The sequence below is a fragment of the Micromys minutus genome (assembly GCF_963924665.1).
Source record: "Micromys minutus genome assembly, chromosome: 22".
In the NCBI taxonomy this organism is placed as follows: domain Eukaryota; kingdom Metazoa; phylum Chordata; class Mammalia; order Rodentia; family Muridae; genus Micromys; species Micromys minutus.
In genome coordinates, this window is record NC_137957.1 from 27,063,948 (window position 1) to 27,208,126 (window position 144,179).

Here is a 144,179-nt window from a genome sequence, read left to right on the forward strand (position 1 = left end):
AGACCACTTAAACTTTCTATTCTTGATGTCTTCAAGTTCACCCTGCCTAATTAATGCAGTAATCACTACTGGACTGGGGGAGGGTGTCTCCACATAATTCCAAATTCAAAGGCAAGTATGGCAATAAACTATTTCTACAAAGAACCACGTAGGCTTTGTAGGCTTTGGCCTCTGAGGTTATGTTGTCTAGATCCATTTCTATGGCTCCAGACATCAAGCAAAAGGCCTCTTCCTCATCATCCACAGCCTCATGACCACCTCCATTCCACATTCTGAGGACTGTATTGGTTTCTTTTATTATGGAGTGAATACCTCTGAGTAATGAGAGAAGTTCATTCTCCCCCAAATTTAGTGATGAGAGATTGAAAGTAAAACAGAAGAGATAGAAGATCACTTTCAGGGCAACAGCAACCATGAGCACACACAGGGATCAATGACCTAGTGATGCTCAAGGGCAAGAACTGTGTCACAACTTACCTTAAACAGCTATGCCAGACCCTGCAGACCTGGTGGCATATGTCTCTAATTTCAATGTTGTAGACCCAGATGAGGAGGATCTGTGAGAATCTCTGGCCAGTCAACTTTCCACATGGCTAGTTGAAGACCAGTGAGAAACTCTGCCTCCAAAAACTAAGGATGTGTATGTAGTTGATGAAGAATGACACTTAAGTTTGATCTCCAGATTTTATAATCATGCACACATACATGTACATGCACACATGCACACACACACTAGTGATAATCATAATATGTTTTTATATATGCTGTTAAGCTTATTTACAATATTTTGCTGAAAGGAATGAAAAAGAGACTAGAAGAAGATCTCTCATCTTGAATGGCCCTTATAGGCAAAACACAAGTTAAAGGCAGACTAAGAATATTATATGGCCTTTAGAATTGTTGTTACCGACGCAGAGCAGAGCCTGGCCCAACCACAAGCTGGAAAGGCGGCTCGTACAGGCTGAGCTACTGTGACCTGGAACAGATCTGTGGAACTTCTGTTCCCACCCGGAGAGGACTTCAGGATGCAGAGCAGAGCCTGGCCCAACCACCAGCCGGAAAGGCGGCTCGTACAGGCTGAGCAACTGTGACCGGGAACAGATCTTAGGAACTTCTGTTCCCACCCGGAGAGGACTTCAGGACACAGAGCAGAGCCTGGCCCAACCACCAGCCGGAAAGGCGGCTCGTACAGGCTGAGCTACTGTGACCTGGAACAGATCTTAGGAACTTCTGTTCCCACCCGGAGACGACTTCAGGACACAGAGCAGGGCCTGGCCCAACAGCCAGCCGGAAAGGTGGCTCGGAGAGGCTGAGCATCTGTGACCAGGAACAGATCTTAGGAACGTCTGTTCCCACCCGGGGGCGACTTCAGGACGCAGAGCAGAGCCTGTCCCAGCTGCCACCCGGAACCTGGGCTGCTGGGGAGTAGAAAGATCTCTGAGGAGTGCACACGGAAAGTGTACCAGGGACACAGACCAGATACAAGGGAAAGGCAAGAACATATCACTGACAACAAAATGGCAAGAGGAAAGAGAAAGAGTATATCCCAAGGAAACCAAGACAATCTAGCAACACCAGAACCCAGCTCTCCGATAGTAGCTAACATAGGAATTCCAAACACTCCAGAGAAAGAAGACACAGACCTGAAAACATGCCTCAAGACGCTGATAGAGTTACTTAAACAAGAAAGGGAGGAAAAGCAAAAAGATTCAGAAGCTTTTAAAGAAGAAACAAGAAAAACACTCAAAGAACTCAAAGAACGAGACGAAAACAGAACCAAAGAAATAAAGGAATGGAAGAGGGAAATTAAAACAGAAATTGACACAATAAAGAAAGCGCTAAAAGAGATAACCCTAGAGTCAGAACACCAAAAAAAGAAATCAGGAGTCACAGAAGCAAGCATTTCCAACAGATTACAAGAGATCGAGGAGAGAATCTCGGGGGCAGAAGACAACATTGCAAACATAGACAAAACAGCCAGAGAAGATGCAAAAAACAAAAAGCTCCTAACCCAAAATGTCCAGGAAATACAAGACACAATGAGAAGACCGAACCTAAGGATAATAGGAATAGAAGAGGGAGAAGAGTATCAACTAAGAGGCACAGTAAATATCTTCAACAAAATCATAGAAGAAAACTTCCCTACCCTCAAGAATGAGATGACCACGAGCATAAAAGAAGCCTTCAGAACTCCAAATAGGTTGGACCAGAAAAGAAATACCTCCCGACACATAATAGTAAAAACATCAAGTGCCCAAAGTAAAGAAAGAATACTAAAAGCAGTAAGGGAAAAAGGTCAGGTAACATATAAAGGCAGACCAATCAGACTCACACCCGATTTCTCAACAGAGACTATGAAAGCTAGAAGAGCCTGGACAGACATCATGCACTCCTTAAGAGAGCACAAGTGCCAGCCCAAGCTGCTATACCCAGCAAAACTATCAATCACCATCGATGGAGAGACAAAGATATTTCAAGACAAATCAAAATTCACACAATATCTGACCACAAACCCAGCACTACAACGAATTATAGGTGGAAAACCCAATACAAGGAGGGAAAATACAGCCTAGTAAAAACAAGAAAACTCCTAAACAAGAAAACTAAAGAAAAAAACACAGACACAACTCAACCCAAAAAAGCAAAAATGGCAGGAAACAGAAACAATTATTCCTTGATATCTATTAACATAAATGGTCTCAACTCCCCAATAAAGAGACATAGACTATCAGACTGGATACATAAACAAAATCCAGCCTTTTGCTGCATACAGGAAACTCATCTCAGAGACAGAGACAGACACTATCTCAGAGTAAAAGGGTGGGAAAAAAACTTCCAAGCAAACAGCTCCAAGAAGAAAGCTGGAGTGGCTATTCTAATATCGAATAAAGTAAATTTCCAACCAAAAGTTATCAAAAAAGATAAAGAAGGACACTTTTTACTCATTACCGGGGAAATCTGTCAGGAGGAACTCTCAATCCTTAACATATATGCTCCAAATAAAAAATCACCCACATTCATAAAAGAAACTCTACTAAAGCTCAAAAAATACATTTCACCCCACACAATAATAGTGGGAGACTTTAACACCCCACTCTCACCAATGGACAGATCAGGGAAACAGAAACTGAACAAGGACACTGCAAAACTAGCAGAAACTTTGAACCAACTAGAATTAATAGATATATACAGAACATACTATCCTAAAGTAAAAGAATACACCTTCTTCTCACCACCCCATGGCACCTTCTCGAAAATTGACCACATAATTGGACACAGAACGAGCCTTCATCGATATAAGAAGATTGAAATACTACCATGCATCCTCTCAGATCACCATGGTATATGGCTGGTCTTTAACAACAACAAAGACAACAAAATGCCCACATACACATGGAAACTAAACAACACTCTGTTAAAGGATAGCGGGGTCAAAGAAGAAATAAAGAAAGAAATTAAGGATTTTCTAGAATTCAACGAAAACGAAAACACAACATACCCAAACCTATGGGATGCAATGAAAGCAGTATTGAGAGGAAAACTCATTGCCCTAAGTGCTTCCAAGAAGAAACTGGAGAGAGCTCACATCAGCAACCTGACAGCACAGCTAAAAGCACTAGAACAAAAGGAAGCAGATATACCCAAAAAGAGTAGACAGCAAGAAATAATCAAAATTAGGGCAGAAATAGACCAAATAGAAACAAAAAAAATCATTGAAAAAATCAACAAAACAAAGAGTTGGTTCTTTGAGAAAATCAACAAGATTGATAAACCCCTAGCCAGACTAACTAAAGGGCAAAGAGAGAGTATCCAAATTAACAAAATCAGAAAGGAAAGTGGTGACATAACAACTGAAACTAAGGAAATTCAAGAAATCATCAGATCCTACTACAAAAACTTATACTCCACAAAATTGGAAAATCTGGAGGAAATGGACGAATTCCTAGACAGATACAAGGTCCCAAAGTTGAACCAGGACCAAGTAAACCATCTAAATAACCCTATAACACCTAAAGAAATAGAAGAAGTCATCAAAAGCCTCCCAACCAAAAAAAGCCCAGGTCCAGACGGGTTCAGTGCAGAATTTTATCAGACATTTATTGGGGATATAACACCAATATTCGCCAAACTATTCCAAAAGATAGAATCAGATGGAATATTACCCAACTCATTTTTTGAGGCTACAATAACCCTCGTACCTAAGCCACACAAAGACCCTACAAGGAAAGAGAACTTCAGACCAATCTCACTTATGAACATTGATGCAAACATACTCAACAAAATCCTTACAAACTGAATCCAAGAACACATCAAAACCATCATTCATCATGACCAAGTAGGCTTCATCCCTGGGATGCAGGGATGGTTTAACATAAGGAAATCCATCAATGTAATCCACCATATAAACAAACTTAAAGACCAAAATCACATGGTCATCTCACTAGATGCTGAGAAAGCATTCGACAAAATCCAACACCCCTTCATGTTAAAAGTCCTGGAAAGAACAGGAATCCAAGGCCCATATTTAAACATAATAAAAGCAATATACAGCAAACCAACAGCCAACATCAAACTTATTGGCGAGAAACTTGAAGCAATCCCACTAAAATCAGGGACTCGACAAGGCTGCCCACTCTCTCCCTACCTATTCAACATAGTACTGGAAGTCCTGGCTGGAGCAATTAGACAGCAAAAGGAGATCAAAGAGATACAAATCGGAAAGGAAGAGATAAAAACATCACTTTTTGCCGATGACATGATAGTGTACTTGAGTGACCCCAAAAATTCCACCACAGAACTCCTACAGCTGATAAACAAGTTCAGCAAAGTGGCCGGATACAAAATTAACTCAAATAAATCAGTAGCCTTCCTATACTCAAAGGACAAACATGTGGAGAAAGAAATTAGGGAAAAGGTACCCTTCACAATAGTTACAAAAATTATGAAATACCTTGGTGTGACTCTAACTAAGGAAGTAAAGGACCTGTATGACAAGAACTTCAAACCTCTAGAGAAAGAAATTGAGGAGGATCTCAGAAAATGGAAAGATCTCCCATGCTCATGGATTGGAAAGATCAACATCTTAAAAATGGCCATCCTACCAAAAGCAATCTACAGATTCAATGCAATCCCCATCAAAATTCTAACCCAGTTATTCATGGAATTGGAAAGATCAATGTGCAATTTCATATGGAATAACAAAAGACCTAGAATAGCGAAATCCATCCTCAACAACAAAAAAACATCTGCAGGAATCACTATCCCTGACTTCAAGCTATATTACAAGGCAATTGTGCTGAAAACTGCATGGTACTGGTAAAGAAATAGACAAGTGGATCAATGGAATAGAATAGAAGATCCAGAAATGAGCCCTCATGTATATGGTCACCTGATTTTTGACAAAGGAGCAGTAAACATTCAATGGAAAAAGGACAGCCTATTCAACAAATGGTGCTGGTCCAACTGGCACTCAACATGCAAAAGAATGAAAATAGACCCGTTCTTATCTCCTTGTACAAAGCTCAAGTGTAAGTGGATTAAAGATCTCCACATTAAACCAGATACACTGGAACTATTAGATGAGAAAGTAGGGAAAACCTTAGAACACATAGGCACAGGAGAAAATTTCCTGAACAAAACACCAATGGCTCAAGCTCTAAGGTCAAAGATTAACAAATGGGACTTAATGAGATTGCAAAGTTTCTGTAAGGCTAAGGACATCGTCAAGAAAACAAAACGGCAACCAACAGAATGGGAAAAGATCTTTACCAACACCACATCAGATAGAGGCCTAATATCCAAGGTGTACAAGGAACTCAAAAAGCTAGACACAAGAGAATCAAATAACCCTATTAAAAAATGAGGTACAGAGCTAAACAAATCATTTTCAGTTGAGGAACACCGAATGGCTGAGAAACATCTGAGGAAGTGTTCGACATCCTTAGCCATCAGGGAAATGCAAATCAAAACAACCCTAAGATTCCACCTCACACCAGTCAGATTGGCTAAGATCCAAAACTCAGATGACAGCAGATGCTGGCGAGGCTGCGGAGAAATAGAAACACTTCTTCACTGTTGGTGGGGTTGCAAGCTAATACAGCCACTCTGGAAATCTGTCTGGCGATACCTCAGAAAATTGGATATAGTACTACCTGAAGACCCAGCTATTCCACTTCTGGGCATATACCCCAGAGACACTTTAATACACACAAAGATATATGCACCACAATGTTCATAGCGGCTCTATTTATAATAGCCAGAAGCTGGAAGGAACCCAGATGTCCTTCAGAAGATGAATGGATACAAAAATTGTGGTACATATACACAATGGAATTCTACTCAGCCACCAGAAACAATGACTTAACCAAATTCTTAAGAAAATGGCTGCATCTAGAGAATATCATCCTGAGTGAGATAACCCAGTCACAAAAGAACAGACATAATATGCAGTCACTGATAGTGGGATGCTAACCTCAGAGGCTTGCACTCCCCCAGAAACAACTCACAGACTGTATGAAGTCCAAGAAATAAAGAAAACAAAAACTATACATATATTCACAAAACAAGAAGACTTTGACTATTTCCATGTTGCGTTTTGTTTTGCATGTACTTTATGCTTATTGCAACTAGTACGTTTTCAATGCATACTGTCAAGCCCTTGAAAATATCAAGTACTGACTAAAAAACATATTCACATGGTTTTATGTAAAATTTATTTTAATGTCTGAAAAAACAGTACTGACAAAAATGTATAATTTTAAGCAAAAAAGGTTTGAAATCTTTAAAAAAAATAATAAGCTGTTAGTCTTTTGTGTAGATGGAAATATCTCAAGAAACACTTCTTGTTATGATTAATAATTTGAGTCTTATTTGTAACAGATAAGAGACCAATGTATTTTCCATGTATTTTCATGTTAAAAAAAAATAAATCTTGTTTTGAAGACAAAAAAAAAAAAAAAAAAAAGAATTGTTGTTACCAGTAATTGCTCATTAAAATTATTTTCAAATAGATATGTGGATTTAGAAGTATTTTCTTAGTTTTATGCATAGATACTAAAAGTACTAATATGAGGTTGTAAATAAATTGTACATAGTTCATGTCAATATAATTTGAAATACATGGTGAATGACACTTTAATTTACTTAGTTATTATATAGTAGCAACAGCCCTTCTCTCTAAGAGAATAATGGGCTCAAAAATTAACAAATACAATAAATTAATAATATATTACGGCTGTATGCTATATAAACCTGATTTGAAAAAGCATAAGCCAATCTTACTTCCTAGTCCTTGATACGTTTAAGTAGAAACTTCTAGACTTGTAACACAACAGAGTAAACCTGTGGGGAACCCTTATGTGTTTAGTATTTAGTACCATAGACTAAAATCCAATCTCAATTACATTGTTAATCACTCGGGTGTTCAAGTGCTTCAATTAATTTATTGACCTATTTGCAGCAAGTCTTCATAAAAACCTTCGTCTTAACTTGAAGTATTATTTTAAGTACTACATTAAATGTATGCCTTTTGAGTATCTTAATCCTGCATATTATAGAACGTAGTGAACACACTCATAATCTTAGTCAAGATTATGTCAGACAAAAGCATACAAATATGTTCCAAAATGTCATGTATTTAAGGTGCCAGAGTTTATTTCTTACTCATGTCAGAGTGGTTGTTCCTCATACAATCATCCAAGACCAAGTTTTGTTCCATCTTCTAGCTTAGTCATTCTGCATAAGCTTATGTTGATACTAAGAAGTAAAGATGGTACAAGTAGACAGACCACTCAGGGAAGCCATGGATAGTAATGACACATTCTATTTAATTCACATAGGTGACCACTTATCACTTTAACCACATAGTCCAAAGACATCCATTGTCATAATCACTTTTACATAAAAGGAAAGGATGGATATTTTAAAGGAAAGTTAACATTTCTCCCACATTTAAACAACACTGAAACTTATAAGAATGATATAAAAAATAAACCACCCCTTATGACAACCCTCTCAAAGATAACTACAGTGACCGTTTGATGCATAGTCCTCTGTTGCATTGCAGTACTTTGTTTAACTATGCTTAAGCGATTCTTGAGTGTGCCTAACACTTCTAGATATAACTACAAAGATTCAAAGTTTATAAGTTGGCCTCATTTCCTTCTTCCTCAATGCACAACTGCCACATGATCTTTTTCTTTGTTACTAGAAGATTCCTATTTGCTTAGCAGTTTTCTCTACTAAAACATCTCAAATCTGTAGCAGGATAAGAACGTTCATATTCTTCACACTCTACCTCCAGGGATCTCATCACAGAAGCCTTTCTTCAATATTTATTTATCATGAATTTTTTTCATTGTGGTAAATGAAATACTGAAATTAAAGCATAGTTTTCCTCCAAGGTCTAGCAATGGGCTTTCTACAGAATAGCTCTATCTAATAAGTATTCCTTGTTTTCTAAATTTTCTATCTGGTTTTTATCTCTACTAGATTTTAAACTTTTTTTCTCACTAGTAGTTAATATAATATTTTAAGAATAAATTATAGGAAAAAGATCTTCTAGAGGGATCACATCTTAAGGTCTATTTTTTAAAGAGTATGGGGCCTTATATTTCCTGCCTACCACCATTTGTCCAATGAAAACAAAGCACATTTCTTGGAGTCTATCTATGGTCAATGAAGGAACTAAAAAATTATTACTGCTATATTTACAGATCATATACCTCTGTCCCAGTAACTGTGTCAGGAATCTGGGGAGGGGTTGGTTTTGTTTGTCTGTGCTTATTCTCGTTTTCCGTTGTGGTAGTTATTTCATTTTACAGTTTACAGTCAGTCTATCATAAAGAGAAGTCAGGATACTAACTCATGGCAGAAACCTAGGTGCAGGAAATGAAGCTTAAGCTGTGAAAGAATACCACTAACTGATGTTATGATCTCATGAGTTAATTATAAAGGAATTTTAATTCAACAAAATGGCTGCTCTTGCAATGGAGCACAACCAAGGACCTTCTAGGTCTATATTATCTAGCCAGAATTTAGACATGTCCTGGACTACAGTGTGATCTAGCTGGAATACAGACATGCCCTTAATACACACCTTTGATCTATAGCCATAAAGGGAAGATTCGTTTGTAGAAGGAAGTACCCACATTTGAAAGTAAATATAATTGAAAGACAAATTGATGAGTCCAGAGACAGATTTGACAAAATGAGGCAGAAATAGAATATGCTCAACCTCCATGGGAACAGCACAGGAAAGACCATCTCCTTAAGAACAAACAGACAGACAGACAAAGACAAAGAGGCAGTTTTACCTTTTACTGGGACAGTTTTACAGAGACTGGTTGCAAAGTGAACAAGCTAGACACCAGCAAAGACAGGATAACCCAGAGAATTGGAAAGAGACATAAGAGTGGAATATGTTGCCAAAGTTAGTATAAGGCCGAATAGAGAAATTAAGGCAAAAGCAGACCCCAGTGAAGGTGTTAAAGAAAAAACTGAAGGAGCTGAAACGGGTTGCAACCTCATGGGAAGAACATTATCAACCAACCAAACCCCCTACAACTCCCATGAACTAAAACACCAACCATTGAGCACACATTGAGAGACCTATGGTTCCAGCTGCATATGTAGCTAAAGATGGCAATGTCTGGCATCAGTGTGAGAAAAGGCCTTTGGTCGATGGAGGGCACATTTTCCCAATGTTGGGGAATGCCAAGGCAATGGGTTGGTAAGGGTGATTAGGAGCATGTGCACTTTCATGAGAACAAGTGGAGGCAGAGGGGGGAATAGGAGCAGGGTGGGGGAAGGGGATAACATTTCAAATGTAAATACAGAGAGTATCTAATAAAAAAAGAAAAATATGAAGTAATAAAGGCAGTACTAAATATGAAAACTTTAAAAGGAATATATTGGAATAAAAAATATGGCAGAACACTGCCTGGTCTTCCAGAGCATGTAGCTTCAATTCCCAGCACCAATGTAAGAGGCTACAACTATATTTAATGCCAGTTGCAGAGGACTTGACACCCTCCTCTGGTCTCATTGGGCACCAGGCACATGTGTGATCCACAGATGTACATACAGGCAAATTTTTTAAGAGGCAGAATCTGAGAGAAGCCAGAAAAAAAAACAACCAACTTGGAAGATACAGAGGTTAGAAGCTTCCATGCCTAGGCCTAGGAATAAGTACAGCAGAGATTAGATTGTACAGAGACTAGAAGGTTCCGAGCCTAGGCTGAAGATAGGAGATTAAGAACAGAGAAAGGAATGCTCTGGGCTAAGCCTAATCCATGTATTTACACAGCTAAGGTCTAGCTCTCATCTCCTCACTTCATCTGAGGAAATAAAGTGACATTTACAGTTAATCATTAACACATAAACAATAGAGAGTGGAATAAGAACATTTTTTATAGGGACTGCATCTTAAACAAGTAAAGTAAGTAAAAATGCTGAATCATTAAGGAGACTGTAGAAATGCAGAAGCAACAGTTAGTGTGAGAAGGCAGATACATTGCCTATTGAAAAGGACCATGGAAAGGGAGATGCTGGGAAAGCTCTCAAGGAGTTCACCTCTGAACGATTATATCCAGGTAACCTGTGATGGACCCAGAGCATGGGTGAACCATCCAGAAGCTAGTCCCACTGCAACAAAGCCCAGCTGGAAGCCACAGCATCTGCATACATTTTGTCTAAGTTTGAAGATGGTACTACTCAGAAAAGACAAACGGCAAGAACCTAAACCATAGTAGAAGAGGAACATGGTAGGGCCAGGAGGCAGAGAATGTAGCAGTACCCAGCAGGCACCTCTATAGCTTTCATTTCCAAATTCCTCTTTTGGCAAACTCTAACTAAAATCATACGTAAACCAGATTGGAAGAGCACGATCAAACGCTGAAAAATCGAAGTTCTTGCCCTAATCTACTTCTAGTATAGCTGACCTCATTCCTACAGCTTAACCTAGGAGTCTTTCTAAACTATAAGCCAAATCTTGATTCATCTCTTCTTAGAGCTTTCACACTTGTTCCCATTACACCTCAAAAAAAGAAATCATGTTCTTTACTAAAATTCACAAAGGATATTGTCTGCTCCTGAGTCTTCCCCACACCTCTGCTTTGATTAACTCATAACCCCTACACTCCCTGGCCATATACACCCCACCAACGTTGGCCTTCTTTGTATCTTCATACCAAGTATATTTGTCACTTACAAATGTTGCTTTTTTATTTGAACCTGCTCTTTTCTGATGCTTCTCATCTTGGAAATTTTGGTGTCTCCTAGACCCAGCCAGTTCTAATGTGCTACAGTTAGTGCCACGAGCTTCTGTATTCATAAAAATTGGATAGCATTTACTTAAATTCCTGGATGCTTATTTCCAATAGTATAAACTCAATGAAATCAGAGATCATGTGACCTACTTTTCTAGCTTAACAGAGCTTTACACGGTAAACATTTATCAAATACATGAAAACATCAGCCCCTCTTGAACAAAAACTAAAGATAAAACAGTGTAAAACATTCTGGTGGTAGAGGGAAGGGGATGGTAGAGAACATGATAATGATCACTTTCCCCTGAAATATCATATGCTGCTGTGAATTCAGTCAGTGAATGTTCATTAAGTTGCTACGGACTGTCGAGAAACATGCAAAAAGTTTGGCAAGCTCCTAACATCCAGGGGTGTGACACTTAGAAATGGAGACAACTGTACACGTAGGAAGCTAAGTGGTCAGTGGTAGGTGTCTGTCAGACAATGGTTGTCCCAAGGAAAATGAGAACTCTTGAAAGACTCAGCTGTGTTTATTTCTTAGGACTACTACTGAAAACATTTCCTATCACCATAAACTACATTTCTAAAATGCCCATGTGTACTTGAATGTGTGATCAATAAACAAAATTGTAAGAACATCTAAAATAGCTGTTAACCAATTTTTAAAAGTGAAGTGAAAAAATATAAATGATTTTGTAAAAAAATATATATATATTGGGTAGAGGAAAAAGTCTAGTGTCTTGAGCAGAGGCAAACGTACCTGCTTGTAATATTCACATTTGTGGAATGACTTGAAAAGTACTCGTGTTGTCATTTTAGAAAAAGAAATTCATTACCCATTTCTAGTTCCAAAGATTTGCACCACCTGAGCCATTTTTCAAAGCTATTAAAATTCTTCCTCTGATGTAACCCGTTTTAGTCAGAAACTCTGAGTTGAACCTACACAATGCAATACAAAAATACTGATTTCACTTTTTTCTTGAAGCACTGTGTGAATGGGATTCACAAATTCATTTATTCTTGTCAGAAGCATTGTGAGGCCAGAAGCTGTGAGAAATCCTGTACTAGGGAAAAGGTCACAGAAAAGGCAGGTGTTAAGGACACAGATGTTGCCTGCTTTTGAAAATACCCAACCGAAACGTCAACCAATAGGAAATGTATTTAATTATGTTTAAAAGAAATGGCAGGGAGGGTCAGATTTAAGAAAAATCTACCAGCAAATGACAACTCTCTATTCTTCCTTCACTGCCTCCTCAACCCACAGCCACACACACACACACACACACACACACACACAAACACACACACACACACACAAAACCTCTGTAAGATGTAGTCTCACATACACACAAATAAAACCGCTGCAAGATATAGTCTCAAGTCATTCTATATGTTCATATCATCATGGTAACCTACAGCTCCAGTTACTTTATATCTGAAGAGAAGTATGAACCTTCCTTTACAGAGAAAAGAATGCATGTAGACCACACATAGTGGGAGAGAATATGGCTCAAAAAGAAAAGATTCATTTACTGAGATGTGCAAACTGGATATTGCAGGCATGAAACACTTGAACAGCAAAACCTCATTGACCCTTTTATTATAAGGAGACACACACAATTTTAACCCCAGCTAGTAAAACTGAAAGTGTTTTTGATATGTTGAGAAGGTTTATAAAAAAACAAAATAAAACAAAAACTTAGTAACAGGATACTTTTCCTAGACACATACAAAGAAAGTTGTTTGTCTTTGTTAAAACCAAAGTGGATGACATTTCACTTTCCCTTCAGTGGAAGTTCAAAAACTTTTGTAGTGTATTTGTGTGTGTGTGTGTGTGTGTGTGTGTGTGTGTGTGTGTGTGTGTGTGTCTGTGTGTGTGCACTTGAATACGCACTGACGTCTGTGTGTCTGTGTGTCTCTGTGTGGGTATCTCGGTGTGTGTGTGGGTGTACATGTGTGTAAAGTGTGTGGGAAGTGGGTGCACGCACACAAGTGCTCACATGTATGGGGGCCATCAGTAAGTCTTTGGTATTATTCTTTGGGAGCCATAAATATTATTTTATGGGACAGGATCTCTCCCTTGACCTTGGGATTACTGAATAGGCTACCCTAGTGGGTCAGGTGGTCTCACCGGGCTCTACCTCTCTAGCACTGGGGTTATACACATGAACCACTATGTCGAGCTTATTACCTGGGTGCTAAGAATCAAACTCAGATATGCATGCTTGACATATACATACCATTTCTTCATTATTTTTTTTTTTTACCGACAAAGAAACTGGAAAAACAAACATGCTCATCAAGTTTTCCCAGGGCATGCTGCGAGTCTATGTCACCCACAGAACTCATAAAGACAGACTGGCTCCAGAATCTGTGCTGTCACCTCCTGTATGAGATCAAACTGCATTATCTGCACATAGGATCAAATATCCCGAAGTGGCTGCTGCTGCTGCATGAGTCACCCATCAATCTGCAACACATGACTTACAATAACAGCATTTATCATGTCAGAATCCCAGGGACCTGGACTGAAGAGTAGCATCATTCTGCCCCACTCAGGTTTCTTATGAGAGTGTGATTAGCATGTAAACTGCAATTTGGGTCATTAGAACTGACTTGGACTGAGAACTATACTTCTGAAATGATCCACTACTGATTGTTGACGCAACGCCTTAGTTCCCTGTTACTAGGGTGTCTGGATAAGACTCTTTTTTTTCAACTTGTTGTTAATTGGATATCCTCTGCATTTACATTTTAGATGTTATCCCATTCCCGAATTCCATCCCCCCTCCCCCTCATTGCCTCCACAAAGGTACTCTATCTCCCAACCATCCTCTCCCACCTCAGCACCTTGCTGTGCCCCCCACACTGGGAAAACAAGCCTTCCCTGGACCAAAGGCTTCTCCTCTCATTAATGTCAGTAAATGCTATCCTCTCCTGCATATGCACCAGGGGCCATGGGTCTCTCCATGTGAACTCATTGGTTGGTGTTTTAGTCCCTGGGGGCTGTAGTGGGTTTGGCTAGTTGATAATTTAGTTCTTCCCATGGGGTTGCAGGCACTTTCAGTGCCTTCAGTCCTTTCTCTAGCTACTTCACTGGGGTCCTCGTGTTCAGTTCAATGGTTAACTGCAAGCATCCTCATCTGTATCATATGGCTCTGGCAGAGCCTCTGAAGAGGCATCCATATCAGGTTTCTGCCATTAAGCACTACTTGGCATCAGCAATACTGCTTGGGTTTATTGGGCACATATGGGGTATATCCCCAGGTGAGGCAGTCTCTGGATGATCTGTTCTCCAATCCCTGCTCCTCTATTTGACCTTGTGTTTCCTCCCCTTTTTTGTTCTTCCTTCTTAGAAGGACTGAGGCATCCACATTCTGGCCTTCCTTCTCTTTGAACCTCATAATTTCTGTGAACTATTTCTTGGTATTCCAAGCTTTTTTGGCTAGTATCTGCATATAAGTGAGTACACATCCTGAGTGTTCTTTTGTGACTGGGTTACCTCACTCAGAATGATAGCTTTAAGTTCCATTCATTTGCCAAGGAATTTCATGAAGTCGTTGATTTTAATAGCTGAGTAGTACTCCATTGTGTAAATGTACCACATTTTCTGTATCCATTCCTCTACTGAAGGACATCTGGGTTCTTTCCAGCTTCTGGCTATTATATATAAGGCTGCTATGAACATTGTTGAGCATGTGTCCTTATTAGCTGTCAGAGCTTCTTTTGGGTGTATGCCCAGGACTGGTATATCTGGGTCCTCAGGTAGTACTATGTCCAATTTAATAAGGAACCTCCAGACTGATTTACAGAGGGGTTGTATGAGCTTCCAGCCCTCTAACATTGGAGGAGTGTTCCTCTTTCTCCACTGGATAAGACTCTTAATATGACCTTACAGAGCTGTGACCAGCTTTTGCTAAACCAAGACCTTCTCTGGCAAGCATTAGAAGAAGAAACATGTACTTCTGATATTTGTTGAGCACACAAAGTGCTATATATTTTGTGAACACCATGCGCAAAGGTGAGGACCACTGGGCATCAGCTGACAGACAACTACTATCGCTGTGTTTTCAGTTACCTGGCAGAAGGTGGCACGGGTATTAATGAACATGGCAGTCCCAAGAATGAGTGCCTTTTTGGATTTTATGTCCTAGAGTTTAGACCTGTTAAAACAAGTCCCAGCCTTGCCAAAAAGAATAACCATCCCTTTCCTTTACCATTCATTAACACATGCAGTTTTTTTATAAAGTCAGTCACTACTTATTAAAATCCCTACTATGATGTTAGATGGTTACGTAAGCCTATAGTCTTGTCATAATTTAAAACTGTGCGTCTACTATAGGTGCTTATGAAGCTTTATTTCCACAACATTCCTCTAAGGAACTAGAACGGAAATAATTTTCAGCCTGTGGACTCTAATGGAAATCCCTGGGAATCCCATGGGAATCCAGAGAACATGCCCATGAGAATCTAGGCATGGTTCTAATTTGAGACAGGATCTCAGAATATAACCCAAGCTTCCTTGTTAGATCTCAATGAACTTAGAGCAACTTGTCAGTTCCAGACAGTTTCCTACCCCAGTTCTCATGGTTTCTGCTTGGTGAGTTGTGATTCTTTGTGCGTGTCTTGCCTCTTGAGTTTCATGGACAATGGTTTGCCCTGTAGGTCCTTTTTTCATTATGCATCTAGGAAGAGTATCTGATGTTTTAAATTGTTCATGATGGAGTGGCAACCTCTATGCTCCTTCCAAGAATCCTTTTTATTACTCATCTAACTCTTGCTGGACGTGGACTCTGTGCATACACATGCTCAAAATTCAGCACTGGAAAGATGTTGTCATATTTGATATGAAAGTTTTTAAAATCCACTAGTACAAACTTATCACCAAAAGCAGCCTTACTACTTTAACTACTAAGCAGAAATAATTGATTATAGCCAGATTTTTCTATTCTAATTCTGCTTTAAAATATCATTTATACTGTCGTACATTATTTCTTAATTCTTTGAAATAAGTAATCTATTTGGAAGCCATCCAATATCTCACCGTGAATTAATCTCTCTCACTCTTCAATCATGCTATTTAATCAAAAATTAATTTCCTTCCAGAGTAACTTGTTAAGGATTTACTAATTTTGATTTTCTTTTCTGAAACTTAATTGAGCCCAGCAGTCAGTCGCTCTCTTCAAGTCTGTGATAACAAAGTACATTTTTTAAAACTCACACCCTCCCTAGATTTATCAATTTTTAGACCTGTGCTGTTTTTCTTTTAAAATTGCTTCTCTTTTCTACAGTCATTAAAGCAATTTAAAAAGATAAACAACTCACTGTTGGGTGATTCTTCCTGAAGTTTTGCTACTTTTTAATATGAGAATAATTTTCCATCTCTTATAATAGGCTTCTGTGCCGGTTAAAAATATGATGTGTGTCATAGTTTGAAAATGAAGCCTCAGCTTCAGTTTTATGTCTTGAAGGTTTAATGGCCCTAGATTTGGAGGGGACAGAACCTCTAAGAATTGTGTACCACCTAGAGGAAGTTGCAGGTGTACAATTTTTAATGGGTGTCTTGTCCAGGGCCACTTCTGGTCTCTGTCTTTTTACTTTCTGAAAATCATAAGGTGAGCCTCCTTATCCAGGCTCCTACCTACATGTCAGTCTGCCACTTCAGACCTAAAGAGATGGAGACAGCAAACCACGGTCTCAACCTCTGGAATTTTAAGCAAAAATAAACCTATTGCAAGCAGACACAGGTGATGCCTGAATAGAAATCTATCAACTACAACCACATATCTTTCCAAGAACGAGGGACATTCTATAAAGCCAGCATCAGGTGTGCAGAAGAGGGCTATTAGTTTTTTGCAGCCCTCACCTCTAGTATATATAGGATGAGATCTTGCCCTTAACATCCTCTCCTACTGCCAACAAATGTGGTATTTACTACACCATCCCCTAGAATTTATGGTACTGTTAGTGAAGGCAGATGCATGGCCACCCAGACTGATACTAAGTCAGACCTTATCAGATTCTAATATCCTCTAATAGCCATAAGGGCCTACTCTCGAGAGTGTAAAATCGAGCATATATCCATGACCACCTGTGATGAGCATTTGTGCCTAGTACTAGGCACTTCTACAAGTCAGTTTGATTTGAGCACAGTTGTGCCACCCAAACTTGGGAAAGTGGCAGTAGAGAAAGCTCCTTGGTTGGCTAAGTTGAGCCACCCTTGATCTTCATAGCCAGATTATGTACAGTCTGTAGAAGAAATTGATTGTCCGAGGTACCCGAATCTCTATCCACTGCTGAAAGAATCTAGGGACTCCATCAGTGAGTTCTGACGTGTATCAGAAATTTTAGATTCCACCAGATTTTGGAAGACTTCAGTGGGCCTGTAGAGACTCCTCTGAGACAGAACTCTGTGCTATCCTACCTGAGTGGGTGATGAAAGCAGTCATTCTCCTATAAGAAACACAGTTCTGGCAGCTCTGTGTGTAGGTATTGACCTTGGGGTACAGTCTAGAGGTATTCTTTCACACTCAGTTTCACTGGATGACAGACACCTGGTACTGAGTTTTAATTCTCAAGTCTGGGCTTCATTTTCTCTCTCCAACCAAAAGAAAGGATTCTTCTTCATGCTGGACAGCTTAGAGTTGAGGCGTTGAAGAATCACTTTGCTATCTTCTTTCTTAACTTTGTCTTTTATCTTTAAAAATGTTTCCATTTTATCAAAAAAATGTTTTTATACAGTTTATCCTGATTACTGTGTTCCAGTTCTCTACTATCCCAGTCCCTCCCTACCTCCCCACCTCCCCACCTTATCAAGATCCACTCCCCTCTGTCTCTCATTAGAAAAGTATATGCTTCTTAGATATAGCAACACAATTCCCTCCCCCTCAGAGATCAGAGAACCCTGTGGAAGAGGGAATGGGGAGAATGTAAAGAGCCAGAAGGGATCGAAGACACCAGGAGAACCAAGGCCCTCTAACTCTATTAAGAAACGCTCATATAGACCCATAGAAACTGAAGAAACAAGAACAGGGGCTACATCAGTCTGGCCAGATCCTCTATGCAGGTATCATTGTTTTTAGTTTAGTGTTTTTACAGGACTCCTGAGTGTGCCGACAGATGGGTCTCTGGTCCTCATGACAGCTCTTAGAGCTATTGCCCTCCTGTTGGTTTGCCCTGTCCAACTTCAATGTGATGATTTTTGTTTTATCCTCCTATATATTATTTTTCTATTTTTGTTGTTAACATTTTACTTTTATCTCTAAAAGTGCATAATACTTTTTTTAAAAAAACTAATTCCTTTGGCACTCATAGATGTTAACTCTTCTATATAAGATTTATCTTTATTCTTCAATGGGATAAGTTGTTTTCTCCTTTGGGCTTTATTGTTATTTGTTTGTTTGACTGTTTGTTTTGGTTTTTCTAGATTTTTCTTTAACTTTATTTTCTGAAATTCAAATCATGACCACTCACTTCTGGCAAGAGAACAAGATTGTGTGGTCAAACTGGAAGCCATTTAGGAGTTTCACATACAAGCCAGCAATCATACTTTTTAGTATTTACCCAAATATAAATGTGTCCATATGACTATTTGCATGCAGATATTATCAACAGCATTATGTACAGTTGCCAAAATGGGGAAGCAACCAATATACCTTCTAGTAATTGAATATGTAGTACAGCCAGAAAATAGAATATTACTCATAACTACAAGTAAATGACCTATGGAAAGACACAGAGAATTCTTGAATGCACACAAGCTGAAAGAAACTCAGAAAAGACAAGTAAAAAAAAATTCCAATAATTGAATGAGGGAACAACATGACCGCTCCAAGGTATGGTTAGGATAGGATTTTTATTGTAGATGTGAGAGAAAATATAGTCAGAGGCATCTGGAAAAGTCCAAAGCAGGGAATGAATGTAATAGACTAAACATGACCAACAGAATGAACTAAGCCATAAGTAGAGGAAGGGTGGGAGAGTAAGAGAGGAGGAGAGGGGGCAAATAAGGGACTAAGAGAGCCCAGAAGGCTGATGGGTGACATGTCAGGGTGATATAGGAATGAGAAGCTAGGGGAAGGGAAGCCACTGGGCTGGAGAAGTTTGTGTTTGGGGTACGTGGGGATGATGAGATTAGCTGAGAGAAACCATAGGTGTTGAGTGACACTGGAGGCCAGTAGGCGCTTTTGTATGCTAGTGGGAACCATAGTTAGCTATTTGCCCTTGGCTTTTTTTGGACTTTACACTAACTACATGAAATCTTGGAAAAAGCAATAACAGATAATAAGGCATCAGAGGTTTTCAGGAGTTATCAGAAGAAGATGGATGTATACATAGGACATAGAAGACTGTAGGACAGTGAATTATCCTGTGTAGTGTGATTATAGCCACAGGCTATATTGCATGGGCTCAAATTCAAAGGATGCACAGCCCAAAGAATAGTATGCTAAAGTAAACTGAACCCCATGTAATAATGGCATGGCTGTGGAGAGTCATTACTTTTCAGCTATATACCACTCCAATGGGCATGTTGATAGTAAAAGAAACTGAATGACAGAGCTCGGAGAATATAGACACTCTATACTTCATAAATTTTTCCATAAGTCAGAATTGCTCTATGAATTAAAATGCATTAATGTATAAATAGAGAACACTGGATCAAGTATCAAAGGAATTCAAGTTATTCTCTAAGTGCTTATGCATTTGGGTAACAAAATACTTGTGTAAAAAAAACAAAAAGACTGAACTATATTGAAATACAATAATTAATTAAGCTTCTTTCTAAAATAAGAACAACCTTTAGAGCATATAGTATACCTGCATAATAATGTTTTCTAAGGTAGATCTGTTGAAATTTTCATTCAAGATAAATTTTCAATCCTCTACAGTATCCAAGCTCTTACCTAACTAAGCATCATTAATATCAAATAAGGTTTAAAAAACATGTGTGTCACTATGCAGGAATATTATTGTATGTATGATGTTACTCCAAAAGAGATTATTCCAAAGAATGAAAACAAATATACAAACACCATAAATTATTCTATTAATTTTTAAAATTAATTTAATTGTAATAATTTTTAAACTTACATAAAAACCTCAAGATACATTATACTGTAAATACAGTTATTATTCTCTATTTGAGATGCAAGTGATTGTTACTAGGTTATATGATTTGAAACATTTGGAGATAAGGATTATTTAATATAGAGTCTGAGTAGGAAATGAATAATACTCTTAATCAATTATTCTCTGAGTCTGCTTCTTTGATCAGCAATCTAATAACTTCTAGTGTTTCTAACTCTGTGCCTAATTAATAAAGTATTGTGGAAATACAGACAGATAATATGACTCTTAAAACCCTTCAGCTTCTCCTGAGCCCTATTAAGTTTAAGAGGTCATATTCTAAGTAGTTTATATAATGATACATTTAAGGGGCTGGGGAAATGGCTCAATAGTTAAAAATGTTTGCTAATCTTCAGAAAACCTCGAGAACCTATTTGGTTCCCAGCACTTCCATTGGTCACCTCACAAGTACCATATATATATGTGGTGAGAGAGAGAAATGGAGAGAGAGTGTCTAAAAATTTTGTTCCTCTAGAGAACCCTAATACACAATTACGTTCTAACAGGTGTATATATCTCAATACCAAAACCAACGAGAAAGCCTAAAATAATGAACAAAAACAGACATTACATTTTCATGCAAATTTTTTTAGAGAATTTAGTGAAGAGGTCAGACACAAAAGCTGACTCACAAATCTCACTGCATTTGGTTGGTAAATAACAGAAATAAAACAAGAAAAGTAAACACTATCTGTTGATGTTCAATGAAGTATATAGCTAACATATCATTTAGATATGGCCCATTCTGTTTTCAAACAGCTATAACCATCATTTTTATCCAAGCCTCTATTCACGTGTAGCTAAAAACATGTAAGAAAACAAGGGATTTAAAAGTAATAATTATTAACATTGTAAACTACCATATGTCATAAGGCCAATAAATGCGTCAAAGAATATCTGTCTTCTAACTCCTGGATCAATGCTTATTCCAATACATTTAATCCTTTGTATATGTCTCCTGAGAATACTAGCAGTAACACAGGATGATTGATCAGAATGGTACCACTCTGGAGTCAGGAGAATGGTGTGAGTCAGTGGCAAACAGGGACAAGCAGTGACCAAGAGAGGTTTTAAGTTACCATCACCACTAACTGAAAACACTGTGAGTCTAATGCAGTTCCATATACAAGCATCAGTTAGTGAAATAGGGTTGACTACACCAAAATAACCAGAACCAGAATCCCAGTGACTTAAACAATAAAGCTTTATTTCTTGCTCCATTGAGGGATGGACATAGACCTTAATTTGGCTTCTCTTCACTCCAGAGCCAGAGCTAATGAAGCCGCTATTAGCTGTAACAACACTGATCATGGCAGCAGAGAAAAAGCACACTCTGGAGAATCTCTTGCTCGTGTTTAAATGATACACATCACTACTGTTCACACCTCATTGACCCGGATAAGTCACATGGTCTCACCCAACCATAATGGAGTGTGGAAGGACTATTCTATGAGATGCATATGAAGTGGAAAAAAAATCAAGTTGTAGGTTAGTAACATTACTGGTGATTGCAGAAGCATCAAATCCACTCTTCAATCAAAAGGGAAGGGGTTATTAGGGCATGTTGTTTTAGGATTTCTATTACTATGAAGAAGTACCGTGATCACAGCAACTCTTATAAAGAAAGACATTTAATTGGGGCTAGCTTACTGTTTCAGAGGTTTAGTCCATTATCATCACATTGAGAAGCATGGGGCATATAAGCAGACAGAGTGCTGGAGAAGGAGCTGAGAGTTTTACCTCTTAATCTGCAGACAGCAGAAGGAGACTGCATGTCACACTGAGCATAGCTTGAGCATATCAAAGCCTCAAAGCCTGCCACCACAGGGACATACTTTCTTTAACAGGGGCATGTCTACTTCTACAAGGCCACACCTCCAAATCGTATCACTCCTGATGGGCCAAACATTCAAACACATGAGTCACTGGGGGCCATCCCTTTTCAAACCACCACAAGGGGTGAGACAGAGAAAAGGGACCAACTCTAAGAGAAGTTCTAACATCTGTTGTGATCTTGATTATAATGAAGAGCACCCTTCCTGTCCTGTAATATTACTGATAATTCATCTATCATTTAATTGTCCTTTTTCTTATATGCTTTGAGTTCATTTCCTATTATGAACAAATAACAAATTTAACTAAGATAATAACACTATATCTTTAATATATATTTATCAAATAAACTACAAAATAGTTCCTAACACAATATGTTAGCCCTAGAAAGCTCTGAATACCCAAGAAACAACTCACATACCATAGGAAGCTGAAGCTCAAAACAAAAAAAAAAAAAAAAGGAAAGACCAAAAAGTAGGAGCCTCAGTCCTTCTTTAAAAAAAAAAAATAATGTACAACACCCTCTCAGAGTGTGATACACCTAGACCTTAAATCATTAAAAATTCAGGAGTTAAGAGTGTAGCCTTGTGGCAATTCTTGGTATTTAAAAATCATTACGTTTAATCTTTACACACCAAGAAAACGTTGTCTATTTTCATGTTATGTTTTGTTTTACATGTACTTTCTGCTCATTATAACTAGTAAGATATCAATGCATAGTATCAAACCTTTAAAAAAATCAAATACTGACCAAAATATATTCAGATAGTTGTATGCAAAAATGCCTTTAAAATCTGTACAATTAACTGACTCCTAAAGTCTAAAATATTACCTTAAATATAACAGTGAGGGGATGATTTTTTTCTCAAGTATCATGACATTTAAACAGAAAATTCAAAAAGAGAAAATTTTGAATATCCAAATAAGTTAAGCAAAAGATAAAATTTTCACATTCAGAATGAAATTTTTATTACCTCTTTAAAATAAAATAGGATACAAAAATAAGTACTTATGGTCATTAACCATTAATCTTGAAGGAATATTTCAGGTAAATAATACATGCCTTCAAACGCATTCCAAAATAACAATTATGGGAAATAGCTCTTATTTCAAAGTTTATATGCAAGGAAATCATTTGGTTTACACTATGAAAAAAAAAAAAAAAAAAAAAAAAAAAAAACAGTCATTGATGAAAGCTGTCAGACAAGCCAAATTGTTAGTTTGGCTTGAATATTTCCCAAAGTAGGAAGTAATTTGACCAGAACTGCCAAGAATATGCCAACTACTTCAATGCATACTTGAATAAACATGAAATAATATTTATATGTACTGATTAAATATAAGATTTTGTGATAGATTATAAGATTCCATCCAAAACTGTTTTCTGTTATTAAGAGGACCAGTAATGTTTCCAACATAAAAACTAAAATCTGCGTTTTGAAGACTGTAGCAAGAAATATGATATTAATCACACAAAGGGCATATTTAATGATCTAAAGGATCTCATGTACTGCCTGCCATATGATCATGCTTTGATAATTTCTATCCCTCTGTGACCTTATACTTCTCAGTAGCAGAACGTATCTCTCCAGATACAGAATTTAAGCTTTTTTTCTTTTACAATTATATATTATTAAAACATGATATTCTTATATCTATTCTCTAGCTCCAGGAGGTCCACACAGACTTACCGTAAACTGAGTTCCTGTGGTGTGTGGTTCTCTGCAATGAGAGGTTATTGATTTGCTTTAAAAACAGTTGAGTGTCTACTGGGTGCCACAATTTATCTGAAGCATTTCAAATTCAGTTGGGGACATGGCAGGCAAGTTCTCTTCTTCACTTAGCTTCATATTAACTAGTGGAAAAATATTTTTAAGCACCCAAGCAAATATGCAACGCAAGTGCTATGCAGAACCTTTAAGTCAGAAACTATGGAAGAACTGCAACGAAATCCCACTCATCCGGAATCAGATTCCAACAACTTCTTTTAATCTTCCCTCCTCACGTCAACAAAACCACTTTCATTTATGACACCCATGTCTTTCTTCTGTTTATAAACAGTTTTAGTTCGACAAGAGAAGTTGGTGCCTTGTGTCATTCTTGAATCTAAGAGCATGTTTGTAGAGATGTCATAAGTCCTAGAACATAACCTAAAGTGGAAACTCAAGAGTTCTTTAAAAATTAGTTGTGTCTAGTAGTGTTTTGCTGGGGTAAACAGGCAAAGGACTGTTCTCCTGAAGCAGACACAGATAAAAGAATGTTTTGCTAATGCAAACATATGAAGAACACATGATGAAGGATTCTTGTCTAACGACATACATGTATTGGTCTGCCTTATGTTGTGCAGTTGAGCTCCATTTGTTGGTACTCTATAGAGATAAACACACCAGAAAACTTCTACTGGTGTGCTGCAGCTTCTTGCTGCTCCTGGGGACTCGGGATGATTGGCAGAGTGATATCAGCTGAGACATACTCACATGCTGAGGCAGGAAACATGGTGAGGCGAGACCCATGGAGGACCCATGGTGAGGACACATGATGTTTGGAGGGAGCGTAAATAGGACTCAATAGACTGTGAGAGGGGCTTTCTGGTGGAGCTACCAGTGCAAACCTTCTTGGCCTCATGATCTTCATTTTGCTAAGAGAGGAACAGCCCAGAACTTCTCCTGGCATCCCTGACAATCCAAGTGCCTCCTGCTGATTCCTGCTGAGTCAGCTATGGCTTGACTGTCTCTGCTAAATACTGCCACCTCTACTACTTCCTGTTTGCTATCCCAACTCTGCCAAACTGGACTGATGGTATGTTTTGAAATATTTGTGAGTGGACCGAGCTGCTGCTGCTGCTGACCTGTGAACTGAACTGCTGATTTCCTGACAACGTAGATGAGATTTGCTCCAAAGAATCTTTTCTAAACAGGTTTGCTTCCCTGTGTCATAATATCCTTCCTTTTCCACTACCTCTGGTGGGTAGTTGACTGGAACTGAGGTTAAAATATTTAATAACCATTATTAAATGTAGGTTGGGAAAAATTTAAAGCTACCATAACCTATTACTACTATCTTGCTAAATGGGCATAATATTAAGCTTCTAGATTTGTATTGTCTTTATACCCATAGATTACTGTATCTCCCAACCCTCGTTGGAACACTTTTGTTAGGAGAAAGTGACAATTAACACAAAGACCCACAACTAATCAATGAGCATAGGATAAGAGATGTGAAGTCTGAGGGTGATAGCTACATCACACCCCTTTTCCTGAGGCTCAAAGATCTTCATCTTTGATCACCATCTTTTAGATGAGGAACCTAAAGAGCATAAGAGTCAGATCCAGAGGTTGACTGCAGAGAAGCAGTGCTTTCCAGATGCAGCACGAAAGCCCGCAGCACTCGTGGCAGCACGTACGAGAGCTAGATGAGATGAAGACATGAAGAAGTTGCAGCATGGAAGGATGAGATGGTCGTGGGGTCCCACCTGTATCTAAAGAATTACTGGCAGTTGATGGCTGCTAGGGAGAGAGTTCATTTTCTTCGAGGATATCATCCCCATCACACTCCAGTAGATGGTCCTACACAGCACAAAACAAACAAACAAACAAAACCCAAACAAACAAAAAACATGAAATGCTGAAGTGGAGGGGAGGGGTAAAGGAAGCATGAAGGGGAGAAACAAGGAGTAGTCTTGATCAAAATATGCTATACAGAAATTCAAGATGACAAAGTAATTAAAAAAACAGTTATTATTTTTAAAAATAGGGATCATTGATCTTAATGATCTTAGCCACACAATGGTGCTTCTTTGAAATGTATTGGAAAAAAAAAAAAAAAAACAATGAACAAAAAAGAAGTCCAGAAGAAAAGCCTGGAAATGTGTCAGACACATTGTGGATTGTGATTGTGCAAAACTTCCCTATTGCCTTGGTGATTCCTTTACTTCTTGCATCCATCAGATGTAAACTTAAATTTTAATCTTCCATTTTTCTAATTTATAAATTATAATTTAGAAATGTTATCTGTAATGGTTAGCCTTGATTGTGAATATGATGGGTTTAAAATCACCATGCAAACACATTTCTAGGTTTTTCTTTCTTCCTCTCTCCTCCACCCTTTTACTTAGACACATTTAACCCCCAAACAGTAGATAATATTGAAAAAAAAAAAGAATAGAGAGAAAAGGAGAGAATTTTGAATAAAGTCAGAGTTTGAAAGGGGATGGTGTTATCATTATGCTGATTAGGAATGTCAAGTTCCTTGGGGCAGGTTTGAGTTTTACTGTCACATTATCTAATTTCCTCCTCTTGTTGTTGGTTTTTTTTTGTTGTTGTTGTTGTTTTTTTTTTTTTTTTTTTTTTTTTTTTGTGCATGACTACTTCATAAACTGTGACCCATAGCAAGTAACATTCCACAAACAAGCAACCCCACCTCTCAGGGACCTACCTAGCATCTATATACCCTCTGAAAATTCCCCAGAATTTCAAACATCACACAACGACCAAAACTATCATGCCTCTGCCAGAGCATTGTCAGCTGCTATGTAACAGCCTCATATTACCCACCTGGGATTAAAAAGAAAACATATTCATATAATATTTTTGGGTTTATTTTTTACTAGCTCCAACAGTGTTTGGTAAAAACAGTGAGAAAATTAACTAGTATTCTCTATAAGGTGAACACCTGGACTAAACAGTGAAGCCAAGAGAAAATTGGTAGGGGCTTTCTTGTTTTTCTCATATATGACCTATATAGCCATATTTGAAGTCTCAGAAGTAGAACTAGATTTTCCACAATCCCTGTTGTCATCAACAGTTAGACTGAGCAGTTAGTCTGTTAGATGTGAAAGGGACTTTTTTTCACCAGCTAAAGTGGGGTCTTATAAAAGTAGATTCTTGAGATCACTGAAGTGCTGCTAAAAGGCTTTCAGAGAATTGAACTCAACTAATTGAAAGACAACCCAACAGATTTCCCTAGAGGTATACCAGATAGCTTTGAAATGTAAAGGGTTGCTGAATTCCTAGAGGTATCATCTTTTGAATGAACTTCAAAATGGAAGTGTTCAAGTTAGTGGTAAAAGGCCTAATACTAGCTAATGTCCACAGCAGGATAACACAATTAGGAATTTTTTTTATGTATACTTCTAAGACTGAAGGGAATGTTTGCATAGCAAGTTATTTTCTGTTGAAGTTGGTGGTTATTAATAAGTATAAATTTTAAAGTATATTATGCTGCACCAAGATCTCTTTTATGTGTAAATTACAATTTGCTTATAAGAGCATTCAATCATCACACATAAAATGTTAAAAAAGAACTCATTCACTAAGTTTTCATTTCTAAACCCTAGCTCTGTTATCTTGCTAGAATTATCTAACAAATATAACCAACTACCTTATACCTTGGAGAATATACTAACTATTCTTCTGCAGTTTTCTTTGTATGTTGGCATGTGGTAAAGAACGTTAAGAAAATAAGGTAAAAAAACCTAAGAATCTCTGTGACACATATATTCACAATTGTGCCCAAAGTTTCACGTAGTCATTGTTCAGGCCAGATCAGTGCAGAGGAGAGTCTTTAAACAGTCATATCAAGACCCACAACATAACCTCATGGAAGGTGCTGTCCGTGTACTCCAAGATTTAAAAATACAAGTTCACTAATTATGACAAGAAAGGAAAACAAAAAGATGAGACGAGGGTGGGGGACTGTAAATGGTGATAATTGTTAAATTAATTAGAAGAAAAGAAGGTGGTGGAATAAGAAAGGAGATTACAGTGGTGTCAAGTTTAAGCAGCAGGTAAAAGAGTCAGTTCAAGCAATAATGATAAGAATTTACAATGCCTTTGAGGAATCACAAAATGTGAAATGTGCCTAAAGTGACAGTCTTAAGAATACAGGAAATTCCACAGTGTCTTTACATGATTTGAGTGTTTTCAGAAAGGTGAATTTCCAAACAAACCAAACAAATAGTTCTTGAATCTTTTCCAGAAAAGCCCGTAGAGACAAGTGCTATTTTCTTGAACAGATTGGCATAAAAATTGCATGAGAATAAACCTGAAAGTGTTACAGATGATTAGTCACCATGTCATTTTCAAGCATGTTTTTTTCTAATATGTAATATATAAGAGATATTTCTACTTAACTTTTCTTTTTCTTGTATTACGAAAACTACAGGACACTACATAAAATTAAAATCTATTGTCCTTGTAGAAAATTTGGAAGACAATGAAAATAACTTAAGGAAAAACCAACTACTTATACATCTATTGATAAGGATTCCATTATTAGACTTTTAATATTTTGGTATATCCCTATAGACTTTAATATTATTAATTCAAAGCTTTGTTTAGAAACAAAATTATTTTTGAGTGAGATAACCCAGATCCCAAAAGGCAAATATGGTGTGTGTTCTCTTAGTGTGGATGTTAGCTTGTGGGTGTCAATAAGCATCCTACAATCCATATAACTAACACAGTTTAGGTATAAAGTAAAGGGCTAGGGGAGAAGAACGAAACTTTCAAGAGAGAAGAAAAAGTAATATAATCATGGAGTTGTAGAGAGAGATGGGGCATTCTGGCCGCCTTTTCTTCATGGAGGTTGTTGGCCACCAGCCTATGGGGAAAAAGGAAGCAGAGACGGAAATCAGGGTTTGGAGGGCTGTAAGTATGGACAGAATTACCTCAGAGACCACTGCATTGAGACAAATCTAGTCTATTGTTTTGAGAATAGTGTAGGGGCTGAAGAGATGGCTCAGCAATTAAGAGCACTGACTGCTCTTCCAGAGGTCCTGAGTTCAATTCCCAAAAACCACATGGTGGCTCACAACCATTTGTAATAGGATTTGATGCCCTCCTCTAGTGTTTCTGAAGATACTGACAGTACACTCACATGAAAGAAAGAAAGAAAGAAAGAAAGAAAGAAAGAAAGAAAGAAAGAAAGAAAGGAAGGAAGGAAGGAAGGAAGGAAGGAAGGAAGGAAGGAAAGAAGGAAGAGAGAGAGAGAAAATGGAAGAGAGGGGTAGGGACTAAATGAAAGTCATTGGTTCTCTCACTGCCCTGGCCACCTGATAAGGACAGTGTATCTGAGGGCACTTTTTAAGGACCAAATTATCATGCAGGCAGGGATCCATAGCAGCATGTGTGTGCTGAGTTGTGCACTTTACAGAAGCTTTTTAAGAAAGGCCAGACAAAGCCAGCAAGCTGCGTTCAGGTGCACTCTGCAGACAAAGATAGGCAGAGACACAGAAGCCCCATTGAGAAAGAAAGTTGTCCATTTTGCTATGAGCATAGAAAGCCATTTAGTTATAGAAAACTTCCATCCTAGTAGCAACGTTCCTCAACAGGGAGAGACTAGAATGGGAGGATGAGGGAAAAAGAGAGGGACAGCTAACACTGAAGGCCATTTGAGAAGTCACATGGAAATCAAGTACATTAGAATCTTCTTAAAATATACAGATATATGAAAAAGAAAGAGCTAAACAGATGACCTAAGAATGGGGTAAACAAAGTCCCAATTTTGCTACCAAGTGAAATATTCCAATATTATAAATAATTTATGTCTATTTGAGTTATGGACCAAAGAGGCCTAATGGAAACTCCCAAACAAGCAAGGCTATTGCCAATATTGCGTGTGATCCCCAAACTGACCGCAGGCCATACGGCCAAAGACAACATCTGCATATCTCCTTGAACATAAAGAAGTTAAGCTGGTATCTAGCTAAAGTCCTCATTCCTATGGACTAGTGTTCATGCTACTAGAAGGTACTCTGCAATGCTACCCAAAACAACAAAAATGTAATCGCCAACCCAGATAAATACTCTTCAGTCTAGTGATGACTTGTCTGCATGATAAGCTGATACAATGGTGGCACAAACATTGTAGAAGTAACCAATCACTATCTGATCAGATTTAAGCCCCACTCCGTGATATGGAACCCATCCCCAACACTGTTCAGGTGTCCAAAAATATGAAGCTAGATAGGTTATGGAGCTAGAGGAAAAAAATATTACTGTTCTACTAAAGAAACATAGGAATAAAATGACTCCCAATGACATTCTGCAGTGTTCATAGGCAGATCAGTATCTTACTTATCCAGCATCCAAGAAGCTTCATCTTGAAGAATCTGGTAAATAATACAGAGACCCACAACTAGACCAGGTGTAAAACATGAAAGACCTTGAAACATTCAATCTTAAATAGGATGTCTTCATCAAACTCCTCACTTCAAGATTGAGGGAAGTTTTGATGAAGAAGAGGTGGAAAGTTTGTAATAGTCACTGGGAATGAAAGACCCCCAAGGATACAAGGCCTTTCAGAAACAGAAGAAATGACTTGGATATGAACTCACAGAGGACTTACTGTGGTAACGGGCACTGGGCTTACACAGGTCCAAGCCAGATGGGGTCTTAATGCTAAGAAAGGAACTAGACACAAGCTCTCATCCCTGACTCAGAAGCTATCTCCAACTGACAACTGCTCACAAAGAAAAATTCAATTTTCTCCGGTAGGATTTGATTGTGGATATAAACTACAGTTGTGAGCAGTTCCAGAGGCCAGCAGTAGACAGCCATTACAAAACAAACCCAATGATGCTTTTGGAGATATTTTGTCACGTAGTACTTTGGTTTGGTACCTGTGTTGTCAAATGTATATATTTTATTTTTTAATTCAAAATTGGGAGAATTTATTCTATAAATTAGAAAAGTATAGTCTGAGATTTATCATATATAATACATTATAAAATATCTTACCAGTTTTGATCCTATCTGTTATGTCTGATGAGGTTTATATGATGTGCAATAATATTTGTAAGTTCTTGTACTAAAATAAACCCATTTTCCTTTGAAGTGCTACTTGATTTTTCCTCAGTGCTAGAAAAACATGGATAATCTAGTACATATGCAAATGTTACAAATGTATCTATGCATACATGTGTTACAGGTGTAAGGTTTATTTACATGTTTGTGCACTTGTGTGTAGAAACCAGAAATTGATGTCAGATTTTTTTATCTAATACTCTCTACATTATATGTTAAAGCAGGGTCTCTCACTTCAGTCCAGAGCTCATCCCTTCAGCCAGTCTAGCCAACCACTTTGCTGCAGGAGCCCCATCTCTGCCTCCAGATCTTGGATTACAAGTAAAGCTGCCTTGCCCAACTTGCATTGACCTGATTACTGAGGATAAATTCTGGTCCCCATGTATGGTGGTTTGAGTAAGAATGGCCCACACAGACTCAGGTGTCCGAATGCTTGGGCAATAGGGAATGGCATTATTAGGAGTTGTGGCCTTGTTAGAGTGAGTGTAATCTTGTTGGAGGAAGGGTGTCACTGTTGGTATGGGCTTAGAAGTCTCAGATACTCAAGCTATGCCCAGTGTGACACACAGTCCCGATTCTGCTTCCTGCAGATTAGGATGTATAACTCTCGCTCCTTTTCCAGCACCATGTCTGCCTGGACACCACCATACTTCCTGTCATCCACTCAACCTCTGAAACAGTAAGTCAGCCTCAATTAAATGGTTTCCTTTATAAGAGTTGCTGTGTTCTGGCTTTCTCTTCATAACAATAGAAACCTTAAGACACCATGCTTGCCTGACAGCAGGCTCTGAGTCACCATATATCTAATTTTTTTTATATTTCAAAAGCCTATTTTCAAATGATCATACTTCATAAGAATACCTGTGTGTGTATGTGTGTGTGTGTGTGTGTGTGTGTGTGTGTGTGTGTGTGTTTGCTGAGAATTGAATCTGGAGTTTGCACATAAGTAAATAAAATGTATAGTCAATCATAAATAGAAATTTTAACATACTGCACCTAATGTGTTTCCATTAGCAAAGTACAAAACAAAAAAATTTATAGTAAGAGAAATAAAAAAGAATTTAAATGGAAACTTGGAAATCTTAACAGTAGTAATTTTTAAAGTATATTAACTGAGCATTTATTTTAAATTTTAAAGTTTTTTTATACTAGAAAATGCATTTGTTTAAGAAATTTTAGATTCAGAGTAAATTTTTAATCCACTGTAAATATGTTGTTGTCCCTATTAATTTTATTTATATTGTTATTTTTTAAAGTATGTTAACACATAATGTCTCTACATATTAAAATATGTAGACACACTTACACAGCAGATTTTGACAACAAATAGAACTATGTATGGAACAAAAATAAAACAGATACAGCAACCTCAGAATAATGAAGTTGGTCTGATAGAGTATGAACTTAACACTCAGCTTCCTGACTTAAAAAACACTGACACAAGATCAGCTCTATCTGTGCTGTCTCATGACAGACATGGCCCACGGGGCTTTTATAGCCTTTGCCTGATGGCATTACTGTCCCTGAGAGATTCAGTGGAGCGTTTCTTACTTCATCCAGTCTCCACCATTCTCATATTTATTAATAGCAAAGAGCAGCAGGCCACAAACAGAAACAACATTGGAATAATGAAGGTTTTTAAAACAGCCAACAATAGCCCATTTATAAATTGTCCTTCAACTCTTTCTTCCCTTGCTGGGTACACAGTGTGTTCAAGTTTCCTGCAGGATATGCTAATGAGCAAGTACTTCTCAGTTTATCAATTGTAGTTGTTCACAAAAGACTGTTATTTATATGTCTAGTCTCCCATTAGAGCATTGTTCATCTTAAGAAATGTATGGTAAAAATTAACATGTACTTATTACTGCACATTCAATTGAAAATTTCCATGGCTTTGATCTTTAAAAAAATAAGTAGGAGTCACATAAAAATATGCCATGATATTTTCATTTTATGTTACTTATATTGTTATATGCATAAATTAAACTTACACCCCAAATTCTTCCCTTTCAAAAGATCTAGGTTCATCCCTAAATTCAGCAATAAATGGAAGGCATAAAATATTTGGGTAAGTTTTGGTTGTACAGAAGTAACTTTGATCAATAAAAACACCTAAATGAGAAACTATTCTGAATTCTTTAAATTTATTCCATAAAGCAGTAAAATGATAGATACATTTAAAAATTATTTTCAATTCCTCGCTAGAAAAACAGTTACTTGTCTGCCCTCTGCTGGCTTTAGGAGGATAGTTCTACTTTACAAAGTTTGTACACTAGTAGCATAGAAATATGAGAAACACTTGCAAACACTTTAAACATTACACAATTATTTAAGCTATAATTGAAATCTAAGTAAAAATTAACAGTTCATATACTTTCTTCAGGAGTAAAGCACAGCTTAGAGTCATAAGACCTGGAATGTGAGACTATCAGCATGAAAGTTTTTAACCAGGGCAAGGGAAAGACTAAAAGACCCCGAAGAACAGAAAATCCTTTAGTAATTACAAATAACACAGGTTGAACAAAGAGTCAAGCATCTGTTAATAATTTATGATGAGATAACTTCGTATTTGTAGAAGAAAACAGACACCTTATCTACACACCCCAGATAAACTAAATTTTCAGGTGGAAGTCTAAAACTTTAAATATATAAAATCTAAATAGAGAGAAAGACTAGCAGCACTTTGAAAGAATTTCTTATCTTTAAATGGGGACTGTCAAAAGCAAGAAGCTTAGAAAGTCCCAGAAGAAATGACAGTCACTGTTAACTGCAAATGCATTTTTTGTAGGAGGAGCTCTTGGTAAAGGCAGGGGCAAAGATCGTGTCAAAACCTGCAAAAGGCACAGTGTACAAGGGCACAAACTCCCTGATGTGCAAAGTATGGCAAATGAACCAATGAAAACATAAAGATTTAGTTAAAAGAAATCTAGGCTCATCGTGGTGATGCTTGTCTATAAACCCAGCACTCAGGGGGTTGCAGTAGGAGAGTCACAGGTTCAAAGCTAGCTTAAGCTGTTCAAGCCTGCTTTTCTCAAGAAGTGTGGGAACCTAGCAGGGCAGAGAGAAAATGTAAAAAGAAAGCTCTAAAACATCAGTAAGTGTGTGAAAGTTTTCACAACTATGTTACTAATTGTACAGGCTGGTTTTGTGTCAACTTGACACAAGCTGGAGTTATCACAGAGAAAGGAGCCTCAGTTGAGGAAATGCCTCCATGAGATCCAGCTGTAAGGCATTTTCTCAACTAGTAATTAAGGGGGGAGGGCCCAGCCCATTGTGGGTGGTGCCATCTCTGGACTGGTAGACCTGGGTTCTATAAGAAAGCAAGCTGAGCAAGCCAGGGGAACTAAGCCAGTAAGTAATATACGTCCATGGTCTCTGCATCAGCTCCTGCTTCCTGACCTGCTTGAGTTCCAGTCCTGACTTCCTTTGGTGATGAATATGGAAGTATAAGCTGAATAAACCTCTTCCTCCCCAACTTGCTTCTTGGTCATGATGTTTGTGTAGGAATACAAACCCTGACTAAGACACTAATCAAGGAAAATAAAATAAAATGTATGATATATAATGAAGGTTATAAACCACTTATGGGCCAGTTAGGTCAAGTGTGTGCTGACCAAAATTGGAAACAATAAAATCACAGTTAATCTGTTGCAGGAGTTATAATATATTTTGGCACTAGTTATAAATTATAAACACACAGGCATGCACACACACACAACTTTCAGTGAAATAATTCTACTCAAAATTTATTCAAAAAAAATTTCAGTAAGTCATTACCCAAGAATATGAAGATATCAACACATGATGTGATCCATTTGGTGTGGCAAAAAGTAAAGAAATTCAAATATGAAAGCAAAATATGATTAAATCTTTATACAGCCATCCTATTATACAATTATTGGAAGAATATTTTAGATACATATGCACTGATCATAAAGGTGAATCATTCAGATGGATCATAATGAATCAGTATGGAAATTATAGATGATATACCATTTATATATGATTTCTAGAGAGAGAGAAAGGGAGAGAGGGAGAGAGAGAAAGAGAAAGAGAGAACTGGCAGGAAATTACTAGATCCTTTATATTAACCAACAAGGAGGCAAGAATGGGTAGGGTAGAAGTAACTTGCAGCTTTACTTTTACTTATAAATCTTCAATGCTTGGCAATGTTTTAAGTATTTCAGTTAAGAAAGTATTAATATGTTAATGACACCATGGCTTAGTTTGCAAAATCAATAGGAAACACTCATACACCACATATTTAAGGATGTGTGGTTTAATTTTGTAGACTGCTTCTTAATTCCTTGTCTTACCTCCAAGGGAAATAAAATTAATCACCCTGCAATGTATATCCGTAATCTCCCTGTAGGGAGGCATGACAATAGAGCCCTTTAGCTCCTCCTTACATGGCACAACTCCAGTGGCTTGTGGATTCTGTCTTCTAACCCTCCTGCCTTGAGCTGTAGGATTGCAGATTATCCATTGTAAGCATCTCTCCAAGGTTGTGATTCCTTAAGGTTGGCTGTGATCGCAGGTGCTGGTGATACTGATGGATTTCCAAAATAGCTTCCCAAATTATTTCAGAAACAAAACAAAACAAACAAAAAGGTGCAGTGTTTGCTTTCTTCTTTCTTCACCCTTGCTTGGCTCCATGCTAGGATCAACTAGGGAACAAACGACACACCCTGCTTTGACTGCACTTTCCCCATCTTGGAGCTGGGTGAGCTTCTTCTAAGCTACTATTTTTAGATGGCACTCTGGATGATTCTGCAGTAAAGTGGGGATTTAGAATCATTAGCATGCCTTAAACCTGTGTTGGAGAAGTGCCCAGAATCTGCTTGGTGCCTCAGCCAGCCAACTCTGAGGAGGAAGACCATAATAATTCGTAGGAGGAAACGAAGGTTTTTCCACCGTGGTGCTGTGTGCTCATTGCTGTATTTTTTCCCATTTCACACTCTATTAAAATGATTCCATTGAGTTGAATGTATATGGATCTTCCCATTGAAATATTTCATTCAGTGAGTTTCAGTGATCTCATGCTGTTGCACAAATAACCATCGTGACTGAACGACTTGAACGTATCTGATATTGACTACATCACATCTTGATGTGCACTCTACTTGGAAAAAAATTTTTTTTTTCTTTTTTGGTCAGATTATCTGAAGCCAGAGGGCCCTCCTTGAACCTCAGCACCGCCCTCCTAGTGGCGTCACAGATAAAATACCGTGGAGAAGGAAACTTTCTTTTGCCTGATTGCCTTCACTCTTCCTGGGAAGTCTGTCTACTCTGTTGCTGTGGCATATTAGAACTGATGTCTTCTGGGTTCCAAAGTCTCCTTAAAATGAGTAACTCTCAAGGATTCCTCCAGGACCTCCATACAAGATTGGGACTGCAGAGACATCATCCAGCCACGTGGACTGAACAAGCACTGGATTTTTGCCCTCTCCGGCGGGCTGACACAGCCACTGTTGGACTACACAGACCACATTCTGTAAGCTAAACAAATAAATCCTTTTATATACCTGTGTGTGTATTTATACATATATACATATACATGCATGTACACATATAGATACCTACATATATATGTATATATATATATATATATATATATATATATATATATGCATACATGCATACATTCTATCAGTTCTGATGCTTCAGAGAACAGTCCTTGTTTGGATTCCTATTGCTGTAAAGAGACACAATGACAATGACAACTCTTATAAGAGAAAACGTTTGACTGGGGCTGGCTTACAGCATCAGAGGCTTAGTCCATTGTCACCATGGTAGGAGTCATGGCAGCATCCAGGCGGGCATGGTGTGGGAGAAGGAGCTGAGAGTTCTACATCTGAATCGTCTGAGTCGGCAGACAGAAAGAAGAGAGAGACACTGAGACTGGCTTGAGCATTTGAAATCTCTAAGCCCCATCCCCAGTGACACACTTCTCCCAACAATGCCACACCTCCAATAATGCCACTCCCTATGTGTCTATGGGGCCATTTCCTTTCAAACCACCAGAGGAACTCTGACAAACTCAAGAATAATTCATTCACAGTCACTCCCCAAATCTCCCTAGACTCATTTATAATCTATCCCAGCCCCTAAGCCAGTCTGAAATAGCCACTGATATTCTTCTATCTAGAGTTTTCATTTTTCTAGATCAAGGACAGTCTCTTACTTCATGTTTCCTTTTCTTAGCACAATATATTCCACAGTTTGTTTAGTCTCTAGTCAAAAAGCATTTGGACTTTTTCCATTTAGGCAAATGGATGTGTAGATATTTATTTCCTTACTTCATAAATTTGTGTGATTGTATCAACATTGTATGGACTTGCTTCATTGTATCAAAAAGTATGAGCTACACCTTTTAAGAAACTGTCACCATTTTCCAAAGTAGCTATAACTTTTCTCTTCTCACTGGTGGGGTGGATGGGGGCTAGGAGAAGGTTTCTGCTGTGTCTTTAATGTTTCCAGACATTTTACAAGCAGAATCAACTGCTCCTTTGTTTCAGACTATTGTTGTTGTTTATGAGCAATAAACAGTTTTGAAGAAGCCAAGAGTTGCATGGCCTTCTGCCTGCCAGGGTGTCCAGGCACCGTGGTTCACTGGGCCAGGCTGGAAAGAATTGAGCTCATCTGGACGGGTGGATTCACAGAACCTTGGTCAGTGGTGAGTGGCAGAGTATCAGCCTTCTTCCCGAGACAGTTTTCAGTGAAGCAGTTCTCTTTATTGGGGTAACGGGGGCCATATAAACCTAGGGGAGTGGGGAGGGGCTTGGGGGAATGCACATCACTGGCGTGTGCTGAGATTCTGGAAATGATTTTTTTTTTTTTTTTTTTTTTTTTTTTTTTGCATGAAGAGAAACTCCGGGTGCCTGCTGGACATGTCCTTGAAGGAGGAGAGGAAGCTGAACCTGGCCACCAGGCTACGTACCTGTCTCAAGGGTTTCAGAATGTGAGCTGAGACATGCAGGCCCAGAGCTACGAGGAAAACGCTTCTACTGCTGCCGGACTCAGGATGAAAGTTTCAGGTATGGACACGCCCTGACTTGACTTGCTCTGGACTAACTGCCCCAGTCACAGAACTTTCCGGTCTCACGAAGAGCAGTTTTGTTTCCTGTGTAGTATAATAGCATCTCTCTCTCTCTCTCTCTCTCTCTCTCTCTCTCTCTCTCTCTCTCTCTCTCTCTCTCTCTGTCTCTGCCTGTCTCTCTGTCTCTGTCTGTCTCTCTGTCTCTGTCTGTCTCTGTCTGTCTCTGTCTCTGTCTCTGTCTGTCTCTCTGTCTCTGTCTGTCTCTGTCTCTCTCTCTCTCTCTCTCTCTCTCTCTCTCTCTCTCTCTCTCTCTCTCTCTGAGATGAGGTAATGGCAGGCATATTTACTTAGAGTCCCTTAGAAAGAATTTGGATTTAGGGTAGATGTCTAACTCAGTGGTAGAGATCATGCCTGGACTGTGGAAAGACCTGGGTTCGACCTCCCTACACCAGAGTACAAAACCCTCAGACTCTACAAACTGGCAGGGATCTGCTCCGTACGCTACACCCACTGGGCCCTTGGTTTTACTATCACCCCTAAGAATCAGAATTCACGGAACTGGTACAAAAGCAGCAATCATTGAAGGAATACCTTTTGTGTCTGAATAAAGAGTCATGTACATTTTATCAATACCCATAAGATTGAAACGTGAAGTCACCATCAACAAGTAAGGTACAGACTCTAAAGCTCTTAACAGAGGATTCTAATTTCTTCACATCTTCAGCAGCTGTCCAGAGAGAACATTTTGGATTTTCATTATTCAAAGAAGTGTGAGCTTTAATTTCCTTTATTTTCCTACTCATTCGTGATAATGTGCAACTTCTTGTTACCAATCTGTGGGCCTTTGAATCTACCCAAATGGACAAGGAGAAACTCTCCAAGTGCTGGACAGAAGACAGATTAATAGACTATAGAGCTTCACCATTGCAGATCTCGAGAGCCAGAATCTATTGCTCAGACTTTTAGAAGGCAGAGTGGAAGCTGTTGGCTGCCCTATTGGAAGCCTACTTTTACCACTGTGCTTTAACCTTAGCAGCCATATCCTTAGCAGCTTCTAAACCTTCGCTTTAGGCAGTAGCAGCTCCACACCGTGTTCCAGTGTTTGAGCTACTAGTGTTTCCACTCTTAGAAACAGACTTCAACAGCTTACCCCTGTAAGTCTTCTAACTCTGGAGTGGACACTGTAGCATCTAATTTAGGGCAGAGGTTCTCGTCTTTCCTAATGCTGTAGCCCTTTAATACTTTATGTTATGATGCTACTTCATAACTGCAATTTTGCTACTGCTGTAAGTCATAATGTAAATGTCTGTGTTTTCTTAGATGATCCCTAGGAAAGACTCATTTGAATAACTCCCTGGGGGTCGCGACCCACAGGTTGAGAACAACTGGTTTAGAGCATCCAATGCCCCGAGGCCTAAAAAATGGACAATTCTTCGGCCTCGTCTACTGACCAATGCCTGTACTTTCTCTTCTCTGGCTCTTTACAGCTTTTCACCCTTCAGACTTGGCCCACCACCCACTCCCTCCTCCTGCTGCATTTCCCCATCTGCTTTGTCAGTGTAGCTTTCCAGAACTCTGCTACTGTTGCAGTCGCTACTTCCCATCTGGCACTGCACCGCAGCTGCCTCTGCCATCCTCTCTCGGGGTTCCCCGCTCAGCTAGCTCTGCTAATGATGAAGATGAAAAAGCAAAGACTATCGGGAAAAAGTTTGTTGTTCCATAGGTGCAGCACGAGGGAGTAATATGGGGAGAGTAGGTGGCTCAAAAAGTCAGTCAAACATTCAGATAGAACGTGCGGCAAAGGTATTCCACCTATCACGACCGATCTGCATACCTCCGAGGGATTACTTACATCACTTTCAACACTCCGAGGCAAATGGGGATGCACTGTCTTTGCAAGCAAGGCAAAGGAGTTTGCACGGTGTAAGGATTATTTTGCATTGAGTGCTATTTTCCAAGGCCAGCACAAGTCCAGAAGAACTCTTGAGCGGCTGGAGCGTCCTCAGAATGGTTACAATGTATCCAAAACACTGCGGATATCAGTTTTCAATAAAGGAACTGCTTAACGGTTTCCTGCTCGAAGTCACCGGCAGAAAGGAAGAGCCGGTCAAAGGGTCACTGTGGAGATCTGCACAGCTTTAGTGCGTAACTGACTGGGGAGTGAAGAAACGACAGACAGACATACAGAGGGGCTTGGATTAGGTGATTTTGTTATCTGACTGGTGAATAATAGTTTTGATTTAAAAATAAAATGTACCAAAATGATCATGAGTGTAGGGATGTGGCTCAGTTGGCAACTCTGGATTTGATCCCCAGGATCTCATAAACTAGGTATATTGTCACATGCCTGCAATGCCAGCCCACATAGGGAGAGGAGAGGGAATAAAAAAAATTTAACTTTCTTACCCACACAGGAAGTTCCAGGCCAGCTTGAAGTGTTACACAAAATTTTGCCCGGATTCAAAAAGTCTAATATTCAGTTGCTCTGATGAACAGAATACTGACACTTGGTCTTTAAGGAAGGTAATAATAACTTTTGCATGTTTTCTCAAAAGTAGTGCTATATAAATACATGCAAAAAATAAGACTGAGTCAGCCTCAGATTCATTCAAAGCATTGTAGTGTGGGGCGCCGCCCACACATTCCCACGCATTCGCCATTACAAGATGGCGCTGATATCCGGCTGGAGTTAGCAGTAAACAAGCCATGTGCGCACAGGCTGGGTAACTTTTCCGCTTCATGAGTTCCGCCTCTTCATAGCGCCTGGTGAGTTTCAACCAATCAGGGGGCTCCGCGTCCAAGGCAAGGACTGATCCCTTTATAAGGGACGGGCTGGATAGCTCCCTCTCTCTTCTTCCCCTCTCTTCCCCTCTCTTCCCCGCTCGTTGGTCCCGCTCTCGTGTGTTTCCGTTCGTGGTCTGGTTCGTGGGCTCGTCCGTCTTGTTCATCGTGTTCGTCTTTTGGTTTTCTCCGCCTTCTTCGTCTTTTCGTCACGTGAAGCAAGTACTGGTTTCCCAGAGCAATAAAGTTTACCTCAGAAGGATTCTATTTCGTTCTGAAGGTTGCGCGGGACATTGTAGCAGAGTCGTTCTAGGAAGAGTTTCACAGTTTCCGGCTTTGGAGTTGAAGCAGACAATTCTCAGGCAACTTTCACATTGTATCAGAGGACTTAATTGTCAAGTCCTGGGGACCATTTTGGCTCAAAAGCAGATTTCACAAAAGCAGAATGAGAAGAATTAATTAATTTAACAGAGTCACCAGCATATGAATGAGGCATATTTAATGTGAGTTATGGGCTAGATAGTATTGCTATTTTTTTTAATGATTGATGTTTGGTTGACTTTTTAAAGCACTGCCTTCCTTGAGATTCAGTTTTTATAATATTTCAGACATGTACATTCCATGCTTTGCTCATAGTCATCCTGTATTTACCCCTCTCCTCCTTCAAGAAGTACCCCTTCTTCTTATAGTCTCCACTCCACTTTCCCAATGTGTGTGCGTGTGAGTGTGTGTGTGTGTGTGTGTGTGTGTGTGAGAGAGAGAGAGAGAGAGAGAGAGAGAGAGAGAGAGAGAGAGAGAGGGAGGGAGGGAGAGGCAGGGGGGAGAGAGAGAGGTGTGTGTGTGTGAGAGGGGGGGGAGAGAGAAGGAGGGGGGAGGGAGAGAGAGAGGGGGAGAGAGAATGATTTGTCTTTTTGAGTTCATTTTGTTTAATTTAACACTGTAGAGTTATAAGGATGCCTTCCCTGTTCTTACTAATCTATTTCTTACATGGTTTCACAGACTACATTTTTTACAAGTAAATCCTTCTTCAGATGATCTTATTCTCCTCTCGGAACTAAGAAGAAGAAGCATTTGCTCAGTCTTCTTACTATTTATTGTACTGCTTTTATAAGAGATAGCTGACAAATACCAGCGGGATAAAGGAAAGTTATTGCTGTTGTTCGCTGTTTGTTTGTCTTAAGTGTCTAGAGCTCACCATTAAGAAATAATGATTCATTTCATATACAGAACCATTACACGTGATATCTGTAGATTAAACTAAACTCATAACTATTAAATTACTTCCAAGATGCCATTTCTACAACTGACAGGCAACGTCACTTCGGAGGGCTGTTTAGATGGCTCAGCAGGTCAACGCACTTGCCACCAAGCCTAACAACTTGAATTAGATTCCTCAGGACCTACATAGTAGAAGAAAAGAATATATTCCTAAAAGTTGTCCTCTAACCTTTTTATGCATGTGATGGCATGCAAACGTCCCCTTTATCTCACTGTTACACATTAAATAATTAAAATATTTAAAACAAAGAAATGCTATTTCTTAGAAGGTCAGTGAATTTAGATTCTTATGATAATTTTGATGAGAGAGCATATAGCTAAAATTTAAAGAGAATTCCAAGAAGAATTGTAAAAAGAGATTTGTCCTTGCTCTGCTAGATTTGAGCATCAGGTACTATCACATGTTAGCATTTATCTGCCATTCCAGAAGTTGGGGTCCTAAATAAGAGGATCCTTTGAGCTTGGAACAAGATTGGCAATATAGCAAGAAGAAAGAGAAAGAATGGGAGGTTCCTGCCCAGTACAGCATCAGAGGTTCATGTCAAATGAATGTTAGTGTAACACAGATTATTAACACAAAGGCAACAAGGGATGAAGTCAGAGTAATAGAAGGAACAAAGTTTCAAAGGGGATCCTGTAGCATAGTATGAGGTTACTCTCTCTTTACAGGAAAAGCTCAAACAGGGATATCATAGCCATTTATGTCTCTATTAGTCTTGCTTTTCCAATGAATGCTCAGCTTGAGAAGATGCACTAATGCAACACAAGCCAAAAGCTGTGAATTTTAATATGTAGCAATCCAGTTAAACCACCACGAAGAGAATTAGGAGGAAGGAGCTGTAAGCATCCAAGTGCAATTTAACCAGCCTCCTGCTGTGAATTGATAGAATGCAATTTTATGTCTTCATCTCATTTTAGAAACCCTAAGTGTATGTTAAAATATCAATGTATATTATGACCTAGAAATTATACCCTTCAGTACAATTTAGGGAATGCATATATTGTTAGATTCTTTTTAAATACAATGTATACATATTTAATTTGTCTGTTTAAAAAAGTATCAACTGTTTCAGGTTTTTATACATGTTCTGATTATTGCCATCCAATTCTCAACTCTTCTATAACCACTTCTCTTCCCTACTCACCCAAATTTGTGTCCTGTGTTTGCTTTTTTTGGTTATAACCCTTCAAAATGAATCTGTATTGCCCAAATGTTCTTCAGTAGATGGTCTTCCACTGGAGTGTACTTGCCTTACCCAGGGTTACACTCTAGACGGTTTCTCCTTGGAGCAGCTAAAACCAACCAATAGCAAACTCCATGGATAGCGTTGGGATTTCATGTGCCTCTGTGATCCCCTTGCTAGGGTGTGGTCTAGCTTGCTGTTGTGCTTGCTGTCACACTGCTGTATGTTCTATGTAGTTGTGTGGCTATGTCCAGAATACAGTGTCTCCCTGTGGTCATCTATCACCTCTGGCTCTTACACTCTGTTCACCCCACTACAATGATTGACAATGAACCCTGAGTCTTAGGGAAAATTAGCTCATTATGTTTATTCAATTTAGGGCTTAGCATTATGTAACCTCTTATTCTCCACACCTTGACCAATTGTATGTCCCTGTATTAATCACCCTGTATTTACTGAAAGCATAAAGCTTTTTTGTTTTTGTTTTTGATGAGCTGAAAGATGCATTGATTTATTTTTATAATGATAAATCACTAGAAGTCAGTTCAGTCTTGAGTCCATTTAACAGAAGAATAGTAGTACGTTCTCCCTAAGGCCTGTAACCTGTCCAGCTATAGATTCTTGGGCTGATAATCATACCAGGTATAGGTTTTATCTTGTGAAGCAGGGCTTTGGAATGTGAGGCCAACAAAAGTGTACATGTGTGTGTGTGTGTGTGTGTGTGTGTGTGTGTGTGTGTGTGTATGTGTGTGTGTGTGTGTGTGTGTGTGTGTGTGTGTGTGTGTGTAAATGGTAGAAGAAAACAAAGGAAAAGAACACATACCATACCTTTTTTGTTCCTTCCAATAGGGTCTCTTTCCTTCTCCTTCTCTTTTTTCTTTCTTTTTTCTATGCTGGGAAGGAATACATGCTGACAATATTTGATTAAAAAACAAAAATGATATCTACTTGGAAGGCAAAGGCAAGCAGATTTTTGTGAGCTGGAGGCCAGACTGGTCTACAAAGTGGGTTCCAGGACAGCCAGTGTTGTTACAAGAGAACCCTGTCTCAAAAAAAATAGTGATATATTAAATTAAATTTCCAATATCCCCACATCATTTCTGTACTTCACAGAAAGGAACAGATCTATAGATCATTCTATTAAGCAAAATAATCCATCCACACAGTTCAGTTTACTATACCTGTGATTTCTTTCTCTTGGTACCTTTATTATGATTTTGACACTTAGTCTTTTCTTTATGACACAGATTTTTGTCAATAAGCCATGCAAATTCATCCAAGACATACTTGGAATACAAGAGCTAATTTACGTTATATCCTTGTAAACAAAATGGTTAAAATCAAGAGCACCATCTTTAAAAGAATAGATGTACAATGTTATATAGTATGAACAGCATATAAGACCCAGTTACTCTTCTAGGAACTTTGTATATTCCATTTCTCATTTAAGTTACTCTGTGATGTTCATTTTATCCCAGATCTACAGTCTCCATCCAATAGTTTTGAGAATCCCACTTGGTTTCATTTTATTCCCTCATGACAGATATGCTGAACTGACCAATGCCCTCCTTCGCTCTCCAACTACTATAATAATTTATTATAAAACAAGAAGAGTTTGCAGCCATTTACTAAAATTCCAAATGTTCTGGATTCTGACCACATCACATTCATCCAAACAATTTAGAAATACGTTATGAGCCACTTCCTTCATGCCATAGACAAACAAATGGGGCAAAGATAAAGTAGGTAATTAGACAAAAATCACACTGCTAGTAGGCAGTTAAAATGAATTGTTTCCATGTAAATAATCACCGTGAACATAAAAGTTTCCCCCACCCTCTCTTTTTCCACGCATCTTGAAGGTGGGTTATAATACAGAGTGATGATCATTAAGATCCTAAAACTAAATACAATTTAATAAAACATATTAAAATTATGGCTTATAATGTTGCTAGGTAAAAAAAATAATTTTGCCTTTTAGGGAGAAGATCAAACTGGTTATGCAGATGACTCAATATGAAAATATTAACTGATGTGAGTGTGTGTCCTGTTTGTTCTAACGGGGTGGCAAACGCCACGGTACCATGGACCGTCCAACCCCCTGCTGTGAATTACTATATAATAACCAGCTTGAGATATGGAATTACAGAGCAAGCAAAGCTTTTCAAGGGCTTAAATAGATCTGCCTTGATTGAAATTTCCCAGATGCAATTTCTAGAGATCTGTCCCCCAGCAGCTTGAGATGAATGTTAGGAAACAGTTGCTGTTTCTAACTCAGAAACTAAACTGTTGTGTGACCTTGAGCGGAGACTAAGCAGGAATTTTCCATCACTTATTTCCACTCTTAAAGTCTCAATCATGTTTCAAATCCTGCTCTCATGATTCGTAAGGGGGATATTTGAGCAGGCATGCAGTGAGTTGAGACATTTTTAGGAAGTCCTGAGAGTAGCATTGATCATTTCTGTGTCTGGCACTGAAAGTGGTGTGTCCTAGTTTCGCAGAAGTTTCACGTATTTGTCATCTGCAACATGCCCTCAAGACAGAGGACTTAAACTTGTTCTCGGAGACCTTAATAATGTTAAAGGGGTGAGCAATTTCATAATCACAACTCCAATGTCAGAAGCCTGAGTGGTCAAATTGTAGACATGCAAGGTAATAACCATTCAAGAGCTTAGATCCCTTTTGCACTCCATATAAATTCTCAGTCATGTTTCAGAACCTTTAGTCATGGTTGAGACAGCCAAACACTGCAACAGATAAACAAATAAATAATTCCAATCAAGAACCAAGATCAATTCTCACTTTTATACTGGATAGATTTCTAGAACAGTCTATATTCTAAAAGTTCTGTTTGACCAGAAGGATTTCCACACATGATTCATGTGGATGCTCCACTTCCTAAGCCACTGATGTATAACCATTCTTATGAAAGTGAAGACTTTAGAGGAGGATTTTTAGCTATTGGAATAATATATACCCTGTGGGAAATGTATTAATGTCAACCATATTATTTGTGTCATACAATATTTTTAAATGACTAGCCAAGTATTGCCATAAAGTGTCAGCCTCTGTTCTCTGATTCAAGATACTGATTTTCAAATTTGTTTCTATATTATGCTGTTAATAAAGTATACAAAATTATAAAATTTCCTGTAAATATAGTGTCTTAGTTAGGATGCTATTGCTGTGAAGAGACACCTTGACCATGGCAACCCTTATAAAATTAAGCATGACCAAGAAAAGTCTTCTAAAGAACAACATTTCATTGGGGCTGGCTTACAGGTTCAGAGGTTCAGTCCATTATCAAAGGTGTGAGTACAGTAGCATCCAGGCAGGCAAAGTGAAGGAAGATCTGAGAGTTCTACATATTCATCTGAAGGCTGCTAGCAGAAGACTGACCTCCAGGCTGTTAGGATGAGAGTCTTTAGCCCATGCCCAAAGGGACAAACCTACTCCAACAAGGCCACACCTCCTAATAGTGCTTCTTCCTGGGCCAAGCATATACAAGCCATCACACTGGGTACATGCCTTTGTTTTTTATGTGTCTCCTAACATCTTTAGTGATGGTATGAAAGAATGCCCCTAATAGGCTCATATATTTTCATGCTTAGTTCCCACTTTATGAAAATTTATGTTGTCACAGAAGGATTAAAAGATATGGCCTTGTTGAAATAGATATGGCCTTGTTAGAGGAGGTGTGCCACTAAGGGTAGGCTTTGAGGTTTCAATGCTCAGGCCAGACCTAATGCCTCTCTGTCTTTGGATCGAACCAGGATACAAAGCTCTTAGCTACTTCTCTAGCACCATGCTGGTCTGCATGCTGCCATATTCCTTGTCATGATGATAATGCGCTAGCCCGCAGAAACTGCAAGCCCCCAATTAAGTGCTTTTTTTTTTTTTTTGTCTTGGTCATGAGAATAGTGACTTAGACATGCTTGAGTAGAAAAAGATCATTATCAGGGGTTTTCTGAGAGGTAGTTATTTATTTCTATTATTTAAAACAGGTACATAGGCAGTGTAAAGCTGATAGGGTCTCGGGTTTCCAAAAGGTTGCAAGGTGTATTGTTTCGCAAGGAGTGTACGTGCACAGGAAGAGTCTCAGGCTTCCATGAATATTAGTAGACGAGGATATGTACATAACCTAAAGCAAGTAGAGATTAAGGTTGCTAAGATGTTGCTTTGGCCTTATTTATGCAAAGTCTATTTGAGATCTTGCACAAGAAGAGTCTCAAGCTTACACAGTTCCCTGGCTTACATTAGTTTTCACCACCACCAATTCATGAAAATTCCTCAGTTTCATACACTGAACAACGAAAATAATTTGATCTGACTCAAAATAATGGCACCCAAAGCCTATCCCTGTGGTGGTCAATTTTATCTACAGAAGTCTTATTGACATGAGTCAAATATCCTGCTTACACCAGGCCTCCTGCCTTTCTGAAAGTTGGTATTTTTACATATTAATTTGGAAACAACTCATTAATTTTGTAGATAGCAGTGATATTCATTCTACATATAATATCACAAGACATTGACCTTGAAGTTTGGTCTACACATGTCCTTTTAAAATTTTTAGTTTTGAATTACCTTTCAAGCAAAGGGTTTCCATGTGACATTTCCAGGCATACTTTCTAGTCCTCATCCTCAATGTTGCCCCCCCCATCATCCCTCCATCGCCCTGTTCCCACTTTTCCATTTACTCTTTTACCTCAAAGATTACTTCTGTCTTCAGAAACTGAGTGTTTAATTGCTTCTGACTATTGATCTTTTCCTCCTGGTAATCAAAAACTGTGAAGGAGTCTTAAATCCTTTCAGTTTTCATAATGTATCAAAATCATGAGCAGTTCTTAACAGAACATCTACCCACTCTTTCATCTTTTATCTTTTGCACCAGTACAGGTTTGAGTCAGGGCTATTAATTCAGCCTCCTGCAAGGACTGAACACAGTAGAATGGAGCTGTCTGGACGACCTCACTTTCAGTGAATACAACAAAAGAAGATGATACTGCTAGCTTTACGAGTAAAATTCATCAAATGCATATCTTTAAGATCTGACTTGAGTGCACTCAGCTTTCATTATTGTTCAAGGTATTTTCATTATAAAGAGGAAATCCAGTTTCAGGAGTCAGATTTGAACAATGCTAAACAAAGACATTTAACAGATGATACAACTCATTCTATAGCATGGATGGGCCTTCAGTTTGAAATCTTGCTGCCTCAGCTACCCAAGTAGCCAGCCCAGGTCACCAAGCCCTGCTGCAAACACTGTATTAACAGAAGTTTCAAACAGTTTGGCTGTAGCCATCTTATGCAAACGTGATATGTAGACTTTTTTTTTCTTTTCTGAAAGAATATGCTATAAGAGGCAATAGAAAACTTCTGCTGGATTATTCCTCACAATGTGCCATTATCCCCTTCTTAAACAAAGGAAACACTCAGTTGGAAGGTTTTGAATCAAAAAAACAAGAGAAGGCTTCTTCCACCTGTGTATCCATGAGGAGACTTAGGAAGTGCCATCTCAAAAAGTTCCCGAGATGACTATTTGTTTAAAGGGCGTCATTATTTGTTTTTCTTTCAATTACCAGTCAGTCTTTATAGTATTTTCATCCTCTTTTAGTGATGTGGTCTATTCTTTGCCAAGCAGAAAATATCATCATGTGTATAGTGATTCAGGTAATTACTCTAGCTTTAGACAGCAGTGTGGCTTTTTCTAGATTTTTATATGCCTACTCAGCTAATTTTGAAAAAAAATATGTAGTTTCTTATGTTCTATCTAAATCAAGTAATAATAACAATGTACCAACTCCATATAATATGAGCCAGCCCCTCACATAATGTTCAGATGAAACAATATCAAAACATACTTAGAATTTGTTGGAGTGATGTTTTTTATACTATGTAAAGATTATCCTTATTCAAATGCTGTTTCTGTACAGGCAGAGTTGAGTACAGGCTGTACTTTAGAATTGTTACTTTTATGAGACATCACCTGTCTCAATGATTTGCAAACATTCTTTTACATCATCTTTTGATTGGTCAATAAAGAGCTGACCAGCCAATTACCTGAGCAGAGGAAATAGGAAGGCTGAACTTCCAATCCCAGCCAGGGTCTCAGGGAGGGAATTAGGAGAAGGAACCTGTGGAAGATTCACCACAAAGTCATAAGGAGAGAGCACACATGGGGACACACTAGAGTGAGCCAAGGCAAGAGTAGATAGGCAAGTAATGGGCATTTATCTTGTACTAACAGCCTTAGAGGGTTAGAATAGCTCAAACCCTGCTCAACCTAGGCTTGGAGGAAGTGTGTCACTGTTGGGGTGGGCTTGGAGATCTTTCTCTTAGCTGCCTGAGGATGCTCAGTCTGTTCCTGGTTTTCTTCAGATGGAGATATAGAAATCTCAGTTCCTCCTGTACCATGCCTGCCTGAATGCTGCCACCATCAATCCACCTTGATGATAATGAACTGAACCTCTGAACCTGTAAGTTAGCCCCAATTAATTATTGTCATTTATAAGACTTGCCTTGGTCATGGTGTCTGTTAAGAGTATTCAACCCTAAGACAGGAACAGATAAGGATCTTATGCTTAAATTACAATCTACTGAATCCTTTTGTTTAAATCGATTATATTTAAAAGAAACACTAGGAGATTCCCTAAAATTTATGGATGATATAGCCTTCATGCAGGCTCCCAATTTACACCTAAAATAGCAAACAAATGCCAACTATCATTGTATACATATTTACAAAAGATATATTATGTAGCTCTTCAGGAAACTGACAGAACACCTTGTAACTGAGAACTACTACAGTCTAGGAATCTGGTTCATTGCTTCTACTTGAATTTGAATGCTCTTGAATATGAGTTTCCTTCTTTTATTGGCTACGTACCTGAACATTTAAGAGTATTGCAAGGCCTGAAATATACATGTCTATCATTATTCTAATAAAGATTCTCTACTGGGTTTTATTCAGGTTTAAGTGGATACAGGTACAGTGTCCGTGTGGTTTTAAAGGACCCATTTAATTGAAGACAAATATTCTAGTTTAATCTGGAGGATTCCAAAGCCTCATAATAGAGAGAGCCAATATAACAGTACCTCAAGAGAGGCCAGTCCCTGCAAGAAAAGCACTGAGGCTCCTTGTAACAGATGTGCTGACATCTGACGAGCACTCAGCTTGCTAATGCTATTATAAAGTGCGCCTTAGTACATTAGCTGAAGTTGACACATAACTGAAACTGATAAACTTACAGGATTGGTCCGGTTTATAAGTTATCAATATTTATTTAAAAATCCATCACAGTCGTTATCTTGGCATAAGAAATAAAATAGAGATAGTTAAGATCAAGTGCATCCACTAAGAATGAGAAGGTCCACTCTGAGAGTGGACATCCATGCCCAGGATATGATGGTGGTGTCACTGAACTTGGAAAGGCATCATCGTTTTTCTAACTTGACTTTACAGGTTCCTTTGTCATCTCCGGGAGAAGACATTCTCACAGTATCTAATCATTTCACATATGTTGAAGTTCCTAAAACATTACAAACCCTTCTACCACATGACCCAACCATTTGATACCTTCAAATTTACCAAAAGAAAATTAAAGCACTGAACCATACAAGACTTAGACACAAATGCTTAAAAGAAAAAATAGCTGTAGTTTTTATGGCCAAACACTGAGAGTAGCTCATGTATCAACAGATGAATGGATAAAGTATATCTATCCAATAAAATATTCCTGTTTCATTAGAAACAAACTATTTGCAAGCACTGCAGTAACATATAGAAATTGACAAGTATTTGTGTAGACTAGAAAAACTGCAAAAATAGAGCACAGTATGGACTCTCACTGCTTTTTTTGTATATTGTTATTGTTGTTGTTGTTTTGAAAATGCAGACTGGATTGCAACAAAATGTGATCAGGGGCTGCTCTGAGTCAGTGCGGAGACCACTGGGAAGATGGATTACAGAGGCCCAGAAAGGACATTTTGAAGCTGATGCTAATTGCTAGGAGACCGAAGATAGGCTTCATGTGCAGATCTATGTCAGACTCACCAAGTTTTCCACTTACACATTTAATAACACGCCTCAGTGAAGCTGGCAGCCCTACAAATGATTTAATGGTGGTGTTCTTAATAAAAGTTATTCAAATCAAGCAGAAACCCCAGGGGACAAAAAAGGAAAATATTTTGTTTTTCATTTCAGTGTATTTTTGTCCAATCAGGCTCCTGAAATAAAATAAAGTGAAATCTTTCATATGAAATCATCATGTAGATTAACATTCAAATAATAATAACAATAATTACCCCTAGGTTCACACTTTCACACTTCGTATTGTTGAAGGTTTTTTTTTTTTTTTAATTGACATTCTCCCCAGTTCTGTGTTTCATTCCCATGACACACAGCCAGAAGTGTGCTCAGTCCTAGGGCAGAGCTGTCAGCAGGTGTAGCCTCATTGTCTATTTTAAGAATGAACATGAGTCATTGAGCTCCTCAAAAGCTAAATCGATTCAACACTAAGTCTAGAGTGTCTGCTGATTTACAACAGACCCGACAAATTAATGAAACAGCCGAGATTATCACACTTGTCTCATCCACGCACTTAAAAGGCAGCTAGCTATTCTGTACAGGATTTAACTCCTATAACCCAGTCGTTGTTATGGCCAAATGTAACCCATATCAGAACCTGGGAAGTAGAAAGTCGTGGATCCGGAGAAATGGACAAGATATCTGACGATGGCTTTAGGCGCTTACCAGCATGGTGGTCACATCAGCTTCACACTTAAACTAAACTGGAAGGCACCTGTCAATGAGGAGTTAAATTAATCATGCTTGTACATTCCGCATGGCAGACGGACTCTCTCCTCTTGGACAGCATGTATCTGAGATACTGGACCAAGCTTTAAATGGAAAGCATTTGCAATGTTGCTGTATCAACAACTGGGTTCCTTTAACTGCTTTTGTTCTTTCCTACTTACAAAGGTCAAACTCTTGCTTTGGACACTGCAACTCAACAACCTGTATGAACAGGCTAGACCTTGAACTTTTCTGGAGCTCTGTAATGCGCACAGGCCTCTGTCTTGAAGCCATAAAAGCAGCAAACACTGATGAATCAATAATGTCTAGTATACCCAATTATCATCTTCCTTCTGTCATTAAATGTGTTGTGAACGTCTGTTACCTAGTTTTGGAAGCCGCTGATGAGCTCCTGCTGCTCATACAGGAATTTCAAATATAGGTCAAAGTCAGGCCCAGCAGTCCGAATCTGAGGCCGACTCCTTTTGCGTGATACCAGCACACTTAGGAGAGCTTGCCAAGTCTTACCTTGCCTGCCATCTGCTGTGGCCATCCAGGACACCAGCTTTCATGAGCCACAGTCCCAAGCATAATGCCCTAGAGGACTATTTGCTTTTAAGTTTGGCAAGAACAAGGGAGGAGACTCTGCTTTAGTTGAAGGCTGTGTTCAGTACCTTTATGCCACATCTCACCTATTGTCTGAGGACCCCCAATCCTCTTGGCCATCTCTGTAGAATTTTTTTCTTTTTCTTTTTCTTTTCTTTTTTCTTTTTTTTTTTTTTTTTGGTAGATTAGGCTGCTCTGAAGTCAGGTCAGACTATCATCATAATACTTTAAGGATGAATGTAGAAAGCTGGATGTGGTGGCACAAACCTTTGATGCTAAATCTGGGAAGGCAGAGAGCAGGCAGATGGCAGTTTAGGGCTACTCTGGTCTACATAGTTCCAGGACAATCAGGACTACATAGAAACCCTGTTTCAAAAAGGAGGATGAGGATGATGATAGGGGGAGGAGGAGAAGGAGAAGGAGGAGGAAGAGGCAAAAAAGGAAAAGAAGAGGAAGAGGAAGAAGATGAAGAAATGCAATTAAAAGCCTAGTGACCATTTACAAGTTAAAATTATGGCAAAATTTTCTCCGTGTATGGTAAATTCAAAGCCTGAAATCATCTCTGGTCATCTAAAGCTTGTGTTCATAGCTATCCTTTTTAATTTTTCTGTTGGTAAATTGGACCTATGTGGCTTAATATTTTTCTTATTTTTTATAATAATAATAATAATTGTTGTTGTTGTAGCACTAGGGCTTTAGCTTAGGACCTTGACAAGCTAGACAAGTAGTCTTCCATGAAACTGTAACTGCAGCCTACAGAATGAATTCTCAGATACTACATTGCTCAGAACACAGACCTTCCTTCCTGTGTATCTATCCCCACTTTATCTTCTCAAGAGAACTGTTGTTATAATTTATGAGAATGGTTATCAAGAGTATGTGCAATCTGGTCTAGTATGCTGGCACGTCCTTGCAGTGCTACTGGCTCCTAGGGATGTGGAAGATCAAGTCCAGAGGTTGAGGCCAGCTTGGGCAAAATAGCATGAGAATCCATCTCAAAAGATCCGCAGTCAATAAAATGACCCCTGTGCTGTCTAAGCAGGTTGATCTGAACTGGGATTCCCCAGCACCTGCTTAAAAAGGCCAAAATGCTATCCCACCAACCCCAGTACTGGGGGGGGGGGACTCTATCTCAAACAGGTTCTGTGTGAGTGAAGACCTCAACTGTTGATATTCACACCCATGTATACTTGTACATAAAAACATAGATAATACAGTATATGTAACATAAATACAAGTAAGATGGATTGGGATACAGAGAATATACATACTGTAAACTAGGCTGTTATGTTGTCCAAATTTAAGTTACAATAATGCCCCAAGGCAGAACAAGTCAGCCAAAAAGAAGATAATATATTCTCTGTATGGGAGGGACAACTAAGAATAGAGAAGAAATATTATCCCTACTCCTAGTTAACTTTTACATACTCACTACATCTTAAACCCCTTTTTCTCATTTCCTTCTGCTGTTTGTCTCTAGCTTTTGCAACCTTGAAGAGTTTTCTTAAGCATTTACCCAATTATTTGTCACTCCATATAAGGCCAAGGCTAAAAGAACCAATCTCTCTGGCATTGGATTTTATCAGTCTCCACACCCAGCTTCCCTACTTTCTTTTCTTTTTTTTTTTTTTAAACGACTTTATTTTACAAAACAAAGATAAATGTACAGATTTTAAACATTTTTTGCTTAAAATTATACTTTTTTGTCAGTACTGTTTTTTCTGACATTAAAATAATGTTTCACATAAAACAATGTGAATATATTTTTTTTAGTCAGTACTTGATTTTAAACTCCTCCATGAGGCTTTGGCTGAAGCTCTGGTTGGTGTGACCTAAGAGTTAACAGCCATTGTTCAGACCTCTCTAGAGGTTTCGGATGAGCTGAACCTTTTGTTTTGAACCTAATCCTGATTGCTGTCCTAAAGCACCTTTGGATGTAAAGAAAACAAAACAAAAACAAGCAAACAAGGCTAAAATAAAAGCCCTCAACAAGACCTCTTCTCAACATTGTTAATCCTATGTTTCAATTAAATCTTAAAAGGGCCAGATCTCTATGTTTTAGCCTGAAGAATCTAGAACATAGATGTGAATAAAGGAGTCCAATGAAACCGTTTACTGGGTATACTTCCTTCATCAGATTGTGGCTTTCTGGGCTGTCCAAGTGCAATAGCATATCACATGTGTCTAAGCATTATTTTTCTATGCCAAGAGTAAGTTTTGTATTTCCTCAATGTTATTGAACTTTTAAACAGGATGAAGGCTATAATATGCTAAGCTTCTCTGAGACCTTTGAGACAGTTTCAGAATTTATTTGCTAGTGTTCATGAAGCCCAGTTTTACAACCATTATTATGCATTCTTTCGACCTCAATGCCAACGTTTTCTTCTTCTGTTGCAACTGAAGGCAGAAAGGTTCTCTCAGCTCACAAAGGTACCAACAACATAACATGGTGACAATACTCCTCAAAGTGTAGGACCCCTCTAAAGATCTACAACTTGGTTACTGTGAAAATGCTGTGCTTCTACCATCATAAAAGACATTTAAAAAGGTTTCCACTAAACAGAATGCTTGTATAAATTTCAATTCATAAATAAAATTTATTAGGTCTACCTTAGTATGAAAATACTCTTTTAGTATACTTTCAGATAGCCTAGAAAATCCACTTTTCTGTACTATGTACTAAAAATTAATAAATAAAAACTCCAAAGGTGAGTCATTTCTTCCCTTATAATTAAAATGAACAGGAAATAATCTATCAGAGCTGGTGGTGCAGGTCTGAAATCCCAGTCCTCCTGGCTGAGGCAAGAAGAGCACATGGTTAAGGGCAGAGACGTACGCTGCACAGAAACCCTATCTCAAAACTCCCGGGGCCACAGTGTAGCTTAGTGTGAGTGCAGCTGCCACACCAGTGCAAGGGCCAAAGTTTCATTTCCAGTAACCAACCGACACATGTTCATATCACTGAAACATCTCACTGTGAGCTCAGGCCTATTTCAAAGCAGTTTATTTCATACAAATTCCATTCAAGTTTTTAAAGATCTTCAGGATAAAGTCTTTTTTCTTTATGGAGAATATATATAAAATTTTTCTTTCACAAAAACAAAAAATAATTCAGCAATCCATCTGATGTCAACAAACTGAGTTCACCGTTAGGAGGCTCCTGATACATATATAAAAGGGTGCAGCAGTCAGTCAGGATTCAATCCTTAAAGACAAAGTGTCCACTTTAACTGTTCTCTTGTATTTTCTGAAGAAGATACTCCATCTGTAAATTCAGGTTAGGCTGGCCCTTTTTAGTCTTTTTGCTCAGTATTTTGAAAGCTTCCATCTTTTTCTTTTTGTAGAGCCTTTGAGCCTCTTCTCTCTCTTGCTTTCTCATTTCGAATTCCTGTGATCATAAACACACATGATGTTCATTAGTCATAAACAGGAAATACAGAGTCAGGGCAGAGCTTTATGCATTTGTATGTAAGTAAAAAAGAAGTTGAGTCTTTAGCAATTTCACTGAGAAGTCAAATAATTAACAATTTTATTGTTTAAATCCACAAATGAATTTACCCTCTAATTTTTTAACCCCCCCCCCCCAAAAGAGGGAGTCCTTTCCAGAGGTTAACTGGTAATATCCTAGCAACACTAAAAAGTTCATTTCCAGAAAACCATACTTGCATTTTTGTTGTTGTTAACTAATTCATGGATTTAGCCTAGAAAATGCTAACTACCCACCTACTATATAAGCACAAAACACTGTGCTAGACACAAGTTTCACCATTCAAGGACTAGGATGCTCATTTCACTTGCTATGATAAAAATTCAAGTCTAAGTACTAAGGACTATGATTCAAAACAATAGTTCTGAAGTCCCATTGTTAACAAGCACTCTTAACATTCTCACTAGCTTCAATATAACAGCTAAAAAGATGCTGTCCTGTACTAAGTGTGTTCTTCATCTCTGGTCCAGGTAGCCCCAAAATGATATACTAGACAAACATTACACTTATACTTATTTATAACTACAAGTAATTATAATTAGCAAGGAATCTTGTATGCAATTTGTGAAACTATAGTCGCTATCATTCTTCTAAAAAACTTAAGAGTTTATTTTGTTGGTCTTACATCCAAGGACTAAGCTTGGTGATAAGGAGTGTCTTGCTGGGGACCACTCTGGCAGAGCTTAGTTTTAAAAGAAGATTCTCATCATGCTATATCACAATACTTAAAATCAGCTAACCATGTATTTATTTGAAACACACATGAGGATAAGAAGCTGGATGTGGTAGGGCACGAGTCTAATCACAGAACTGACGAGGCAGAGGCAGGGGGATCTCTGAGTTCCAGGCAAGCCAGAGCTACATGAGACCCTGCCTCAAAAAAGAACTAAAAATTATTCATTAATTTTCTTAAATTAAGAAAATCATCAATATTTTGATTACTTAGGTCTCAGGAACGCTAATTTCCAGCTATAAGATTATTTCAAGGAACTTGCTAAAGAACCCAGTTCCTAGGCCATTGTTTAGAAACATTACCACAGACACTCAACTATTCACTTACCAGCAACATATTTTTTGCTTGTTTTTTAAAATCTTATCACTGACCTACTAAACTAAGATTGTCTGAGCTCTGACAGTCAATATTATTTGCCAATGTGTGTCTTAGTATGTTAGAGAGAAACAAGCCTAACGCATCGTAAAGCAGGACTTACAAATTTTTTCGCAGCACGCTTCGCTTGTACTCGTTCATACTCTTCTTGTGCCTTCTGGTTTGAGGTTTTCTTTCTCTTTTTCTTTGGAAAAGCCACAGAACTTGCAAAACAGATTAAGGCAGGTAAGTTAAACCGTTCAAAAAGAATACCATGTCAAATACAGTATCTATATACAAAAACTTCACCAATGCAACTTGAAGGAAGCAGGAAGAGAAATACCAACTACAACAACAAAGGACTATACCCAAATGAGACATTAAACTATAGTTGTAGCCATGATTAAAGGATGGTAATGGGTATCTCTGGGAGAAATATCTAATGAGTGCAGATGGATGGACAGTAAACTGTTAGTAGCAGGTGGACAGAGGTATGAACAAACTTCAACCTGACTGCTTTCCTCACCGTGTCTGTCTCCTCCTCCCACCTCTAGTCATCCCTCCTAGACAGTCTTCAGTTGCCCCACTCTACAGTGAAGCACCCTGAGCTATTGGAAAGGGAGGTTGCTAGTGTGTCACTTGTTACCTGACTTGCTAACAACCTTCCTTCCCCACAGCTCACCTTCTTGTGTCATAACTACAATCTACTTCAGCACCCCTAGTTAAAAACAAATGCATATGTCTTCCATCACCAAAGTCTATCTGCTGGCCCACTACTGTTTAACTTTACACAGTAAATTTCTGCACAAAGAATAAACTAGTCATGACTTCCCAGTCACTCCTTGACTCTCTGACATCCCATTTCTACTCTTCCATTCCACACTGTCCTTACCAAGACAGTCCTGATCTCCTAGCCCAAAATATCCAGTATGCATTTTGCTTTCTTCTATTATCTATGTCTGAAGACTTCAGTGTGAGACAGTGTCATTCTTCACTTCTAATTCTCATACACATGAGTGTTCCTGTAGGTTTGGGCATAGTGTATAGACAGGTAGAGACAGAGGGACTGCTCACCACTGTATGTGAAGCAAGGGCTCTCCACAAACCAGGAGGCTAGCCAATGAGCTCCAAGGATTTACCTGTCTCATCTACTATTTCATGACAGAAGAAACTACCGAAAACAAAACACAGCAAACCCTCATTTCTTCCTATGTCCTTACTATATACTTTGTTCTTATCTGCAACACAAATGATGTTCAAGTTTGTTTGTTTCAAGATGAGAATTATATACGTTCAAAGTATTATTGATCAAATCTACTCATCATTTCTTCTCTAATCCCTATCCCATCCTTTACTTGTGGATACCACTTTTCCCTCCTAGCTTCATGTATCTTTTGTATTTTTTATTAAGCTGAATCCACTTCCTGATGTCAGCACGTGCACACGCATGGGTGTGGAGCCATCTACTAGAGCCTGGGTAGTCTCTCAGCATGTCTGAAGACTGATGCCCACTCCCCAACCATCAACTGTCAAAATCTCCTCAGCTAGATATGGGATGTTGGGAGTCCCTCCCCAATCCATGATGGGATTTTGACTGGCTTGGTCCAGCATGTTTCTTGTGAACGCAATCTATGCTCCAGCTTTGAAAGACAATCATTTTGGTTTATTAAAAAAAAAAGTTAGTACCTAAAGTGCTGCCTTGCTATGCACATGTTAATGTAGTTTTGCTTGACTTGCATGTAGCAAAAGTTTTATAAACTAGCTCTTACAAAATCAAAGTGATAAAGTGGGTTTTAAGATAAAGTAGTGTCAGCTAACCTGAAACTCACCATCTACTCCAGCTTAGCTTCTAACTATTCCATCCTCCTGTGCTAAGCCTCCTCAGTACAGGGATCAACAGGGACGAGCCAGCACTCATTCAGGAACAAGTCTACATTTTTGATGTTTCATAGGATGGCATCTTACTATCTCTGAATTAACAGCAATCTTCCCGCTTCAGCCTGCTGGGAAGATTACGGGCTTCTAAAACCATGCCTTGCTTGCTTTTATTAAATACAACCTATTTCCTGTTGCAGGAAATGTAAATTAAAATACAGAAAACAGCGGTTAGCAGTTGCAAAGTTACCAAATATCAAGCATGTTTCAGAATACTTGATATAAATGAACTTGTCATGAAATACAATGCTTTAGGAACATCATTGACCTGAGAAGATGATCCAGGTTGAGGCTGTGCAGATGGTATACATGATGGCTCTCAAGTACTTTTATACTATCTTCCTGCCATAGAGGACCCTGGTATACCAACAAGGAAAGTCTGGCGTTATAATCCAAAGTGCCAATAGCTACACACCTGCATTCTTTTTGTAGTATCTGGTATGTAGCCCATGCTGGCCTGGAACTGGTAACTGTCTGGCCTCAGCTTCCTAAATGTTAGCCTTACAGATCAACATCAAAACTAGTCCCCACCCCCCAAACTAAGACCCACACATTAATAACTGGGTTTCATTACGGTCCAATTATATTACTTGTACTTGAGAGGCTGCAATTCAAAACTCGGATCTACTGAGTCTCACTTCATGTTTTTGCCATCTATGTTCAACTAGCCTATTTCAGTCACTTAACACTAAAAGGGGGAGACTCCGTGAAATATCTTTACATGATTTGAAAAGTGTGTTAAGAAAAATTCTAATTCTTAACACAAGTTTCTCTGTGTCTTCAATAAAAACATGATTTACATTTAAAGTCGAATTTCCAAAGAAGAAAATGCATACTTTACTGTGCCCAGCTCCTCTGGCTGAGGCTGGAAAACACTCGACTGTTCTTCAGACAAAGTCTGTTCAGCATTGTCTTCCTCTTCAGGCAAAGGCTGGTCAACCTGTTCTGACAAAGTCGGAGCTCCCTTTCTTTGCTGTTTTCTGAGTCTTTCGTCTTCAGCTAGATACAAGTGTTTCAGATGCTCTGGGTAATGATCTGTGAACTGGGATTCCTGAGAAGTTGGTGCCTTCTTTACCTTCCACAACAATTTCTTGTAATTTTGCTGGATCTTCAGTTTTCTCCGAAAAGCAAAACCCTGTCCTAACATTGAAAGATTTCAATCACAATTAACAGAAAGTGAAAAATGAATGAGATTTTTTTCTTTTACATTATATTCAAGTGATAGAATTACTTGGCTTTGCTTTAAGAATTAGGTTAGGCAACACATTTAACAATACACTGAAGGGCAAGCTGGACCTTTACCTGAAGTTGTCAGACACCACACAAAAACTTAGAAGTACAGCAAACTAAACTTTACTGCTCAGCTTGAATTTATAATCGTATTCACAAATTACATTTTCTTTACTTCATATAAAACATCACCCGAGTCTTCAGTAAATATTTAAAAATAAGGTAGGGGAATCAGTCATTTTTCCCTTGGAGAAATTTACTAATCACCTATTTTCCAAATTAAAATACAAGAAAAACAAAAGGGGGGTTACTGTACAACTTTCTGAACAACTGTCAGTTATTATTAGATCGAACAAAAACATTTAACCATTTGACGTGCATTGAGAGGCTTTGCAAAGACAAGACCACGAATATAGGGAAGACAGCACTATGAGACCAAAATGCTACTGTGGAGTTTACTACCAAAGCTTTGACGCAGTGTGTTTTTAACCCTATCTTCCTCTTTCCTTTGCTGTAATACAGATGCAAGAATGTCTCTATGCTACATAGACAAGTGGACCCCTAGACTCTCCGTGCTTCTGTTTAGACGAAAGAGCTGCGTTAAAAAACAAAGCAAAAGTCCCAAGTTGACAGGACCATCCGGTCCTCCCATGCAAAGGACCGAGAAGCTCTCGGGTTTGGCGGGCTGAGGAATGGCTTCCCTGGTCTCAAACCGGTCTAAGTCCGAGAGCCTTTACCCAAGCCGGGACCCATCGTGCACTCTAGGATTCCGCGGCCCCGAGGACTCCTCCGCGGCTGTCTGCTTACATACCTTCGCGCACGCTCCCCAGGAAAGCTTGCTGGTGGTTCGGCCGCCAGGTTCTGCGTTTCCCACTCTGGTTACCGACTCTGACCTGAGGATTCCCTTCTCCACGCGCCGCAAATCCTCCGGTCCGCCACCTCGAGGACGGCCGCCCGGGCGCCATTTTGCACTACCGGGTTACTAGAACTACAGTGTGGACGCCGACAAAATACGTCACCAGGCAGAAGCAATCAATGGCCCACGCTAGCGCATGTTCGGAGCTCGACTGTTTCGGCCTGGGCTGCTTCCGGGTAGAGAGGTGTCGCGCGGCCATGTTGGCGCCACCTGCAGCCCTGGCGGGCGAGCGTCATGGCGGCGGCTTGCCCTCTCCCCAAGACCCCGGACCTGCCCACGCTGCACGCCAAGTTACGGGACTTGCTGAGCTTCCTAAGGGGCGCCCTGGCCATTTCCGGCGCGCATACGGTGGACTTCTACACTAAGTCGGTCTGGCAAGAGCTGGTCGACTTGCCCCCCGACAGCGTGCTGGCGACGCTGAGGAAGTCGGCGGCGGAGGCCGAGCCGTGGGAGACGACGCTTCCCCTCGGGGAGGCAGAGGCGGGATCAGGTGAATGGCGGGGCGGGCGGGGCGGCTGTCGGGGCGCCCCCTGGTGGAACTTGTCGGAAGTGGCAGGGACTTGAAGGATGCTGTCCCTAGGAGTTGGAGGGATCGGAATAGCTCAGGTGGGCGGGGTCCCCTCTCGATTCTAGTGTGGGTGTTGGTAGAGTTCCACCCTTTAAAGTCGTTCACCGGGAAGAGGCGTTCCTTCACCTAATGATTCAATGGTTTCGTTTTGAAAACATCCAAAGACTATGTGATGACCAATACCCACTGTTGAAGGGAGTTTGGGAGACCAGATAAGAGCAGGGTACAAGGAAGATTGTTTTGTGGATGAAAGTTTTTGAATGCTCGCTAGTTCGTTTTAAAACTATGTATTTTCAGTATCAGCTATGCGCCCTGATGTTTTCTAGGCTCTGGAGCTTCATACCGTCAAGAAACTTTAGATTCTACCAAGTTTCTGTTTTGGAAGTAGGCAAAGGAACAATAGCAGCTAGCTATTGGAGTGGAGGTGGGGGCTTGGGGTGGACTGTTTTAATGATAGGACCTAAGAAATATTGGCTCTTTGAAATCGTTTTTTGATTGTTGGAAAGTTAGACACCCCACCCTTTCAGTTTGCTCCCATATTTGCCTTAACAACAGATGGATTCCAACATGTGGGAAAATATTTGGCATACATTAAATGCCCCATAATGAACAAATGACTTTTTTTTTTTTTTTTTTTTTTAGTATGGAATAGAGTTTATTCAGGTCATGGGAGGATGAGGAGAGTTAAGAGGGTGGTAGAGGCAGAGAGAGAGAGAGAGAGAGAGAGAGAGAGAGAGAGAGAATAGAGGAATAGAGCCCAGCCATGAGCACATGGGAGAGAGGGGGAAAGGAAAGGGAAGTGGAGGGGTAGGGGTGGGAGAGCAAGGCTGCAAGAACAAGAGAGGCCAAGAGAGCGAACAAATGACTCTTATTGGCTTTCAAAAAGAAGGGGAAAAAAAAAAGAAAAAAAAGAAAATGCACAAAACAGCCTTTAAGTGCAGAGCAAGACTTTGTTTAACTTTTTCTCTACCTGATGGGATATTACTTTGCATATACTAATAGCTTGATTCATTGGTGTCTAGTGTATGTTCTGCAGTTTGCTTTTGCTAGGTGCATGAGTATTCTCTTCTTGTTCCTCTCTCTCTCTCTCTCTCTCTCTCTCTCTCTCTCTCTCTCTCTCTCTCTCTCTCTCTCCCTCTCCCCCCCCCCCCCGCCCCTCTCTGTGTGTGTAAAATGCACCTGCCTGTCCTCCTGTGGAAGGCCAGAGGTCGGTTTCCAGTATTATTTCTCAGGAGTTCTACACCTTGTCTTTGGGACAGGGGCTGACCTCATAAACTCTGCCCCTCTCCCAATACTGGAATTACTAGTCCCTACCATTATGTCTGGCTTTTAATGTGGCTCCATAGGCCCCAGTGCTTATAAGGCAAGCATTTTACCATTTAGCCCCTATTTTCTCCTCATCTTTGTATTGCAAATTGGATTCCTTAGTTTCTGAATTGTGACTTTGCAGCTTAAATTAATTTCCCATGGATGTGAGATTTAGTGAAATATTAGACTCTCGATTTTGCAGCATCTGACTCTACAGGATGGCCTTTTCATGTCCGTGTTTGAATCTGTTGATTTGTTTAGCAAGCACTTTCTAAGTCAGGTTTTCACGAGAATCATTACTTAATAGTCTTGATGCAGTCCTTCCTTAGTTTCTTTTCTTATCTCTTCCCATAAGCAGTAATCTTAAGAGTATTTTGTTCATTACTTTAGAACAATCCTTGTCCATTGTAAATGTTTAATAAGTATTTGAAATACTTAAAATGTAACAAGTAGATCAGTAATAACACTTTCTTTGTTTCCTTAGGCTAAGAATGAATGCATGCATGGGTGTGTCTGAAAACCAATCGTGTGTGTTGTGTGTGTGTGTGGATGTGTGTATCTAACAACAGCAGAGACTAGACTTGATCTTTGAAATGTCTCTAGACCTGATAACTTTTTTGACTATAAAACTCCCAACTTTATAAGTTCCTGGCTGTTTTGTGAGCAAATTTATTGGAAGCATTCCTTAGGATTTTCTCATCTAGCTCTGTGGACAGCATGGTGTCATTCAGGCAGATGTGACTGGAGAAGGAGCAGAGGATCTACATCTTGATCCTCAGACTGCATGAAGAGACTCCACTGTCAGGCCAGGCTTGAGCTGCTGAGACCTCAGAGTCTACCTGTTAGTGACACACCTCCTCCAACTACTTCAACAAGGTCAAATCTAATAAGCCACTCCCTGTGGGCAAGCATTCAAACACATGATCTCTGGCCCCTTTCCTGTTCAGTCCACCCCAAGCTCTTTCTAAACTTGTGAGGAATGGCACTGCTGGGTAGTAGTGGAACTAGTTAAGTACATTTTCCATCCCAGTGGGGGAGATCACCGAGCTCAGCGATTGTATAAAACCGTGTGAAATTAAGTATTCCTTCTAACTGGGATCTTACTCTCATTGCGCTCATTTACAGCAGCTTAAGACTTAAACTATTGTAGTTTCTCCAGATGAGCAGAAGAAAGTACTGCCCAGAGGATACCTTTGGTGTGTATGCACGTGTATGTGATGTGATGTATATGCACATTTATGTGATGTGACACATGAGATGCAGCTTTTGTTTTCTCAGATCTAGTTGTTTGTGTGTGTCAAATAAGTTGTGAACATTTTAAATGTACTTTAGCATAAAAGGGTGTTTTTAATTATTATCTTGAACATTGTGTAGATGTCTATAATGTTTTAATCATATTCAACCATCATACCTTGCTTTGTTCCCTCCCTCTCCTGCTTAACTCTTTACTTTCTTCTAATTAGCCTTCTTTCTACTTCAATGTCTTTGTGTGTGTGCGCATGTATTCACGCTTGTGTGTGTCCCACTAGGTTTAATTAGAGTTGCTTGTATGAGTATGTGTGGCGCACTATTACTGGAGCATGAGCAACTTGCCAGTGGCTGTAGCACTGAGGAAAATGTGCCCTCATCTACCAGCAGCCATCAACTGCCTCTAGCCAGGGGATTTTTACTCTTACAACATAAAAACATGCATGTACCTCCCATGTTACATGTTCTCCAGTTAATCTTCCAAAGTATATACAATAAAATTCTTACTGTTTGTCCTGAAGTCAAGCTGTTCCTCACTAAAAAAACAAACAACAAACAAACAAAACATTTTTCCACATGTGTGTGCGTGTGTGGTATGTGTACATGTGTATATGTATGTTTTTGTGAGGGATGCACATGTATGTGGGTCTGCAATGTGTTAAGACCTGATTGATGTCCCGTGTCTTCCTCTTCACATCATATGGTAGCCAGGATCTCTGCTGACCCTGGAGCTTGCCAGTTTGGCTAGTCTGGCTAGTCAGCTTTTCTAAGGTTCCCTGTCTCTCTCCCAGAAGCTGTAGTTGTAAGGAGTTGGCTAGTTACTTTTGTCAGCTTGACAGAAACTGGAATTGTTCGGGAAGAGAAAACCTTAGTTGGGAAGGTGCTCGCTTCAGAGGCCTGCAGGCAAGTTTTCTTATTCAATAATCGATGTGGACACTGAGAGTGAGAGAGGCCCTCAGTTGCTGAGGAGCCCCATCCCAACTCGGCCCCCAGCTGAGCATCTCCCTCACAACTTCCATCCCTGACTCCCATAACAATGGGGGGGGGGGCTAGGGAGCCATCCCTACTCTCTTGAATACCATCAATAAAGTTCCACTGCACCCACAAAAAGAAAAAAAAAAAAAGAAAGAAAGAAAAGAAAAGAATTGATGTGGGAGGGCCTAGCCCACTGTGGGCAGTGCTACCCTTGGGCAGGAAGTGGTGCTGTGCTGTATGAGGAAGCAGGCTGACAGGGCTATGGAGAGAGAGCCAGGAAACTATTCCTCCTTAGCCTCTGCCTCAGTTCCTGCCTCCAGGGACCTGACTGCTAGAGTTCTTGCCTTGGTTTCCCTCAGTGTTGGACTGATTGGGACATGTAAGTCAAATTAACACTTTCTTCCTCAGGCACCCTGGGTTGTTGGGTGTGGTCTTTTCCCACCACAGTAGAAAGTCAGCTGGGACAGGGAGGCTGCTGTACTCATCTGTCTTTCACAGGAGGGTAGAGGATCCTGACTGTGGTGCTCGTGATTATGTGACAAGCAAGCATTTCACCCTTGCCTGACCTTTCTCCCCACCCCTGTTCCCTATCTGTAGTGTGCTGTGGGTCTTGAGGGTCTTCGTGCTGATTTAGTGGCTGTGACTTCCACTTGATAGTAGTATGTACCCTGGAATTGCTTTGATTTCTATCTATTTTTTTATTTAGCCAATGCATTTTTAATTTGATGCATTATATAATTTTTTGTGAACAAATTAAGCTATGTAAAGAATTTTTAAATCCAACTATTATGGTTAATTCTAGTTTTATATTTAATTTTATTTTCAAACATGGTGTAGTTCATTGTGAAGATGCCTTTGGAATGATTGATTGTATTTATGCATTCATTAAGGTGTTAATATTGGTGTAGTAAGGATCTGCATGTCAGTCCTTCTTAATATGTATTATTTCATCCAGATGCATGGTTTGCATGTTTAAGTAATACTATTTTTCATTTTATATGCAACTGTAAATTAAGCTAGAGTTGTTTAGACAAAAAAGAAAAAGAATAAATCCTAGCGTATTATCAGATCATGTAACTGATTGATTTAAAAAGCAACAATGTGTATTATATTTGTTCTCTTGGTACACTGCAATATGATGGATATGATGGATATTTGCAAAGTGTGTAGAATCTAACACAACTTATTTTCAAAGTGTGGTAAGGCAGACTTAACTTTTGGCTGTTAAACAATTAATAGTTAAACCTTGCAGTCAACTATTGAAGAAGCCAAAGCCTTAAATACTTTTATTAAGTTTTCATGGGGTAAAAAATGTTCTTTGAGGAAAAAACACAATCAAATCATCTACCACTTGTGGAACATTGTGTTTTTTTATCCAAATGGAAACTACCATGAGGCTTTTGTGTCAGTGCTTGAACTAATGGGGTTTGCCCCACAGCAGTGATGGGGAGCGATTTTCAAATAAAAGACAGTTTTACATCAAGCTGTATGGCTAGCTGGTTGTGAATTGAAGGCACACGGAATGCAAAAAATAAAAAGATGTTTTAACTTTAACAGTAAATTAAATGCTATTGATCAGCACAGGAAGTAGGAAAAGAGAAAAATTCGTAAGGAATAAAATATTTATAGAGATAAATAAAAAATATTTTATATCATTGTGAAGATAATTACCAATTGTGGTTTATTGGCTGTGTGATTAGTGATTTTCCCAACCTCTTTAATACAGTTATGTCAGTAATTAGTACATATTTGTATCTTATATTGTATTCTGTATGATCCGAATCACTCGTGTCTTACATTAACATTGTCAGCATTCAGGCTGAAACAAGGTTTTATGCTTCCCTAACAGGCTCAGTGGTGCTATTGAAGTCCTCGTAGTGGCCTCAGTGATTGGAACCACTACAGAGTCTTAGGAGAATTCCGTAGTTGATGATGCTACAATAGTAAGTGCATTGTAATATGCTGTCCATGCATGCATACATCCATCCATCATCCATCCATTCATGCTGTGTGCAAAATACTTTTGCTTTACAACTGAACATGGAACAGTAGTAACGGTTTATTTCTAGTAGATACCACAGAAAAATCTTACACAATATTTTGTTGTCTTTTCAGAGACATTAATTATCTCATATGTTCAAATTACATTTTAATTTCTAGAACCAAGATCATTTCTAGTGGAGAAAAAATATTAAGAAGAGTAAGAAAGTGACTATAAAAATAAGCAAGTGTGTAATATCATAACATAGCACTACAGACTGATCTCTGCCAGAGAAGCTGCCAGACCTGATTCCATTATGCTGTCCACTGTTACTTTGCATGGTGTGGCATGCTATGAACTCAGGGATGAGGAACAGAGTTTGAAGTCGGACTGCAGTGTGTGCACATTTGACTCGGTTATCATCTTGTCAAGTCTTGACATAAGAACAACAATGAACTTGCTCACATGATAGGTAAATGTTTAACCGTGCCTGGCATGTGGTATTAAACATTCAGTACATCTTAGCAATGGAGCAGTGCGTTTGTGAGACCTGTGAAGATGAGATAAAGCTCATCTTCTTTAGAGTTTTAGGACACTCAAGTATGATAACAGGTAAGCAGTTTTGAACTCTTCCTTAATTATGAATATACATTTATTGTTTTATTTCTAGTTTTAAAGCTTTGTACACTTTTCCTCAAAGGTTCTTATGGTCTGTGTTTTTGACTCTTGTTTGCCTGTATACGTGGATATCTGGTAGAAATACTAGAAGCAGGTTAGAGGTATCTTGGGATCATGTTTCAGAACTAACCTCTCCTGTCTCTTTTCCATCTTGTTTCCTAAGCTGTTACTGTTTTTAACCCTTATTTTTCTTTATTGGTGTGTGTGTGTGTTTGTGTGTATGTGTGTTTGTGTGTGTGTGTGTGTGTGTGTGTGTGTGTGGTGTACTCATGATTTGTTAGTGTGGATGCCTACATAGCTTACCTTTATGAGTCTGTGGAAGTCAGAACAAGGTGCAGGAGTCAGTTCTAGCCTTCCACCACATGGGGTCTGAGGATAAACTCCAGTTGTAGGAATGTGCACGGGTGCCTTTACCCACTGAGCTCACCAGATCTTAGTTAATCTGTTTTACACACTGCTTTGTAGCCTCTCTTATAAGAGCCCCAGTGGGAGAGTGATAGATGTTACACACACACACACACACACACACACACACACACACACACACACACTCACAAAATTGAAGCCGACACAGGAAAAAGATTAGGAACCTCCAGGAGATGGCATTGTAAGCAAAACTGTCAAGCCCTGGAGTGTGCAGGGGTAGCAATCAGGCAGCAGATTTAAACAATGCTTCCTTCCCCGAGGGGAGGAATATTTGCACTCAGCTAAGAAATAACTAAAGTTCCACTGCACGGCAGCTTCTCTGCCCCTAGCTGCCAACCCCACACTGATTATAGAGACACCCAGTCACCAAGACACAAGGTGCTGTGAGGACCTGAACATTGGCATTGGCCTATGGCCTTCTCATATGCAGGATCACAGAAGAAAGGAAAGATCACTCTCCTTTCTCGTTCTCTATAAATCTCTACAATAAGCAAGCTGATTCTCTCAAAAGAAAAAAAAATGACCTCAGCTGTACTTTTATGATCAAAAAATTTTTTTATTGTGAAATTCTGGACCGAGTAAACTGTTTTTAACTCTAAAGATATAAAACCAAGATTGAATCAGAATATATAGTTCTTTAAAAGTTAACTATTATTGAAAACACTTTAACTTAGGCATTCAATATCTAAAGTTTGGGGGTGCCTGTAATTAAAAGCAAATTAATGGCATTTAGTTCAGGTCAAACTGGAATCTTTTCAAGAATTTTCAGTAGGATAGCTGTTGATTCAAACATTTACTTTTCCAACAGAAACATCACATTTCTTTCTGTTGGCAACATTGCCCAATAACTGACACTTATAACGGCCCCTCTGCTCACTGCGATGGAATACTCTTATTCTATCACACTTTAAGAAACTGCTCCCCTGGAACCTGCAGATGCTGAGACTGCTCTTAAACCTGAAAGTCTCACTTAATAGTTGACCGAGTTTTGCCCCCTGCATCATATCTAAATATTTTGATGTAGATTTTATTACATTTGGCTGCATCAGTAAATTCAGCTTGTAAAACGTCCCCAAATCTATATTAAATAAATTTGCCATAGTAACTTTGTGGTTTTATTTTCTTTTTAACTGATTCAAAGTTGAAGTCACACAGCTCTGGTGTTTTTTAATAATAAATATAGCACATATTGTAACACCAAATTAAGAGATACTGGTTTTACAAAGAAAGCATGTATATGCAGAATCATATCGTTTTATTTAGAATATGAAGATATCCTGTACATTGTTTTCAAGTTTTGTGAGAGAGCAATAGTTTTCTTTGTGTTTCAGTGGACTTCTATTAGACAAGATGTCATGGCATATAGATTATGGTGTTTGTTTGCTTTTGAAAGAACAAAAATTGTTCTCTAGCATGTATGCTTCCCCAGAGTGAATGCCTTGCATACGTGTTCAACACTGATTTGTCCTTTTTTTAAGCTTGCTTTTATTTAGTTATACCTTGAGTTAGTTTTCAAAAATACATGTTAAATGAATCGGAGTGCTCTAGTCACTAAGGATTTATGAACTGCTATGTATAAATTAGAATGAAAAGAAAAAAAACTTCAGAAACAAATTGATGTCCCTTGACAATGGCATAAAAGGATACAACTGTGCAATGCTGTTCAACAAGAATAAGGAACAGGGGTATTGTAAAGACTGGCACTTTAACATGCACAGCTGTAGGCCCGAAAGACAGTTCATAAATTAAATATATTACACTTCAGACTTAAGACTTCTGCTGTTGTTGCTCCTGGAAAACACAAAGACCAAATTTTAATTTGATCTTCAAAGACATGACTGGATAAAATGCTAAAACTAGATTTTTGGAGGCTGATAGTTTAAGTAACCAGGGCAAAGAAACTGTTGGAAATATCTCAGAGATTGAAAATTAAAATATTTTAAGTTGCTGTAAAATTCCAGTTGTTCATTTGCTATTTTCAAAATCTTTATAACTCTTGCTAATCTTTGATGTCCATTGTTTTAGGTTTCATTGATCTCCCCAAAATATTTTGTGAAACTTCTCAGAAGCTTTTGAGTGTGGAAGACTTTGCTCTAACTGCAAAACACTATTCTGTGCAAAACATGGGACTGTGTACTCCTTTTGAGCAGTTACTTACAGCCCTCCGAGTAAATAAAAAACAAAGAATTGGTATGTGTGACTGTGATATTTATTTATGCTTTTTAGGTACTTAGATGCAGTATGTCGCTCATTTATGTATGCCTGTCCAATATAATCTTAGTTTACTTTCTGTTGGATATTATCATACTGAAAAGAACAGATTCTCTTATTCCATAGTAAGAAGACTTATAGATCTCTATACTCTCTCCTATATTAGCCCCTGAGTGTCTTTACCACAGTTAGTTTCAGACACTCAAACACATATTATATTGTGTTACTACAGATGTTAAAATACTTGTTTCATTTTTATTTCAGTGGGATAATGGTTTCTCTATGGCTGATTCTTAGGGAAGAACATGAAGAACATGGAGCGTGGTTGCTGGGAAAATAGGGGAAATGTATGAGAAAGTGGGGATTGTCCAAATTAGAACTCAAGTGGCCAGATAGATTAAAACCTATGTTTATAGTTATGTGTCTTGTTTATAGTAAAGTGTCAGTAGATACCCCAGTTCTAAGGTAATGGTCAGGAGGCTGTGGATTTAAAAGTTGACTATTTTCCATGCTGAGGAACCAGCTTTAGTAATAGAGACAAATTGGTTAAATACTGATGACATCGATGATAAAATATGTGACCTTTATTGTTTCCTAAGGTCTTTATTGTCTGCTATTTCATTTGATTCTCATTAGTCCACCAACTTTTTTTAGAAAGCTGTAAACCAAGAGAAACATCCTCTTGTGAATCTTGATACTTTTGACCTAGATTTGCAATGCTAAAATCTTCTCTGTTTGCTGTTAGGATACCCACACACATACTTCTTTAAAATCCGAGCCCTTTGACCATCAGTTACAGGTACCATATTACCTGCAAGTATTTTGGCATATGTCCATAAAAACCCAATACATTCCTACTTATCCTGAAGCATGTCAGTTTATTCAGGATTTTAACTCTGTGCTAGTAATACTATATAATAAGCAGACTGTATTTAAATTTGTCATAGTTAGCAGGAATTACTTATAGCTTCTTTTTTAAAAAATATTAATTTTTAAAAAATTTTATAGATGGGAGTGTTTTGCTTACATGCATGTCTGTATATGTGTGTATGCCTGTTGCACACAGAGGTCAGAAAAGGGCATCTGAATTAGTTTTGAGTAGGTGAGCTGCCATATCAGGGAATCAGCCCAGTATCCTCTGTAAAACTAGAAACTCCTCTTACCCTCTGAGTCATTTCTCCAGTCTGCGTTTTTCTTAGTGTACAAATCAGTCTGGGCTCATTCATGACATTTAGACAGAATGTTTAAATCCCTTCCATCTAAAGTTGTAGCTCAGTCTTTTTTCTTCTTGTTTATCCTGATTCTGATAACTTGACACATGCAGGGAGGTTTTGTTTGATTATTTCCCCGTGGTTAGTCAGCTTTCCAGTTCCAGCAGGAATGCTAATTAACTTGCTTTTTCATGCACCTCACTAAGGCATATGTAATTTTGTCTTATTAGCAGTGATTAGTGCTGGCTGGCACAGGCAGATCCACAGAAGCTCTTCATATAAGGGTTGGTTTTATTTTTGTAGGTGTGTATTATAGTATCTTTTCCAGTTTGTTGCTTGCTCATCTTTTTACTTTGTTAAGGCTGTTCTTTGATGACAAGGATTTTCATTTTGGTTTTGGTGATACAGCTTTTTCCACTTATACTTAATTATTTGTTATATCAAGGAATGATTTTAATTATCTGTGGACTTTTATTCAATTTGAATCATGACTGTTAAAATCATACATTGACATAGATATCACAGAATTTATGCCATTTCATAATTAATTTTTAAAGCCGTGAATTTTGGATGACAACTAAAATTTTCTTTCATAGCAGTATTCTCATGTTTTTATGTTTGTTCAGATGAAAATGTGAAGGCAATTGAGTTTATGAATACAAAAAAATCTCATGAGGTTCAGGCGATGTCAGAGCTAATCTGCAGTATTGCCGATTACTGTGGCTTAAAGCAGGTAAGAGTATTCCTTGTAAGTCTTACCCATTTGTGGCATTAGTTAGGATTCCTTTCCTTCTTGTATCTTTTATTGGACTCTTGCCTTCTTGTCAGTGTTCCTTTCTGTGTTTATTTCACTTACCAAGGAGATTACACACAGTACTTAAATCTTCACTGAAAGATCTGTCAGGGAGCCACACTAAGCTAGAATAAGGCAAAGGCTGGTTGGTCTTCAGTATATACTGGAATCCTTGAGAGACAGGCTGTAAGAGAGAAAGATGGGTGTTTCAGGCAGCAAAGTTAGAGGGGTGGAGCTACCTAAGCCCTTTAAAACTGAAGCCCAGCTACTAGACATGGAGCTACAAAGTTTGGTGGTTTTTCCTGCTATGTTTTGGTATTGCTTTAGTTTCTCACCCTCACTTTCTATGACGTGTGCTCTATGCCAGCATTGTGTGTTAGAAGTGTGTAAGTTTTCATTCCCTCTGTTCCTTCCTCCCAACATTTCCCTATAGTCCAAGTCCAGCCAGTGCTGCCTGTATTACTCAGGGATATGGAGTTTTCACTGGAGCATGCTTTACCTGCTTGGGTCCCACCCCTAAAAAGACCTTAACAAACTGGCTCTTCACTATCCACCATCAACTGCCACAGCCCCTTGCCAATTCAGATCGGCAGGTCAGGTCACTGGAGGGCTCCTCCCTGCTTCTCGGTGCTTTGCTTACAGGTGGTCTCATGGCTGCCCCACTTTATGTATGCTCTGGGAATCTAAATTTACATCATCATGCTATCAAGACAATCTCTTTATTCACCGAGCCTTCTTCTGAGCCCAGTATGTTCATCGTTGACCTAGTAATATCTTTTTTTAAAGCTATGTATTTTAAAGAAAAAATACGAGAAAAGGACATCAGATTCCATTACAGATGATTGTGAGCCACCATGTGGTCACTGGGAATTGAACTCAGAATCTCTGGAAGAGCAGTCAGTGCTCTTAAGCCGTCTCCAGCCCTAGTACTATATTTTAACTTTATTCTTTCTGAAAAAATTTTTTGCTCTTCATAGGTGGTTTGCATTCTCATATAAATTGTAGTATATGATTTTCAGTGTCTTTAGGCTCAATTGGGATTATGTTGATCTCTGTGCATTGAAAGAGAAGAAGGGCTTTCTTAGTATTGAGATTGTTTGTTCATGACATGAGCCTTCTGTTTAACCTTTCAGGATTTTAGATGACATTTATAGTTTTCAGTGTATTCATCTTCTGTCCTTTGTTAAGCTTACTACTAGGTATTGTTTATATTGTCTTGCTTTAAAACATTTGCATTCAAAATGTTCATTACTGTTGTGTTATATATTTTCTGTTGGATCACTGTTTATCTGTATTTACTATATGCCTTATAGTGTGGGACTTTCAGGGGTCCTGCTTGTTTGCTGGCACGGTCCCTCAGCTAGCCCATCAAATTACTCAGATTTATCCTCCCCTCATCTCTCCACATTGACATGTCCTGCTAGCCTGGCACTGCTGACACAGCAGTGAATGACTGAGAACACCTGGGCACAGCGTCATAGCCAGGTGATGCAGTGTGTGGTTATCCTAACACCTTGGCACATTGTTTAATACAGCAGTTATTTTTGGTGATGTCTAAAGATATTCTTTGGAATTTTCTGTAGAGACAATAGCTCCATAGATGATAAAAACATACTTTTTTCCTTGCTTCCAATATTATTTCTGTCCCTTAGTTGTTCCTTTGATTTACTGTACTACTTGGAACTAGAAAAAGTTGAATTAAAAATGATCAATGATTGATTTTTATAGAAACCAAAACATTAAAATAACAAATATATCATACAAATGATATATTGCATTTGTTACTCACCTTAATAAATTATGTGGACTGTTTCTTTTACCAACTGACTAAATACTGAATTCATTGTTTTGTTTTCTTCAGGTAATTGATGTGGGTTCTGGTAAAGGCTATCTAAGCTCCTTTTTGTCCTTAAAATATGGCTTAAACGTTTATGGCATCGATTCCTCAAACACTAATACCCATGGAGCTAAGGAGAGAAACCGGAAGTTGAAGAAACATTGGAACCTCTGTCATTCTCAGTCAAGAGCACATGCCAATGGATTGGCATTAAAAATGCCAAAGGAGTTGAAAGTGCAAAAGGAAGTCAAGTATAAGGGGGCTTCTGACAGTGTGCGGAGGAGCAGGCTGGGGAGTCAAGGCATGACTGCCGATATTTTGCCAGATTTTTCAGGGTCTGCAATTTCAGTCATCAGAAAACAGCAAAGAAATCTACACGCTCAGCCTGTTGAGGAAGAACATTTGTGTTTTGAAGATGCCTTTTCTCTCATAGACTTTTTGCCTGTCGATGCCATCGAACCTACTTCCTCACAGGTTCGCAACACAGAAATGTCTGGACTGAGAAAAGAGAGAAGAAATACGACATCTAACCCAAGGGACTCAAGCATATATTCACCACTTACCTCGTTCATCACGGCTGATTCACAGTTGCATGACATTATTGAAGATCTGGAGGTGATTCAACTTTCAAATGCTTTAGTTTGCAAAGTGCTGTTGTCAGAATACAATTTGAATAGTTTGCTATTGTACTAATGTGATCGTATCTGACATAGTAATCCTAAAGAGCAAGAGTAGGATCCTAAGCTGGCTTCCACTGTACTCACAATGTCAACATTGAATAAGGGTAGACTAGAGAACACAAAACCCTCTACTCACTTCACTTGTAGATAGAAGAGCTAACACAAATGCTAGTCAGGAGGCAAAATTATCCACACTTTAGAGGTTGTTTAAATTCTAATTCAAAAAATGTCTGTTTTCGTCCTTTTTTCATTTTGAATTGATACTTACAGTAATTATCTTCATAGAGGTTTATGATGATGATGATGATGATGTTTTCATGTGCACATACTTGATGATCATATCAAGATACTGAGAAAAGACAGAGGTAATGAGCATAACATTAACCAACATGCAGTTTCCTAGAGCAAGAATAGCCTATGACTGATCTTTAAAGTTTTAATGTTTTCTAAGTTGTCAGGTTATATAATTGGAAGACAATGTATCCAAAGTGCACTGTTAGATGTTAAAAAAGTATTATGCAGAAGCTTCTAGAATTATTTAGTCTAACTCCTTTAGAAGATGAAGTATCTTTTGAAATTAATCTTATTCTTTGTTAATTTAAGGAAATGGCTAAACAAAAATATCAGAATTCTTTAGATATTTAAATTCTTGTTTTATATGATTTTTAATGTTCTCCCATCACTGATTTTGTTTTTAAAGCTGTTATTCTTATTTTAAATTATGTGTATATGCATGAGACTGTACGGTTTATGCACGTGAGTGCAGCAACTACATAGGCCAGAAGAGAGGGAGATGCCGTGGATCTGTATTTAGGCCACTAGGGCACCCAGACTACATGCAGAGAACAGAACCTGGCTTCTGCAAGAGTAGTGCATGCTCTTAACCACTCAGCCATTGCTCCAGTGCACCAATCCCAGCCATGTCCTTATAAAAAAAAACAAAAAAAACAAAAAAAACAAAAAACAAAAAAGGTACCAATTAAGGGAAACCTTAGTCTGCATGCATTTCAGTGTAGTAATTGGGTTATCTTTAACAATTTTAGGTTTAAAATATGAAATTTTATTAGTATATTTTATCACTTAAATTTTTCAAAATCTTCTTGGAATTGTATTGCTAGAACTGCACAGCCTATGGTGGCATGTGTTAGAGATAACATAGCAACTGAAGCAAGGGGACATCAGCATAGGGAAGCTGTAACAAACGGAAAGGCTAAATCTAGTTGCAAAATCACATTTTAATAAAGTAGGCTCTAAATTCAACTGTTTCTCAAGCTTATGTTTTTCGCAATACTGATATATCTCACTTGTATCATTAGACTCATTGATACTTACCCAGTTCTTTGAAGTCTCTTAAGCACCGTGTTATCTAGATTGGTTATTGTCATTCGTTTTGTCTTGAGGCAGTCTTACTACATAAGCCTGAGTAGCCTGTGATTATTACGTAGCTCAGAGCAGCCTCAAACTCAAGGCAGTGCTCTTGCCTCAGCCTCCCGACGGCTGGGACTTCTTACCACCATGCCGACTTTAGCTATACCTTTACATTTAAGTTTAATTGGTATCTAAAAATTGAGCTGTTAGACGAATAATTCTTTGCACAACATTTGGGGGATAGGATGGCTTGTGTTTTCTTTTGTTTTTGTTTTTATGTTGTGAAAAAAACCCTGAGAAGTTGCTATGACTATACTGAAATCATAAATCTAATACTAATGTGATCTGTGGACTATCTACAGATATCCTTAAGGATATCTCCTTAAAACTCAAAAGATCATGTAGCTTTCCTAAAAGTCTTTGAATCCAAATAACAAAAGTACATGGACACAGAAATGAGAGAAAACAAAAATGAAGATACATACACATACACACACACACACACACACACACTCAAAAACAAACGAAAAAAATCCCACTGAAGCCATAGAAAAATACGGCCATTTTGTCTAAAAAGAACAATTGTTCATTTTTAAAATAAAATGATATGTAATACTTTTCAGGTACAATTAGTCACTTAAAAGGTTCACATATTTGAAAAGACACTTAAAATCTTTACCTGTGTAGTTTTTTTTCTTACAACTTTATTTAAAAAAGAGAGATGCGTATACAGATTTTTTAAAGCATTTTGGCATAAAACTATATGAATATATTTTTGTCAGTACTTGGTTCTTTTAAAGGTTTGATAGTGTGCATTGAAATCTTACTACCTGAATAGTTTTAACTCCCCTGTTAATATGCTGTTTTTCTTTCTGTCTCTAAAGGACTGTCTAATGGTGGGGTTGCATACTTGTGGTGACCTTGCACCCAACACTCTGCGGATTTTTGCATCCAAAGCTGAAGTCAAGGGAGTTTGCAGTGTGGGTTGTTGCTACCATCTCTTATCTGAGGAATTTGAAAACCAGCATAAAGGTAGTAGGCACTCTATGTGTCATGATTGTCATTAATTTCAGTTATCGGGACTATTTTCTGGTTATGGGGGTGCAGTACTGTGATATGATTGTTTTGTTTTATTTTGTTCTTGAGAATGGATCCCACTGTATATTGATGTCCTGGAGGTCACTGTAAAGAGCGGACAGGCTAGGAACTTAAGGATTCATCTGCCTCTCCCTTTCAATGCTGGGATTAGAGCAACAGTTCTCATCCTCCCTAACACTGTGTGGCCCTTTCAAACAGTCCCTCATGCTGTGCTGACCCCCAACTATACAATGACTTTTATTGTTCGTTCTGGACAGTAATTTTGCTACTGTTCTGACTTATAATGTAAACATCTGGTATCAGATATTGGATTCCTGTGGAAGGCTTGGAGTCACACCCCACAGGTTGAGAACCACTAGACTGAGGCTTATATTTTTATGCCCAGCCCAGTCATTGTTGGCACTTGAATTAGCATTTGAGACAGCATCTAATTTTGTTGCAAATTTAACATTAGTAGTATTAATGAAATTAGATACAATATCACATTTCTATTTTGTGATCATTTCTTTGGCCATAAAAAGGACTTAATGAAGGCTGAAAACTTTGTAAATATTTCTAAAATTCTATAGTAAATAGTATCTATTTTATAAGATATATTTATAAATACTTCTAAACTTTGCTTTGATTATGATAGTAAAGCTATTTTCATAAATACAAACATGTATCCTTACTTCCAGATTTCTTTATTTCTCACGAATTGATACATGACTCTACCCTTTCAGTTTTGCTGACTGTAGCTTCTCTCTCCGGCTGGCTCCACTCCCTGTGTGCAACCTTCCCTAGTAGATATCCCAGGGCTCTAGCACTTCCACTATTTTTGGGTCCCTACAGTCCAGGCTTCACTTTTACAGCTTCTGTAATGATTTCTTCAGGCCTCCATGCAGGAACTCCCCTGCCACACATTTAATGGCTTTCTTAAGCACAGAAGAATCTGTAACCCCTTTCTCCTGTATCCTCCATGACACTAAAGCCAGAACCATATAGCTGATTGCTCTCAGCACTACTTTCTTCCAAGCTCTATTTGGATGGCCCAGCAAGCCCAGGATATGGCAGTCAACCACTTTTAAAATCTTAAGTCTTCCAAAAAAGAGCATGGTGAGGCATGTCACAGCAATATTCCACTGCTGGTATCTTCTTACTTAACTTTGTATTGCTTCCAGTTTGAGAGGGTGAGTCCATGACCACCATGGTGGGAAACATGGAAGCAGAAAGACAGCACTGTAGCAGTATTTGAGAGCTCACATCTTGAGATCACCATGAAGCAGAGACAGCTAATTGGGAATAGCATGGGCTTTTGAAAGTTCAAAGTCCACCCCCATTAACATCAACTCCTCCAGTAATATCACAACTTCTCAAAGAGTTCTACTGACTGGGGACCAGCCATTCAAATATGTGAGCATATTGGGACCATTTTTACTTAAACTACCAAATTTTGCAAAGAAAATTTTTGCAATGTGCCATTGGACTTCTTGTTTGCAGAATTAAGCATATCAAGTTAAGCTTTTTAAATAGATGAATAATGAGTATTTAGTAGATATTTCCCGTTATAGCAGCTACATTTTATATAAGTAAGGAAGGTGTCATAGCCAGTATTCTGTGAAGAGAAACCATGACCATAGCAGTTCTTATAAGGAATGCACTAAGTTGGGGCTTGCCTACAGTTTCAGAGATTTAATTTATTATAAGTATGGCGGGGACCGTGTGGCACACAGGCAGACATGGGAGGTGAGAGTTCTACATCTGGATTGAAGGAAGCAGGAGTTGAGAACCACTGGCCCGACTTTGGCTTTTTATATCTCATGGCCCGCTGTTCTCAATTACAAACTTTCTGCAACAGGCCTAACTTACTCGAAGACCACACTGTTGGGATTATGTAAACCCCACCCCTCAATTACCCAGCAGCCGCCAGGTATGCTCCACCCCAGTGACCTGACACTATAAAAGGAGCTGCTTGACCCCTCCTTGCTCTTGCAGCCTTGCTCTCCCACTCCTACCCCTCCTCTTCCCTTCCCTTCCCTTCCCCCTCTCCCTCCATGTGCTCATGACCAGTCTCTACTCCTCTACTCCTCTACTTCTCTCTCTCTCTCTCTCTCTCTCCCTCTCTCTCTCTCTCTCTCTCTCTCTCTCTCTCTCTCTCTCTCTCTCTCTCTCTCTCTCTCTCTCTCTCTCTCTCTTTCTCTCTCTGCTTCTACCACCCTCTTAACTCTCCCATGACCTGAATAAACTCTATTCTGTACTATACCGTTGTGTGGCTGGTATAGTACAGGGGGAAGGGATTCCCAACATGGGCCTCCCAGAGGCATCTCCCTTGCCCTCAGGCCTCGCTGCACCTCCATGAGTCATATGCCCCCCACTCTCTTCATCCTTCCCCTAACACACACCCCTAAACCTTTCAAATAATGGCACTCCCTGGTGACCTAAGCATTCAAACTGATTGGTCTGGGGGCCATTATTCAAAGGATTATCTGTTTTTAAGGCACTGGACTTGACACTTTAAGAATTATAAGGGAGGAACTTAGGAATTGGCTCATACAAGTCAATATTTCAAGAGCTAGGACAATAAAATAGATGACAAACAGTTGAGTTTAGCAAACATTCATTGAATGTGAACTTTCCACTGTTTTGTGAATGGTGATAAGACAAAATATGTAAGGTGCCATCTTTACCCACCAAGAACTTTGCAACTTAATTCTAGGAATGTTGTAGATTTTCCTGTAGCCATTTGTATTTTGGTTTTAATTCCACTTTCCCTAGAAGGGCTGCCTACTCACTGACTCAGGTAACTTCATCAAAACCTTCTCATTTTAATTAGTAAAATAAAGGCTAGAGCTGATGATTGTGCCTGGGAAGGAAAGGTGGAGGGAGGGTCAGGAGAGAGAAGAATCAAGATGGAGCTTGAGAAGGATGAACTGGATCCAGGTCGACTTAACTGACTTTAGGTAGCTATGAATATTCTAAAGATTTTATAGGTCTTTTATTTTATATGGAAGGGCAGTGTCTTAGTCAGGGTTTCTATTCTGCACAAACATCATGACCAAGAAGCAAGTTGGAGAGGAAGAGGTTTATTCAGCTTACACTTCCATATCACTGTTCATCACCAGAGGAAGTCAGGACTGGAACTCAAGCAGGTCAGGAAGCAGGAGTTGATGCAGAGGTCACGGAGGGATGTTACTTACTGGCTTGCTTCCCATGACTTGCTCAGCTTTCTTTCTTATAGACCCAGGGCTACCATCCAAGGGATAGCACCACTCACAATGGGCTGGGCCTTTCCCCCTTCATGACTAGTTGAAAAAAAATGTCTTACAGCTGGATCTCATGGAGGCATTTCCTCAACTGAGGCTCCTTTCTCTGTGGTAACTCCAGCTTGTGTCAAGTTGACACAAAACCAGCCAGTACAGGCAGTCTGGGTTTTTTGCCTATTAGATGTAATCTTATTGTATAGAGGGTTAGTGGACTGAGGATTGAATATATAAACCTGTATGAAAAGCTATCAGGCCTTAGTTTGTGCCAGTAGGGCAGTATTCTACCCAGGAGGGAGGCAGTCATGCGGGTGGAGTGAGACCGCAGGGGAACCTTCTTAATAAGTTGTAAAAATAATTTAGACTAGAAAAATAAAAAAAACAAAATATTTGAATGCACATTATTTTTTCTTAGTCTTTCTGGAATAAAAATATGCATAGATACATTATTCCTATATATACCTTTTGTATTGTTTTAGTACAAACATAAACCATTCTATTACCTTTTATTTCTTTATATACTTTGATGGTCTTTCTGTATTAGAACAGATCATATTCTAAAATGATTCTAAAATATTTATTTACCATGCTTATATAGTTCTAAATAGTAAATGTTTGTATAAAATCATGATAATTCTAATGAACAAAATGTTACTAAATAGATTGGTAGTTCATATCAATGAGGAAAACACAAAGTATGCCACCAGTGTGTAACTCTAGTTTCTTTTAACTTTAGCTTCGGTGGAGTGTAGTAAATGTTCTTTGCTGTTACAAGTATAGTATATGCCATACTGTATTTATAAACCTATTGTATGTGTTGCAGAGTAGCAGAAGTGTGTCCCAGTACATTCATTCATGCACACCCTGAAGAGTAGGGAGAGCGCTGCAGTAGCTCAGTTCCAAGGTCAAGTCTGTTTTCACACATGCTCACTGCTGCTCTTCAGAGCTGTCTGTGTCTGTCGTTGTCCTACCCATTCCTTCCTTGGAAACAGTGCTTTAATGTCTAGTTCATTGAGATACCATTGTTATATAGCACATGGTCCTTTATATTTCAGTTTACCTTAAAGCCTGTTTTCTAAAGAATTTCTTGGTTCACTTTATTTAGTTAGTATGTTGTTGTTCATAAACTCATCTTTGAATATTTTGAGTAGGTTATCTTTAATAAAAAAATCACTGGTTGTTTATACCTTAGAAATGAAACCTGTGTTAACAGATTCTTGAGCAGCAGTCTCAGAGCCTGCCTACATAAGGGCAGCTTTCTTGTACCTACATTATCGTTGATAGAATATTACCATTGTTCAGTGAGTTGATTGGATATTTGGAGTCCCAAAGTAAAAAGAAAAAAGAATTGTGAAAGTTAGTTATCAGAGACCAACAGCCATAGTCTCGGTTTTTCTCCCTGTATACTATTTAATGAGGAAATACCATAATACCAGTAGTAATAATAGCCTTGTATTTATTGTAAAGTAGAAGTCAATGGCCTCATTTTTTTTCTTATATTTTGTCCTTTGTCCCTCATGCAAAGCAGTAAGAATTTTAACATACAAAATTCTGTTACTCAGGTATATAATTAAAGGATTGGAGAACCCTATCTTTCCCAATTCTCCATCTTGCCCGATTCTTCTCTGGTGGCAGTGGCTGGAAGGGTGATCTGTATGAGCAGCGTGTGGCCTACAGAAACCGCACACTGATCCAGTGCATCCATTTCATATGCACTCGGCCCTATCACTCTGAGAGGCTCATATTCTCATCTTGGATTAACCTCTCTAGAGCTCAGAATGGAAATCCTCTGTATTCTGAGCACTACAAGTACTACTCCTGTTGAGTTTCTGCTAGAGTCTGATGGTCTTCTTATAGAAGCTCAATTTCCAGCTCCCTTTCATTCTACAAAGCCGTTCCTGAAGCTTCTAGCTTGGTGGTTTTTCTGAAAAGCTCTTGCCATTAATTAAAGCATGAATTAATGAACTGAAAGACCTTCCTGATAAGTTTTTTTTTTTATCTACAGAGAATCCTTGATATTATCAAATAGGTAGTGATAAACTTTGATCAGGTAAAAACAAATAGTTGTATCCCAGTGTTGGCGGTTTTTCTCATATACACCTGAAAGGAGCAGAAAGCTGGGAGCTCTGTTTCTCGGTGAAGCAGGAGGGCAGCGGTTGGAAATGGATGAAGATGTATGCAACAGGAGTAACTGCAAAACCTGCACATCAGGCAAAAGGAGAAAATGTACAAAAGCAAGTAGTGAGGAAAGAAGAAACTTGGTTTATAGTTCAGCTTTTCCCAGACAGAACTTTGTCCTTCATACAAAGCCAGGTAAATTTGGGAGCCAGGTCGATCACTTGACCATATCGCACTTCCGTTTTCTCACATCCTCAGCTGTAGGGAATGGAGATGGGTGAGCCGTCCAGCAGTTCTTATAGCAGTGCTTACCTCTGATGAACAGCTAATTCAGATTTGTTGTCATTGGTTGCCAGAGAACTGCCCGTGACCGTCGGAATTACGGCCTAGGCACAGTGTTTGTCAGAAGCTCCATACAGAATTCTGATGAACATCACGGTGAAAACAGGGAAATTATTGTAATTCTTATAAGACATAGAATTTGAGAAGATGGTTTGTAGAAACGTGTTTAAGAAATACACACAATATATTTTTTAACTTTTTCTGTACAAAGAGTTAGGTGGGACATATATTGAATTGTCAGTTTGCAGATCAGAACCAGTGGTTGAGCTACAAGACCCCAGCAAGACAGCATGCAGAAAGCCAGCCTTGCTGCTGTAAGAAAGTTCTAACACCAGGCCTTTAGCTTTTTAGCAGGTGCAGGTTCAAGAACAGAAAATTGTGTTGTAAATCTGGAATGAAGCTACACACATTAGTCGGGAAAAGCCTGAAATAAGCAAGGGGTATCTGATAGTTAATCTTAATTATCAGATGGATGAGATTTAGACTTACCATGGAGATACTGCTTAGATTAGAAGAACAGGCTAGTTAAATGGGAAGACTCACCCTAAATATGGATGGAACCGTGTCATGAGCTGGGACTCTTGACTGGGTAAAAAGGAGAAAGCAACACAAGCACAGGCGGTCATTGCTTTCTGCTCACTGACTGTTCCTCACTGGTGAGCACATTGTACCTGTGTGTGTGTGTTTATTTTGGTTTTGTTTTGTTTTTAACATGTGTATTAGGGTTCTCTAGAGTCACAGAACTTATGGGTCTCTATATAGTAAGGTATTTGTTGGTGACTCACAGTCTGTAGTCCAACTCCCCAACAGTGGTCAGCAGCAGCCATGAATGGAAGTCCAAGGATCTAGCAGTTGCTCAGTCCCACAAGGCAAGCAGGCAAAGAGAGAGCCTTCCTTCTTCCATTGGCTATTTGTACGTCTTCAACAGAACGTGTATCCCAGATTAAAGGTGTGTACCACCATGCCTGGATCTGGGACTTGCTCTGTCCCAGATGACCTTGAACTCAGAGATCTCCTAACTTTAGTGTCCTGGGATTCATAGCCACCATGCCAAGATCCAGGTCAGAAACTTGTATCTCACAGCCTCAAGATCAGGATCACAGGTGAGCCTTCCAATTCTGGGTTGTGGTTCATTCCAAATATAGTCAAGTTGACAACCAGGAATAGCCACTACAATGTGTATATTTTACCAGCATGTATGTTTATGCACCAAGAGGCCCCCAAATCCTTTGAGACAGGATTTATAGATGCTTTTGAGACACCATGTGGGTGCTAGGAACCAAACCTGGGTTCTGTGTGAGAGAAATAATGTTGAAACCACTGACCCAGATTTTCAGCTCCAGCATTTGTGTTTGTGATGGTTTGCATATGCTTGGCCTAGGGAGTGGCACTATTAGAAGGTGTGGCCTTGTTGAAAGAAGTGTGTCACTCTGAGGGTGGGCTTATAGACACTCCTCCTAGCTGCCTGGGGATGCTTAGTCTGTTCCTGGCTTCTTTTGGATGAAGATGTAGAACTCTCAGCTCATGCCTGCCTGGAAGCTGCCATGTTCCTGCCTTGATACTGGACTGAACCTCTGAACCTAAAGCCTGCCCCGATTAAATGTTGTCCTTTATAAAACTTGCCTTGGTCTTGGTGTCTGTTCACAACAATAAAACCTTAAAACAGTGTTCTTTACAGAAATTGGAATGTGCCACTGTATAGTTTAGTCATTATAATTAAAGCAGCTGAGTTCACAGGGCAAATGGTTTTTGTGCACAAGGCTAGCTTAATTGCTGTCATATATCAGGCTCTAGGCTCTATGCAGTTCTGTCTCAGAATAGACAAACATGTTACATGACCCTCACCTCGTATCATACGCACCTGACCTTTTATCCTTGATTTATTTGAACAGCTGTTTTGAAGTTTGAGTTGGGGTGTAAATTTGACTTGTTAATGGTCTTATACAATTTAATAAAAGATTCTGGTATGTACACTGAAACTTTTTTATGCTTGTATTGACTATGTAAACAATATGTATCTTATATGAATATATTTACCCCATAACACTGTGGTAGATCATAGAGGTGGTCTGTCATGAATGTGACTTTTCAACAATGAAAAATACCCCAGTGTTCTGTAAATCATAATACTAAATTTACACCACATGTTTTACAAAGCGCTTTCAGATACTTTACATTATAAGCCAGTAGCCCCTAAGTGAACACTAAGTAACAGAAACAGTTTTATTGCAGTATATTATAGAGTATTATTTTCCAAAGCTTAACTAATGTTTTAATATTCTGACTTGACATTAACTATTACTATAACTAAGTAGAAGTAGTCATATTATTTTTAGTCCTAGGAGTAAGTAGTTTTGATCTTTTTAATTTTTATACACACACACACACACACACACACACACACTTTTTTTCTTACAACTTTATTTTAAAAAGAGAGATACATGTACAGATTTTTAGAAGCATTTTGGCATAAAACTATATTAATATCTTTTTGTCAGTACTTGACTTTTTTAAAGGTTTGATAGTATGCATTGAAATCTTACTAGTTACCATAAGCATAAAGTACATGTAGAACAAAATGTAACATGGAAATAGTCAAAGTTTTCTTGGTGTGTATATCCCACTCACTGCCTCCACCCATTTCTTTGGCCCTGTTTTTATTTTTCACATCTCGGTGCAGCCTAGTTGTTTCCTATTCAAATGGAAATGTAATGCTATGAAACATGCCTGAAATGACCCAGACCAATGCAGCTCTTATGATAAAGGCACCTCAGTCTTGTTCAGGTATCACTTATCAGGGAAATTAAGCCCTTCTGTAATCTTAGAAGTAAGTGAGTCTTACATTCTAGATTATGGTGATTCAGTTGAGTTGGGCGTAGGTATGAGAAAAGATAGTCAGCGGTGCAGCATGCAAGGCAGCATTTTTGCCTGGCTTCTGGTTTCCATTTGTTTTTTGTCACTCTTTTATTTTTTTTTTTTTTTAAATCAGTGTCGGGGGTGTGGAGAAGATGCCAGGGCTAGTGTGTGAACATCAGAGAATGTCTGTGTATTCCGTCCTGATTTCCCACCTTCCCATGGATCCGAGGATTGACTTTAGCAGCAGTCATGCTTCTCCACTCAGCCCTCTCATTGGCCTGCTTGGTCTTCAAGCACAGGGACATCTGCCGCGGTTTGATTTTGTTTTGTATATTTGTCTGTTCAGCCTAACAGAGTGGTCTGCATCTGCTCTGCTCTGCCATTAAAGTGCATCCTTAGAAATGACCAGTGCTCTGAATGAGCTGCTCAGATGAGTCTGAGGAAAGAAAGGCAAATGCTTTAAGTTTATGCAGCTGCTTCACTGGAAGTACTGGGGGAACAGGAGAAGGGCAGGTAGCTAGAGGGTTGGGTCGTTTCACTGCTCACCTTCCCTGGCTTTACTAGGAACAGCTCTGGCCAGAGAAGTAATGGCGCATCCAGTCCCACCTGCCAGGAGGAAGTCGGCTGCAGTCATGGTCAGCAGAAGCCTGACTGGAGCTTGTACTCAGCCTTTAGTAGTTACAGGGTTCCTCACAGCCATGGTCTTCACTTTGCTTATTAGTCTGTCTGTTGTTTATTAGGCTTGAAAAAACAGCTTTTATCATATCTCTGTTCTTCCTGGCATTTGATGTGCAGCATGAAGAACTGTGAATATGACTATAAGCTATGGAAATATGACTATTCTCTTAGTAAATGTAATCACACAGAATTAATCTTTTCATCACATCATCACATCAATGTTTGTAATTACTGTCTTATCAATGTAGACCTGACAGTGCCTCCGTATGTCACTGTGTACTTTACTGCATGAACGTATTTGATGGCATAGAACATTTTTACCTGGAAATTTTAAAGATGTTGAAATGTATTATCTTCCAAATCTCTCTCTCTCTCTCTCTCTCTCTCTCTCTCTCTCTCTCTCTCTCTCTCTCTCTCTCTCTCTCTCTCTCTCTCTCTCAAGATTGTGAGTTAAACTTAGCTTACTTTTACCTAACATTCGGGTCTTAGTTTTTTCTTAATTACATTGACTTTACATTACCAAATATTCTGCTTTCCTGCTCTGGTTCTTTATTTAGCTGATTCTGTGAAATTGAAAAATCTGCACCAGTGTTATAGTGCACATAAATTCTCTGTTTTCCAACGTTTTGTTGTTTGGTTTCTAAGAAGTCAATCTTGCAAATATATACATGAGCTTTTACTTTCTTAGCAATATTAACTTTAATAGTTAGTTGACAATTAGAAAGTATCAGGACCTGTCTCGGCTTTAATAGTTAGTTGACAATTAGAAAGTATCAGGACCTGTCTTGGCTTTAATAGTTAGTTGACAATTAGAAAGTATCAGGACCTGTCTCGGTGTCGCCTTGAAAGGAGGATCAGGCCTGGCTGTTCTTGGTATTGTTCTCTAACAGTTAAAGCAGGTAAATTGTCCTGCCAAACTTGAGAGTTGCCTGTCTCTATAGATTTTCTTATATAGCACATTGTTGTCGTTGTTGTTGTTGTTTTAAAGATGGACCTATGTCACAGAAAACTTTTGGCAGTTTGCATGGGGTGAGTGCAGATATTTTTAATGTACTTGGCATTCACTGTGTAGTTTCTTCACACTAGCAGCTGTATCTGATCATCAGTCAGCTCTGTGTTTTCTACAATGTTGGCAATGATTTGTTTTTTGCCCTAGGGCATCTTTTAGCTGTCTAGCACTTTCTAGAAATGGATTTTTAATATACTTTCTTACTTTAGTTTGCACCTCATTATTTTCTCCAACTAATATAACATGTTTTTGAACTTTATGTAGGGGGGGTTAGTCAGCACAAAAAAAAATCATCTTATGTTCATTCATAGTAATTAAAAGAAGCCAAGGATATGAATAAACAAACCTGATACAAAATGTAATAGATCTACTCATAATTAAGAAAGAGAACAAGCAAACAAATAAATAAAGGCAGGCCTGGGAAGATGGCTTGGTTGGGACAGTGTTTGCCACAGAATCTTGAGGACAAGTATGTGATTCTAGTGTGCATGAGCCTGGGTGGTAGCACACACTGTGGTCTGCTGTAGAAGGCAGAGACAACAGGATTCCTCTGGCTCACTGGCCAGAACCCAGCCCAATCAGGGAGTTCCAGGTCCCAGGGAGGGATCTATTTAAAAGAAAAACAAAACAAAACAAAACAGTTCATAAGGGACAGAAAACTTCATTTCTGCCCTCTGGACATATGTTTGCACTTACATACAAAAGACACAAAAGCAATAGCAAAGAGCAATAATTTCATCTGTGAACATAAACAAATATTAAAGTTTATAGAGTTAGCTGATGGACCTTAAGAAAAACTAGTTTACAGTACATTTGCACTTATGTGCACCTCTGGATTTGGGTACCTTAGAGAAACTGCTCTAAAATATGTATTGGCTAAAAATACATTGCATTTGGTGGTTTTTATTTTTCTAAGAAAATCATACACTAATTGTCTAATTTCCCTTGTTTGTTTGAAACAACAGAAAGAAAAGCACAGTCTGATCTGTAATATTTGTTTGAGTTACTTCAAAAGTTCCACATGTATCTTAATATAGTTTGGGTTTCAATAAAACACAGCTTCTTACAGCAAAGGGAACCTCTGCCATACACAGTGATATTCCTCATTGGGGAGCTGTTGCTACAGTTTACTAGAACAGAACTGGGAGCTGAGCCGGTCTGTAGTCATAGTGAAAATAGAACAGTCATATCAGTACTACAATCCATCACAAACATTTTCTGTCTGGATGGAATGCTAAATATGTATACTTTTTCCTTGGGGGTTGGAACTTTTTTATTTTGGAGGCAGGGGAGGGGGTCTTCTTTTGTTTCATGGAAGACAAATTGGTGTTATGTTCTTTAGTAAATAAATTGGCTTTCATACACAATTTCAGTGGGATAAGCTTGTTTGCTTAGGATTTTAGAAGGAATTGAGAAATTGCTATTTGGTTATGATTTTTGAGTTAATGTATTCAGCCATTTGTGGAGAATATCTGATTAGAAGCATGAGGGAGTTGTTTGCTTATTTATGGTATTTCACAGAATCATCCCTGATACTATTATTCCTCAATTTCTGCAGGATGTTGGTTATAGTCTCCTTCAGAGCTAAAACTAAGTTGTCTAGTTCTTCATATAAAGTAGTATAATGACATTACACAGCCTATATAGAAAACCCTCTATACTTTTAAACTTCATTCATAGATTATATACATAGCTCATAAACGTAGATGTTATATAAAAAGATGTTATGCTATTTTATTTAGGGAATAATGACATGGGAAAGTACGCATGTTCATTTGGTACAGTCTGAATTTTTAAAAATATGTTAGGCTTTATTTAGTTGATGTAACTACAGACATGGAATATAGGAAACAGAGGTCCAACCATAATCTCATGGCTTACTTTATCATTTGATTTAACTGTCTGTCCAATTACTATATCCTTACCTGATTCTTGTCCTTCTAATGCTTTATGGGTATTCTTAAGGTATTGTTCTCGCATCCCATGAGGTTTGCTTCTGCATAAGATCATGTTGATGTAAAAAGTTTTACCTCACCCTAAGAATGCTAAGAAAAACTTGAGGAAACAATAGATTCAGAACAAGAATGGCAGTGGCTTGAGCAATGCAGAGGATAGTTCTGTTTCAGTCCAAAGACAACAAGAGCTGTCCATTATGAACAGCTTCTGAGACTCCATGCGCTGTGCCTCTAGTATTATTGGTTGGTTTACCTCAGTGATCACATTCAGCTGGAGAAATAATGGAGCGAGGAAGAGTGTGTCCACCACATGTAGCATGAGTTTGCATCCATTGCTGCTGCACACATCCAACTGGCCAAAGCCCCATCCTATCGGAGTAGTAGCTCAGTGAGAAACTGGACATCTTAGCTGGATCTCAACAACTAAACCCTCTCTGTACAAAGAGCAAGGAGAGGCTGGAATTGGCTTTTATTAGTGAGAGTTTGTTCTAATCACACTAAATAAAACAGCACACCTGCTCTCCAGTGCTTCATTCCTTGCAGTGATATCTGGCTATGGTAATCCTTCCATTAAAGAACAATGTCACAATTAAATCATAAAAATGTGTGCCGCACTCAAACCATTTTTCCAGGTAATCTTGAAAATAGAAGTGGTCCAGGGAGTGCTGCGGTCTGGGAGGCTTCAAGGGCTGCATGACTCTTAGCAGACACAGCAAGAAGGATGGGAGTGTGCGTTAATGCAACTTGACATCTGAAAGCGTGGACTCTGCAGTCACACTGCCATGTGACATAGTATAAATCAACATGATGTCTTCACTGGGCTAGGCCCAGCTTCCCTATCTGAAACATTGGGAGAACAGTATACCACATCCATAGGATTGCTATGGAGACAGGGCACACTAGTTCATTTAAAGCTCTCACAGTACTGTTTCATAGTAGTGAATTCCATGTCAGTACTAGAATTATATGTGTGCTCCTACTCTGAAGGTAGGGGAACAGTCAGACTTCGAGTAAGGTATGTTAAGGAATTTTAATTTAATACTTCAATAACTTATTGTCCACATAAAATATTAATCAAAATTCACCCAATCCTTCATAGTATAGGCATTTCTTAGTAGAATAGACCTCTATTGCACTTTCTTTAAAGAAATTTTTTTCAAGTTTTTGGTTTCTCTTAATCTAAAAACAATGCATGTTTATCTCAGTTTTCAATTATGTATTACAGTTTAATAACATTAATATGTGTTTCTTGAGATCTCAATGTAAATTACAGATAGTTTCTTTGTCTTCCCCAAGTATATGTAGATAGTTGTTTTATCCATGTAAGGTGTTTGAGCCTCAGCAAGTTGTGTACATCTGAGTGGGTTGGCAGTAGAAATGTTGGTTTTTGTTGTCCTTGTTTGAACCATATAAGTGCAGTTGACCCAAATGGCAATGTGCAAAGAAATTACAGTTTCTTAAAACAATGAAAAAATAAGAGATCACACAGCTGTTCCATTCTAAAAAGGGATCGCAGTGACAGGAATGATGATGATTCATTGTTGTTAGGAACGGAGTCATACTGTTCTTCAATAAATTGCCAGCTGCTGTATTTCTTCGTCTTAGAAACATGGGTACGCAATAAATGTCTAGTATGTCATTAGTTGTCTCCTATGGTTACACTAAGCAGGAAGATGGCTGAATTTTCCATTGTTTTTGCTAAATCTTACATAAATAGTTTTTGGCAAAATGGTTAATATTGGATCTGGAACTTAGACACGAGGTAGATGTTGCTGAGCAGATACATTTGATAACATTAACAAGCTGTCAGTTGACAAACGTGGAATGCACCGTTAAACATCTTGTAACCACTTCATTCTCATCACTCTTTGACTGCCTCGTGACTGGCTGGCTCTCAGCAGATTATTTATGGCCGCTGGAAGAGAAAAGTATTTTATTTAAATAATCCTCGTTTTTTCCCATCAGCAGGATATGCTAAAGAAAACTGGGGATTTCCAATGTGCCACTATCTCAAAGAGGAGAGATGGTGCTGTGGCCGTAATTCGAGGATGTCAGCATGTTTGGTAGGTCTGTTTTCTAGAAAACAAGAGGACTTTGTCCAGATGTTATGTAATTAATTATTTTGGCAACGATTGTTTAACAGTCATTAATGTTTCTAAACATTGCAGTTTGTGCAAAACATGATAAAGATATTCATCCATCCATTTTATATGCATCATCATAGAAAGATCATACATGGCTGTGGCTGTTTTATTTATGAAATGATGTTCATCAACAACAGGTTTTAAACAAAGAATTAGTTAGCTTAGATAGATAGATAGATAGATAGATAGATAGTATTTGTATATTTGTAAAATTTTTTGCATATTTTAACTTTTTGTAGAATAGGAGAATATTAAACTGTTTATTTTAACTAATCAAAAACTTTATTTTGTTTGATTTGACTGGAGTCCCTAAAGGCATTTTAGTCCCTGCCTTTAGGGCAACTTAAATATTGAAGGTGAGTATTCACCACCAGATAGCGTAAATGATGTAGTTAGTTTGGAAGAGTGAATCTAGAAAACTAAATTGGAGAACCAAGACCATAATTAATATTATAGTATTATATTATTAAGTATTCTGAGCATAGAGCTCTCACCCCCCGCCCATACACACATACATACACACAATGATGGAGGTGTGAAGTGGCTTACCTGAACTAGTCATTTCACTGTGTATATGCGGGCATCACAACGCATTGGTTAACATAAAAAGAGTAAGTTTTTAAAAATAAAATACACTTGGTTGGACAATTTGCTTAATGTCCAACCATTAGCTAAATGAATTCTCTCAAAGCCCATTGTATCTGTATTACTGGTCGACTGTTACATGTGTATAAATAACTGCAGAGATTTTGTATCCTGTGAATAGCATAGAGATCTATTTCTTCTTAAATAATAATTTTCTTACATAGCACATTTAACAAACTTTTCTTGAAATTTCTCTTCATTTTGTGTGTAAATGAAACACACTGAGAATATTGTTAGAATAGCAGTCATTCTTGGAAGGTTGTGATCATGGAATGCTTCTCACCAGATATATACCTGAAGGCCAGAAGTTGAAATAGACTTTTTTAGGGATGTTAACTTGATGCACATTTGTTGTCTAACACACATGGAAGCATATTTTCATGTGGTGAGCATCCCCCACCCAATCTGTGTGGCATGAGAAACAGTAACAACGGGTTAAATAACAAGGTCAGCTTACAATCACTTGCTAACTAGCCTCCCATCTTTACGAAAGCAACTGCTCACAACTGTACCAGTGATCTTGTATGTATGTGTGTGTGTAAAAACTGCACGTCCACATGATAGTCAGTACAGTTCATTTTATTCAGAAAGTGTTTGTTTCAGCTATAGCTCAAAACCCATTTATGGAAACCTAGAAACCTGAAACAGAACACAGAGATTTAAAGTTTTAGTAGCAAGCTTATACAGATCAGTTATTCTTGATCTGTCTTCTGTTTGGAGTGTTTCTAATTAAAATTTAAAAACATAATCTTAGTTAAATACATCCAGTAAATGTAGAAATGCATGTCTAAGAAATTAAAAGTTTTATAAATAAGTATTCTATGTATAAATTATATGGTAAATTCATATATATTCAGTATGATTGTTAAAAGTGTTAAGATATGTTTTTATAAATATATGAGTTCTTAAGTGTAAATGTAAAATCAGCAACATAGATGTGTGTAAGTGTGCTATGGTGCTCTATTAATTATATTTGTGTCACTGTGACTATAGTTCCTAACAGTAGCAGTGTAAGAAAGCTTTATTTTGGCTCACAGTTTCAGGAGCTCTCAGTTCAGTGTGGCAGGGAAGGCAGAGTGAGGCAGCCCAGTTCGTGTTAGTGAGGGCATAGCGTTCACACCACTGCACATCTGGAAGCAGAGCCACCGTGACTTACCAGAGACAGGGTATAACCTTCAGAAGTCCATCACTAATAATCCTCGCTAGTATTCCATTTCACCAGCCGACTGTCTGTCTCTACTATGTTCTGTAGCCTCCCAAAATAACACCAGCACCAAGCAAGCGTTTCAAACATATGGAGACAATGCGCATTTTTAACAAGTTCATTTCTTCTGATAATAGACCCTATGAAAATGTGCTGTAAATTCATATGACATTGAGATTCTATTTTTCCCCTGAAATACTCTTCCACCTACAATCTGTCCATTTTTGTTTGAGAAAGATAAAACTAAGAGATCAAGGGGATAGTTTATTAGTAAAGTACCTGAATAGTTAAGAAGAAGAACCTGGGTTTAATTCCCAACACTGGAGGAAAACTAAAATGATGAAATTACATACCCCATAAACTATTTGATATCACAAAGAAGTTTATAAATACATCTATATATGAGCATTTATATTTGGATTTGGTTATCTAGGCACACTAAACACCAGTCAGACCCTGCCATATTTCCTGCTAATTCCTTCTACAATTCAGAGTGTATAATCAAAATATGAATGTGTTTGTATATATGACACATTTCCATTATAAATTAGTCCTAATTTATACAAGCATATGAGGTGACATTCTTTAATAATATTAATGCTTTTAACTATGTAAACTCATATGTTATCACTTAATTAATCTTTTTGATTGTCAGTATTGCAAATCCCTATAGAGTATATTTATAAATCTCATAAGACTAAATATATCAGCAGATTTTGTCTTGTTTCTTTCTTCTTTAAGGCAATGGAGCGAGTTGCAGTTGGCCAAGGGGTAAGTGAGAGTGTTTAGTGTAGCTAATGAAAGAATGTAGTTTTTCCCTCAAGCCCTCTTCAGACTTGACCTGTTGTTGAACTTGAAACCTGGTGGATTTTAATAAATATCACCTCTGCCTGTCATCGCTACATATTCAAGTATATACATGCTTTGTGTGTTTAAAGGAAAGTGAACTTTCAGCATGATACATTAAGACTTGAGGAAAGTTTATTCTTTTCCCTAGTCCTATGACTCACATATAAAATACATGTGTCAGAACATACACACTCTTGTTTTCTCCTCATTTAAAATACACCGTGTTAGGTGGATTTATTACTTGTGAAAAAAGAAAAGTCATTTCCAAGACACATTCAGTTTATTCCTAGAACAGCCAGGCACGATCTGCGTGGGAAATGTTGACAGTCTTCCCCTCCCTCCCATCTGTACTCACTGGGATGCATCAGACTAGTGATTCCAAGAATCAGCACTGGAAGGGGCTTTATAACTCCCTTCATTTCTCTTGGGAAACAATTGTAAAGCTTTATTTGCTCACAATAACTTGAGAATGATCGTTGGTTTTATTCTGCTTGTTTTTCTCTATGAATTTTATTTATGTATATTATCTTGTTTAAAATGCAAATGTATCTCATAGAGTCTGCTGTTACTTTCTCTTTCAATTATTTTTTATAAAATATATATTTATTTACAAAATATCTTTTTAAAATATGTATTACTATAAAGGAAAAATTTCCATCTACTCTGTAGCTATGCTAGCAAAAAGTGAAGAACTTTGTAAGTAGTTTGTAACCAACAGTATTTCAAACAAAAGTAAATCTACCAAAATACTTGGCATTTCAATAGGATGCAATAACGTCTTTTTCTCCATTTAACAATGAGGTCAGGGTTATAATGTTTACAAGACACCAAGTCTCTAGTATTAACTTTGTTTCTAGGCTACATTTATTCTTATACCTATATTTGAATTTTTTCAGCTGCCTACTGAATCACTCTTCTACCGTGCTGTTCTTCAGAATATCATTAAGGATTATTATGGCATCAGCAAATGGTATGAGAATTTTATTTTGTCATTTCTGCTGGGGCCGAGAGAAAGATAGTTTACTTAAAACATGAAATATCTTTGATTCAACACCAAGCAACCAAACATTGAGTAAATAAATAAAGTACCCATGTTATATTGTTAGATGAGTGGGTTTTCTTTTTTTTAATGCTTGGGTTAATTTATGAAAAATAAACTATAATTAGTTTTAGTTTGTTTATTTGAAAAAAAAACATTTGGAGAGAGAGAATTTAGTTTAATAATGATTACTAAAGGATAATCAGTGTGGCCCAGAATTGGACCAAGCAAAGAAGAGCAAGAATATCCCTAATCTTAGGTACATTTCATCATCTGCAATAGTGAAATGATAATACCAGCCTCAGGGGTTTCCACAAGCAGCAGTGTGACTGAGAAAGTAAAGCAAAGGGCACCATATCTGACAGTCAGTTGGAAGTGAGGAGATGCTGATCCTCCATTAGTAAAAGCTCATTAATATTAAAGGGCTTGGATAATCCCTACAGTGATGCTTTGTAACTAAAGCAGAAATTTGCATTTCCCTTAACTGGCGCACACACACAGAGATATTACATGAGAGTCCCTCGGAAGCCTAAGAAATCCAGGACTCAACTGGGCTCAAACCAAGGTATTGGGTCATCAAATGGAAACACCTTTGAATGAAAATACCCAGGTTTACAAGCTTCTATTGAATAGGTTTTAAATTGAACAGGGCATCTCATGTCATGTGGCTGAGCTCATGGGACCACAGAGCAGAAAGATCCAGTGAGGAAAACTAGGGTCTAGAGGTAGAACGTATACTTTCTTAGTGTCAGGGAAGATGATACAATGACTTATGAAGATATTCAACCCTTAGACTTCCTTCTTCTACACCCAGCTTTTACCCCTTCCTTGTTCCCAACATCATGGTTAATTTCTGCTGCCCCAATAATCTTGGAGCATAGTTGACATGCCAGACTGGTACTACACTAACTAACCTTCTTTTCCTAGCACATAACAAGTGCTAATGGTCCTCAGTTAGGAGTGGAGCTTTGTGCCCAGTTGCCCTCTTTATACTAGAACTTAGTCTGGCTTCAGCTGCATGGTCTTGTGTATGCTTTCACAGCTGCTAAATGTTCATATGTGTAGCTGTCCTGCTGTGTCCAGAGGACATTTTTTTGGAGTCATCTACCTTCTACCTTCTTCAGCATGGTAGAATCCTGTTAGGTAAGGCTAAGGCTTAATATAAAATTGGCACTCTAACATGTGGTGATAAAAAGTATCTTATCACTAACAACATAGTCTTACAAAGACCACATTAGAACCTTCATTTATTTCCTACCAAGCTACCCAGCACTGAGTAGTTGCCCCTGACCCTTTATCCTACCAAACTCAGTAAAATAAGAATTGAAAATTTACACTACTTTTCAACAGTAATCAGATACTCCATTGTCAGTAGAGATCACTTGGGGTCATAGCAGTAACAAGGGTGAACTCCACCAAGCATGTAGAGTATCCATACAGACTAACTCTACAGATGTTTGTAGCACTTCATTCATAGATGTACAAACTCAAGAAAAAAAAAAAATAGATGTGCACCGGAGCAATTAGACAGCAAAAGGAAATCAAAGACATACAAAATGGAAAGGAAGAAGTAAAAAAAAATCACTGTTTGCAGATGACATGATAGTATATGTAAGTGACCCCAAAAATTCCACCAGAGAACTTCTACAGCTGATAAACAAGTTCAACAAAGTGGTTGGATATAGAATTAACTCAAACAAATCAGTAGCCTTCCTCTACTCAAAGGACAAACATGCAGAGAAAGAAATTAGGGAAAAGATACCCTTCACAATAGTCACAAACAATATGAAATACCTTGGTGTGACTCTAACTAAGCAAGTGAAGGACCTGTATGACAAGAAATTCAAATCTGTAAAAAAGGAAATCGAGGAAGATCTCAGAAAATGGAAAGTTCTCCCATGCTCATGGATTGGAAGAATCAACATTGTAAAAATGGCCATCTTACCAAAAGCAATCTACAGATTCAATGCAATCCCCATCAAAATTCCAACCCAATTCTTCATAGAGTTGGAAAGAGAAATGTGCAATTTCATCTGGAATAACAAAAGAACTAGAATAGCGGAATCCATCCTCAACAACAAAAAAACATCTGCAGAAATCACTATCCCTGACCTCAAGCTATATTACAAGGCAGTTGTGCTGAAAACTACATGGTACTTGTACAGAAATAAGCACATGGATCAATGGAATAGAATATAAGATCCAGAAATGAGCCCTCACATATATGGTCACCTGATTTTTGACAAAGGATCTGTAAACATTCAATGAAAAAAGGACAGCCTCTTCAACCAATGTTGTGGGTCCAACTGGCACACAGTATGCAGAAGAATAAAAATAGACCCTTTCTTATCTCCTTGTACAAAGCTCAAGTGCAAGTGGATCAAAGATCTCCACATTAAACCAGGTACACTGAAACTATTAGATGAGAAAGTAGAGAAAACCTTAGAACACATAAGCACAGGAGAAAATTTCCTGAACAGAACACCAATGGTTTGTGCTCTAATGTCAAATATGGACAAATGGGACTTAATGAGATTGAAAAGTTTCTGTAAGGCTAAGGACACTGTGGAGAAAACAAAACGGCAGCCAACAGATTGGGAAAAGATCTTTACCAACCCCACATCTGATAGAAGCCTAATATCCAAGGTATACAAAGAACTCAAGAAGGTAGACACCTGAGAATCCAACAGCCCTATTAAAAAGTGGGGTACAGAGCTAAAGAAAAAGTTCTCAATTGAGGAATATCGAATGGCTGACAAGCATCTAGGGAAGTGTTCGACGTCATTAGCCATCACTGAAATGCAAATCAAAACAACCCTAAGATTCCACCACACACCAACCAGATTGTCTAAGATCAAAAATTCAGATAACAGCAGATAATGGCAAGAATGCGTAGAAAGAGGAACACTTCTCCACTGTTGGTGGGGTTGTAAATTGGTACAACCACTCTGGAAATCAGTCTGGCAATTTCTCAGAAAATTGGACAGAGTACTACCTGATGACCCAGTTACTCCACTTCTGGGCATATACCCCAGAGAAGCTCCAACCTACAACAAAGACACATGAACCACAATGTTTATAGCAGCTCTATGTATAATAGCCAGAACCTGGAAAGAACCCAGATGTCCTTCAGTAGATGAACAGAATTGTAGTACATTTACACAATGGAGTACTACTCAGCTATCAAAAAACAATGACTTTATGAAATTCTTAAGAAAATGGATGCATCTAGAGAATATCATCCTGAGTGAGATAACCCAGCCACAAAAGAACAGACATAATATGCAGTCACTGATAATTAGATACTAACCCCAGAAAGCTCTGAACACCCCAGAAACAACTCACAGACTATGTGAAGTTAAAAACAAAGGCCAAAACAAAAAACAAAAAAAAGAAAAAAAGAAAATGAAAAACCATTATGCTTAATCTTTACACACCAAGAAAACTTTCACTATTTTCAGGTTACATCTTGTTTTACATGTACTTTATGCTCATTGTAACTAGTAAGATTTTAGTGCATACTATCAAACCTTTAAAAAAAAATCAAGTACTGACAAAAATTTATTCATATACTTATATGCAAAAATGCTTAAAATCTGTACATTTCGCTTTGTTTTTTAAAATAAAGTTGTTCAATTTAAAAAATAAATAAATAAAAAATCAGTTCTGTCAAGGGAAAAAAAAATAGATGTGTATCACTGGATCTCTTGTTAAAACAGCCCTTGATAGTTCCTATTGTTATGTATAACAACCCCGCTCAATCTCCACAGAATTGTGTTCGAGAAAAAACTCAATGATAAAAGTATATATAATGTGTGATTATTCCTTTTATGTATGTAGGTACCTTATATTTGGAGAATAGATGTTCAGGAATGAGAGTTCATCTTGATAGATTTTTCCTTTGATTGAGTAAAATGTATCCTTCCTTATCTTTTTTGATGACTTTTGGTTGAAAATCTATTTTATTCGATTTTAGAATGGCTACTCCAGCTTGTTTCTTAGAACCATTTGCTTGGAACATTTTTTCCAACCTTTTACTCTGAGGTAGTGTCTGTCTTTGTTGCTGAGATGAGTTTCCTGTTTGCAGCAAAATGCTGGATCCCCTTTATGTATCCAGTCTGACAGTCTGTCTTTTTTTATTGAAGAATTGAGTCCACTGATGTTAAGAGATAGTAAGGAATAGTGATTGTTGTTTCCTGCTATTTTTGTTGTTAGAGGTACAATGATGTTTGTTTGCTTTTCTTCCTTGGGGTTTGTTGCAAGAAGATTAATTTCTTGTTATTCCTAGGCTGAAGTTGCACTCTTTGAGGTGGAGCGTTTTTTTATCTATTATCTTTTGTAGGGCTGAATTTGTAGATAGATATTGTGTAAGTTTGGTTTTGTCCTGTAATATCTTGGTTTCTCCATCTCTGGTAATTGAGAGTTTTTCTGGATATAGTAACCTGGGTTGGCATCTGTGTTCTCTTAGGGTTTGTATGATGTCTATTCAGGATCTTCTAGCTTTCATAGTCCCTGTTGAAAAGTCTGGGGTAATTCTGATCAGTCTTCCTTTATATGTTACCTATTTTATTTTTCCCCCTTACTGCTTTTAGTATTCTTTGTTTGTTTTGAACAGTAGTTGTTTTGATTAGTATGTGTCAGGAAGAATTTCTTTTCTGGACCAATCTATTTGGGGCTCTGTAGGCTTCTTGTATGTTTGTGGTCATTGTCTTCTTTAGGTTAGGGCAATTTTTTTTTCTATAATTTTCTTCAATGTATTTAATGGGCCTTTTAGTTGGGAGTCTTTGTTCCCTTCTACACCTATTATCCTTAGGTTTGGTCTTCTCATTGTGTCCTAGATTTTCTGGATGTTTTGGGTTAGAATCTTTTTTGTTTTTCACATTTTCTCTGACTGCTGTGTCAATGTTTTCTATGGTATCTTCAGTCCCTGAGATTCTCTCTTCCATCTCTTGTATTCTGTTGGTGATACTTGTATCTATGACTCCCAGTGTCTTTCCCAGGTTTTCCAACTTCAGGGTTGTCTCCTTTGTAATTTCTTCATTTTTTTCTATTTCTGTTTTCAATTCCTTCACCTGTTTGGTTGTGTTTTTGTGGTTTTTGTGTTTCCTTTTTAAGGGCTTCAACTTGATTGTTTGTGTTCTCCTGGCTTTCTTGTACTTCTTTAAGTCTGTTATTTATGCACTTCTCAAAGATCTTCATCATATGATTTTAAGTCTAATTCTTGTTTTTTCTGGTGAGTTGGGATATCCACTATTTGCTGTGGTGGGAAAGCTGGGGTCTGATGTTGCCAGGTTGTCTTGGTTTCAGTTTCTTAAATCCTTGCACTTGCCTCTTGCCATCATGTTATAGGTGATATTAGGTGATCTTGTCTCTGACTGGGTCTTGTCTCTCCTGTGGGTATATGGGCCAGTTGTCCTCAGACGGAGATTGCTCCTGGGTCTTCAGCTCTCTGGGTAGGCAGTGAGTTCTGATAGCATTGCCCAATCCTGATCCAACTGTGCCGGCTTTGGCCTTGGGCCAGAAGTGTCTGTTTCTAGGCAGCACTGCTACCTGAGCCCTTAGAGTTCTGGGTGGCCTCTTTCAGGCTAGTCAGTGGAAAGGGAGTATGGACTTACCAGTGGGCTCAGGAGTAAGAGCCCCCATACAGCTCCTGCACACAGCCAGCAACCTGCTGGCAGGCAGCCAGTCCTGATGGTCCTAATCTAAGTCTTAGAGGTCTTGGGCATATGTCATTTTCTCATGTAACTAACAAAATTCAATATTGATCCTTAGAACCATAGATGCTTCTGAATACGGATCAAAAAAAATCTTTTTCTTGAAACTACAAAAGAATAGGTCATATTCTGCATCAGAAATTCCATAACTCTTTTCACCTAAGTGTGACAAGAAAGGTGCATGGCTATTCTATAAGCATGTAGGCATGTCATGTAGGCATGTCCTTACAGAATAGGGTGTTTTGAAATATCACTGTATCTGCTCACCAGTAGCTCAAAGGTGACCATTTCTTCTCTGCAGCTTAGTAGTATAAAGCATGCATTCCATCCTTGCTTGTGCTCACATAGGATGTAATATTGGCTAAGGGTTACTAACTGAAGGGTAGAAACATATCAGGCAGCTTGTTAACCCTCTAGGGGTAAATAAATAAGAGCCAGCCTTTTTTAGGGCTGAGTTAAGGTACAGTGTATTCTTTACTTTGATCATCACATTGTTTTTTTTAACACTCACCATGTTAACTTATTCTTGTTTGTATCATTAGGCTTGCCTTTGTGTTCCTACAGTACATATAGTAATACATTTTCTGTTATTGTGTAATGACATTGTTTTGGTCATTTGATTAATGATTGGATCCATCATTGAGATCCTCCCATATATGCCTCCTGTGCTAGGTACTAGCAATGTGCTCATAAGAAGCAGAGAGCTTCTCTTCATCTGCTTAGAATAGTGCTGACCTCAGTTCAATCCCTGGGCCTCACCCAGAGAATAAGAGTATAGAGGCTCTTGTAAGCTCATTGCTGTCTTCCACATAGGCACTACAGCACACCCATGCTCACAGTCACAAAACCTTATGTTGTCATATCTTGCACATAAAATGAATCCTTATTTGTGATATGCCAGTGTATAACTTTTACAGTGAGCTCAAAATTTGGAATTAAGGACATGAAAGGAAGAAATTATAATGTCCATCCCCTTTGGAAAGGCCACTAAGTTAAAATATCAAGGAAAGAATAATCAGAAAAATAAGAATATGTGAAAGAAATGTTTGTGCCAGGGTTCTAATTTCATCTGGAGTGCCAGGGAAGGCTTCCTTAAGGAAGCACTGTTTGAGGTAGATTTTGAAGGGAGTTTGGGCTTCCAAGGACAAAGCTTGAAAGTGGAATGAATATTCCAGGGACAGTGTTTATAGTTAAAAGAAAGTGTGCTCAAAAGACTGTGCAGGCGTCAGTGTTGCCAGGAGACAGTGTCATAACACAGTGTTGAGCTCAGTGTAAGCCCCAGAGCAGGCTGCTTCACTCCACATGGCTCAAATCTTACTCCCTGGGATTCAGGATTCATGAGGCCCTCTTGAAGAATTTAAAAAGCAAGACTGACCCAACCAGTCACCTTTTTAGTTCTACTTGACTTATAGTTTCTTCCTGTTATTGCTAAAGATAAAATGCAAAGATTTCTAATGTCTTTTGCAACAAATTACTGTATAGTGTACTAAAGGCAGTCTTAACAATAAGTGTGAGATTTTGGAACTATAAAAGAAATAAAAATTGAAAATATTTCTTTATTTTTAGGCAGTCTGAATTAATAAATCCAGGAATCAGACAGTCCACTTGTGCTTACATTCTAATGTTAGTCTGCAGTGCCATCTAATTCTGGTAATTTGGGTGTTACATAATCAACTCCTAGCCTAGGGAGAGTTGGCCCTTGATAGCTGCTAACACAGAAAGAGAGAGTTTTCTTTAGAATGTTGGACTCTGGTAGAAGTCCATGTATCAACAAATCTGTGGGGAGCACAAGTTGAACTTACTAGGTAAAACAGTAGACAAAAAGGTGGTGGGTGGGGAAGAGCGAGGGATCTGGGAGAAATTGGGGAAAGGATGAATAGGTCCAAAATGTGTGAAATTCTAAAGGGGGTAAATTAAAATTGCAAACATTACTCAACAGGCACGAATACATACTGAATATAAAAATATTAATGAAATATTTTATAGAAGGCTAAAATTTTTCCAGGAGCTTAGGGCATGGCTCATTGGGTAAAAATGCTCCTGTTCAAGCCTTAGATCCTGAATTGTGAATCTCATGTATCCACATAAAACCACACCTATAATAAAAACCACCACAGCCCTAGAGCACAGTGGCAAAGCGAGAGTCCTGAGGCCAGCCAGTCTAGCCAAAACGTTGGGTCAGAGAGAAACCCTGTGTGAAAAAGTAACTTAGAGAGAAAAAGACATACACACACAGAAGGGGGCTGCAAGTGTGTGAATGGTTTTGTTTTAACAGAAGGCTCACTGGGTAAAGGTGCTTGCTTCTAACCCTGATACCAACAGTTCAGTTCCTGGGCCCCACATAGAGGAATAAGATACAAGTTCTTGCAAGCTGTCTGTTGTCTTCCACATTAGGCACCATGGCACACCCAAGCTCACACACACAAGATAAATATAATTTTAAAGTAAAAAGATAATATGCATAGAGACTACTAATTTCTTGTCTTATTTTAAGTACTGTGGATGTGTTAGCCATGGCAATCTTAATGTTCTCTAATAAGGATGTAGGTACTGCTGCTGTTAGGAAGCTAGTCGATGGCAGAACCAGTAAAACTGAAAGCAACATTGTTGTCTATGGTACTTTCTCTGTTGAGGAACTCCATAAGGTAGCAGGAAATAGTGTACAATCAAGTCTTTTCATCAGTGAAAAGACCTAATGACTTTTCTCTTTGGTACAGGGAGGATACCCTATAAGCATTCTTGAGATGAAAAGCAGGAAGTGACATTAGGTGGCGTCTTGTGTAACTAGCTAATCAGTTCAGTATCCTGAGGTGTTTATGCTGTTCCTGTCTACTATATCTGTTTGCCATAAGATGTGTGGCTATTCGTTGAAACTGAAAATGACACATAACCCTGTAAAACATTTGTTTTGGCTTCCTCAGACTGTACCTATTCAAACGCCTTTTTACTCAAGACCGTGTAAAATAACGGACTGAATGAGAAGATAATAAGGGCTATCGAAATTTAGAATAAGCAGATTGTTAACTACTTTGCAAAAAGGACTAGTTGCACATGAGCGTTTCCGTGTGAGTTACTAATACAGCTGAGGAAAGTGGGGAACCGCTTCCCTGTTCCCTACCCTTACTGCACAGATGAAACAAGTGGGAGTGTGGGAGACAGTCCAAACAAATAAGCAAGCATTTAGAAGGAGAAATCCAAAGTCTACAGTGTAATGGATGCCGTGTGAGAAGGTGGCGAAATGTTGTTATAAATGTGGGTCCTGGTTTATAATTGATGGAATTGTTGGTCACAACTTTTGGGGTTAAAAAGTGACGATATAATTTTTTCTTTAAAAAAAATCTTATGAAAGCATATAAACAGAAATGAAGAGAGCTTTCAGGTGTAGGTGTAGAGCACTGCTGGGATGACCGGGACTGCAGGAGCCAAATGGGGCAGGAAATGGAGAGGACAGACTGTGGGGAGGGATGACAGACAGGAGAGAACTTGGAAAATGCCTTATAGAGACCTACTGTGGAAGCTTCCACAGGATGTACATATGTGTACACATACGGAAAGGGAGTGTAAATGCTGTTACCGTGACAGGAAGCCGTCCTCCTCCCAGATACCATAGGTCCTTAAATAAAGACCCCAGTGCCATGTGTGAGGTGCCTCTCTGTGAGTCAGTGAGGTACCGTAACCCGCCTCCAAAATGTTACAAGATACTGCCATTTATTTTGGTTACCTTCCAGACCATGATAGAAAAATTCCATTTTTAAAGTCATCACATACTTGAGTTGTAGGATATGGAGGAGTCAAGTTTCTACTCACCTGGAAGTTCTATCCTCACTGGGATTTTTATGTTTCTGGAATGTTCTATGGATACTAATGGTGCAGAAAAATTATAAAATGTTCAGTTGTGAACACTGAAACCTCCAACAACTGGCATGGCAGGATATGCCACCGATGTGGCACAGATGTGTAGAACTAACCAGCAACAGTTAACTAACCTGGCTGGATTTAAAGTTCTCCCCACAAGATGGCACTCATGACTAATATTGTTAACTGGGCCAAAATGCCATAACTGGCAAGGTTATGGACCCTGGGGTACAACCTAATACTGTTCTACTAAATGGACATGGCAGTACACGGGCCCCACCCCCATGTTCTTATCTTTAACCCCATAGGTGAGTCTTTATATCCATGCATACCTCATCCCTCATCAGAGAAGCTGGTTTTTGTAGTAGATGGTGATTAGTATGGAGATCCACACCTAATCAATCTACAGAGAATAGGAACCCATGGGGTGCTTAGCTTTAAATGAGGTGTCTGTATCATACCTTTTCACCCTAAGGCTCAAGAAGCATTTCAGAAGAAAGGATGAAACGTGTAAAAGTTGGGTAGTGACCTTCTGTAGTAAATTCATATTTGCCAGACATGGCAGCATCATTGAACACATAAAGGTGTGACTCAATGCATAATACATCAAACAGGCCAAATTAGAAACATGATTGGCAGATGGGATCATGGAATCTCACCCTTAGCTCAAGAGATATTACCAGTTAATGGGGATTGGGAGACACAGAGCCAATGTTTATAAGACCCTGGAGGAGCTAGTCATGATTAACAGGTGATACTATACCCATGCACATACACAGAGCACTTAGTGGGCTTTATGGGTTTACTAAAAACCACATCAAGTAGAGAAGGGAAGGTGCTGGGGGATTAAGGGGGATAAGGGAAGGAGCTAGGAAGAAATAGGGGTGCATTTGTCTAAAGTATATGCTTGTGTGTGTGTGTATAAAATTCTTAAACAGTAATTAAAAAATAATCCGGGGATACACAGGATACTGATTATTTGACATAATAAGTAGAGTTGAGGTTGTAGTCTTGAAGTGCATCTGAAGGAATTGAACATGCATTGCTAAGGTAGAAGGGTATACAATAATGTCTGACCATGGCTTTAATATTCTTTCACTGGTAAATGAGGCTTTAATTACCACTTTTGATAACATGTAGGTCCTGACTTTTTTTTAAATCCTTTGATTTTTTTCATTATGCTTTAGTTGTAGCCAAAATTGAGAGATGTGATAGTCCATCTTAGTATTATTTAAATTGAAAACTATTTCATTATACTTTGTTTAAATTGCAATGAAAACCTATAAGGCATAAATGATAGTCAGACCCCCAATTGGCTGTTAGTGCTTGGTAGCTCTCATTGAATAGCTGTTGAAATATTGCCCCTGTTAGAGCGTGTTGCCATAAAATGTGCAATGTAATGTCAAGCCAGTAAAAGGAAAATGTGTTTTGAGCACAGTGGAAACTTTTGAGGATCTTGTTAAATTGAGATTTTTAATAGTGTAAGCTTGAAACACCTCTTACATAGTATTGTGTGCAGAATATCATCTTCCACTGCTGCATGTTCCAGAAATTCTCAAAAGCAGTTCCTGATATAATATCACTTACAAATGTCACAAAAGTACTACTTCATTTTTATCACATCTGGATTTTGTGCCATATATATGGAAGATATTTTAAAATACTCCATGTTGAAATGTAAAACTATCTATACTTTAAAATGGAAAAACTAAAAAAGATACTTGCTTTTGTTTTGCAGTGAGCAGCACGTTGGTAAAATTTATTCCAAATGTTCCTCTTTTCTGGACTATGTCAGAATGTCTCTAAAGAAGCTTGGATTAGATGAGTCCAAGGTCAGTGAGTGATCACCTTTTATTTTTACAAAGTACAAGAATTCCTGGTTGAGCAGGGGGTTGGAGCAGGATAAAATTGTTTGCTTTGTACTTATCTGCCTCCTATGAAAAGTCTCAGTTATATTGAAATTAAGCCTCTACCTTTTTTGTAACTCACTGTCCCTGCCAAATATATAGAAAGTTTATTATTGTGTATCACCAAAGAGACTTCTTTAGGTTATTTAGTTAAAAGAATGAGTGATTTCACTGAAGTGGTCTTTCTATGAAGTTGTAACATCACAGTACCTCTGATAACATTGTTGATAGTAATTGTAAGCTAGTTGACTCTACAGGGAAAAACTCAATATAATTCAAATTATACATTAACTTAAAGTTAGATTGAACTACTGTTACTCTGGTATATTAAATTGATTGTAAATTGGAAAGTATTAATATATTTTCAGTTTCTTTTCTGTTTGATGTGATAAAATGCCCTGGTAAAAGCTTTAGGAAAGAAAAGTTTAGTTTAGCTCACAACTCTAGGTTACACAACAGGCAAATCACAAGTGTAGTTTAGGGAGCTGGTCATCTCATACCCACAGAGTACAGAGTAGAGAGAAACATCAGCTCACTGTCTCTACAGTTCTGTGGCCTCTAACTAGGGACTAATGCTAACCACAGTGAGTGGGGCATTTTTTAATATAATCAATATAATCCACCAAAGACATGCCCGTGGACTATCATGATGTAAACAGTCCTGAGAGTTTTTCCACGTGGTTCTAGATTATGCCCAGGTGATTGTTGAAACTAACCATCACAATATGAAATCATTGTTTTGAATGAGAAAACTTACACAGACATAATTATTGCATCAAAGTTAAAGGGCATGATTGTCTGCTGTCCTGGTTGTCACTGAGACATTTCTTCCTTAAAGCAGCTCAATGAGTAATTGTTCTATCATTGTACCCCTATCAAATGTGTTTTAAATATAAAGTGATTTTAGGGAAAACAAAGAAATAAGCAGGAATACACTGGGAAAGAGGAGGACCAACAACCATTGTAGGTATAAAACTATGGTGTATTAGGAAAACAAGAAAATTGAGAAGAATATTTGGGAGTGGGTCGCTGTCTTGATTTTAAGCAAAAGAGATTTTTTTAAATATAGTGCCTTTTAGGTCAGAGTGTTTGGAAATTCAAAGTGATAAAACCAAAATTATATTTTTGATATTTAATACAAGTATTTCATTTTATATGCATATCATGTAATAGAAATATTAAAGTTAAAATTTTTACCACAATAATTAGATATTTTTATATAATATTATTTTAAGAAATCCTAAATGCTATGTAAAATTTTAATATTTAAATATACCAAGAGACTTAAAAGAGCATCAACTAAATCCATAGTTGTTATTAATGACATTTCTGTGTAATTCAGTGGGCAGCAAATGTACCTATGTGCGCTTAACAGTGTAGAAAATCTCCTATACTCATATAAATCATAATCACAAGAAATGATATTTAAACATGAAAGGAAACCAAAGATATCTAGACAGCTCTTTCCAAAGGTCACCAAGGCTGCATGTGCTGGATTTACAGTGACTCTCACAAAGTATGATGGGTTTCCCCACGAGTCTGTGGTCATTTGTGAAAGACAAAAGTGAATGCAGCACTGAGAGCCTTCTTCCTACCCTGCACCACTGGCTCATGGATCAGAATTTGTAGAGAAGCTGCTCCATGAACTCAGCAGCATCTCTGGCCTCTGGCCACTAGATGTCAGCAGGAGAACGATTATTAAAAAACAAACAAAAAAAACAAAAAAAACAAAAAAACAAAAAAAAAAAACAGAAAACAAAATAAAACTTGGCATTTGCCAAAATTGTCCCCTGTTGAGAGCCACTAATTTTTAGCTATTTTTTTTCTTTTATGATTCTGTCTGCAGCAAGCTATCAGTCCCATTATGTATCTATGTCTTAAACTGCTATTTACCATCATCAGGTATGGGAAAGGAAGAGTAGGCACACTGAAAAAAGACTGTAAGACACTGTTTTTATCCTTGAAGACTTATTAATTCGAAATGATTCCTTCTTTGCTCTTTTATTTTGGATAGTTGTAATAACCTTGGATGATGTCTATTGACTTCTTCCCTCCTCATAAAGTACAGACTATTTTAAAAGCACATTTATTATTATATAGGAAAGTTAAGCTAAAATGTGTACCTCTGAAAACAATAGCAGGTTACAGGATTCTCTTCTTTTTGGATGCTAAATAGTCTGTCTGTTTGTTTCTGTGTCTCTCTGTTTCTGTCTCTCTGTTTCCTTCTGTCTGTCTGTCTCTGTTTCTGTCTGTCTGTCTCTCTCTGTGCGTGTGGTGTGAGACTGCACACAGATAACAGGCTTTTTTTTTTTTAATTCATTAATCTGTCAGTGAAAGAATAAGTTTTTACTATGTCATGGCTTTTCTGAATAATGCTGCTGTGAATATGGGAGCATAGATATCTTTCCAAAGTGATTATTTCATTTCCTTTGGATATGTGCCCAGAAGGAATCTGGAGTCTCAAATCTTAATATTTAAAATCCAAATATGTAAGAAGAGGTGCATCTCTCCCTCCCCCCACATAGTTTACCTTTCACTTTTTAAAAAACTCAAAACATCTATTTTACTTCTCCTAAGATTCAAATTCCCAAAGATTGACTGTTTATACAATTTTATAATTTCTAAAATAATATGTATATAAATTTCATCCTCTGTTTCTGCAAAGGAATACAATGTCAATAATCTTTTGAGAAATAGCATGGTAGGTTTCTTATTCTATAGTCTCATGAGCCTCTTTGCCACTTTATCTCTCTATGCTTGCTTGACAAGATTTAAGAAATTATCCTTTTGTTGTTGGTTGTGTTCTTCTATTGGTCAGGGGCAGAGCAGATGACAGTTCTTTGCCCACCCTAGCTTGATGCCTGGTTTGCTGGACAAAGCTGTCTTATGCTTAGAACACATAAAAATCAAATCAAATCAAAGCTAGCGAGTCACTGAAGAAGCAAGACATACGGAAAGTGGGCCCTGCAGGTATTCTGAACAAACCAAAAAGCTGACCCTGGTTTGGGGTGTTGGTTGCAGGTGAGCCAGCCTCAAGGGCTACAGGTGGCCCTGCCACTCTTCTGACATGAGGGGGTGTGGTGCCTCATCCTCTTTGTCCCTAACTAAACATGGCAGTCTGGAGAGTTGACCTCAGGATCATGCGAATGGGAGAACAGGTCCTGCACCTCTCCTGGCCAGCACAGTAAAGCTGACCCTGGTGTAGGAAGCAAAGGTGGACCTTCCCTGATGGTTGGGTGAGCTGACCTTGCCACTCATGTGGTTTGAGGTAGCAGGGGTCTGGGGGTAGGTAATGCTCTCCCCTTCTACCCTCTCAATACCTGCAGTACCCTGGGATCACGGGAGAGTAGGCACTGTCCCTCTCCTGGGCGATTCAGTGGAGCTGGCTCTGAAGGTGTGGGTGCCAGAGAGCTGGCCTCGAGGGCAGGAGAGCTGACCCTGCCTCCTACTGATGGCAGAACTGGGTGGCCTAACTGGAGCAGTTTGGGAGAGATTACCCTGGTGGTGCAGATAAGGGAGAGTGGCTGACCAAGCCCAAATCCAGGTCTCCGGATTGGCTGACCCCAAATTTTGCATCATCTGCAATATATATGCATCTGGGATGCATGAAAAGGCCTGCCCTGCTCTTCCAAAGCTGCAGGACCTCCTTGACACAGGGCAGCAGCGAGGTAATAGGGGCAAGTTTTGATGTGGATCCAGTATTGATGTTGTCACAGAAATCAGAGCTCTTGAACTAAATCAGTAACTCATTACAATGAACATTTGCAAGTGAAGATGTGTGGACAGAGGGACAGACTCTGGGACACACTGGGACAATACAGCTTCCACAGTGAAATATGATCTGTGCCTTACTGTGTGAGTGTGTGTGTGTGTATGTGTGTGTGTGTGTGTATGTGTGGGTATGTGTGTGTGTGTGTGTGAGTGTGTGTGTATGTGTGTGTGTGTGTGTGTGAGAGTGTGGGTGTGTGTATGTGTGTGTGTATGTGTCGGTATGTGTGTAGGTGTGTGTGTCAGAGTGTGTGTATATGTATGTGTGAGTGAGTGAGTGTGTGCGCGTGTGTGTGTGTGTGTGTGTGTGTGTGTGTGTGTGTGTGTGATTTTGAGGGTGGGCAAATATTTCAGAAGCAAATGGTGGATATGAGGGACAAGGAGATGAGTGTGCCTGGGATGCAGGACGTGAAACTCACATAGCATCAAAAACTTTATAAAAAGTTAACTTTATCCCTAGAGCCACCTCTTTTAAAGATTTTTGTTTTTTTTTTTTTTTTCTTTTGACAAGGTATACAAAGAATGATTTTTATTTATTTTTACGAGAATATATTTGTTATACAAACTGCTTTTAATAATGGCATGTTTTGTTCAGTATGCTATTCACTTCCTGCCTGTTTAGACTCCTCTGTCTTCTCAAGGACCCCCACTTAATTTGTGTGTCTCATCTGTGTTACATGTGTGGTGTCCGTGCATTTGTGTGTCTAGTGTGTCTGTTAAGTAGGTTTCATATCTGAGAAAAAAGTAGGTGATATTTGTCTTTATGTGTCTAGCTTATTTCACTTAGGATATCCAGTTCTGTTCATTTTCCTAAGAATAACATAAAACAGTATGTGTGTATGCCACATGTTATCTCTTTGTGTATTGATGAGTGTTAAACTTATTCTAAAAGTTGGTTATTGGGAATTGTGCTCCAGTAATCATGGTAGAACTCACTATTTATTACTATTTTTATTCTATTATTCCTAATAACATATGCAAATAAATTTGATTCTTTTGTATCTTAATGACTTGACATAAAGCCCTGATTGCAGTTTCTTTTAGAGAAAGTTGCAGTGGCTTCAAAGTGTATGTTGCATTCTATAGCTCTTTGAGCAAAACCTTTTAGATGTATGCTATTTCCATTTGATCTATGTCATATTAAGTCTCAATTTTCTTTGTTAAATTTCTATGTGAATGATTTTCTCTTGCGGAAACTGGAGTATTGAGGTAACCGTTCATTGTCGTATGTAGACCTGGCTGTTCTTTATGCCCCATGGTTGGTTTTCTCAACGTAAGTGCTCCAATAATTAGTGAGCATGTATTTGATTATTGATTCTTCTTGATAAACCATATCCTTTACTAATATGTAGTGACATAGTGACCTTTTTACCTGTTTAAGACTATTTGTCTTTTTGATTTCTTTGTGAGGGATCATGCCTGCTTCTTAAAACCATTCACTTAATACACGGTACAAATCCTTTGGTATTCTGTGTGATTCTTTGTTGTTGACTTGTGTCTTTTAAAACAAATGCCTGATCTTCTGGTTTGATCCAGTCAACTAGTCTAAATCTCTTAATTTGAGCATTGAGACCATTTACATCTATCTATGTTATCATTAAAAAATTTGCTACCTACTGTTACTACATTTCTAGTTGGGTCTAATACTGTTTTGTTTTGGTTTTCTTTCTTCTTCATTTATCTTAGACATGTATTGATTCATGAATTGGAAATGTTTGATTCCATTTGAGTTCTCTCTCTCTCTCTCTCTCTCTCTCTCTCTCTCTCTCTCTCTCTCTCTCTTGAGTTCTCTCTCTCTCTCTCTCTCTCTCTCTCTCTCTCTCTCTCTCTCTCTCTGTGTGTGTGTGTGTGTGTGTGTGTGTGTGTGTGTGTTTATATGAACATTTATATATGGGACCAGTGGAGGCCAGAAGAAAAGGTTGGGTCCCCTGGATATATGTTACAGGCACTTGAGTTGCCCACCATGGGTGCTGTGAGCTGAAATCTCGCCCTTTGTAAGAATAGCAAGTGCTCTTAAAAACCAAACCATCTTCTGCCCCATGTTCTTATGTCTTAATCTATTCCTCATGAGATGTATTCTTCCATGTGTTCTGTGTTGTGATTTTCTTTCTATTGCGTGTGGAATTTCTTTGGGTAACTTCTGTGATGCCTGCTTAGTGGGGGTGAATTGCTTTCATTTGTGCTTATCTTGAAATATTTTCTATCAATTTTAAGCTATATTTGCTAAATAAAATATAATGTATCTGACAGTTATTTGCTTTCATGGCCTGAAATATATCATTTCATGTGTTTCTAGTTTCTAAGCTTGTTTAAGTTTTGTTATTGCTGTGTGTGTATACATATGGGAGGGTACATACCTCGTTGCACTGCACATGCGGAAATTAGAGAATAGCTGTATAGAGTCAGGTCTTACCCGCCACATTTATGTTCCAGGGATTAAACTCAGGACAGCTGCTGGCACCTTTACCAACTGAGCCACTTCTCTTAGACTTTAGCTTTCTGTTAAGGTGTACAGTGCTGTCAGGTGAGCTTGACATAGGGAGTGTCGAGCTTTTCCTTGCTGCTTAGTTTCTGGGTTTCTGCCTTTAACATTTTAAAAATGATATGTCTCAGATTTTTTTCTCTCTATTTCTATAAGGATTTCTAAATTGCTCTTGGAGTTATCCATCCCTGTCATTCTTTACATTGGGAATTCTGTTATAGCTGCTTTACATGAGGGGCTTTCTGTTTACCTTAGGTCTTGAGCCAGTTCTGTGCTGCTCAGTGGTGTCGCAGCCGCTCACCTCCCAGTCTAATGATGGGAAATGTTAGCTACTGAGTCACCTGATCAAGTGGGAAGTGAAAAAGAAAAAGACCATGCAACTTCCAAAAACTCCTCCAGTGTTCCCTCTAAGTTGCATTATGGCCACTTTTGCTACATTGTGGCCCTTCTTACTGAGCTTTTAAGAACAGATAAGTAGATAAAAGAGATGAGTGTCTCTTGAGAAACAGTGTGTGTAGATATTGGTATTAGTTATCTTGCTAGTGCTGTGATGAAGTACCATGACCAAGACAAACTACAGAAGGATATACTTATCTGGCTTACAGTTCCAGATTCTGTCATGGTATGAAATCACGGCAGGTGACAGGCATGGTGGCAGATACAGTTGAGAGCTCATTTTTTAACCTTCTAGAAGAAATGCAGAGAGTAAACTAAGACCAGTGTGTGACTTCAAAGTCCCAAAGCCTGTGCCAGTGACACACTTCCTCCATCGAGGCTGTGTTACTAATGCTACCAGACATTTTCACCGAAACCACCAAAGTCTCCTATAAACAAACAGGGACATTATAACCTTCCCTTCCCCTCCAAATCCATTCCCTTCCTCTTTCTCATTAGAAAAGAACAGGCAAACCCTGTCAATCAATCAATCAATCAATCAATCAATTAGTCAATAATAACAAAAAAATGCAGGCTTCTTAAGAGGTAATATCCAAACATGACAAAATAAAATGGAATATGAAGAAGCTATAGTTAGAAAGACTTGGGGTTAAGTGGACTTTGTTTTTTCAAGACAGGGTTTTCCTCTGTAGCCTGGTTATCCTAGAACTAGCTTTGTAGACCAGGCTAGCCTAGAACCCCCAGAGATCTATCTATTTCTGCCTTCTGAGTGCTGAGATTAAAAGCATACACCATCACCACCACCTTGGTTTAAGTAGATTTCAAAAGACAAATTCTAGGTTATTGGGAAAAGAATATTCTAATTTAAGAAAACTACTTAACAGGCATTGTTCACATGAAGAATGTTTGTTGGTCATTTTTCCAACAATTACAGTTATCAAGAAAAGGGCTGCAAAAGAAGAATAATAAGGAAGCCCAAGATTTACAACAGATATTTATTTCTAAAGCAGGCTGCATATAAAGGCAGAGGAAATTCAAGAAATTACAAGTTAGTGAACAGTTAACAGAAAGATACTTCCATATGAATTTTAATTCTTGAAATTCTTCCAGACAGGATGCACATGGTCAGGTGTACAGACTCCATTGGGTAATAACACATACATAATCTACATATGACTACATTATCCCAATGTATAAGCTCTATTACAGCCAGTATAATTCAACAAGTTGCAAGGAGGTTGGGCAGTAGAATAGAGGGTCTGAGATGATCTTTTGTTCACAGTTTCCACTCCAGGTATCTTTAGGACTGATCGTTTCTTTAACCATACCCCATAGTCCTCACAGTCAGTTAAACTCAAGCTAAGGGTTTTTCTAGGGTGTAGAGACAGGACAACAGGAAAGAGTGGAATTCTTTCAGTGCTTCCATCTGCCGTTTAATGTACATCCAAGGCTCAGCGGCAACAGGCATACAAGAAGAATGCAGTTCACACTTAATTTTCTCATCCATAAATAACCATTTCCCGTTTTTCCTCTGAATAATATACCCATACTGTACAGAATTATCACACTTGGGAGCCACTTTATAGGTCATGTATAAGTCTGCATTTACAGTTGAGCTTTATGGTTAGTGAGTCAATTGTTTGCATTTCTTAGCTTCTTAATGTCAGTTCTGTTATCACAATAGCTTATAAGTAATACATAATTGATGGAGCTACTTAGTGAATAAACTGAACATAAACAGAGTTGTTTGTATAAGGTGGGCAACTTTGTGAAGTGCTAACCAAAGGGGAGCTACCAGATGAAACCGGTATCAAAATGCATGAGAAACCAGGAATAGTAGCGCACCCTAGAATTCCAGAATTTGGGGTATCCAGGCAGGAGGACTACAATTCTAAAGACTAGACTGGGCTACCCATCAAGATCTTATCTCATAAAATAAAAATCCACCAACCAACCAAATAAATAAATTACATGTGTGATAGTTTGAGAACAGCCTCCAAAGGAGTTGAGTCACTGGGGTTGGACTTCGAGGTTTCAAACCCTCATGGCATTCCCATTTAGCCCTCTGGCTCTTCCTTGTTTCCTCACTACTGCTCCAGCACAGTGCCTGCACGCCATGGTAATACCCATGGACTCACCTTCTGAAACTAATCCTCTAATAAAATCTTACTTCTACAATGTGCCTTGATTATGGTATCACATCAAACAGCAGAGAAATTACTAAGTCAACATGTGAAAACAAGTGAGAGGATAAAGAGTCAAAAAGAAAACTTAAAGGATATTATGTTTTCCTCATATGGGTCTAAATGTGTTTTTTCACATTGTTCCAGTGCTCTGAGTTTCTAAGTCTTAAAAACAAAAGTGTACAGTGGCAATCAGACAGCAGAAGGCCTTAGCTCTCAGAAGGTCTGTCAGTCACAGCCATAGTCTCTCCTCTACTTCCTGAGATCGGCAGTTGAAGGACAGTATGAATCTTTAGTCTCTGTCATGGTGATTTCTACAAAGGATGCATTTGCTGTGTGCCAACTGAGAAGAACCAGTCTCTGTGGGTGGTGGTGGTGCTTGTTACTGTGTTGTTGTTTACCAGTTGTTGATTTTGCTGCTTAGAAGACATAATGTTAGACAACTATGTCTGTAAGTTACATCTTCAAACAGCGAGATTGTTGTTTTGCAACCATAGCAATAAATGAAATAGTTTACCACTATGTACTGAATTTGGAAACAGTTAAGACAGTGTTATTTATAAGATGGTGAATAACATCAGTACAGAAGATTTAAATGAAAGAATTTTGTTATATTCACTTGCCTAAAAACAGTTTTTCTGATAGTAGAGTTATCTTAAATTAATACTTATTTTACTTCAGGGTTTGTTATAGGATTTTTTTTAAATTAACTTTAACCATTGATAAATATATTGCTACTGTTTTTATTTCAAAGGTCTCTGAAGAAATTATAATGGACTACTATGAGAAGTTTAAGCCTAGAATGAATGAGCTAGAGGCATTTAATATGGTAAGTCATACATACACACACACACATACACATGTACATACATACATACATACATACATACATACATACATACATACATATATACATACAAATTGCGCATTGAATATGTTGCTAGACTTGAAAAGTAGCCTATTAAATTTTATTATGGGCCTTTTTGTTGTTGTTTTTGGTGATGGTGGTGGTGGTGGTGGTGTGTGTGTGTGTGTGTGTGTGTGTGTGTGCGTGTGTGTGAAAAAGAAAGGGGGTAGTTAGTTTTCTTTTTGTAAGAAAATTATTTGGGAAATATTTCAGAACTATATAAGGTGTTAGTAATGTCATAAAAGGAGCACATGGCAGATTTCTTTTTAAGTGCATCTTAAATGCACAGAGCGATACTTCAGAGTCCTTTGAACACATGTTGATCTCCAGAGTAGTTATTTTACAAGCTTTCCTTTAATGAATTGCATTCTTAGGAGTCTTTTAAAAGCTTTCCATCCCATGATTGCTTCCTGGATTCCACCTCATGTCTCTTAGAGGACATCCTCTTTCTGTAATTAGTAAAGAAACGCTTTTGATCTCTAGTATTCATTTTCTGAAGACGTGCAGTGGGTATCAGATATCTGAGATATGTAAAGTTTTGTAGATACATTTTCTCAAACATAATGTTAAACAAATAAACTTTTTAAAGTGCCACTACCTTTTCTGTTTTCTTGCAGTTGAAAGTTGTTCTGGCTCCTTGCATAGAAACACTGATTCTTCTTGATCGACTTTGTTACCTGAAGGAACAGGTAGATTCTATGATTTTTCAATATGCAGCATAGATTTCAAAATGTGGAATGAAATAAGTAAAAACATAGAGCTGGGATGAAGTTATTTCACACAAATTAATAAGAAGATGTCTCTCGTGCCCCAATACTTTTAATATACATCCTATTTTCTGCTTTATAGATACACATATGTACTGCAGATGTTTCAGAAAATTGCTGCAATAAACTGGATGTTCTTTTAATTGTACGATAGTTAATATTCATAGGCAGTGAATCCAAGCAACCATATATGTTTTAGAGCCAAAATTAATTATGACCAGATATTGAAGATCTTGTGTACAGATTTCACTTTGTAAGATTTGATCTTTTAATGTACTTTGGACATACTTGTTCTATAATATACAAATGTCTTTGTAATCAGGGAGAGCATTTCTCCCAGAACCATATTGTTTCATCTGTGTCATGTGGTCTGCTGAGCTGAGGTCAGTAAATTACTTTGAACTCTTTGATCCTCTTCATGGAATCAGCTTACTGCCTACTATAAATCCTTTATTTTAACAACCGTATTTTGTCATTTAGTGATTTTTCTTTACAAAAGGCTTCTTGAGACAAATGGATTTAAATAAGTGTCTTCATTTTAATTGGTTTTACAGATTAAGGGAGTTTCTAAGTATTTAAATAATGTACTTTCCTTAGCCTCCAGTTACTTCCAAATCACTACAAAGCCTTGTTCCTCTAATTGAAGGGTGAGACACTCAGTACCTATTTTAATAAGAACTCATTTTCCTTCTCAAAGAATTTCACTGACCTAAGTAAGCAGTTAAACAAACTAGGTTACAACAACTTTGATCAGCCCAAATAAAATGATACAAGCATTCATTTTAAATATGTAAATATATTGTGAAAGTTCTCATATTAGTTTTAAGAATCTAAGCTATGTAATATAAAAGAGAGGAGTAAAAGAAATGATGTTCATCCTGCCTTTCAGACTTAGTCTTTAAATGTTAGGTACATTTTACAATGTCAGACATGTAGATTGTGCATGTATGTGTGTGTACACTATTTACACTTTAAAACTGTAATAGTTATTTAGTGTATACTTTTTAATTTATATAGCATTTTCCCCTTCTCTGTACAAGGTGAATAATGGTTTTCTATTAAAAAAGTTTGATTAAAATACAGTATTAGTTATTGGCCTTCTCTAGCTTTTCTATATTGAAACAAAGAACACTGTGGCAGTCAATCTCTGTAGGCATATGTTTTTAACATAACTTTGAAAATAAAATTGTAGATGTTAGTTTTTATTCAGCATAAAAATTGTAACCTTTGGTGTCTACTTATGTTTGATATTATAGTCTGATTCATCTATGTGTGATAAGTAATTCATCATTTTATCTGCCACAAATGGTTGTATATGTAAATGTTTTATCAACTTTCAGGAAGACATAGCATGGTCTGCCCTCGTGAAGTTGTTTGACCCTGTGCAGTCCCCCAGATGCTACGCTGTCATTGCTCTGAAGAAGCACTGTGATGGCAGCTGAAGCAGGAAGCTAGACAGTATTCGAAGACTACTTTTCTAAACATTTATATCCTGTTACGAAAACATTTTAAATCTATATTTTAAATAATAAAATAATGGCTAACATAAAGTCATTGTCAGTGTTTTCATTTGCAAAGCATACATTTATGTAATTTAAGGATTTATGTAAATATTATGATCAACAGTCTTGAGTGTGTCAATAGTAGATTACAATCTGATTTTAAATTTTAATATTTAGAAGCCTTAGAGTTTACCACGCATCATATTTTGGGCTTTATATACTTAATAAAGGAAATGATAATCCCAAATGTAGTTATTAACAAATGCTGAATATTATGTGCATTTTCCAGGACATTTTTGGAATAGCTTTCCACTGATATATAGGAGATATACATATGAAAAGACTCATGAGGAGGTAAGTTATAAAATAGGCCTAATATAGAGCATATTTTAGACTGTTCCAAAATGTGGTACGTGTGGTGATATTCTCTTTCCTTAAGGAAATGTGCATTGTATGAGTAATAAGTACTCACTTAAGGATTCCTGAGGCTATTTATCCTACTAAGATGAAGGGATGGGATGAATGCTTATGGGAATTGAGCTGTGCTTTAAAGGAGGCCAGCTTAGGTAGAGGAAGGCTACTGATTTGTTTGAGTTAATTTTGTATCCAGCCACTTTGCTGAAGGTATTTAGCAGCTGTAAAAGTTCTCTGGTGGAATTTTTGGGGTCACTTAACAAATAGTGATATTTTTACTTCTCCTTTCTGATTTGTATCCCTTTGATTTCCTTTTGCTGTCTAATTACTCCAGCCAGGACTTCCAGTACTATGTTGAATAGGTAGGGAGAGAGTGGGCAGCCTTGTCGAGTCTCTGATTTTAGTGGGATTGCTTCAAGTTTCTCACCATTAAGTTTGATGTTGGCTATTGGTTTTCTGTATATTGCTTTTATTATGTTTATGTATGGGCCTTGGATTCCTGTTCTTTCCAGGACTTTTAACATGAAGGGGTGTTGAATTTTGTCAAATGTTTCTCAGCATCTAGTGAGATGACCATGTGGTTTTTTTCTTTGAGATTGTTTATATGGTGTGTTATGTTGATGGATTTCTGTATATTAAACCATCCCTGTGTCACGCGCCCACGCTTCCCGCCGGTAGGAACAGGCGTGCAACAACACACAAGATTCTTCTGTGGACAACCTTTATTGTACAGCACTCTGAGCAGGGGACTTCTTGAGCAGGAAACTTCTCTCTGAGCCAGGGACTCCCTACCGGGGTCTACTGTATAGGCGACCTCTCATGTGCAGTCTCCCACGTGCGATCTCTCTGCCCAGTCTCTCTCCACGTGGGATCTCTCTGCCATCTCTCCACGTGGGGTCTCCCGCAATCTCTCCACTATCTCCCTCTCTCTCCACGTGGGGGAGAAATGCACTGCTATATATGCCTAGGAGACTCGTGTCGCTACCTGATTGGTGCGCCCTCCAGTAACTCAATAGTATGCCCCGAGAGCGGGCTATGACATATGTGGCGCATGCGCATTAAGTCTCTTGGCTGGGCAACAGCTCTGTTTGCTGAGTTCTCAGCGGGAAGCCGGCGCCATGTTTGGGTGTGGCACAAACGGCTCCCTACAATCCCTGCATCCCAGGGATGAAGCCTACTTGATCATGGTGAATGGTCGTTTTGATGTGTTCTTGGATTCAGTTTGCAAGAATTTTGTTGAGTACTTTTGCATCAATATTCATAAGTGAGATTGGTCTGAAGTTCTCTTTCCTGATAGGGTCTTTGTGTGGTTTAGGAATGAGGGTTATTGTGGCTTCGAAAAATGAGTTGGGTAGTGTTCCATCTGATTCTATTTTGTGGAATAGCTTGGAGAGTATTTGTATTAGGTCATCAATAAATGTCTGATAGAATTCTGCACTGAACCCATCTGGTCCTGGGCTTTTTTTGGTTGGGAGGCTTTTGATGACTGCTTCTATTTTTTTAGGTGTTTTGGGATTATTTAGATAGTTTACTTGGTCCTGGTTTAACTTTGGTACCTGGTATCTGTCTAGGAATTCATCCATTTCTTCCAGATTTTCCAGTTTTGTTGAGTATAGGCTTTTGTATTAGGATCTGACGATTTCTTGGATTTCCTCAGTTTCAGTTGTTATGTCTTCACTTTCATTTCTGATTTTGTTAATTTGGATACTCTTCTCTTTGCCCTCTAGTTAGTCTGGCTAAGGATTTATCAATCTTGTTAATTTTCTCAAAGAACCAACTCTTGCTTTTGTTGATTCTTTGAACGGTTCTTTTTATTTGTATTTGGTTAATTTCTGCTCTGAGTTTGATTATTTCTTGCCATCTGCTCCTCTTACGTGTATCTGCTTCTTTTTGTTTTTGTTCTAGAGCTTTCAACTGTGCTGTCAAGTTGTTAATGTATGCTCTTTCCAGTTTCTTTTTGGAGGCACTCAGAGCCATGAGTTTTCCACTTAATACTGCTGCCATTCCATTGCAAAGGTTTGGGTATGTTGTGGTTTCATTTTCATTAAATTCTAGAAAATCCTTAATTTCTTTTTTTATTTCTTCTTTGAGTCTGCTATCGTTTAACAGAGCGTTGTTCAGTTTCCATGTGTATGTGGGCTTTTTGTTGTCTTTGTTGTTATTAAAGACCAGCCGTAGACCATGGTGATCTGAGAGGATGCATGGGAGTATTTCAATCTTCTTATATCTATTGAGGCTTGTTTTGTGACCAATTAGGTGGTCAGTTTTGGAGAAGGTGCCCTGAGGTGCTGAAAAGAAGGTGTATTCTTTTCTTTTAGGGTGAAATGTTCTGTAGATGTCTATTAATTCCAATTGGTTCATAACCTCTGCTAGTTTCATTGTGTCCTTGTTCAGTTTCTGCTTCCATGATCTGTCCATTGATGAGTAGGGTGTTGAAGACTCCCACTAATATTATGTGTTGTGCAATGTATGTTTTGAGCTTTAGTAGGGTTTCTTTTATGAATATGGGTGCTCTTGTATTTAGAGCATATATGTTAAGGATTGAGAATTCCTCCTGATAATTTTTCCCTGTAATGAGTAAAAAGTGTCCTTCCTTGTCTTTTTTGATGACTTTTGGTTGAAAATGTACTTTATTCGATATTAGAATGGCTACTCCAGCTTGTTTCATTGGGCCATTTGCTTGGAAGGTTTTTTTTTCTAGCCTTTTACTCTGAGATAGTGTCTGTCTTTGTCTCTGAGATGAGTTTCCTGTATGCAGCATAATGCTGGATTCTGTTTATGTATCCAGTCTATGTCTCTTTATTGGGGAATTGAGTCCATATATGTTAACAAATATTAAGGAATAGTGGTTGTTGTTTCCTGCTATTTTTGCTTTTTGAGGTAGAATTACCTCTGTGTGTCTTTCTTCTTTTGGTTTTCTTGCTTAGTTATTTTCTTGCTTTTTCTAGGATGTAGTTTCCCTCACCTGGACCTTAAATCATTAATAATGCAAGAGCTAAGAATATAGCCTTGTGCAACTTTTGGTATTCAAAAATCATTATGTTTAATCTATACACACCAAGAAAACTCTGTTTCCATGTTATGTTCTGTTCTTCATGTACTTTATGCTTATAGTAACTAGTAAGATTTCAATGCACACTATCAGACTTCTAAAAGAATTAAGTACTGAAAAAAAACATATTTATATTGTGGTATGCCAAAATGCCTTTAAAAATCTGTACATGTATCTCTCTCTCATTTTTAAAATAAAGTTGAAAGACTAAAATAAAAATAAAAAAGAATCCTACCCTCCCTGCCCAGTGTAGAACAAGTCCCTTGCTTTAGCAATACACAAAGTTTCTTGTGTCCACTAAGGAGCTGTACAGCTGGGTGAGTCTTGTCAGAGCTCAGCTGGTGAGCCCTCCTAAAGTCTCTAGAGAAGAGAAAGGAGCAGCCTTTGTAAATGGTTGAATGATAAGTATGATTTTATTTCTTTGGGGTTACATATCGAATTTCTAGCCTACACACACACACACACACACACTCACAGCTAGTGATTTCCTAGTCATAGCTATGTCAAACTACTTTTTATCTGATAAGAAATCTAGTGTGTAGAAAGGGGGTCGGTTGTGAGGAATTCCGGCAGACTAGTCACATAATCACATACTTTACTGATTATCAGTATTTTATCAATCTTTTTAGGAATGTGCACATAACATCTCCACCAAAATTTTCCCTGCTAAAGAATTGTAAAGAAAATCCTCGACAGCTTAGGGTTTTTTATGATTCATTTATTATTTCTAAAACTAGGAAATCTTTTTCTCTGCCAACACGGTAGGTGTTCTCATTCACATATCTTTGGTTTGCCAGAAATATCTTTATATCAGTTGAATTTGAACTTGATTAAGTTGTTTAGTGCTTTGAGATTTTTGTGTTTATTACATCTTTTTTATTTACTTGTTTTCCAGGAGAAGGGAGTTATTTTGTGCATAGGGGCTATAGCATTGTGTGGAGGTCAGAGGACAACTTGAGAGAGTCAGCTCTCTCCATCCACCATGTGGATTCCAAGAATCAAACTCAGCCAATCAGTCAACAGTGAGTGCCTTTACCTTTGAGTCATCTCAGTGGCCTTTGATGGTTTGTTTGTTTTCTTTTTTTTTTTTAATCCTTGTTAGTGATGTGATTTCAAGTACATCATACCTTCCTTGGACTCAGGTTTGTTACTAATAGAATGGATCAGCTCCTTGCAGTTGTAAGCTTAATGAACTAGTACAAACTTGCTCCTTCATTCTTCCTCTTAGTGGAGTGGTTGTACCATATGGTCATTCCTTAAAACCATACCGACTGAGTAAATAGATAGATATATGCATACACACACACACACACACATGCAATAACCACAAAAAATTAGTCCCTGAATTTGAAGGAGAATGGAGAGGGTTATATGAGAAGGTTTGGGGGGAAGAAAGGGAAAAGAAAAAGACTTTAATTATAATATCAAAAGTAACAACCAATAAAAAAATATATATGCATATAATGAGCTTAACTGTTATACTGGTTGGCTCCTAGTTTTAACAGCTTATTTTATTAGGTATGCTAAACTGGCTTTTGTTTCAATATACAATCCTTTTATTTCCTCATGCTGTTTGCAATACATAGCTATCTCAGAACAGAAAGTCTAGCTGGCCTTCTTTCTTTCCTTTTGTAATTCTATTTCTACAAATATTTAACACCCTTCTTTTGCAACCACTTATGCACTTAACACTCATTTCTCATAAAGATACAAAGACCTCATATGTGAAAACAAGATTTGCATAAGAGCATGAACTACAACTATTAACAAGATTTACAGTAACTCATCTTGTTTTAATATATTGTCAGAAATTATATCTATCAGTTAGACATCAGTACCATGAGATAATATATGTGATCATATTGAGATTACATTCATGAGATCACAGCTTTACATACATAAATACACATTACAGTGACTGCAGACATGTGCCTCATAAAAGCTGTTCTTTCAAAGTTTACAGTTTACTGAAGAGTATGGTGCATTGATAAGAGCACCAGTCTGACAATCACTTTCAAGATGACCTAAAACAAGAGCCTTAACATCTCCTGACTCATTGGCAAAATGGAGCCTCATTAATACACACTTTGCAAATATTTAGTGAATGTCTACTATATGTCTGTGATGGACTCCTTGGGTTATTTTTCAGTGAATAAACGAGAATTTGGGAAGGAACTCATTAATATTATCAATGCCCTGTATTCTGAACACTTCAGACCTGACATGTTCCATATTCTATTTTCTAAGACTTTCAGTAACTCATGGTTAGTATAACCAACAGTTTGTTTGTGATTCATATGTATTTCACACAACCTGAGAATCATTCTTCTCAATTTTTAATAGTTTTATACATAAAACACTCTGTGGCCTGGAATTTTTTAGGTATGACAAGTATGTCATTTCTATGTATGACAGAAAGTACTTTGAATTTCAGATCATTTCAGTTTTAGGCTTTTCAGATTAAGAGTCCTCAGCTGGAAGCACCACAGTTTAGAGTCCCGTGACTTAAATCATTAAGTCAAAATGATGTAAGTTGGATAAGTAGCTCAACCTTTCAGTGTACCTCAGTTTTCTCGTCTTTTAATTTTTCCCCTCATAATGTTGGTATGTTTTGTGTGATCCATTTCCTCAAAAAACTCATGATGAAAACTTCAGCCCCAACAAAGGGAAAGGAAGCCTTTGGAAAGTATTTGAGTCCTGAAAGCTCCACTGTTGTAAATGAGTTTATAGGGGTGTGTTCACTCTTTGTCTTTCATGTGTCCTTGAATAAATAAAATAAATACATTGTAAATAGATGAGTAACTCTGTCTCAGGTTTATAACAACACAAACAGAGTGAAGAGGCGGATTGTCCTGAGTGAGTGCTACTGAACTCTAGGACAGCCATCGAAAATGAGATTTTAGATTCTGCAGCAACAGCATTGGCCAGCTTGACAGTCTGGCTAGTGCTGTTGAAGGGGGATGTTTGTGATATATAAGTGTCTGGGCTCCATTGTGAAAAAAACTGGGCTTTGTAAATGCCTGGACACCATTGTCCAAGATACACACACACACACACACACACACACACACACACACACACATTGGCAGTGCCAGCATCTTGAAGAAAGTCTTGATAAGTAAACTTGCTTGATAAGTGAGCTCTTTACCAAAGTACGATTACTTTTCTGAGATAAGCTAATATGTTAGAATTCCCTGAAACAAACAATGAGGTTATTTATTGCTTTACAGCATTATCTTTCCCAGGCAAGGTTTTCCTATAACAAACAAATAAATCACAGTGACGCCAGTAGTTTCAGCTCTTAGACCCAAGGGCTCCATCACTGATGCAGGTGCTGCAGTTGGAAGTGTAAAAGCATTTCCTTCCTGGCCTTGACGGCGTGCCCTTTAATACTTGTATTAGTTAAGTGTCCTAGAGGCACAGATAGGGACCTTATTTATGCTTATAGCATTGAATTAATAGGGAAAAGCATGTTCCAACGTGTAGTCAAATGACTGACAAATGAGACTGCCTCCATTAGAAGGTGAAAGGTCAGATGAAACGAAAAGTTTTCGAGCATCTAACTTGCTGAGATAATTCATTGTATTTTAATTAATAATCATTTGGGCACACTAGGGAGTTAAACTTGGGGCCTTAGGTGTACTTTACCAGGTGTTGTACCAGTGAGCTATATCCCAAGGTCAATATTTATTTTATGTTAATTTCTACCATCTACATTCTGTATTTCCTGCCTTAGTTATTTATCTATAGGCATAGACAGAGAGTTACCACAAAAAGGTTATTTCTATATTATGAGTCAATAGATTGTTCATTGATTTGTAGTTCTTGCTCTAGCACAGATGATGATGATGATGATGATGATGATGATGATGATGATGATGATGATGATGATGATGGTGGTGGTGGTGGTGGTGGTGGTGGTGGTGGTGGTGGTGGTGGTGGTGGTGGTGATGAAGTAATAAAATCCCTTTTAACCTTACATACTTAAGCCAGCATCTCTTTCATAAAACACGAAGTTTCATATTTTCTTTAAATGGCTATGAGTTTAAGTTGACTATTCTTGTTTTTTTTTTTTCTCAAAATTTTGTTACTCTCTATTCTTTTGAGTTTACCTTTAAATATAAGAAAACATTTTTTTATTTAATTCTCAACCTTAGCCCATTGCTATAAAATTACATAAGGATATTATTGCACATATGCGTATAGCCATGAGATGTGCTGCTAGAAAACAGAACAGTGTCTAGTCTAAGTTCACTACTGCTGATCCTGCCTTTAGTGTCACAGAGGATTAGATTACAATAAATTTGAACACAGATGAGATGCCTAGAACATGTCCAACTGTAACATCTAAAAATAAGCTCTGCCACCAGCGTGCCATATTGTCATACTGGGTTATGTTACCCAAAAGTTACTTGGAAAATTCATTACTGCGAAACAAACACAAGGCCTAAAACACAACCTGCTCAGTGAGTCTGGGAAATGAACACACGTGCGTCAGTCCCATAGTAAATATATTGTAGGAAGTACTGGTTGATGATATAACAGTGTCAGCAAATGAGCTTTAGACCTGGCCAAAACATACAAGCACGCATACATACATACATACACATACAAACATACAAACACACACAGACACTGATCCTCTATAAAGGAGGTCTGTTATTATCCCTGTGTATAGATAGGAATTGGTAGGAGTACATTTCTTACCAAATATACCATTCTTGGCTTATATTACTCCCACAAACAGTTTTGCCAAGAGTTGCCCACTTGCAAAGGTAAAAGCATACAAACTAAAACAACTAATGTGTATACCCATGCTGCTTCCATATGTTTCCGTTCTGAAGCACAGTCAAATGGTGCTCTTTGTTCTTCTGTATACTTCATGGTTTAACCATGGTGCAATGTGGGACTGTTCTGGTTTTGCCTGTTTGGTGTTCTGTGTGCTGCTTGTATCTGTATGGTTGTCTTCGTTTGAGGACGTTTTCACATAGGATCTTGGTGAAGATCGGGTCTATGCCACTGATTGGGATTCTTTTCCCACATCTATGCCTATTGGCTCTGTCCCTGGTGTTCTAAACTATGGATTTTTTTTCATATCTTTCCTTGTGTTGTCTAACTTTTCTACTTTGTCTTTGAGACCTAGTATTGTTTTGTAATGTAATTATTTAAAAAAAATATATCATGCAAATGAAAAGATTAGTAATGAATAAACAACACACACATAAATTGTTATCGCATCCAAATGTTATTGGATAAATAAGAAAGCTGATACAACTTTGACAAAACTAATTAGATTTAAAATGACGCTGAAATAGAGTATCCTGAATGACCAAGAAAAATGTTGCTGTAGATTCTATATTAATCAGAAAAAGGGAATAAATTTTGCCCATGAAATTTAAGCTTTAAATAATTTTTTGGAAATTTTTTTTAAGAACAAACTACTTCAAGATAAACAAGCCATTAATTAGCATATATCCATATAATTAAAGCTGTAATCCCTTATTGAATCTCTACTCATCAATAAAAGTACTATGTAAATGGTGCATAATTTTAACCACTGTTTGTTTATTGGCTAGGGAGGAATCTAATACTGCTGCTTATCTGAAATAGCATAGCATTCAATTACCTTCTAAAGTTCCATGTTTAGTCACACAAACAAAAACTACTCTTAGCCTTAACCAGAAAAACCTCTTGAAGAAAATGGAGGTGAATATAGAGACCCATGGCTGCACAGATACGAAGAATAAAAGATGATTGAGTGCCTAGCCCTAAACAAGACGCTTATACCACTCCTGAAGGATCAGGAGATGAAAGAGTTTAAGACCCAGAAGACAGGGAGAAGAGTTGAAAAGTGGTGTTTTCATGGCAGGCGTGCAGTTATCTCAGATGTTCCTCCTGATGCTGGACCACAGAGGCTGGGCCCTCCTAACAGTTGCTATAGATGAGGAATGGCCTGCCTCTTACTGCTGATCTCTTGTCAACAAGATTCTCTGTGAAAGACAGAGAAATAGCATCCACTTTTGTGTCTACTGGTGGGTCCACCAAGCTCAGGATCACAGAGAGGTGGTGCTAACCCTTATGGGAGATGAAACAAAAAGTTAGGAGCATGAGAAAGAATTAGTAAAGAAAGGGGAGCTGTCTGGAGTGACGAGAAATAAGAGGTTGTAGAGGACCAAAATTAATTGTAAACATGTATGAAATCATCTAAAAAACCAAATTGATTAAATAAAAAAAGACCATGCTTAACATTAATGGTTATTTTTTAAAAAAAAAGTGAAATATGGGAAATATCCTAGTCTTCAAGAGGCAGTAATCTAATTATTGAAAAACATATAATAAATGCACAGGAGAGTTAAAATACTGGTCCAGTCATTACTTAATGACCTTGGAAATTCAAATAGGAAACATGCTTTATAAGCTCGTAAGAGTTTACCACAGACAATATATTTATCTACTGTATGAACTACTCTTTGCTAACTCATGGCTAAGTCCCCAGGCCTCCACGTATGGTTTGCACTTGCCCAGTGAAGCTACTGTGCAGGAATGTGTTCATTGACACACCTCAGAACCACGTGGGATTGAAAATAGGTTGCCCATTTATAAGGTACATCCTCATTACCGTCTTACCTCCCTCTACTCCCAGTTCTTTCACACCTCCCCTCCCATCCAGAGCCACTCCTTTCTGGTTTCTAATTATAAAAGAACAGGTTTCTAAGAGATAAAAACTGAACATTACAAAATACAATGTAATAAGACAAACCAAAAACCATCACTTCAAAGTTGGCAGAGGCAAGCCAATAGCAAGAGCCCCAAGAGCAGGCACAAGCATCAAACCCACTCTTCCACACACTTGGGAGTACCATAAATTACTCAACTGAAAGCTCACAAGCACGAATGCGTGCGCGCGCGCACATGCACACACACATACACACACACACACACACACACACACACACACAGGGCCTGGTGCAGACCTGTGTGGCCCTGCCCTGGCTGCTTCAGTCAGGTGATGAGCTTATGTAAACATTGCTGGGTTGATTCAGAGGGCCTGTTGCAGGAGTCCTCCATCCCCTCTGGTTCATACTCTCCCCTCATATTCCATGATGTTCTTTAAGCTCTGAGGGAAGGGATTTGATGGAGACTTCCCATTTAGAGCTGAGTGGTCCAAGGTCCTTCCACATAATGTCTGACTATGGATTTCTGTATTTGTTCCCATCTGCTAAAAGAGGAAACCTCTCTGATGGTGCAGAGTAAGGCAGTGATGTATGAGTATAGCACATTATCTCTAGGACAGTTTTATCACTAGTATTTTTAACATACACACATTTTTATATTTTTAGTGAATATAAACACTCTTAAAAAAATCTTTTAAAACTCCCCTGGAAGACATTTTGGAAATACAATAATTTGTATTACATTGTGTGTTTGTGTGTGCGCACATGCACATTGTGTGTGTGTGTGTGTGTGTGTGTGAGAGAGAGAGAGAGAGAGAGAGAGAGAGAGAGAGAGAGAGAGAGAGGAGGGAGGGAGGGAGAGGGAGAGGGAGAGGGAAAGAGAGAGAGAGAGAGAGAGAGAGAGAGAGAGAGAGAGAGAGAGAGAGAGAGAGACTGGAGCATATGTAGGAGTTGGTTCTCTCCTTTCACCATGGGACATCGAAATTAGGTCACCATATTTGGCAGCAGGCACCATTGTCCCCCGAGCCACCTCTCTGACATCATAGTTGCTTCATCAACTCATGTTTCAGTCCCACGCTGCCATGTTCCGAAAAACCCAAAGCAAAGACTTTTAAATCAGTTACTACACGTAAAAGCAGCTTTGCACCTACCCAAGAGAGATTATTTTTTCCAAATGTGTTATGATTTCATCCTCTAAAACTAAACTGGTTCCTGTCCCCACTTCCTCTAGGAGCCAGTCTTCTATTTAGACTTTTGTTTTTAGACTCCTCCATACAAAACAGTGTCAAAACCTGAGGCCCTCGAAGTGCTGTACCTAGCCTCTAGAAAGTATCTCAGTATAACCCATGCGCAGTCTTTCATGCAGCTTGAATTACTTCTAGGCTACTTACATACAGTGCTCAGTCTGGTGTAAATGCTGTGCAAGTAGTTGCCATACTGTGTGTTAGGGAACAATACAAAGTGTGTACAAGTTCATTGCAGACCTGTTCTTCCTGCTTCCAAAACGTGCTTCATCTATGGTAGGTCAAATATGCAGGTTTGGCTGCACAGTTCCTTTTCTCATATTTGCTTATCTCAACTTGCTTTAAATACACTTCTCCCCTGCCTCCCCCTTTCATTGCTCAGGCCAGAGATCCTGAAATCTCTTTCTTGTCTGGTTGTCTCATCATGGTCACCAATGTTGTCTCTCAAATGGTAACTGTCCTCAGGGTAGGGAATTATTGCCATGTGGTTTCTTTTTAATAATTTTTTAAAACTTCTTATTGATTTTTTTGTGTGTAAATTTTACATTTGTACCCCAATCCCACTCAGCTTCCCATTGTAAGGTTCCTAAAATCCCTAAAAGAAGACCCCCAGGCTCAGTATGCAAAAACAAAAAGCGTTTATTCTGCAAAAACCATCAGCATGCGGGGGTCACCAACTCTTTGAAATTGCAACCCCAGACAAAGGGGCTCAGACCTTCTTATAGGGAACCTGGGGAACTCTCTGGAGGGATTGGGTAATCTAAAATTGCATTAGTGGGTGCTAGGGGGTCACAGGTGGTCATGGTCTGCATTCCCATGACGTGACATTTAATCATAGGATGAGATAGCTTGCCCACTGCACATGGCCCATTCTGAGATAAGTTATTAACCCATTTCTGTGGTTATTCCCAGGCTGTTCTTTGAGATGGGGTTTTATGATCTTCTTCCGGATTTTATGGTCTTTCCCTGGAGCTGATAGCTTCTTGATGCCTAGTTTCCGGGACATAGAGTCTGTTCCTGGAGCGGGTGCCTTCCGGTCTTGTTTTTTTTTTTCAAAATCAGGCCTGGTCCTGACATGGACACAAAGGAGGTTTATGTCGTTCTCTCACCCTGTCCAACCTCCACCCTTGCAACCTCCCCGAGAAAAGAACAGAAATGACAAACAAAATCTTCCCAAACAGCATTACCTGCAGAAGTTTATTGCAATGAGACATTGGACTGGTTTGAAAGTTCTAGCTTCTGCTATGTGGAATCCTCACTGGGACTCCCCTTGTTAGCTTACTGTTGCCTGGCAGCCGGCCTCTGCGTGGTCAGAAATGTTAGACTCTTTTCTCTCTTTGTTTTTGTTTGTTGTTGCCTTTGCTTGTTTGTTTGTGTTTCTTTTTTGACTCAATTTTTCTTCTCTCTCCCTTAGGGATTGGATCTGGAGGAACAGAAGGGAAGCTGACAATCAATTTCCCAGCTGCCCTTGCAGGAGTGCCCTGTGGGGTAGCTGGGAGTCCCTGCTGGGCTTTGGGGCTGGGATAAAGCCCAGTTGGGGAAGGGGAGTTAGGAGTGGAAGATCTCTGGGACCTAGAGATAAAGTGGGGGAGCTGCACAGATGCTCTGCCGCATAGCTGGGGATGAGACTATGAGATTGGATCTGGGAACAGGAAGAGATAGATAGTCAGCCTGCCTGGTTCCCTGGAAGGAGTCAGAAAGATCTGAATCATAGACCTGTCTGTACTCTAACCTGTTTTACCTCAGGAAGACAGAGCTCAGAGTTAGAGGCAAAGTAGGAGGACCTCGTTTACTGTATTGAATAGCGTTGAGTAGTTTCTGTTAAACAAAGGCAGACCTCCAGAGCACCCAGGCCTGCATTCTCATGATCAACTACTGCACCTGTTAGAAAGTTTAAGATGCTGTTTGCTGGGCTGGAGAGATGGCTCAGCGGTTAAGAGCACTGACTGCTCTTCCGGAGGTCAGGAGTTCAAATCCCAGCAACCACATGGTGGCTCACAACCATCTGTAATGAGATTTGATGTCCTCTTCTGGTGTGTCTGAAGACAGCTACAATGTACTTAATACTACACTGGAAGGTTTTATTTTATTCATTTATTCTTGAGACAGAACTGGCCTCAAATTTGGTGTGTGGTTGAGGATGACCTTGAACTCCTGATGCTCTTCCCTCAGCCTCCAAAGTGCTGGGATGACCCGTTCACATCCACAACTAGCCTGAAGAACAAATTTTAATGTTTTGAAACTCAAGAATTTATATGTATATTTCTTTTTACACGGCCAGAATTTTGAATAGAAAACTAACATATTAGATAATGTTGCTCTCACTAATAGCAAATGTTGTATATCTTGCAGATAGACAGATATGAAATTCTTCTTTTTAAATACTTCATTTAGATGTGCAGCACAATTACTATCTGCCTTTATTACCAAGATTACTTGCCTCATGTTTTGGTTATAGTATGTTGGTTGTAATTATTCAGCAAAGAATTGGGTCTTCATACTGAAAGGCCAAACATACTCTATCTTGAAATTAGCCTCTACATTAAAAGGATGGATAAATAAATAAATAAATAAATAAATAAATAAATAAATAAATGGCCTGAAAGCCTGGCCTGCAGCTGGACCCAAGCTGTACTCAGGTACCAGGAAGGAGCCTCTGGCTTGTCCTTGGCCAGAATTACTTCCTAGCTACTTCCTAAGAACAGCTCATCAAAGAGTAGTCTGATTGTTTCAGATGAACTTTCAGACCATTTTTGATTGTATATGGTCTTGCTTCAGAGTACCTGTCAGCTTACAGTAGTCATTCAATTAGATGCTATCCAGAATGGATCCCTGCCCCTCACCCCCACTTGCTTTCCATTTCACAGAAAACCTTGTTCCAATGAGGGTTCAGAGCTGCTTCACCAAACCATCCGGTGGGTCAGCTTAAGTAAGCCCAAACTTGAGTTTGTAATAAAGAGACCCTAATGGGATTACATCAGAACATAGGAAACAGCTTCTTGGTCGTCTTTTGAGGTTCACAAATGCTTTCTGGCACAACATTTCTAGATTAGCTCTGACTTAAAGATAGCGAAAGAAGGGTGGATCGATAGTATCTCCTTAGCTTTCTTTTATTACAAAATTAAAGCTCATTTATATGAAGCTTTGCTCATTTAAGTAAGCAGAGTAGTGACACAAAGTTCAGGAGTCAGAGAAACCTCATGTAATTACACGCATGTTTAGCATGTGCCCTAATTTTTATACACTAACTTTCCTACGAAGATTCTATTGTGAAAGAAAAATTTAAAAAGCTATTGGAGTCAAATCAGTATAGCTATCGGGAAGACAGGAGACAGGAAGATCTTCTAACAAGAACACTGAGATGAAGCAGAGCTTTCACACCTGTCCCCTAGGCACTGTTTCACAGCTATCTAGTCTCTCAACACCAGAAGACCTGATTTTCTGATGTGCACTGGGGATGTGGATCCTGAATATCAAAGCACTAGTTCCCATTCAGGAAGGATGCAGTAATGTTTTAGAATTTCATCGATTCCCTGCTCACTTGAAGGATTTCATTATCTTGAAAGCATGATTGCATTCGAATTTCTCTTTTGTTCTTTAAAAAAAAAAAAAAAAATCCCCCTGATGTCTAAACCTTGCCAAGCCAAGTAACTAAACAATAATAGTACTTCCAAAACTGAGAGACAAAATCACAGGAATGTGTTTTTCATAAAAAATTGTTACTGGTGGGAGAAAAGAGGGATGGAAGGGGGAACCAGAAAAGGGGATAACATTTGAGATGTAAATACATAAACTAATAAAATGCTGCAAAAATAAATATACTTCTAAATCTTTGAGTTTAGTGTTCATAGGCTTAAAAATGTAATTCAGGGATATGAATTTTATTGATTCCAAGTACAGCATTTTAATTTTACTGCAGTGAGTAACATGTTTAGTTTTTAATATCTCAAAACTATGTAGGTTATTATTGGAACTTTTCAATTTTAGAATAAAAGTTTTAGCCTGAGGCTACTTTTGGAAGAATTGAATACCAACAACAATATTAATTATAACTTACTTTGGAAGATGATGAAAACAAGAAATTTCCTGTCCAAAATAGTAACCTTCACTTTAAAAGAATTCTTAAAAGGGTTACTAAAAACAAAACCTTAACAGTATGGTAATTATTTTTAAAAAAACTAAATATTTTGATGCTTTACATATACACTCAAGGGCCACCAAGAAGATGTGAAAAGCTTTGTGAAGATATCTATTTGTAAATGAAGTTTGAAAAGTCTAAGGCATTTGTTTTTCAAAACGGCAGTCACTATAACCTCAGCTTCAGTGTTACATGCTGTGACCTCAGCTTCCATGTTGCATGCTGTATTACAGGGTTATCGATACTAATCTGTATCTCATGGACCAACCATATCAATATCCTTAGAGCCTTAGTTCAGAATCTGCTTGGTCAGAATCACCATTTCATGGAGATGCCCTTTTGTTCAGTGTTTGGGAAGCACTGACTTAAAGTCACTCTGTGAGAAAGGTGTAAATCTAGAGATCTTGCAAACCTTCTGGAACCAACACTATCCTAAATGGGCTCATGATGTGGAGATTTCCCTCTCATTAGGCACTATCAAAGAACAAATACAAAAAAACAAAAAACAAAAAACAAAAAAAACACAAACAAACAAAAAAGAACAGAATTAACTAGACAAAATCTACCTTCAGCAAGCATCGTTCAAAATGGTTTGCTAATAGATTTTGGATTCAGAACTGTAACCATTGTCTCTAATTGGCTGTGGCCATATCTTTTGGCTGTCAAGGAACTAATTTAAAAATAAAACTTCGTAGTGGCCTGTAGCTGCTATCTATCTTCTAAAAAATTAAGTACTGCAAGCCAGAAAACATAATTTATTAGTAGATATCCATATCTTTTGGTGAACTCTACATACTTCATGCTGGGCTCTTCCTGTTTGTTTTTTCATAGTCATAATAGTATCAAATCAGTTGGCACCAAAACTTGCACAGAATGTATTAAGAAAATTGAGAGATAAAACTGAAATTACCTTAACATATGAGGTGTCACTTTTACAATCTATGAAAATGCACAAGGAAATTAGCTCTTGAGTAAAAGAATCCTGACATTTTAAACAGCATACCTGTCTCCACTTTAAAACAGTGCTTTGCAACCTCCTAGTGCTGCCAGGCTTAAATACAGCTCCTCATGTTGTGGCGACCCTAACCATAAAATTATTTTCACTGATACATCATACCTATAAATTTACTGATGCTATGAATCATAACATAAATGGGATCTGATATGCAACCCCTGTGAACCGGATGGTCTACAAGCAGTCCCAGCCCACATATTGAAAACTGCTGCTTTTTATAAAAAGGGGAAAATAGATTGCTCATTTCCTATGTGTGTGCACTACTATTTATGTATTGGTCCTTTATTTGTTTTAGTTTTTCAGATTTCATGTATCATTATGATCATGCCAGATTTGATCTCCATATGTACTTGGTATAATGTTCTTCTTGCAGACCTTTTGATTGGCACATCTATTATTCATTTTTTTTCTATTGGATATTTTATTTCCATTTCAAATGTTATCCCCTTTTCTGGTTTCCCCTCTGGAAATCCCCTATCCCATCCTTCCTCCCCCTGCTTCTATAAGAGTACTCCCCCACTCACCTACCCACTCCCTCCTTCCTGCCCTAACATTTTCCCACACTGAGGCATCGAGCCTTCCCAGGACCAATGGCCTCTCCTCCCACTGATGCCCCACAAGGCCATCCAGTGCTACATATGCAGCTGGAGCCATGGTCCCTCCATGTGTACTCTTTGGTTGGTGATTTAATCCCAGGGAGCTCTGGTTGGTTGGCATTGTTGTTCTTATGGGGTTGCAAACCCTTCAGCTCCTTCAGTCCTTTCTCTAACTCCTCCGTTTCAGTACCCGCACAGAGTCCAATGGTTGGCTACAAGCATCCGCATCAGTATTTGTCAGGCTCTGGCAGATCCTCTCAGGATATCCATATCAGACTTCTCTCAGTAAGCACTTCTTAGCATCAGCAATCGTGACTGAGTTTGGTGGCTGTATATGGGATGGATCCCTGAGTGGGGCAGTCTCTGTGTGGCCTTTCCTTCAGTCTCTGCTTCATTACTATTCTTACTGTGAAGCAAATAATTTACTTCTTCTTAGGCATACATTGTTTATGTTTGCCTTGGTACTCTACATGTCATTTTGTTTATATTTTTTGTCTTTAACATTTTTTATTTGTTATTATCTGGAGGGACAGTGTGCCACTGTTCACATGGAATACATGTTCTTACCAAGAGAACAACGATTTTTAATTGGTTCTCTTCTTTCACCTCATGGTGTGTTTCAGGAATCAAACTCAAGTTGTCTGACTTGCATCTCTTGGCTGGGTAACAAGTACCTTTACCCACTGAGCCACACCACTACCCCGTCTTCTGAGTCTTTCATTTAACATATGTAACAGTTCATTTTATATAACCTTGTACTATTTCTCTGGCTAAAATTTTGTGAATTCATGAGGTCCATTGATCCTAATAAACTATATTCTTTTTTATTGGATATTTTATTCATTTATATTTCAAATATCCTCCCTCTTCCCAGGTTCCCCTCCGAAAACCCTCCATCCCATCCCCATCCCCCTGCATATAAGGATGCTCCCCATCCACCTACCCACGCCCACCTCACAGCCCTAGCATTCCCCTATGCTGTGGCATTGAACCTTCACAGGACCAGAGTCCTCTCTTCCCATTGATGCCCAACAAGGCTGTCCTCTGTTACATATGTGGCTAGAGCGCCTCCATGTGTACTCTTTGGTTGATGGTTAGGTCCCTGAGAGCTCTGGGGGTGGGGGTCCAGTTAGTTAATGTTTTTGTTCCTCTTATAGGGGTGCAAGAAAGTATATTCGTATCCAGTGTTTTATTTTCAGTGCTTTAAGTTGCTTTCAACTTCTTGCTGTCAGTACCTAAGACTGCTTTGAGTACCTTTTAGCCTAAAGCATTATTGTTTTTCTGCCTATTTGGGCTTCCACCAGATACATCCCCAGGAGTTGTATTTTCTGTATTATTAATTAGGAGCTTTCTTTTCTTTTATCTAAAAAAACACTTTGAAGTTGAAACTTATTTATTGACTCTGCTTACCTTGGGAAGACATAGGTAGTTGACAAGATCCGAATGCCTCTTATGATGCAAACCCTTAATAGCCTCCTGACTAATAATCTGTACATAAACTATCAGGAAATATAAAGTTCCAATCTCTTAATGGTTTGAGAAACAAATTTAGAGAACTAAAATCTTCTATGTCAGGGATTAGAATGGTACTGCTATGTATTCAAATGGTAAATTCTATACCTTAAGACCTGGTAGTCCCAAGACAAGCAAATTCCCGAGTACACCAGCCGTTGTTATGTAAACTTTGAAACTATTGCTTAATTTAAAATGGCTGCAGCCAATTACTGGGGAGAATGGTGGAGACAGAATTTGAGTGACCAGCTGGAAGTGTCACAGGTAGAGACCAAGAGGAGAGGAGAGAGAAAAGGGGAGAGAGGAGGAGGGTAGAGGAAGAAGAAAACAGAGAAATCGGCACATCTTCAGTGAAATGTTCCCCCCACGACCGCTACTGGAACTGAAATAACCTAGGAAAATTCAAACAGTAAATATTTGTGAAACGCAGGTGAGAATTAACAGTTTAGCAAATAGAAATACAGATTAACGGTAATTCTCCTGTAATTGCACTAAGCTAAATTAATAGAGTCTCATTCATTTGGAAGCTACACGAGGCTGGAAATAATTAATTTACACTTTTACCACACACATACACACACACACACACACACACACACACACACACACATGCATATACATAAATGTGCCAGAAAAATTATTTCAAATACCTTCCATAGATTCACAAATAATCACTCGCCGGGTATGTATAGGCTGCTTTCTATGTGCCCCAAATAACTAAAAGTCCATTGCTTAAATATCATAAACTGTCTTCCCATCCCCAAAAAGTTACCTCTAAGCTATAATATGCAAAAGTACACAGTTCAGCTGTAATTCTGAAACCTAGTGGAAATAGATAATGTAATAAAGAATTACCTTACTCACCCATATAAACTAATAGGTGTCAACATGGCCATTTTGAAAGCGATAGAAAACTGTGTCCACTTTAGTTACAGATTTCACAGTGTCCCTCAGAATTTCCATTTTATTCATATCCAGCCTCTAAGGTGTTATATAAGCCTTTCTTGGCAAGCTGGAACATGTTGTTTCCTGTCAGTTTTTTAAAAGTCTCTTATTCTAACTGATGTTAAAATAAAGCATATTACACATTAACATAATTCCACAAGCAACTCTCTCTGAAGCAATTTTCTCTGATGACCCAAGCTGTTTGAAAAAAAAAAATTAGAGATGATTGGAATTGTAGATCCTTGTTACACACATACATACTGTTCACGGACCGTCTCCTTGGCAACAACTCAATATGTAAAAGCTTTTGAATGTTCAAAATGGCCTGGTGAAGTATAAGATGCCAAGCAGATACTGAATGGGTGCCTTCTCCATGATAGGTACCACTTTAAGCACTCCGAATGTTTTAACTTTTATGATCCTTAAAATAACCCTAAAAGGAAAAGGCTGTACTGTTTTTATTGCCTTACTGAAAAGAGTTGAGTCACACAAATGACAAGCAACTTGCTCCAAATAAGTAAAGGTAGAGAAAGCTATAAAATTAGATGATAATAATAATAATAATGAAGTGTCAAAATCAAGCCTTTGAGCCTGAAAAATCTAACAATTTAGCTATTAAAAATGCTGTCTCACTCTTTAGTTATTTGAATGTCTTCTGTGCTGTTCTGACCTTTTCAATAATCCTTTGAAAAATACAAGGTTTCATTTAACAAATAACCCTTGAGATCATAAATAATGAGTGATTCCCTGTGTCCTTACCTCTAAATAAATACAATTTTTGATTTACCAGTGAGATAGAACTGTTTCTGTATGTGAGCAGGTTATTTGCCTTTATTTTTGAAATAAACCAGCAAAATGAAGGAAAAGATGCGTACAACTAAAAATCACATTGTACTGGCTGGGTTTGCATCACTTTGGGACATTCTACAGTCATCGGACACAAAGGCATCTCGGGTGAGGAAATGCTTTCATGTGATCCTATTTTTCTTATTTTAGTGATCACTTCTCAATTAGTGATCAATGGGAAAGGGCTCAGTCACTATGGTTGGTGCTATCTCTGAGCTGTTGGTCCTGGGTTCTATAAGAAAGCAGGCTGAGCAAGCCAGTAAGCAGTACCCCTTCATGGCCTCTGCATCAGCTCCTGCCTCCAGGATCCTGTCATGCATGAGCTCCTGTCCTGACTTCCTTTAATTATGAACAGCAATATGGAAGTGTAAGCTGGATGAACCCTATCCTCCCCAACATGCTTTTTGGTTTGTTTGTTTGTTTGTTTGTTTGTTTGTTTTTGGTCATGGAGTTTCATTGCATCAAAAGAGACCCTAAATATAACACAAATGGAAATAAATTTTGAATTTCTGATACGATAGACAACTGCATGAAATTTTGCATTAGAAAACTGAGAGTTAAAATCATTTCTCACAACATCACTTAGATAACAGTTGGCAATTTTTAAAACTCAAAATAAATAAGTAATTGCTATGTTCAGAAAAGCCACTCAGTGAGCTGACTGATAACTTGGAAATCCCATTCTCCTTCACTCCTTTTCTTAGCAGGAGTGACTATCTCCTAATCTGTAAGTACCCTCACATGACTGTCAATCTTCGTGGTGATCAGATTTATAGATCAGGATTAGGTTTTGGGTCCTCTCAGCTTCTTGATAACATCCTCTCCACAAGAGAACTCAATGACTGAATCTTCCAACTGCCCGCCCTGCACAGGTCCAAATCCTGTGAGAAGTTCCTATAAATTCTCCTTTACAAGATCAGCTTCTAGTTTCTCTGGAGTATTTTTTCCAGCCTTCAGAAGATTAAAAAGTCTAATACAAACTACTTCTATGCTTCTAATGTTATTTGTTTGAGGAGCTGTGTGTGTGGGTTTGTGTGTGTGTGTGTGTGTGTGTGTGTGTGTGTGTGTGTGTGTGTGTGCCTTAGTGTGTATAGTTTACTTGATGTAAAATAGAACTGAAGCTCACTAAACCCCAGATTTGCAGGGGGACTGTTCCTCCAGATGGTAGTTTGGATATGCTGAATTTAGCAAACTGCTTAGGTATTCGAATGTATTTCTCAGTATTGATCATAGAACACAAATGATAATTGTTTACAAATTTAAAAACGATTAATATGGAGATAAAAATTGGTCTTTGACATTCACTCATAAAAAGGATGAGAAAGGAGAATGGGAAATCAGTTTTGATTGCTGAAGATACCAACAGAAGAACCAAACAACAAAGAAGGCCAAGAAAGCACGTGGAAAGCGAAGCGCAAAGACCAGGGGCATGTTATCACATCAACCAGAAAGACTCTGCTCTAAGGCCTGGGAACTGAAGAGCTGTCTGATCTATCTGAGGAGCCAAAACAGCTGAAAAGTTTCCTTTGAAGCTCATCACTGATACATTTCCTCATATTTTTAGAAGCCAAAGGAGTCAGATTAAGTAGATAAGGAGTTACAAATGAAATCATCTGATTAAGGAAAAGGCTAGAATCTTCCAGAAGGAACCCTGTAAAGGTTCCACAAATGATTAGAAGTGGCAGGTTCAAGAACAAAATGATAGAACTTGAGTTCAAACTTTCTCTTTTATTAGATGTGTGACATTAACTTCTTAACTTGTTCATATCTGATTTACATCTACTAACCGGGCAAACATAGGCCTATGAAAGGGAGGGATCAATAATTTAAAATTCCTGCATACAGAAATCTCTAAATATTAAGTAAATAAATAGTAGAAACAACCTTCATATAAACGTGAAACCACATAGTAGTAGCATGTGTTGGAAATTTCCTAATCTAAATATTTAGTGTGGAAATAAAACCAGAAAGGTTAATGAGTTCTAAAGAATAATGATCTTCAGTGTCCTTATTAAAGAGGTGGATTTCTTTTCAGGCCATGAGGATTCCTTTAGGAAGTATAGGATTGTAAGTCTAAGATGAGTGTGTTTAAAATGGAACATGCTGGTAAATCCTACCATCCCTCTGTTTCTTCCTATGGAGGGACATTTCCTCCTTCACCTGAAAGTCACTCTAGAATTCTCCCATGAAACATTAAGTCACGTTTATTTTTCTTTATTTGACTGTTTTATATCTCTTGACTGCCACTCCTTTCTCATCCCATGCTGGGTGTCTTAGTTCAGCGCAGCCTGACTACTCTTCTCTCTTCTTGGGCATCTGGCTCCTAGCCCTGCCTAGCTACTGACAAGCCATTTTCTTACAAGGAAACCCCAATAGTGCTTTTAATATTTTAGTGTACAAGATCATTGGGTTAATTATGACAATTTTTATTTTCACATTATCATCATAAAGTTTCCTCTACCGATTCCATCCCTCCCTGAGACAGAAAACCTTCGTCATTTTGTTTTTGCATCACACACACCATTGTGTGTGAGTGTGCGTGCATATAAGTGCATGTGTGTGAGTGTATGTCTACATTATACAAGAGGAAACATGACATGCTATATTTTCCTAACCTCTTCTATTAACTTAGATTTCATAGATACTGTTGATTCTCTCCAAAAGTTTTGCTTTTACTTTCATATTATATAGATGAATAAATGGATGGATGGGTGGCTGGATGGAGGGATGGATGGACAGACAGACAGATGACAGATGTTGTCTATCTAGATTTCTATATGAGAAAAATGTGTGAAAGCCTTAAGTGTGACATTCAAATATCCTGCACTGCGTCTGCAGACTACTTCACCAACATAATCTGCAGCTGCATTCTATCTATCAAGATTTTTCAGATGACACAGAAAATTGTACTCCTTGTCATCTCCATCTGGATGTGGTTCCCAGGTCCCTGTTCCAAGCAAGGCTGGCTTCCCTGTGTCCTGCTGTTGACACTTCCTGTGCTACCCTTCATATTTATTATCCTGCCTCCACACTTGGATCCCTGAATCACCTCGAGTTTATTATTGTCGTCACAATACTCTACACAAGGCACCTCGGTGCACGAAACTTAAAAACTTTTGTGTTTGACTTGGACGGACATAAAATATGTCCTCTTATCTTTTTGTCCTCTGCCTGGTAGTGAAGGCATTTATAATATACTCAAGAGAGAGGGGGGATGTGAACACACTCGACACTTCTGGGAATGAAAAATTAGCCTATCCTCCAAAAGAGAAGAGTGTCAGGTACTTTACACCATAAATTGTTATGTACATTTCTGTTTCATTTACATTTAAATGCCCCCCAAGCCTTGTAGGAACTGTAGCATCCTCTTCTTTAGAAACTGTAATATTCTATCAGCAATTAGGAGCAGACACATGCATACAAGCTACTATTTTTCCTTGGGATAGCTAAGCAAAGGCTACATGTCCTGGACTAAAAAAAGACACCCTCAGCTACAAAGACTTCCTGTCACCTCCTCATAATTCCCAAGGCAATGAGAAATGGGCAGCTAGAATCGGTCCATTGAAATAAAGGAAAGTGACCCTGTCACAGAGGTATGATCCCAGGTATTACAGCTGACAGGACACAGAGAAGGCTGTCACAGCTTTTAACAGAGCTGAGGAGTCAATTAGTCCCTAATTAGCTGAGGAAACACTGCTGCCTCTGGGCTAACAGAAGTACTGTAATCACACTGGAAGCAGGAAAGTGTCTTTCTAATCATCTTTGTTTGAATATAACTAATGGCTTACTTCATCAAGCAAGGGAAGGACTCTTCTGTTCTTATTTGGGTGACTGATGAAGAAGTTGGGTCTGTATTGAACTATCCAGGTCTTCCAACCTCTTGTACCTTTGGATGAAGCATACAATCACATGCTACCTTTGGTATGGCAGTGAAAACAATGGGCTTAAGCCAAAGGCTGAAGAAGGATATAGGGCAACAAAAGGACTTCACCAGAAGGATTCTTTGGCTAAGGGCTTTTTCTGTTGGGATCTCAGTTCCTCCACTTGAGGTCTTGCCTGGTTATAGAAGGTGGCTTGTTCAGAGTTTCCATCGCACTGGGTAGCTTGGCCTTCTTGTGTCCTTGTGGGATTCATAACAGTGGGATTGGGGGCTATCTTTCTGCCTGCTTGTGAGACCCTTCTGTTCCCATTGGATTGCCTCATCCAGCTTTGATCCAGTATGTGCCTGGTCTTACAGTAGCTTATTATGATGTATTTGATTGATGTCCCTGGGAAGCATGCTCTTTTCTGAGGGGGGTCAGAGTAGGGTGAGGCACGGTAGAGGAGAGATGTTAGAGAGTGGTTTGAAAGCTTTGACTCAATCAGGAATATGAGTGTACAGACACTGAAGGTCCTTGTCCCCAGTTGGTTTTTGATCTACCTATAAAGATAC

The 144,179-nt window shown here is 38.4% G+C and overlaps 2 protein-coding genes across 4 annotated transcripts; one reads left to right on the plus strand and one right to left on the minus strand.

The window, feature by feature from the left end:
- Positions 1-55,420: 55,420 nt before the first annotated feature.
- On the minus strand, positions 55,421-61,420 carry CCDC59 (coiled-coil domain containing 59). The gene is made up of 4 exons (XM_080935219.1): positions 61,266-61,420; positions 60,061-60,364; positions 57,414-57,513; positions 55,421-56,103 (listed from the first exon to the last, which is right to left on the minus strand). The coding sequence occupies exons 1-4, from the start codon at positions 61,417-61,419 to the stop codon at positions 55,942-55,944; spliced, it is 720 nt and encodes a 239-aa protein (XP_080791345.1). The 5' UTR covers position 61,420; the 3' UTR covers positions 55,421-55,941.
- Positions 61,421-61,568: 148 nt separating this feature from the next.
- METTL25 (methyltransferase like 25) lies at positions 61,569-119,277 on the plus strand. 3 transcript variants are annotated; one of them, XM_080935646.1, is made up of 12 exons: positions 61,569-61,860; positions 70,580-70,744; positions 72,603-72,709; positions 74,631-75,221; positions 77,539-77,686; positions 91,915-92,012; positions 94,684-94,713; positions 95,688-95,761; positions 107,138-107,231; positions 116,890-116,964; positions 117,660-117,731; positions 119,150-119,277. In XM_080935646.1, exons 1-12 carry the CDS (start codon positions 61,605-61,607, stop codon positions 119,249-119,251), a joined length of 1,812 nt encoding a protein of 603 aa, XP_080791772.1. In that variant the 5' UTR covers positions 61,569-61,604; the 3' UTR covers positions 119,252-119,277. The 3 variants fall into 3 exon arrangements, with proteins under 3 accessions (XP_080791772.1, XP_080791770.1, XP_080791771.1); XM_080935644.1 differs by having other exon boundaries at positions 61,601-61,860; positions 91,918-92,012; XM_080935645.1 differs by lacking the exon at positions 61,569-61,860 and adding an exon at positions 67,319-67,412.
- The last annotated feature ends 24,902 nt before the right edge of the window (positions 119,278-144,179 follow it).

Coding starts and splice junctions, on each gene's coding strand:
- CCDC59 (XM_080935219.1), bottom strand. CDS start 61,419: ATGGCGCCCGGGCGGCCGTCCTCGAGGTGGCGGACCGGAGGATTTGCG. Junction 57,514..60,060: donor GAGGAGCTGGGCACAGTAAA/GTATGCATTTTC, acceptor CTGTTTTGCAAG/TTCTGTGGCTTTTCCAAAGA. Junction 56,104..57,413: donor AGCGTGCTGCGAAAAAATTT/GTAAGTCCTGCT, acceptor TTATGATCACAG/GAATTCGAAATGAGAAAGCA.
- METTL25 (XM_080935646.1), top strand. CDS start 61,605: ATGGCGGCGGCTTGCCCTCTCCCCAAGACCCCGGACCTGCCCACGCTG. Junction 75,222..77,538: donor ACATTATTGAAGATCTGGAG/GTGATTCAACTT, acceptor CTGTCTCTAAAG/GACTGTCTAATGGTGGGGTT. Junction 95,762..107,137: donor TATTATGGCATCAGCAAATG/GTATGAGAATTT, acceptor TTTGTTTTGCAG/TGAGCAGCACGTTGGTAAAA.